A 121,896-nucleotide genomic window follows, 5' to 3' on the forward strand; every position below is an offset into this window, starting at 1 on the left:
TCACATAAGCTTTCGAAATCTCGAATATTACTTCCGAGGTTGCTAAACTGCTGCTGGCTCCTAGATTTCCCCTCACCTATCCTGTCTGCTGCTTTTCCCCACCATCCCCCTTCTACACTCGCAACACACAACAAAGCTGTTCTAACTACTCTGTGAACACTGTTTTCCATCTTTTGAAAATTTTGAAACACAATTCTTCAACCAAATCTGAAAGACTAGTACCATGAGCAGAAACATACATCCTCCACAATGACTGTTCAATATTTTGCCATGTTTTAATTCTTTATCTGTCCGTGTGTGTATGTGTATGTATATACACAAAATGAATTTCCCAACGTTTTATATAATTTTTTGATGGAACTATTTGAAGGTAAGTCATAGATGTAATGGTACTTGGTCCCTAATTACCTGAATAGGACATTCTCCTAAGTAACTTAATTCCACAGTAATAAAATGAACCATAATTCAGTATCAACTGATATCCAGTCTATAAAGAAATTTCCTAAAGTGTCCTCAAATATTCTTTTAATAGCTTCATTTTCCCACACCAAAACCCAATCAAGATTTACTCACTGCATTTAATTATTACATGTTTTGTCTCATAATCTAGAGCAGTACTCCACTCTTCTTAATGAAGGATTCAGTACTTTCTGAAGGATTTAGGCCAGTTTTTGTATGTTACAAATTCTGAATCTGATTCTACCATCATGGTCATTTTACTTGTTTTTCTCTCCCTGTATTTCCTATAAACTAGAATTTGGGTCAAAAGGCTTCATTATATTTAAGTTAAGCATCTTGGGCAAGGTTCCTTCATAGGTAACGCTGTTTACTTCAGTTTGGTTCAGTCGCTCAGTCATGTCCGACTCTTTGCGACTCCATGGACTGCAGCACGCCAGGCTTCCCTGTCCATCACCAACTCCTGGAGCTTTCTCAGACTCATGTCCATTGAGTCAGGGATGCCATCTAACCATCTCACCCTCTGTTGTCCCCTTCTCCTCATGCTGTCAATCTTACCCAGCCTCAGGGTCTTTTCAAATGAGTCAGTTCTTCGCATCAGGTGACCAAAGTATTGGAGTTTCAGCTTCTGCATCAGTCCTTCCAATGAACATTCAGGACTGATTTCCTTTACGATTGACTGGTTGGATCTCCTTGCAGTCCAAGGGACTCAGGAGTCTTCTCCAACACCATAGTTCAAAAGCAGCAATTCTTCGGTGCTCAGCTTTCTCTACGGTCCAACTCTCACATCCATACGTGACTACTGGAAAAACCATAGCTTTGACTAGATGGACCTTTGTTGGCAAAGTAATGTCTCTGCTTTTTAACATGCTATCTAGGTTGGTCATAACTTTTCTTTCAAGGAGCAAGCGTCTTTTAATTTCAAGGCTGTGGTTACCATCTGCAGTGATTCTGGAGCCCCCCCAAATAAAAGTCTGTCATTGTTTCCATTGTTTCCCCATCTATTTGCTGTGATGAGACCAGATGCCATGATCATGGTTTTTTGAATGTTGAGGATTTTTTTTAATGTATTAATTTATTTATTTCTGGCTGAGCTGGGTCTTCATTGCTGCGCACGGGCTTTCTCTAGATGTAGGAGTGGGGTCTACTCTCCAGTTGCGGAGAGGGCTTCTCCAGTTGGGAGGGCTTCTCTTGCTGCAGATCATGGGCTCCAGGCGCAGGCTCAGTAGTTGTGGCGCACGAGCTTAGATCCTGCAGCATGTGGGATCTTCCCGGACCAGGGATGGAACCCATTTCCCCTGCATTGGCAGGCAAATTCTCAACCACTGGACTACCAGGGAAGTTCTGAATGTTGAGTTTTAGCCCAACTTTTTCGCTCTCCTCTTTCACTTTCATCAAGAGCTCTTCAGTTCCTCTTCACCTTCTGCCATAAGGGTGGTGTCATCTGCATATCTGAGGTTATTGATAATTCTCTTGGCAATCTTGATTCCAGCTTGTGCTTCATCCAGCTTGGCATTTCACATGAGGTACTCTGCACATAAGTTAAATAAGCAGGGTGACAATATACAGCCTTGACGTACTCCCTTCCGAATTTGGAACAAGCCCATTGTTCCATGTCTGGTTTGAACTGCTGCTTCTTGACCTGCATACAGATTTCTCAGGAGGCAGCTAGGGTGGTCTGGTATCCCCATCTCTTGAAGAATTTTCCACAGTTTGTTGTGATCCACACAGTCAAAGGCTTTGGCACAGTCAATAAAGCAGAAGTAGATATTTTTCTTGAGCTCTCTTGCTTTTCCCATGATTCAACAGATGTTGACAATTTATCTCTGGCTCCTCTGCCTTTTCTAAATCCAGCTTGAATATCTGGAAGTTCTCGGTTCACATACTACTGAAGCCTGGCTTTGAGAATTTTGAGCGTTACTTTGCTAGTGGGTGAGATGAATACAGTTGTGCAGTAGTTTGAACATTCTTTGGCATTGCCTTTCTTTGGGACTGGAATGAAAACTGACCTTTTCCAGTCCTGTGTCCAATGCCAAGTTGTCCAAATTTGCTGGCATATTGAGTACAGCACTTTCATAGCATCATCTTTTAGGACTTGAAATAGCTCAAGTGGTTGGGACATAGACTTGGATTACGGTGATATTGAATGGTTTGCCTTGGAAATGAACAGAGATCATTCTGTCATTTTTGAGACTGCACTCAAATACTGCATTTTGGACTCTTTTATTGACTATGAGGGCAACTCCATTTCTTCTAAGGGATTCTTGCCCACAGTAGTAGATATAATGGTCATTTAAATTAAATTTGCCCATTCCAGTCCATTTTAGTTCATTGATTCCTAAAATGTCGATGTCCACTCTTGCCATCTCCTGTTTGACCACTTCCAATTTTCCTTGATTCATGGACCTAACATTCCAGGTTCCTATGCAATATTGTTCTTTACAGCATCAGACTTTACTTCCAACAGCGTCACATCCACAACTGGGTGTTGTTTTCACTTTGGCTCCATGTCTTCATTCTTCATTTTTCTGGAGTTATTTCTCCACTGATCTCCAGTAGCATACTGGGCACCTACTGGCCTGGGGCGTTCATCTTTCAGTGTTGTATATTTTTACCCTTTCATACTGTTCATGGGGTTTTCAAGGCAAGAATACTGAAGCGGTTTGCCATTCCCTTCTCAGTGGCCATTCCCTTCTCCAGTGCCCCGAACACTAATGCCAAAGAAGCTGATGGTTCTATGATGATCTACAAGACCTTCTAGAACTAACCGAAAAACGATGTCCTTTTCATCATAGGGGACTGGAATACAAAAGTAGGAAGTCGAGAGATACTTGAAGTAACAGGCAAGTTTGGCACTGGAGTACAAAATGAAGCAGGGCAATGGCTAACAAGAGTTTTGCCAAGAGAAGGCACTAGTCATAGAAAACACCCTCTTCCAACAACACAAGAGAAGACTCTACACATAGACATCAACAGATAGTCAATACTGAAATCAGAGTGATTATATTCTCTGCAGCCAAAGAGGGAGAAGTTCTATACAGTCAGTAAAAACAAGACTGGAAGCTGACTATGGCCCAGATCATGAACTCCTTATTGCCAAATTCAGACTTAAATAGAAGAAACTAGGGAAAACCACTAGACCATTCAGGTATGACCTAAATCAAATCCCTTACGATGATGCAGTGGAAGTGACAAACAGATTCAAAGGATTAGATCTGATAGACAGAGTGCCTGAAGAACTATGGACAGAGGTTTGTGACATTTTACAGGAGGCAGTGATCAAGACCATCCCCAAGAAAAATATATGCAAAAAGGCAAAATGGTTGTCTGAAGAGGCCTTACAAATAGCTGAGGAAAGAAGAGATGCTGAAGGCAAAGAAGAAAAGGAAAGATATATCCATCTGAATATATCTTATTTCCAAAGAATAGCAAGGATGATATGAAAGTTTTCCTCAGTGATCAATGCAAAGAAATAGAGGAGAAACCATAGAATGGGAAAGAAAATCTCTTCAAGAAAATTAGAGATACCAAGGGAACATTTCAAGCAAAGATGGGCACAATAAAGGACAGAAATGGCTTGGACCTAATAGAAGCAGAAGAAGAGGTGACAAGAATAACTACACAAGAAAAGATCTTCATGACCCAGATGACCACAATGGGGTGATCACTCACCTAGAGCCAGACATCCTAGAGTGCAAAGTCAAGTGGGCCTTAGGAAGCATCACTATGAACAAAGTTAGTGGAGGTGATGGAAATCCAGTTGAGCTATTTCAAATCCTAAAAGATGATGCTGTGAAAGTGCTATACTCAATATGCCAGCAAATTTGGACAACTCAGCATTGGACACAGGACTGGAAAAGGTCAGTTTTCATTCCAATCCCAAAGAAGGGCAATGCCAGTGAATGCTCAAACTACTACACAATTGGATTCATCTCACATGCTAGCAAAGTAATGCTCAAAATTCCCCAAGCCAGGCTTCAATAGCACAATAACCTAGAACTTCCAGATATTCAAGCTGGATTTAGAAAAGGCAGAGGAACCAGAGATCAGATTGCCATCACCCGCTGGTTCATTGAAAAAGCAAGAGAGTTCCAGAGAAACATCTACTTCTGCTTTGTTGACTATGCCAAAGCCTTTGACTGTGTGGATCACAACAAACTGTGGAAAATTCTTCAGGAGATCAGAATACCAGACCACCTGACCAGCCTCCTGAGAAATCCCCCAAGAAGCAACAGTTAGAACTGGACATGGAACAATAGACTGATTCCAAATAGGAAAAGGAGTACATCAAGGCTGTATATTGTCACTCTGCTTATTTAACTTATATGCAGAGTACGTCATGAGAAATGCTGGATTGGATGAAGCACAAACTGGGATCAAGTTTGCTGGGAGAAATATCAATAACCTCAGATATGCAGATGACACCATACTTATGGCAGAAAGTGAAGAGGAACTAAAGAGCCTCATGATAAAAGTGAATGAGGAGAGTAAAAATGTTGGCTTAAAATTCAACTTTCAGAAAACCAAGATCATGGCATCTGGTCCCATCACTTCATGGCAAATAGATGGAGAAACAGTGGAAACAGTGGCAGACTTTATTTTTGGGGGCTCCAAAGTCACTGCAGATGGTCACTGCAGCCATAAAATTAAAAGACGCTTGCTCTTTAGAAGAAAAGTTATGACCAACCTAGACAGCATATTAAAAAGCAGAGACATTATTTTGCCAACAAAGGTCCATCTAGTCAAAGCTATGGTTTTTCCAGTAGTCACGTATGGATGTGGAGTTGGAGTATAAAGAAAGCTGAGCTCTGAAGAGTTGATGCTTTTGAACTATGGTGTTGGAGAAGACTCTTGAGAGTCCCTTGGACAGCAAGGAGATCCAACTAGTCCATCCTAAAGGATATTAGTCCTGAAAATTCACTGGAAGGACTGATGCTGAAGCTGAAACTCCAAAACTTCAGCCACCTGATGCAAAGAACTGACACATTTGAAAAGACCCTGATGCTGGGAAAGATTGAAGGTGGGAGAAGGGGATGACAGAGGATCAGATTGTTAGATGGCATCACCGAGTCAATGGAAATGAGTTTGAGTAAACTCCGGGAGTGGTGATGCACAAGGAGGCCTAGCATGCTCCAGTCCATGAGGTTGCAAAGAGTCCAACACAACTTAGCGACTGAACTGAACTTACTGAATGATTTGATAATTGATCATAGTCATTATTCTTTTAATGTCAAGACTGACTCATATTTGGCCAATGCAGTTCCCTCAAGCTGGGTTCTGTTAGTTTTTGACTTGATCCTAAGAGTTTTGGGGCACTTTCTTGTTTTCTGGCAAGATGTTTCAGGCTCACGTTTGTACTGTTTTACTTTTCTGGCCTGAGACCCTAACTCCATCATTTCTCCAAGAAACACTGTTTCTTTCATGGGGAATGGTATTTAGATATCAACATAAGGGCACACTCCACTAGGGTAACATTACCTCTAAGATATATAAATATATATATATTCAAAATTCAAATTTAACACCAGAGGACTTTTCACAAAAAAATTTTCTTTAATATTTGTTCCCTCTTATTAGAGTTTTAACCAACAAAATTACTAATTATTCACTTTATCTAGAGTAGACATAAAAGTTTTAAAATTATCTTACCTTACCAATACTACTATTAGCAATAAATCTGTGATGTTTGAGACTTTTTTTGGTTCTCTTCTTTTTACCCTCAGAACATATTCTGAATATGTTCTGAATGCACGTACCCCCCAAACTACTCAATAGGCAGAAAAAGCCAGTAGCTTGCCCTGCAACAAATCCCCATGTAAACATTCAAAACACATCTTATGATTAAAAAGGGCAAAGGGTATAGTTATTATTACTATGTGCACATCTCTCATCACATTAGGCATCTGTATAGATAGTAAAAATGTAGGAAAATTTGGGGCTACTTCAGTGAAGGGGTATAACAAAAAGCTAAGCTAAAGAATGCAACCTCCCATTTAACCAACATGTATAAATATACGAATTTAGTGCATAGTTTTACGCTCTGCAAAGAGTTAGTGCATTCCAAAGGCATGGCTATGCTTTAATTTTCTTTAGGAGTGAAAGGAAATAGCTGTGGCATCTTTAAATTTTATTTACTTACTGAGTTCAATAAAATAAATACCAGGTTTAAAGAACTAAAGGTTTTTGATACTGTTGTTTTTGAAAAATAAACATGATTAAATTTTGAGTCAGAATGTTTTCAGAAAAATCTGACACTGAAAGAGGATTTTGACACTTCAAAGGAGGTGGTAAGTCAGAACACCTATTTGAAGTAGCAGGCTTAGTCAAAGCTTATACTTGCTTCAGTTTTGTCTTTAAAAATACACCAAATCACAGTGAAAAATAAATGAATACATGTAGAGTTTATAATGCTGCCTGGCACACACAACTGTTCTCTCTTTGTGAGAACTAATAACATTCAATATAACTTTTCTTTCCAAATATATTCTATGTTGCACAGAAGCAGAGATGAAAAGCAATCCTAAAAACAAAAAGTTATCAAAAAACTTTACTGGAGCTTATACATATTTTCCTATTCTCTGATCTAGGGGTTCATGAAGAGTTCTTATGTGACAAACCTACGCAGCTGCAAAATTTATTTTCAAGGAAGATCCTCCTGGCGTTAGTTCTTAAAATATACAATTAAAATAAGAGCAACTGTCAAAAACTACATCGCATTTTTAACATATTTTTAATAAAGTGCATCCCCTCTGGTTTGTCTTCCCTCTTCATTCCAGCTACACGTGGCTGCCCTCTGCAGCAGTTTCAGTTCTTACAAGTTGACTGCCACAAACCTGACCTGGTTTCATCTCTACAGGTTCTCTGACTCAATGAGGGATGTGTGTGTTTGTACAAAACAAAACAGGGAATTTTCTTTCCTGGCATTCATAGAGCCTCTTCGTGTCTCAGGCCTTTTTAGTTGTTGTAGTTTTTTTTTTAATTGGAGAAAATTACATGCGTATGGGGGAAAGATTAAAAGTAGGAAGGATAATCAGTGAACACATTTGGGTTCCACTCCAAATCTCTAGATAGATTTGTATATCCGTCCCTAAATAGTATATATTATTACACTTAAAACACATCTCTTTTTAAACATTAAGTGCTTACACAATCTGCTTATATTCAAGATTATAACTTGGAGACTGTTCCCTTGCGGGTGGCATTATATAACTTAATTAAAACCAGTAAGTGCTTATAAAAGTTTTTTTTTTTTTTTTTTTTTTAGTGGTAGGAAAGGCCTTTGTTTACAACGGTAAATGGAAAAGGGGAGGATACACAGCTCCTGCTCCTGGGGCGGTCCACAGCCGGGGTAACCGCCCTCAAAAAGTCAAAATAGGTTTTAAATAATCTAATCTACTGTCCAATAGGTTCTGCCACAATCTTATCAGCTTTCTGTTGCCATTAGGACTTTTACTATTCTATTAATATGAAGCAGTGGTTCTTACACTCGAGCGGACATTGGTATCCCCTACAAGGCTTACTGAAATAGGCTGCTGCACCCATCTTCAACGTTTCTGATTCAAAGGTCTGCGGTGGGTGTTGAAAGTATGTATTTATAATGCATTATTTTGGCAATAAATTATAAATTACTGTAAAAAATAAACACCAGGCAATGCTGATGGTGCTGGGACCAAATTCTGAGAACCAGCCTCTAGGAAGAATTCTGTATTAAACCTGGTTCCTTCCGCCACCCAGCACCCTGGGAACCTCAGGATTCGCTGGACTGAGCCCACACCTAAAATAACAAACGGACTCCCCAGTCCGAGCCGGAACTAAGAGAAGACGAACCTACATCCGGCGCCTGGCGCATCCCAGTACGTCATTTCCTACCTATCCGCCCTTTCCCCCTTCTCCCCTCGTCCTCCCCCCTCCCCCCACAACCCCGGCGCGGTCCACTTCACGTCCCTGACGTGATTAAGGACCGGCGGCTTAGGAGGCGCTAGGAATCACGTGAATCGAGAGACTTCTCGCGAGGATTTTTAACCTCTCGCGAGACTTCACGCGCCTCTTCTATACCTCTTTCCAGTCCCCGGCTTTAGCCCTCTCCAGTTGACTCCCGGCTGAGACCCGAATTTCTAGCCCGGGTTAACTAGGTGTCGACGCGGACTGTTTTGTTGCTGCTGCTGTTGCTGTTGCTGCCACCGCTGGGCTCATTTGCCCCCTACCCCTTCCCGCCGCCACTCTCCCAACCCCACACAAGGTAACGCGATGAGGGAGACAGTGAGGCCTCGCTGGGCCTCGACCTCTCACGAGTTGAACCGGAGGCCAGAGGCCGAGGCCGCAGTGGAGACGCGCGGGCGCCGGCCTCCTCTTCCACGCAGAGTTGAGCCCGAGCGTCCCTGAACGGGGTTGGGCTGGGTGCGGGAGGCATCTTAAGGACGCCCTCGGCCCTTCTGTGCGGAGCCTGTTTGCGGGTGGGGCTCCGGTTCCTGGGGCCTCGGCTCCGTTCTTGTTTTCGGTTTCCTTGGAAGTTGTTGGAATTCCGAGGTCTGAAATGGTCGAGCTAGTTGTGGCGGGCTTTGAGGTGTAGGGTGACTGAAGGGGAGCAGCCTGGCTTGCACCAACCCTTTTGAAGTACTTCCAGGTTCTGGGCTGCGGTTGGCCGGGATTTGTTACACAGACCGGTCTCTGAAACGCTGTACGTTTGCTAATAAAGCGAGAAAGAATTCTCTCCGGCCTTATTTTCAGGAGAAGTACGAGCTGGATTTAGTGAAAGGCCCGTACTTTAGATTGCCTAAATTGGAGAGCATCTGTGATGTTTCTTTTACTGCAGAAAAATACATTGGCAGTATTTTAAGTGACTGCGTGAAAAGATTTTTGCACTGTGGAGAAGTTTCTGAACACACGCATTATAGCTCTTGTGGAGAAAGTCATTTGTGTAGTTAATCCAAAAGCCATTTATATTTGGCTTTCGAAGTACTTTTTAGCCCTTAAAAATTGGAAGCCTCAAATCTTTGAACAGTTTAGTGCCTTCTATTTTAATTTTTGATGATGTGATATAACAGTCTGTTCCTTGATCCTAACACAATGTCTCTTCCCTGTTAATAGTTTAAAGAAAATTAGAAATTATTCTCCCTTTTCCTCTTATCTTGTTTTCTGTTTCTATATGGAATGTATCTTACATGTTTATAATCTTCAGAATACTTGAAGTTTGTGGTTTGGCGGACAGCTTTTCTCTGAACTGAAAGTAAAGGTAGTAGTAATTATGGTGCAGTGAATTATAAGGAGTTGGGAACAAAATTGGTAAGGGTTAATTCAGGCCGACAGGAAAAAAGTGTTTCTTTCATGTTTTGTTTTTTTGGTTCTGTTTTCATGACTTTATTCTTTATTTTCACCAGATGTCAGAGGATCTAGCAAAGCAGCTGGCAAGCTACAAAGCTCAACTCCAGCAAGTTGAGGCTGCGCTGTCTGGAAATGGAGAAAATGAAGATTTACTAAAATTAAAGAAAGATTTACAAGTAAGTATGGGGCAATACATAATAGCTTCATTGCTTGAAAAGAGTATTTCTGTGGCTTATAAGTGGCTTCTTGCCTAGAATCTATGGGTACCCATAATACCTTTGGAGGGAGTGTTTCTCCCCTTCACACCCCTTGTGTGTACATGTGTGCACCCACAGAGGCATACTTGGCTTCTAAGAGAAGGGTTGCTTCCTCAGTTTGTGTACATCAAAACAGCTGAAACATTGTTCTTTGTTGTGTCATCCTTATATGCTCTTAAAATTTTTAAAAGTAAGAGCTAATAAGTCACTATCACTCTAGAAAAAGAGGTACATATAACTTGACAGTGGATAACGTTTCTGTTTGTAAAGACTTGGAAAAGTAATTTTACTTCAAAGGGTAACTAAAATTAAAAGAGGAGAACATAGCTTAATCAGATTATATCAGATTCTTTTCAGTGCCACAAGATTTCTTTGAAAATGAAATAGAGCACCCATGCCAGAGATCCTGTGCGTGTGTGTAAGTGTAACAAAGCTAGCTCTAGTACCTGTGTTGAAAACACATTATAAAAATACCTAAAGAGATGTTTGTTTTCTGCATAAATGTTACATAATGTTTGAACTTAAGGCTAGGTCTTATATGTAATTATTGACACTTATTAGCAACTTGAAATTAAACCGAATCTTTGTAAAAAGGCGACCTGAATTTAATGTGTTCCTTTTGTCCTGGAAGAGCAGTAAGTATGAAACCGGCTTTTTAAAACTTCCTCTGGGGTTTCAAGACAAACATAAAGCCATAGAAGTAAATATCTATTATTTCTCACAACCCTAGGTTGATTAATAAAAACACCATATATAACATTTGTAAATATCTATGGCTTTTCATCTAATTCTGAATCTGATTTTTTGGAGAGTTTTAAAAGATGTTTTGATTAGATGACTTATCTTCACTGATTCAAAACAACTCGAATCATCTTCATACTACATATCATTTCTGTCTGTTTATATCAGCCTCTTGCCAATTAAAATGATCAATATTTTAGGGATAGTAGAACTGCAAACAAGAAAAACTTATTTGAAATGGGGTCCAGATTCACAATTCTAAAAGCTTAGAGGCATAATTTAAATGAGTTGAATATTTTTAGGTTCAATTTCTGGATTTAGGGTAGATGTGCGTGAAGTTGCAATAGTATGTTATTTAAAATACAACAACAACAACAAAAAAAACAGAAACCAAAGCCTCTCTTCAGTATGTAGCAGTCAGGTCAGTGGATTTCAGGGAGCTAGTCAGTAAGAAAAAGATGTTTTGGGAGCAGTTTCTCCCATCTCAGGCCAACTTTCTACTTGTCTTAGAGAGCCTGACCTACCCCCATCTCTCTCTCTCTCTCTCTGTCTCTCTCATTAAAAACCAACTTAAAAGCAGTCCTTTTTTCCTTTGAAGAAAGTGAAACATTGTGTCAATGTTATATACATTGCTTCCTATATTTAATTGGCAGTAAGAGGGAGGGGTATATGTGGAACTGGTGGAGCGGGGAGTTGGGAGTGAAGACAGCATTATTATGAGTCTTGGTATTTTAGTATTTCTGGAATATATTTCAGAGTCTGGGCAGAATTGTGTTAGGACATGATCTATAGTGGAAGTACTGTAGGGAGGGAGACCATTGCTGTAGGCATTGTAGTAACCAGGTAAATGGCTTACTTAGGGTTCAGTTAATAATGACCTGGAGGTCGTTCTGTAAAATATTCTTTTTTAAATAACCATTTTGAAAGACATTGTCCAATAGAACTTTCTGTGGTGATGGAAGTATTCTATATCTGCTGTTTAATATTATAGCTGCTAGGTACATGGGGCTATCAAATACTTGGAATAAGACTAGGATGGCTGAAAAACTGAATTTTTAATTTTAAGTAACCATATGTGGCTACCATATCAGATGGCACAGATTTAGAAGTGCACGTTCTAACACTTCAGTTAGCAATAACAGAGAATGTTTTTCCCAACCAATCTTGACCTCAAATTCTTTTCCTTTCATGGAAAAAAAGCAGTCATTTTGGTTACTAGTTACAGGTTTGTTTTTGAACTGAAAACTACTCAAAGATGGAACACATCGTTTAATATTAGATAAAATTCTGAAAAATATTTTGCTATCTGCTTCCATCTAGTAATTGTTATCTCCATTGACTATAGCTACAGTTTCTATTTTGTCATAGGTTTCTGTTTTTTAAAAAATCCTTTTCCTTCCTTGCTTTCTGGGATATGCCTTGTGCCATTGGTATTTAATTCTATCTTTTATATTTGCTGAAAAGTCTTCACAGACTGATGACCGAGTTTGTAGTCTCCTTTATTTTTTTGTGTTCCTTTTATGGAATATCCTTACTCTGGTTAATAATTTGTTTGCAGTTTCATTTATGCAGAATCCTTTTTCTGCATATTTTCCAGTGACTTTCATTTTGCCAGTAAGACTTCTGTGTTTATCTCTTAACACACTATTTTTCATATAAAGTTACTCCATAGGCAGCAAATCAGTCTTCTGAAATCCTAATTTGTTTTCTTTTTTCACTTTAAAGAAGTGAGTTTAGTAAAATCCAGGCTAGCTAGTTGACTAGCTCCCAAGGCAGTCTATGATAATCAGAAAAATAATCAATTTATTAGGCTGTTTTGCTGAATAAACTGGTTCTAAAGGAGGCAGGGGTCAAGTCACTTGTCTCATATATTACAGTGGCTCTCTGCATCCCCGAAACGCCTTCCTTCAGTAAGCAGAGTGCTTGAGTGCACCCCCTTTGACCTGCTGATATGTAGATCACAACATCTGATGCTTCCTGGAATTGCCGATAACTGTAACTGCTGCCCATCTGTCAATGAAGGAGCAGTTTCAGAACTCAGACTTGGGGGAGGAAAAGTAATTAATGGTATGTACCTTTAAGAACTCCCTCATACATGAAATCATATTTATAATACTTTGGTCCATATGCACATGTGAATAAAAAAAAGACATTTAGAAGGGTCTTCGTAATTGTTGGGAGGGGAATGTACAACATGGCAAAGTGAAAAGACAGCTAGAAATAAACGCTCTGGATTTTTTAAAGTGTCTTTTCAGTGCAGGGCCTTGGAGATTATAACTGTACAGCTTTTCAGGACCCTTCTCTTTGGTGAAAATTTATTTTCTTATGAAAACATAGTAGAAAGATGTTTTATTCTAAGAGATCTCTAAATATTGAGATCTAAAAACACAGACTTCATGTTTGTACATTAGTAGTCCAATGATCCCTAGTTAAATGGATTTAATGATAGGAATTGCATAGGCTTTTGAGTCAGACTTACTGGATTACATTCCTAGTGCTAAAAGTGGTTAATTAAAAACAAGACTGGATAATTTATTCTCCACAAAGTACATCATCTATTTATTTGGACATCCCTTGCTTATTTGCAAAGGATTATCTAATTAAAAGCTATTTGAATGGCTATTTGGCACCTAATAAAATTTCATTAAAGATACTAATCTGAATTTTTAACTTAAATCTGAATCTTCTAGGATTTTCATTCGTAGAATTTTTTTATTCATAAAACTTATCTTTCTCCAAGGGCTTTAATACGTCTTTTTTTTTTTTTTGGTCCTTAAGGCTCAAATATAAGTTTTTAAGAACCAGCTGGGAAAATTTAAAATTTTTAGGAGAGAAGTAATATTTCACTTGCTTGGCTATTATTAAACCTCAGTGGGAGCCAGGAGAAACTGAATAGAGTGTAACTTCGTTCATTTTTCTCCCAAAACATACAGTGTGATGTTTAAGGTATTTTATATGCAACAGCAAAGGATGAGTCTTCATCAGAGTAAAAATATAGTGGATTGGTAGCAGAATCTATCAATCTGTTTTTAAGTTTTTTAACCAACTCTACCAAACACCTTTGAATGAAGTCAGTAAGTGTAAGTGGAGAAGGCAACGGCAACCCACTCCAGTACTCTTGCCTGGAAAATCCCATGGATGGAGGAGCTTGGTAGGCTGCAGTCCATGGGTCGCTAAGAGTCAGACACGACTGAGCGACTTCATTTTCACTTTTCACTTTCATGCATTGGAGAAGGAAGTGGCAACCCACTCCAGTGTTCTTGCCTGGAGAATCCCAGGGACAGGGGAGCCTGGTGGGCTGCCGTCTCTGGGGTCGCACAGAGTCGGACACGACTGAAGCGACTTAGCAGCAGCAGTAAGTGTAAGCCTAAGTTAGAAAATGTATTTGTCACACAGAAAGGCTTTGCCTACCTGTGTGTTATATTTATTTTACTTTTTCCTTTTAGTTGAAGCTGTGCTAATGTGTTTAACATTCTAGTATTGGGATATTTTAAATCTGACTTGGTAATTTGCTTACCCAGATGGGGTAAGTATTATAATAAATGACTAGAAAAACTACTGTTTTTTAATACATACCTATAGTATTTTAGTAGAAATACATATGAGCAGGATCATTTTTATTACTAATAATGCTCCTTTAAGTTTTTTGGGGCTTATTTTTTTTGCAGGGTGAGCATCCCTGTTGGCTACACAGTTGGTACTACTGCCAAGCAATGCCCTATTAAAAGTTCATTGGAATTAGATACATGTGACAGTGATAATGAGATAAAAGGGATCTTGAATCTAGTTCAGTGCCTTAGAGTTGACTATTTCTCACCTTTAGAGAGATCTCTTTAGCTAAAATAGGTGCTTAAAAATAATGTACAGTGTAAATTCAAGTTCACTGTATTTCTGTTAGTATTAGAGGTTTATTAAATTGAAAGGCAAGTGCCTAGGTTTAAGTCCCACCACCACTGTATAAAATGTTTTATCTTAGTTTCTACATGGGGATAATCACAGTATCTATATCATAGTATCGTTACGAACTGCAAATAAATATGTGTAGAGTAGTTTAATGAGTGCTACATGGTATGAGAGCTGTTATCAAAAACTGAAAGAAGTTGCTTGTTGAAAGTAGGTGACAATGTGAATTATAAAGATAATGGTTTTTGTTTTTCCTTTTTAGGAGGTTATTGAACTAACCAAAGATCTTCTGTCAACTCAGCCTTCTGAAACTCTGGCAAGTTCAGACAACTTTGCTTCTACTCAGCCCACTCATTCATGGAAAGTAGGAGACAAGTGTATGGCAATCTGGAGTGAAGATGGACAGTAAGTGTAGAAAAAAACTGTAACTTAACATGAACTAGTAAAGTACAATGGTAAGGTGATTTTTATTCAGCTTGAACTACTCTATTTTAGTCTTTATATGGCTGATATGACTTAAACAACCGATTTGATTCTTGAGTGGTTACCATTACTATAGTTTAGTTTTTAGCTTTAGAGTAAGTTTTAGGGCAGAAGAATGGCTTGGATGCTAGAGGAAATAGACATGAAATAGAGGAAAGTGAATGGATTTTCTTTATTTTAATACAGTCTATAAGTTCTTTGGGTTGCAAGTTGAGTAATGGTTGGCTCTCTTAGACTTCCGTGATGCACATATACTGAAATGATTCATATAAGAAGTATGTTTTCTCACAGAAATTGACTAAAACACATTTAGTAGATGTGTCAGAGACTTCTGGGCAATATTTTGGTTGGGACTTCCTTCCTTAAAAGCCAGTGGCTAACTCTAGCTGCTCTTTTGTATTATCTTTGCCAAAGGGACGTTTGATTGTATAAGTTTCATTTTAGACACATTTAATAGTTGAATCACTGCAGTATAAGTCTTATAGGCTGAGTACTAAACCTTTACTCACCTGCTTACAGCCATGATATCTTTACAGGTGTTATGAAGCGGAGATTGAGGAGATAGATGAAGAAAACGGCACCGCTGCAATCACTTTTGCTGGCTATGGCAATGCTGAAGTGACTCCACTATTGAACCTCAAGCCTGTAGAAGAAGGAAGGAAGGCAAAGGAGGACAGTGGCAACAAACCCATGTCAAAGTAAGTGACTTTGACTTTAGCATTTTAAATGTAATCTTCCCCATTTGGGTATTTGAGGTTGTCTGCAGAATCTGTGCAGGCTATATTAGGGTAAGAAAGTTATAATACTGTTTACAATTGTTTTGAAGGTTAGCAGTGTATGGTTAACAGTGTCTGTTAATATGTATACCTAGGTAAAGTGAAGACATTTTGGGGTTCCTGCTTAGGCATTTAATACCTATTTATTAAGAGGATATCTTAAGATTAAGAGTAAAATTAAGAGTATATCTCACTAAACCAGGTTCTGGGTTCCACCACAGCAAAGAAGACCAAAATAGGCCTTGTCCTAACTGTGTTTACAATCTGAAGAATAGACACATAATTAAAGAAGAACTTTAATGTAGAAGTAATGGAGGGAACACAACAGATACTTTTAGAGAACAAAGAAAAGGTAACAAGCTGCATTTTTGTCATGAGGGCAAATTTCTTGGAGGAAATGACATGTAAACTGAGATTTGAAAAGGACAGATGTTGGCCAGTTAATGAACTAGAAGGTATGATCTTGAGCAAGCTGCTTACCTTCTGATTCCTCATCTATAAAACAGGGATAGTAGTATCTCCATTATGGGGTTGTAAGGATTCATTCATAGCTTGAGTAAAACATGTGGCACAGTTCTTGACACATAGGCTTTCCTGGTGGCTCAGTGATAAAGACCCACCTGCCAGTGCCGGAGATGTGGGTTTGATCCTTGGGTCAGGAAGATCGCCTGGAGAAGGAAATGGACACCCACTCCAGTATTCTTGGGGGAATTCCATGCACAAAGGAGCCTGTAGTTTGTGGGGTTGCAGAGAGTCAGACATGACTTAACAAGTAAGTTAAATAAGAAGTACATTTAAAACCAAAAAATGTGGGCGGGGGGGAAACATAGAAGTAACACAAAGAAATCCTTTGGTTAAAAACTTGGGGCTTGAGGGTGGGTAGCTTAACAAGGGAAAGAGGTTAGAAAGGTAGAGGCCAGATCATAAAGAGCTAGAAAGCCACTGATGCATTTCAAGTGGAGAGCATTTGATATGTTCATATTTGAACTTTTGAGTGATTACTGGCGGCAGAGAGAAGGCAGCTACTGCTATCATCCAGGTATAAGATGATGGTGACCTGAACCAAGGGAGCAGCAGTAAGGATGGAGCCGTGCATGGTTTGAGAGTTGTTTAGAAGATGGAATTAACAGTTTTCAGTTAACTTCTGCATATTTATCACAGTTTGCCATCTTTTGGTTTGTCTAGGTGTTTTCAGAACTTAATTTGCTACATAAATATATTTGAATTTGGGAAAATTATATCATCTATTAACAATAACATTTGACTTAAGCATTCCAATAAGATAAATAGATTGTAGGACAACATGAGATTTCGACTTTTAGTCTTTGACATTGTGTAAAAACCATACTTCATGGAAGTGATTATATGATACAGAGAAGTCTGAATCATACTACCTCATTTTGAATACCTTTGTATTCATTCCTTTGGTGATAAGTCTTAACTTAGCAGGAATTACTGAGAGAACTTTCAGGCTCTGATTGGAAAACCCTAGTTGTTTTTGTTTTAAGAACTGCTAGCTATGATTTCCCTTTGTGCTGCTGAGCTCTTCCAGTCAAAATGAAATAGTTTTATCTGCATTGAATCTTTGCATTTTCCAAATGCAGCATATCATACTTGCTAACTGCCCATTTAAAAGTTGATAAAGGTTTAGTTAGCTTTTCATGTTGAAACTCATCTTTTCTTGAAACAAAATTTGTAAAAGTTATGTAAATGACAAATTAAAAGTCAGTTGAAATATTGGATTTAAATGGGTAATAGATTACTACAGTTGTGTTTAAAAGCTTCCAAGGATACTGTATATTCCAAGTAACATTTATTACTAGTCCTGAGTGATTGGCATTGGTGTTAGAGCTGGCATTGTTAGTGCTTTTATTTGTGGAGGGAAAAGTGTGTAAACTTACTCGATTTTGGGGTTTCTTTGGCGGGAGAGTGGTTGCACTGAAGTCATCTTTTAGTTGAGGTCATTTTGAATTGACATTTACCTGTTTTGTCCACACAGAAAAGAAATGATTGCCCAGCAGCGTGAATATAAAAAGAAGAAAGCTTTGAAAAAGGCACAGAGAATAAAAGAACTTGAACAAGAAAGAGAGGACCAGAAGGTAAAATGGCAACAGTTCAACAACAGAGCCTATTCTAAAAACAAAAAAGGCCAGGTTAGTAAATCCTTTCATCATACATACTTTATAAATTTGCAGAGTGTGGCTGTCATTAAAATAACTTTAAAATGAAAAAGGAGGTTCAATGAGATTTAAAAAAATACAACTGGATCTTGAATTCAGAATCCTCTTTAATCTTCTTTTTGACTTACTGAATATAAAATATCCCCATTAGCCACTGTCTCTGCAGTGGAAGCACTGTGAATGAATTTATATTAGGAATTATAAAATCTAGGTTATTTTCTTTTACAAACTATAATTTGAAAACCTGTGTGCTATCTTACATACCACTTACTTACGTTGGGTATCACTGGAAGATTTTTTGATCACTCAAGTTTTCTTGATGTACTTTTCCTTAAAGGTGTATTTTGAAATTTTAGTTTTTTCCAAAACCAATCAAGAACTCTTTTTTTCTCTCTCTCTAGGTAAAGAGGAGTATTTTTGCTTCACCTGAGAGTGTAACTGGCAAAGTTGGAGTAGGAACTTGTGGAATTGCTGATAAACCTATGACACAGTATCAAGATACCTCTAAATACAATGTTAGGCATTTGATGCCTCAATAATCAGAAAAACTGTTGGATTTCATCTCTGCAGGGCTTTACATTTACCTTTTTATCCTTATATTTTTCTAAAGGTAAATTATTTGTTAGATGAGTAAAGAAGATACCATTGTTGTCATTGTTTGACTTCAATAGAATGAAACTTGAAATTGCATTTAATAACTGCTACTCATTTAAACTTTTTTTTCATTACTACTACCAGTTTCCTCAAAGTTTATTGGATAAAGCAACTTTTCTAGATAAATGCTGCATAAATACAGCACTTAAATGAATTATTCATCTTCCTAGTATCAGGTACCCACTTAATGGATGGTAAATACTTTTTGTAAAGTTCTAACTGGGAATTTTCAGATGATTTGAACTTGCCACATACTCTAGCAGTTCCCTGGAATATCAACACAAAATACCAATGTGCTAAAAAGAATTTCTCTTCATTGTTTTTCTTATCTTCAGCTTAAATTTATCTGTTGCCCAATTAACCTAAAACTAGATTAATTGGTAAATGGCAAAGTTTTCTCTTTTGAGGTTTTTCTCAATAATTTGCTTCCTAAGCCTATTAGGCCATCTCTAAAATTGATCCAGCTCTTTATTCTTTTCATTGAATTTTAGTTTTATGTAAGAAACCATGTTTAGGACCAGCTACCTTTTCTAATGTTCTTTTTTTTTTTTTTGTACGTTTGCTTTCCTCCTGTGTTGATTTTCACTTAACGGTAGTGGTGACATTTTTTGGATGTGTAATGTTTATATGAGAAAACAAAAAGCTGATGTATAGCCCTGTATACAGTGTAGATACTATTTTTGTAAAAAACCAAGGCTAAATTAATGAACAAGAGTACTGAATGTTTCATCATTAAAAATTTACTGTATTTCTTGTGCATTAATCTGACCATGATTTCCCTGTATATTATGTTCATGTAGCTGAGTTTATAATTTTTGTTAACTAGATCAAGTTGTCAGGATTTGTTGGTAAGTGAACTTCACAATTATCCTGAGTTGAGTTTAAGCCAAATATATGCATAGAAAAGGGTCCTCCTATTAGTGGAAGAAGATGATTTTTAAGATGTGTGTTAATTTCAGTTTTTGTATGTTTAACTTTTATTAAATAAAGTGTTTTTAAAATCTCCAGGGTGTGTTAACCGATAGGTAAAGTCTTAGCTGCCAGCATTGATACAGTGCTTAAGCATACATCATTTCCACAGAAAAGAATATTGAGTAAGTAATTAAGGTTTCGGTAAATCTTTATGTACTCCTTATATTGGACATAAGAAATTGGATCCTAAAGGACAAACTAGTTTTCTTTTTATTTTAAGGGCTGTGTTTAATAGAGATGTTTATAAATTTTTGGTAGAAGGAGAAAATAAAATTTTTCATTTCATGAATTTTAGTTTTTTGGTAGACCTGTGCCACCTTTGGCCCTATGGGCCTTCCTTTTACAAATAGGCATATGGCATGAAATCAAGAGCTCTTCTGTCAAAGATCTAGATGTGACCCTTTGAGAAATCCTGTTTGCAGGATGATAGTATCTCTGGACTAAACTTAAAAATTAGGAATCCTGGGGAGACCTGTCTCATAGTGGGAAGCTGAAGTTGAGAAATGCTTAGTGAGAAGCATGATACCAATAGTATTTTACAAATGCAGGTGGTTAACCTCTCAGTTTTCTAAAATCAAATGATTTTTGGTCTTATGAAGCGTTGTTACAAAATTTAATGTAGAGTTTCCCTGCTTATCAAGAAAGGGGACTTGAAACTTTGAAACTGATGGACTGAACCATACTTAATGGCCCCCATGTGGCTATGGTTGCAGTTGTCTTCTCAGAACTTAACATTTGACTTTGCATTTGACTTTGTTATTGACTGTTTCAAGGGAAGGATAGTCTTACAACCGCCAAAAAACAATTTTAAATTTTAGTTGTGGCAGTTTTCTGAGCCCAATTATGAAGACTTAGGCATCAAACCAAAATGAAATATTCGTTTAATGTAACAACTCATTTTTTAAAATGCTTTTTTTCAGTGAAGGGTGTGCATATGTGTGTGGCTTTCCATTTCAGTGCAGTTTTAATGCTGTGTCTGCCTTTAAAATAGCAAAGGAAAACTTAAGTGACAAAGGAAATTCATAGTTTTTAAGTTGTGTGATGTCTGTAGATTGAGCCAAGTATTTTTAAAGCTTTGATTTGAATTTTTGCTTCAACTTGGTATTAACTAAAATACAAAAGAAGGAAGAAAATCTATTAAAACCATTAAGGTTTTGTATTTGTTAAAATACTTAGAGTTCAATAAACATTCACTGGATTGTATTAAGTATTTGTATTATACTATGAAACCACCAAGTAGTATAAATGATAATTTACAAGTTCAGTAGTAAATGTAAACATTCTTTATATCTAGGATTTTTGAGTTGCAAGTTAAACTGAATTTTTACTACAGTGGAGAGGAAGAACATAGCAGGTAAAATAACAGGTAATACGATAGTTTAAACAAAACCAAAGTTACTGAATCCCCTTATACTATGATTTTTTTTTTTTAAGTGTATCTGTATAAATGTACTCTTAAGAAACATCTCAAGAGGTTCAGAAACCAATACTGACTTTCTATGAATTTGTTTTGGCCTAGCCAGAGTAAGTATTAAAAAAAAACACCACCACAGATGAAGGTGTTGGATTTCTGTGAGAGTCTTCACTTACCTTTCAGCTTATGTATATATTAAGTTGGTGCAAATGGAATTGCGGTTTCGGACCTTGAATTTTAAGTCATAACTAGGGTCAAACACATCTTTATTAATGAAAATAGGAACCATTACAATAAACACATTTTTGCCAACAAGAAATAAGTTTATTCTTAGCATAAAAATCCAAGCTTTGGGATTCAACGAGTTCTTGGAAAGCATTTTCCCTGCAAAAAAAATCGTCAAGATTCTCAAAGTGGTATCTGGTTGGCGAGATGTCAGGTGAATAGGAGGCTGAGGCAAAACTTCATAGCCCAATTCATTCAACTTTTAAAGCGGTTGTGCAGCTTGACAGTTATTAGGCAGTTATTGGCTGTTGACCAATGCTAGCTGTAGGAGTTGCAGTTTTTGGTGCATCTCATCAATTTGCTGAGCATACTTCTCAAATGTAATGGTTTCGCCATTACATACATTTCGCCATCTGTAATGGATTCAGAAAGCTGTAGTGGATCAGACTGGCAGAAGCCACCGAACAGTGGCCATAACCTTTTTTGGGTGCAGGTTTGGCTCTGGAAACTGCTTTGGAGGGTCTTAGTGTAACCACTGAGCTGGTCATCACTGGTTATCATATAAAATCCACTTTTCATCATGTCACAATCTTGAGAAATGGTTCATTGTTGCATAAAATAAGAGAAGGCAATACTTCAAAACAATAGTTTTTATTTTGTGGGCAGTGCATGAGGCACCCATTTGCCAAGCCTCCTCACCTTTCCAATTTGCTTCAAATGTTGAATGACCATAGGATGGTCGACGTGGAGTTCCTTGGCAATTTCTCGTGTACTTGTAAGAGGATCAGTTTCAACGATGGTTCTCGGTTGGTTGTTATCAACTTCTGATGGCTGGCCACTGCGCTCCTCATCTTCAAGGCTCTCTCCTATTTTGCAAACCTTCTTAAACCATCATTGCGCTGTAGGTTCATTAGAAGTTCCTGAGCCAAATGTGCTGTTGTGAGTTGTCTCTGTTGCTTTACAACCCATTTTGAACTCAAATAAGAAAATCGCTCAAATTGCTTTTTGTCTTAGTATTATTTGCATAGTCTAAAATATAAACAGCAAGTAATGAGTCATTAGCAAAAAAATAAAAGCATGAAATGCACGTTAAAATGAGTAAGAATGTATTCCAATGTCAAAAAAAAGTCAACAAGGCAGAATCGCAATTACTTCTGCACCAACCTAAGTTTCTTTGTGTGTGCCTTGAGCAGGGAAAAGCAGATCTGAGAAGAATGCTGGGCTTCTGGTAGTTGACAGCTGAACTTAACTAAAAATACCAAAGTTTGGATACTTAAGTCATCTTTTAGTTGCTGGGAAAAAAAAACCTGGCAGTTTACTTCCACCAAGCACTTGACCAGTTCATTTTTACAGAACCAGTACAGACTTGTTGCTGGAATTATTAAAATTGTAATTTGTTTCCCCAGTTAATTTTAAAGAGCACAGCTAAAGAGGCCATGGTTATGCTCACTTTAGCAAGATGCAGTGAATTTCTGACAACAGAAACAATTCAGGCTTGGAGGAAACACTTGACTCGGGAGCAAACACTTGACTTTAGAAAAGTAGTGTTGAAGTCTGAGATCCGCAGCTAGGCTAGTCTTTAATAGATGGTGATTGTCCAGTTGTTCATTGCCCAGAAGTATGCGGGAAGGAGGAGTAAATATCCGTTTGGTTCTTTTGCCCAGAGTGTTTCCCTCCAAAAGCACTGTCAAGTTTAGTTGACCTAGCTTTCAGAGTGAGTGTGATGAAGCTGCTAATTTAGAAACAATTGACTTCTTAAACTTGTATTATATACATTTTAGAGGTATGTTATGGCTTTTGTGTTTTTACAATGCTATTCTGTGCCCTAGTGTGAAAATCTAGAATATCCCAATTATTGTCCTACTGGTAAAGACTTTTAAAAGCATCCTCCATAGCTAAGAGCTTGAGAAAATAGAAAATTCCAAAATTATAGGAAGTTGGCAGAACTTTAAAAGAGTTTCATTTTCATTTTAAGTCATTTCCTGTAATAATTGATTACTGTCTGAAAAGGTAAAGGGCTTCCCAGGTGGCACTAGTGGTAAAGAATCCGCCTGCCAGTGCAGGAGACAAAAGAGACTCTGGTTCAACCCCCTGGGTCAGATTATCTGGAGGAGGACATGGCAACCTGCTCCAGCATTCTTGCCTGGAAAATTCCATGGGCAGAGGAGCCTGGCCGGCTACAGTCCATGAGCCTGCAAACAGTCGGACACAACTGGGTTACTGAGCACAAAGGTAAAACAGAAGGAAGAACTGAAGCTGCCAACCAGTACTCTGTTTTGATCTACACGTATTTAAAAGAATCAGATGTATTCCATAAGAAAACTAGTTTCCTGTTAGATGTAGTACATAGGCCAATAAGATTCTTTTTCATGGTGAGACCAGCACTAAAATATTAACTGGGGCACTCTATTATGCAGCAGTTACTATCAGTGTATAACAAACTCAGGTCCTTTTTTTTTAGGAAGACCAGGTAATCACTAAAACCAGTGATAACATGACTCTTACAAAGCTTTTATTTAAAAATTACTATGGGATGTCAAAATTTACGTCTTACAATGTATAACCTGCCACAGAATTTTGTGAAAATGAACCATTTTTAATAGCCTTTTTTGGGAAGACCCAGAGTCAGAATAACTATAAAGTTCAAGATTAAAGATGAAGAGATTAGAAGGTTGCATTCATCAGAGAAAGTAGAGGAGTATATACCTCTTAATCTAGGTGCTACAAGCCCCTAGATTGTGGGGGTGGGGTTGAATTACCTATATCAGTTTTAATCCTTAGCAGTCTTTCAAAATAGAGGTAGTATTTTTAACTTTTTCAGGAGGAAACAGTCTCCATGAAGTAATTTAATAACTTGCCCAGCATCCTTAGCAAATGTTAGAACTGTTATTTAAATGTAGCCAAAACCCTTGTTCTATTATGCAATTTTTGGAAGGGCTACAGAATATTTTGAGGTGGAAGGATAATAGAAAAAGGACTTAAGTGGAAGAAAACAAACCCTTGAAAAAACCTTTACCAAGAAGGAAAACAGTTGGTAAACCTTTACCTGAGGGTAAACAGTCAAGAGAAATGATCCAGGAAACCGCCCGTGTGGCCTTAGGTTTAGAAGCTTTGCCTCAGTAATTCTCACTGCCTTTTTAAATCCCTTCATAGTACTAAAAGCTGTTGTTGCTTCCCAGGTGGCACTAGTGGTAAAGAATCCACCTGAAAATGTGGGAGACGCAAGAGAAACTGGTTCAATCCCTGGGTCAGGAAGATCCCCTGGAGGAGGAAATGGCAACCTACTCCGGTATTCTTGCCTGGGAAATCCCATGGACAGAGGAGCCTAGCAGGCAACAGTCCTTATGGTTGCAAAGAGTCAGCCATGACTGAGTGAGTGAGCACACATCACAGCACACAGGTCTCTTATATAGGGGGCAGTGTTAACTCAGGTTAGTGAGGGTTAAATGGTACCCTCCAGGCTGGTTTTCAATTTGAATAATAGTATATAGCCAAAGGGATGCCCTAAAAAGTTATTTGGAGAACAGATAATGATAAGTGGCTTTGTGTCCTGCCCGAAGAAATTATTTGGTACATTAAACCATCTGCAGTTAGGTTACATGGAATTATCAGTCAAGAAGGTACCTGTTCTAAAACTATAGAACAAGAAATGGCAATGATTTTAAACTGCCATTAATTCTGACCACTGAAGTGTGTAGTATCAACATGGACACTGAAAGAGATTTGCCTCAAGGTGTGGATGTTCATATTTTTTCCTTCATAGAGAAGGGTGGTACAAGAAGCACTCGGGTATTCTTCATTCACAATTTTTATTTCTTGCGGTTAACTTTTTGTATCTTCAGTTTGTCTTTTAAAAAATTAATACTTACTCATCATACAATCCATCCCCTTCCCCCAAAGAAAACAAATTCAGGGAAGGCGTAATTGAGGGGGCAGTTGAAATAGGTCCTATAGGTTTGTGACAAAGGCTTCCCAGCTCACCATCCTGTACATATACAGCAAAATGGCAGCGCCTCAAGTTCACCTAAATGAAGTCTGAAATTCCAGCCCTAGGCAAGTGATTCAAGTGAATGCCATGGGAATAACGAAACAGAAACTTTGTCACTGGCTTCCATTTACTTTCCATGGTATTTAGCAGTCTTCAAACTGTCTCCCTTGGGAAAGTCAAAAGTAAGCATGTAGAGGAATAGTTTGACTTGGCCAAGAGTAATTATAAATGAAACAAGAAATAATTTACTTGGGCCACAGAAACAAATTTCTTTGAGCATGTTTTGCATTAAGTCCCCAGCACCTGAAGTAGCAAGTTCTAATAATGGGCTTCTAAAGGCATGCAGTTTTTCACACATCTACTTCAAAGAATTTCTTTCACTCCAACATACCACAATCAAGGATAAGATATTTCTGGAGGCACAGGAAGAGCACAAGAACAAATAAGTATATGATGAGGCCTTGTGTATGACCAAGATGGTTCACTTCATATATAGAAGCAGTGAGAGCTGTTAAAAGTGCTACTTACAAAGGATAGTTTAACATACACACAACTCAACTGCACTGCTAAATATGGTTGTCTTTATTTTCTTTTTCCTTGCCCAGCCCTATCTAAACAAAATAGAACTACAGGACTGAAATTAACCCATTAAAATCAGCAATAAGTTATGAAAATCATAAAGCTTTTTTTTTTCCTTTTTTAAGTAATTAAGGGTAGTTAAATTATTTAAAGTATACAAAGTCCAAAGAGTCAGGGTAAGGTCTCCAAGGCTTCCCAGGATAAGGGAGAGGGCCGGGGAGAACCTTGGAGCTTGAAAGACAAAGGGAACACATGACATCAAAGTGCAGGCTAGAAATTTCACTTAAAATAACATTTCTGAAAATATTGACAAGAGCAACAATAGCACCTGCACAATGGGGCTGTGAGGAAGGAGAGAGACTGCTTGTAGGAAAACGGAAGCAAATCTTTACATTAAAATGAGACAAGTGCCAAACTTAACTATGTTAACTATGATAGTGTGTCTACTATAGATAATCAGATGGTTAAGAGATGATAAAAGGTAATGATTCTAAAAACAAAAACAGCACTGACCTTTTTTCTACTTAGCCCAGACCTCATTCATTTTGTGCACTATAAAGTGTGAGGTGTTTTATCATTATCAAATGCTGCATCAAAATAGATGATTTTTTTTTCCCATGTGTTTTACACTATAAAAGACGTCTATGTATTTTATGGACAAGCGTTAAAAAGATGTCATTTTGGTTTTCAACACATACAAACAGTTATCAAAATCTGAAATAAAAATGCTGCCGTGGCTCAGACCTTGGCCTGCTAATCTGCGTGTACAACTTTCTGGCCCACGCAGACAGAGAGGCACGTGGAGCTTTTTCCTTCTGGCCCCTCAATCCGAAATCAGGCCCTGCGTGGTAGACGCTGTCACACACAGGGACTGCCCCATGTGCCCAAGGGCCTAAGGGCGGCTGACTGTAGAGCTGGCGATTGGGTGCCCTAGTGCTAACAATGCAGGATAAGGTTAGCTTGCTTAGCATGGAATCCAACAGAAAGCTGAGCTGCATGATGATCCCTTTCAAAAGGCTTCATGGGAGTCTCTCCTTTTGCAGAGCATGAAATGAGTTGTTTTTTTTTTTCCTTTTTATAAAGAATTGATCATCCACAGGCTTCATGGTAAGCTGTCCTAGGCTGTTTTAATAGCTTTTTAGCTATCCAAGATTAATGCCTGATTATCTTGTCTTTACTATAGGTTTGATTCTTGTTTTTAGGACCAAAGAGTTCGGGAAGGGTTCATAATCCCATCCTTAAATGTGTCTACTCAATCAGTATGATAGGAGCAAACTAGAAAAGAAAAAGAGGATGTAATCTCCAGTGTCCTCTTTCAAATCACTAAATCAAATTGAGAAAATTTCACACATATTTTCTGCTGCCATTAGAAACTGTGATTTTCAAATATGAATATTATGAATATTTGTTCTGCAGGGGAGGCTCTGCCCCACTTTTTGCTAAGTATTTGCTTAAATAGAGGTGTCTCGACCCTTTTGTTCAAGTATAGTTTTAGCTTTAAAGAGGAGACTGCATCATGAACCCAATTTAAGAGATTGTTTGGATTGAATTGGCCCAGTGAATATTTTGCCCTGCACTGTCATGTCATGCTGGGTTCTAGGAAGTGAACGAAAGTTTGACACTGGCACTGGAGTAACCCTCGTCACTCCCAATACTCTGCAGGCTGCTGTGGTCATCAATGTCACTGATGCTGGTGGTACTGATATTGTCCACTTCTCCATGGGAGAACTCTGTGCTTTCAACATCCACTTCAATCTCCTCTGCCAAAGGGAAAAAAGGAGGAACATTAGTAATCTAGTATTTGTGCACTTGCAAGAACTAACAGGGCACGAGGAAAAGTAATTACTTTTTGTAATATAAAGGAATTATTATACAAACTGTTATCAGCGCTCTCTTAGGAACAGAAGGAACCAAAGATGAGAAATGAATATATTTGCAAAGAAATGTCTGGTATACAGTGGTGGTCTCAATTTACGCAGCAAGTTTACTAAAGCTTTTGACACCAGTCTGTCTAGACCTCCCACCAAAAGCACTTGACCTATTTGGGAATTAAGTGTTTAATATTGAAAGATCCCAATCCGGAGTGGTTTAACATCTGTTTTGCCTTAAACTAGAAACTAATTCTCAGTGATGTTTAAGCAGAACTCCCTTCATGGGGTTGGTGGGGAGGGGGAGCATAAACTTAATATAGATGAACTAGAATATGATTCCATCCAGGCCTTTGGTGGTATAGTTCTATAGATTTCCAGGATTCATCATAAAGATCTCTGACTATTCAGTAACCAAAATAAGCCATCGTTATCAAGTGCAAAGAGAACACAGATTTGTCTTCAAATTAATTTTCTTTTATCAAATATAGCTTGAAATGAGGCCGTGAGGCTTGAGAGTCTCTGGATTATAGTTAGATCTATAGTAAAGATTATAGTAAAGGCATTTTACTTTAAATACTGGTGGTATTTCACTTTACTTCAAAAACAAAACATGATAAAATATAAATATGTGACCCATATATCTATATATACATACTGTAATTGTTAAATACTACATGTGCAATCAGCAATAATACATAAAAAGCAATACTTTTTTTTTTTAAACAGAGCTGAAAGACTATTTTCTCCCTTCAATTCTCTTAAATTCAAAAGCCTGATGTTTCATATTGGCACTGATTTTAACGGTTCACACTGATCACAGTTGCTTTAGAAGAGTAGATTCTAGCTGAGCACAAGAAGACAGAGCAAGTTATTTTGAAGAATATAATTTTGAAGACAGCTTATTGCTTCAAAAAGTTTTAGCAGTCTTTTTAAAATGCACTCAGTTATCCAAACAAACTGTACAGATAATCCTATGAATGCATAACTATTTTCTTCATATCCATTAATCCTTCACAGGCTATTTAGTGTTTCCTAGATCACAGAACACTCATCCGACCTATACTTGGGAAACAAAATCAAAACACCCTATCCAGAGCATGCTGAATTTAAAAGTCCCTAACACTGGGAAAGAGGGCTGCCAGGTAAGAACAGGGATGGTGTGATGAAGACATTCTACCTCTGAAATTTGGAGGTGGGGTGGGTACGAGGAAGAGACAATAGCAGCAAGGGCAGCTAAAGCCTGAAGACTCAACAAGATCACACAGCTTAGTAGCCAGCAAAAGAAAGACGAGGACCAAGGTCTACTTCCTTACGCAGGGTTTCTGCTATGCCTCTCACTCGTAAATGCATTATGACCTTGAGGCTTTTGCTGCTGCTTCTGGTGAACTTACTATTCTTCAAAACCAAGTGCCACACACAAAAAGTAAGCTTTTACATAACGACAACAAATCCACGAACTCCTAGGGTTGTGTTAAAAACTAGGGTTGTGTTAAAAACCTATTTGAAATGTTCCCACAGAATATGGGGGATTCGGGTATTTAAAAACAAGAATGACTATAGTGGATTGGGACATATTTAGTACATGAAAAAATAAGAGTTTACAAGATAATCAAAGAGCTAAACAAAAAAGTTACCTCTGGAGGTTGCTAAGGTGCCAATTAATTACTCAGAAAATTGATAAAGCAAAAACAAGCATTTATCCCATCTTTCCAGTAAAGACTTTATTTGAAGGTAACCAGAAAGTTGATGAAAAAATGTTCTTTAAAGAAGAAAAAGTTAATAAACACAACAATGATAGAAAATCACTATTTTGGAACACCTAATAAAATAATGATCAGGGCAACAATCATCAATAACTGTTAAACTATTAAGCAAAAGGTTGATACATTCGCATTAATGTATCTGATGACATCATCTGAACCCAGTGACCAATGTTATCACTAGCGTGGGACAATTAAAAATACTACTGATGCACAGGAAGTACACAGCACCACCTACGAAGTATCCATGCCTCCAAAAAAACAACTTGAATATAATCAAACCTCTAGACCTATCAACCAGTTTACAAGAAATACGAGGGCAGAACATGTTAAATGACAGCATGAAGATTCATTCAGCCACATCTAGAATGTGGGAAACGGTAAGAAAAATCCAGTTTCCCAGGTTCTACAACAAATGGCATTAAAAAAATGGGAAAGGGAAAACTACAGAAGTATAGTTGACCCTTGAACAGCATGGGGGTTAAGGACACCAACCCTCCACACAGACAGCAATCTGAGTCAACTGTTAGAGTCAGCGCTCCCTATCTGCAGATTCAAACAACCATGGATCATGTAGTACTGTAGCACATATTTAATGAAAAGCAGTTCACACTTGGCTGTTCAAGGGCTAACTGTACCTTAAAAGGTACAAACAAATGTAATGTAGACTTTGGATTCTTTTTCAAACACACCAATCCTAAGATGCCTTTTTTGAGAAAAATTGATGAGACTGGGTGTTAGATGACATTAAATAGGATTATCTGATTTTATTGGGTTGGCCATAAAGTTTCTTTGGTTTTTAAGCAAAAATACAAGACAGATTTTTCACTTTCACCAAGCAGTTTACTGAACAACAAATTTAGTTTTGTCCCACTACCTTCTGCCATTTTTCAGGCGACTTCATAATTCCATCTTCCTAAAACTTGGTCTTTTTCAGTAAAGAACTGTTCCAGGTACCTTTTACAGTCTTCCAAAGAACTAAGATTTTTTCCATTAAAATTTTGTAAGGGGTGAACTAAATGGAAATCAGAAGGTGAACTGTCTTGTGGATATAGCAGATGAATCAGAACTTCCCAGTCAAACTAACAGTTTTTGCCTGGTCATCAAAGAAACAAGCAGTCTTGTGGTACCCTGATGGAAGATAATGCGTTTTCTGTTGACTAATTACAGAGGCTTTTCATTGAGTGCTGCTCTCACTTGGTCTAACTGGGAGCAGTACTTACTGTAATTAATCATTTGGTTTTCCAGAAGGAGCTCATAATAGAGGACTCCTTCCAGTTCCACCATATACACAAGATAACCTTTGGATGATGTGGTTGGTGGTGGTTCATTTTGCTTGCTCCTCGAAGTCTTCCATTCCAGATTATTGTATAGTATCCACTTTTCATTGTCCGTCAAAATTTGATTTAAAAACTGTTATGTTTCAGCAGAGAATCGCATGCAGAAATACAGTCAAGGTTTTTTTCCCACTTATGTGGAACCCAAACAAAGTAAGTAACATAATCAAGTTGATGCAAATGATTTTCAGTGCTTGATTTGGATATTCTGAGTATGTCAACTGTCTCCTATGTGGTATAACGTTTATTGTTCTCAATTAATGCCTCAATCTGATTGTTATCAACTTCAACCTGACTGTGAAGCATTGTCCAGCAAGAAATGTCCAGCACGAAACTTCACAAACTACTTTTGACATGTTTGAGTAGTCTCGGCAACTTCTCCATACATTGCACAAATCTTTGTGTTTCAGTTGTATTTTTACCTTTCTTGAAATAATATTCTGAAAATGTTTTTTTCTTCCATCTTCAATATTAAAATGGCTATGTGAAAATTCACTGAAGTTTTTAAAAATATGCACAGGGATAGGAGAACTATCACAGTACAATCTAATAAAATTGTTGTGAATTGGAAGGACTGATGCTGAAGCTGAAACTCCAATACTTTGGCCACCTCATGTGAAGAGTTGATTCATTGGAAAAGACCCTGATGCTGGGAGGGATTAGGGGCAGGAGGAGAAGGGGACAACAGAGGATGAGATGGCTGGATGGCATCACCCATTCGATGGACATGAGTTTGGGTAAACTCGGGGAGATGGTGATGGACAGGGAGGCCTGGCGTGCTGCGATTCATGGGGTCGCAAAGAGTCGACAGGACTGAGCAACTGAACTGAACTGAAGCAATACTAGACCCATCTTATGGAAAAAATCAAATGAACTTTTGGCCAACTCAATATTAATTTTATGGGATGTTATAACAGTATTATGTATTTTTTAAAGTCCTATTTATTAAAGATACATACTGAAGTATTTAGGAACAAAATGAAATGTTACCTGAGATTTGATTTTAAAAACTTCAGAAAAAATGGTCAGGGCATATGGGTGGTAGAGAACAGGTGAAAAAAGAATGACAAAATGTTGACAGCTGTACAAGCTGGATAATGGATACATGAGAGTTCATTATTCTATTTACTTTAGTATATGTTCGAAATTTTCCATAATAGGACTTCCCTGGTAGTCCAGTGGTAGGAACCCACCTGCCAGTGCAGGGGACATGGGTTCTATTCCTGGTTCAGAAAGATTCCACATACCTCAGGGGCAACTAGGCCCATATGCCACAACTGTGAGCCTGGGCTCTGGAGCCCAGCGAGAGCAGTTACTGCAATGAGAAGCTTGTACACTGCAGTGAAGAGTAGCCTAGAGGAACCTCTGGACTACAACTAGAGGAAAGTCCTTGCACAGCAATCAGAAGTAATAAAAATTTCAAATTTCCATAATAAAAAGAAATTTTACAAAATTTTCTTTTTTGTTTCAAAATTCTCAAAATCTTGTGACCTCTAGTTTCCCAAATATGAAGTGACCAGAGTTCACCTCTGGGATCTTTTATTGTGGTGTGAGGCCTGATGTGGTGGGAGCTATAGATGAACAGATGAGTAAAATCCAAACAATTACAATTTCTTTTCTGGTTGTTTTTTGTTCTTTAATTCTGCCAAAGACAAATGTTCTGGGACAGATGTTACGAGAAATGGAGGGTGTGTTACTTTAAAATACAGATAAAAAAATTAACATCACCAGTAATAAAACATATCAACATCATGTATCTTCCTGATACAATGAACTAAGAAGGGCACAACATCACTTCTGTGGTATTTCTTCCCTCAAATGTGTAACACCTCAGTCTAATAGAAAACATCAGATAAACCCAAGTTGAGGAACACTAAAATAACTGACCAATATTCTTCAAATGTGTCATGGTCACGAAAGAAAGACTGAAGAAATATTTCTAAGGCAATGGAGATCTTACACTGGATCCTGGATCAGACACAGAACATTATTAGGAACAGTAGTGAAATCTGAATAAGGTTAATAGATTAAGTATTGTATTAATGTTAATTTCTTGGTTTCAATAGCTGTATTATGGTTACATAAGATATTAACATTAGAGGAACCTGGGTGAAGGGTATATGAGAACTCAACAATTTTCTACAGAAAACTTACAACTTTAAAATTTTTTCAAAGTGGAATATTTGAGAGATATATGTATATATATATATATATAAATCAAGAAAAAATGTTCTATAGTTCACACAGGCATTGCTAGACAATGTTGTGACTGCATAAAATCTAGAATGCCACATACAGTGTTGGTGTAGAAGAAGGAAGCAAACACAATGCCACCCATCCTACCCTCTAAATTCAGAGACAGGGATGCTCTGTGTTTCATTAGGGAAGAAGCTCACTGCCTACCTCGCTCTGAATCAGAACGATCTGAAGAAATAGTTGATCCAATGCTGTCCATTCGTATTCGTTCCATCTCTTGAGGACCCTGCAGCTGTTCCAGTCGCCGCTTTAAAAATCTCTGTTCTCGTTCCAAGTTCTCTAGCTGGTGCTGGCTCTTCCTTTCAGCTTCTTCAAGTTTCTGAAATGATACAGTGATATTTAAGTTTGTGTGTTGTACAGTACAAACAGATTAATTCCTCCCTAACATGGTATAAGATTTGTTGACAGAGAAAACATGAATGACTATACAAGTATGTGTGTGTATAAAAACATACATAAATATGTATTTTTAAACATCATTCTTCACTTTGTGTGTATATAATGAATGCTACATTACTAGAACAATAATGGAATTTTCAAGTTATTGCCATAAAAGAGAAACCAGCTCTGCAGTATAGTTTGATGGAAAAACACTGAGGGACACACAGCCAAATGAAGTCATCTCCACCAGAGGGCACAACTGCCTGCCTTCGGGTATCAGCAGAGTAATTGTTATTTTCCTAGTATTCCCAGCTCTTCAAATGGCCATGCTGTCAAAACAATTTAGTGTAATCAGGTTATGTTGCTCCTATCAGATTAGCATTAAATTTTCAGAAAATTTCTCTTGAGGTCAGTCATTAAAGGAGAGTATTGTGAGCTAGCTGATATATGTGGACAGAAATCACTACTAAAAAGACAGCAGGACTGAGACAGTCACGTGAAAATATAAAAAAAAATTCCTACCTTGATGTGTGCTTTGGCTTTGTTGAGCAAACCAAGTGTTGTGTGCCTGGTGCAATCTGGTCCTAGTGGAATAAGAACTTTTAAGCGTTCTAAACACAGGCGAAGATGAGCTCGTCTAAGAAAGACAAAGGTAAGTCAAATCAGCAGTCTAAATATTCCACTAAAAACACCTTAAAGCCTATTTTAAGACAAATAAGAACTTGCACATTATTCAGTTTCAAAAAAGTATCTGCATGCAAGTGTAGGCGTGCCTACTGGCTTTCAGTTTTCTGCCACTTTCGTTGTACGCTGCAGACATCGGTCACTTCAGATTATTATCCCCAATGGTAATCTCTGTCACAGGTGATTTAATTTTAACCAGTCCCATAAACTTTCTCAACTGTAATAATGTAGAAGTAGGAAAACACTGGGCAACTGTATTTGATTTTGAATGTATAAAACCAAAGGCTAGGTTAGAGGTTTTCAGCTTCACTACCCGAAAAGGCTCATGAATTTCCATTTCTTCCCTTCCACCTTTCATTCACACACACACACACACACACACTCCACAACTGCAGCCATCCTACAGTGTTTATATTACTATGCATTAGTTTAAACCATATAAAATTTCTGATACTAAGCCATTTCTCACATAAAAATGACAACTTCATATGATCCAACACTACAAAAACAGCAAAAATCTGTGGCCAGTGAGCACAGGGTGAGACAAAATACATGGCTCTATGGTCAATTCCAGACACTGAGTCAACGACCTATAAAATAGTCCCGTGCTTCCTACTATCTAAGTGTGTCAGCTGTCACTAGCTTTTCCTTTTTATTTCTCTTGTCTCCCTCTCCCCTCTCATACTACCCACCTCCAATATTCTACACCTGGAAAAAAGCCAGGTGACAGAATTCTTCACCAAGTCACTGTGTTCTTTAACACACTCATCCTGTGGGCAGGTTAGGGAAATGTTTGCTGTATATGCTAGCAGAGAGCCTCATGAATTTACATTCCATGTACCCTGTGGGTTCTGCTGTGCTGTGCTTAAGCTGCTCAGTCGTTTCTGACTCTTTGTGAGTCCCTGGATCGTAGCCAGCCAGGCTCCTCTGCCCATGGGGATTCTCCAGGCAAGAGTACTGGAGTGGGTTGCCATGCTCTCCTCCAGGGGATCTTCCCAACCCAGGGATCGAATGCAGGTCTCTTCCATTACAGCAGATTCTGTACTAGCTGAGCTACCAGAGAAGCCCATGTGCCCTACAGGAACTATGATCACCATGATGAGAATTCTGGATACATAATTTCACCCTGAAACAATATTAGTTTACATATCTGGTTCTGTGGTTCATAATGTATAACTTAATCCAGAAGTTAGTAGTATATCTGAAAAGAAAGCCCACAAATGTGTTCACAGATTAGTCCTATTCCTTAAAGAACTATAATTGAACATTTAGCAACTGTGTCAACTGCCGTAGGAACAAAACATACTCCATTTTCTCCTCAAAGACAGTCAGATGGTTTACAAGCTCACCCGTCAAACTATGCTTTCTCTGTCTTAATACATAAGAAATAATGTCAAGAGATATTCTCAAGTGCTAGCAAGTTCAAGGAGGGATAGCAGAAGGCAACCAATTATGTCACTGACAGGCAAGGATGTTAAGGGCAGTGAAGTGAGGTTTGGCTGATGAATTGTCAAGATTCTTCTAGTACCTACTAGCCAGCATAGTTAGAGGTCTGTTAGCATTTCCATTCCAAATCTATTGAGTTTAATAACTCAAATCTAGTAATTGGCTCCAGGCTGAAACCTGACATATCTGATGTGGATAAAAATAATTCTGTTTAATTTTCTTTAAAAGTTTATCATGGATTCCTGGTTAATGAGATTTAACAATTTTAAAGTCACTCTCCTCCCCTAATGTGCAAACCAAAATCATAGAATTTTAATTTTTAATTGTAAAATCTCTTAGGTGAGGACTCTCACATAATCACAGACTAAAACTAAACAAAATAAGGTCCACAGTAAAAAGGGCCTTTAAACTCTTCATTAGGATTATTATGGTATATGCCTAATAACTGAACTCATATGATATGACTGGAGGGTGGAGAGAGGCTGGTGGTTCTCTTACAGTAATTAGATGCTCCCAAGAGGGCTTTGAATTCAATCATCTAAAAAAAAATTGCAAAGTTCACAAGTATTTTGCCAAAGGAATAACTTGTCATATTTAACCCCAGATATTCAGTATATATATACAACTTTTAGTTTAAGAAGTTTCAGATGGCTCCTTACTACAGTTGCATATCAAGAAAAAATGGCCGAGGGCGGCGCAGAAGAAAATGGGTGGGTCAATTTCCTGTGTTGTAAAATCTAAGTTAAAGTCATATTAAAATATAAGCAGAATGTACAGCAACATGGATAAAAGTAGAGATTATCATACTAAAAGAAGTCAGAAAGAGAAAGACAAATACCATATCACTTACATCACAAGTTAATGTATCTACATATAAAACAGACTCACAGACACAGAGATCAGACTTGTGGTTCCCAAGGTGGGTGGTCGGGGGGTGGGAGAGGGATGGACTGGGAGTCTGGGGTTGGTAGATGCAAATATTACATTTAGAACGGATGTAACAAAGTCCCAGGTATAGTACAGGGAACTATTTCCAATCTCCTGGGATAAGCCATAATGGAAAAGAATATTTTAAAGAATGTGTATGTATGTGTAACAGTCACTTTGCTGTATAGCAGAGATTGGCATATCAGTGTAAATCAACTAGATGAATAAAAAATGATAAAGATAAAAATGAATAAAATGAACTACACTTTACTGTGAAAAAATAAAATCTAGGCAGAAATCAATTAATATTAAAATATTGGTTTTTTCTTTTAAAAAATCATTCAGTTGTATATTTATTACATAACTTTTGTGTACTCAGCAATGTTCTTGACGCTTGAGTGGGAGAAGTAAAAAAAAGAAAGGTAAATTTTAGCAGTTTATAATCTAGACTACAGAATGAAACATATTTTGTTTCAGTTGGTTCACAATGAAATGAGTCATACAGGTATCAAGGGTGACAGAATCTAAATGAAAGAAGAGATTATAATTGAAGAAGATAATAAAAGAGGTTGAAACTTAAAGGATACTGAATTTGTTTATGAAAAAAGCATGGTAATTAAAACAGTAAAGAATTTAAAAGTCAAATATTGGGAGCAAGTTTAAACCTAAAATTAAAAATACTTTAGATTTCTTCATTCAAAACAAAACAACTGAGTTGGAATTCTATAAGGAAACATCAACCAAGTTCAGCAGTCTGGTGATCTGCAACAGCACTGTCAATCAGGAATTGCCCAGGCCAAAGGAGTCACGATGCAAGCGATGTCTAAGTGAACCAGGAAGACAGACTCCCCTCCAAAGTACTGTCACTACTGAACATTTCTTTAGTCAAGTCAATTTTTTAGACCATTCTTTAAAACTGAAGTGTAATTTACAATGCTGCATCAGTTTCAGGTGTATAGCAAAGTGATTTGGTTTTATATATATATGTGTGTGTATATACATATATATATATATACACACACACACACTTTTTTTTCAGATTCTTTTCCATTATAGGCTACTACAAAATACTGAATATAATTCCCTGTGCTATACAGTAGGTCCTTGTTTGTTTTATATATAGGAGTGTGTATATGTTAATTCCAAACTCCTAATTTAGCTCCCCACCATAATTTTATTTTCTATGACTGTGAATCTATTTCCGTTTCATAAATAAATTCACTTATATTACTTTTTTAGGTTCCACAAATAAGTGATATCATATGATGTCTCTCTCTTTATCTGACTGACTTCACTTAATCTGATAATCTCTAGGTTCATCCATGTTGCTGCAAATGGCATTTCATTCTTTTTTATGGCTGAGCTGTGAAGAAAGCTGAGTGCCGAAGAATTGATGCCTTTGAACTGTGGTGTTGCAGAAGACTCCTGAGAGTCCCTTGGACTGCAAGGAGATCCAACCAGTCCATTCTGAAGGAGATCAGCCCTGGGATTTCTTTGGAAGGAATGATGCTAAAGCTCAAACTCCAGTACTTTGGCCACCTCATGCGAAGAGTTGACTCATTGGAAAAGACTCTGATGCTGGGAGGGATTGGGGGCAGGATAAGGGGACGACAGAGGATGAGATGGCTGGATGGCATCACAGACTTGATGGATGTGAGTCTGAGTGAACTCCGGGAGTTGGTGATGGACAGGGAGGCCTGGTGTGCTGCGATTCATGGGGTCTCAAAGAGTCGGGCACGACTGAGCGACTGAACTGAACATTCCATTATATATGTGTGTGTGTGTTTGTCCATACACACCACATCTCCTTTATCATTCATCTCTTGGTGAACATTTAGGTTTTTTCCATGTCTTTGCTATTATAAATAGTGCTGCAATAAACATTGGGGTGTACATATCTTTTTGAATTAGAGTTTTCTCTGGATATATGCTCCAGGAGTGGAATTGCAGGATTATATGGTAACTCTATTTTCAGTTTTTTAAGGACCCTCTATACTGTTCTCCAGGCTTCCCAGGTGGTGCTAGTGGTAAAGAACCTGCCTGCCAATGCAGGAGATCTAAGAGACGTGGGTTTGATCACTAGGTCAGAAAGATCCCCTGGAGGGGGGCATGACAACCCACTCCAGTATTGCCTGGAGAATCCCATGGGCAGAGGAGACTGGTGGGCTACAGTCCACAGAGTCACAAAGTCAGATATGACTGAAGCAACTTAGCACGCATGCTTGCTGTTCTCCACAGTCCCTGGACCAATTTACATTCCCACGAACAGGGTAGCAGGGTTCCACTACTGAACATTTCTTCAGTCAAGTAGTTTTAAGTGTGTTCCAAGATACAGTTTATACCAAGAAAACATACCCTGAGATATGTCTCACAAAGGCCAGTGATGCCACTGTCCATATTTTGTAAGTAGGGTCCTCATGAAGGATGAGTGGTGAATGATGTCCTCTGCTCTTCTAAGGGGACAGGTATATGTGGGGGAGGCAAATGTTATTTCCTCCAGTTTTTGTATTAATACTTGTAAGTGAATCAGGCATTAGGAGAATAGAATAACAAAGGGTTAATGGAAGTTGAACAAGGCGGAGCCACACTTTTCAAAGCGGCCATTCAAATATTATACACAGTTTTTCCAGGTGCTTATATGCCCCTTTAAGTAAATGCAATGGATTCCCTGTGACTGTAAACTGGAAAGTTAAATCAGAAAATCCATTATCTTCCATATGTAAGTTTTTTCTGTCCAGCAAATTACAGAATGAATTGTATGACAAAATTCTTCTTCCCTTACAGTGGTGCTGAGCTGCTTTTCACCCTTTCCCCCATTCTCCCTGCTGGTAACCAGATTGCAAGCTTAACCACCAATGACCTAGAAAGGCATATCTTTTGATGCCATCTGGTCCTTTCTTTTCTTGCCTTCGTTCTCATATGACTGGTGGCTCTGGAGTCTCCTGTACGGAGTTGCCAAATCATGAACTGTAAGACGCTGGCAGAAGAGAAGAGGACAAGAGACAGAGAAGAATAAAAGCCTGGTTTGATTTGAAAGTCCTTATGTACTGAGAAGAAATTTGCAAGTATCATAACATGATGTTTTTCAAGTCATCAAGGAGTGGAGGAACCGACATAAAGAAGAATTCATGAAAGGCATGGTCCTGCACCGATAGTCAAAGTATAAGAAAGTTGGGGAAACTTAAGGCTGTTGTTCTGAATATTCTGATGAACACTAGACTAACAACCAATAGGAAAAACATAACATTGTAAATTTACATGGTTAAACCTGATGGAAAAAAATTTAGCACCCTGGTTAGCGTTTACTTAACTTTTCACAACACATTGATAGCTCAATAAAAACTATACAACTGAAATCTTTCCTAATTTAGCATGTGTGACTATAAAGCAAAATTAGGATTAGACTGTAAAGCAAGATTAGGATTGTAGCAGGAGATGCCCTGTGAGAAAACTGGAGTCTCCTTGCAGAGAGTGAGGCAGCAAGACAATGAAAAGATACCAAAGTAATTTTATTTTCAAAGACACTGTGAGGTCTGTTTTAAAATGAGATATAAAAGTGGGTTTTTCCCAGGGGAAGAGGCAATTCCCAGTGACTAACCCTGTTAGAGAGAAGGTCCTATCAAAATTACCCACACCTTCCAAAAGGGCAAGCCCCTTGTGGGAAAAGGAACAATTAGAGTCTGTTTGGCTTTTATTTTGGTAGATTGGGATCATTTTTCCCTAAAGGACCCAGTGCTGCTTTTGATTTCAAACCCTGTAAACTTTACTGCCAAACTGAAATATCACAGGACATGAGGGGAAATGATTTTGCTATAAAATGGCTCCTGCTAGTAGCTATGATATTTTAAAGCATAGGTATATCAACCAGAAGAGGCACACACAGTGTTGAGGGAATAGAGAGGAAAGAATTCCCTTTCAGAAAAAAATTGCAAGTATCATATGATGATGTTTTTCAAGTTGTCTCTTGAAACTCTTATCCCTCTGCCCAACAACAATAAGAAATTTAACACCTGCCCAGCCTCACAAACCATCCGTTGGCTGATGCCCTTGGAGGCACGGTCCTTCACTGGAACTTGCTTGTCTTTCATTCCTCCACTACGGGATACCAAGACTTTGCCAAGTAACTAAATAAAAATGGAAAACAAGTCAAGTGATAGGGACAGTACTTGTATTTTCCTCTCTGTTGAACGTTATGCAACAGGCTGACTCCTCCCTTGGGCCACATTCTTCAAAGCTGCAGTGGCTCGTGGCCAGGTTTCCCAACTACACAACACTTTTGTACATGACAGCAGCTAGCTGCTTATCCTACACATTTTATATTCCAGCATTTCTCTAAAATGTAACATGTTGAGAATTTTCTGAAAATCTTCAAAGTTACCAAAAAAACAAAAACCTGCCTGCTTCCTTTTCTTATTAAAAAATGACATTAAAGATATTATAGATCCAGAATCTAAGCACAATCATGCTACTCATGAATTTTATTTACAAAAACTGATATCATATGCTGCTGTTCAGCTTATCCTATTTGCGAAATAAGCTTTAGACACACTATTCCCATAAAATGGCACATGATAATTATGTTTCATTTACAGTGTATATATTATCTACTTCATAAAAAAATAGACAGACTATTAACTCCCAGTGAGTAACATGGTAAGTGGCATTTCCCTAGCATCAGAATTGACTGTGGTATCATGGGGTTTAATGAAAACAAAATTAAAACTTAGGAGAATAGCTAGGACCCTCTTCTCACTCTTCAAAAAAAAAAAAAAGGTGCTTTCATTAATATTCCCCTTAATTCATTTGGTATCTTATAAAATAACCAGATAGGAATATCAACAAGTGCTATGATGAAACTGTAAATTATATATAAACTACATAATATTATTATAATATAAATTATTCTATAGTCACATTATCTACCTCACCACTAACAGGCTCATCTATATACAAGATAAGGAATAAAATCAGTAAGGTTGAGATACACATTACTCATTCTTCAAAGATTTTTTTTAAATCACCTTCTCCCAGTAAAATAAAAGTAGTTCTACTCTGGGTTAGGGAGCCAGACAGTATTTAAAGCCAGAAAGTTAAACACAGTATGCCTTCCAGAAGTCATAGTTTTCCTCAAAGATTTGGGAAAAGAACACTATTTTATAGAGAAACAAACAGAGATAATGTAAAGTGTATTTTTAAAATAAAAAACTTCAAACAAATCTCACATTATTTCACACTACAACCTAGGACCTCCAGGAATCTATGTTAAACTATTAAAGCAAATTACCACAGATCACTATAAGAGCCTGGGACTTCAGAACACCAATTCTGGATTACTGTTTGGATTGTGTTTTTCAAAGGTTTAGAGAGAGAGAAAAAGTTGGGGGGGAGGCAAGTGAATGGGGGAGAAACGTGAGTACTCAATAAATTAATGATGACAAATAGTGGCATATTCTTTCTTAAAGCTACACAGATTCTATATAGGCTGAAATTTCATTTACTCTTCACAACTCAGAGATATGAAGACAATGAACTGCCAGTCAGTCAATAACAATGACCATCAGCAAACAACAAGCTACACCCTATTATGCCACTGAATTACACGCTGTAAAAATTTTTTAAAGATGACAGTAGTAATCTTTATCTGTCTGAAAATGCTATAATCTGACCTGCCTACCACCCTTTGAGTCCCACCAGTCATTATCCATTACCTTTTGCAAAACTCTTGCACAAACCAAAGGTTCCTGTTTTCTGACTTCTCTACCTGGAATGCCCTTTCCTCCACTGTTCACTGGGCATCTAACTCATTCATCAATCCACAAACTACTGTTTCTTCCATGAAGGCTTCTTTGCCATATCACCTTTCTCAGATAATAAACACTTGATTTTTACACTAATCACATTATATTCTAATTATCTTCCAGATTAGAATGAATCCATACTTTTTAGTCATTTCAGTTCTTCCAATAACCAAACAGAAAAATGGCCCATAGTGGGGAGAAGAGATGTAACAATTTCCAATGGATATTTCTGGGCCTCTCTAACTCACTCAGTTCAGTTCAGTTCAGTCGCTCAGTCGTGTCCGACTCTTTGCAACCCCATGAATCGCAGCACACCAGGCCTCCCTGTCCATCACCATCTCCCGGAGTTCACTCAGACTCATGTCCATCGAGTCCGTGACGCCATCCAGCCATCTCATCCTTTGTCGTCCCTTTCTCCTCCTGCCCCCAATCTCTCCCAGCATCAGAGTCTTTTCCAATGAGTCAACTCTTTGCATGAGGTGGCCAAAGTACTGGAGCTTCAGCGTTAGCATCATTCTTTCCAAAGAAATCCCAGGGCTGATCTCCTTCAGAATGGACTGGTTGGATCTCCCTGCAGTCCAAGGGACTCTCAAGAGTCTTCTCCAACACCACAGTTCAAACACATGAATTCTTCGGTGCTCAGCCTTCTTCACAGCCCAGCTCTCACATCCATACATGACCACAGGAAAAATCATGGCCTTGACTAGGCAGACCTTAGTCGGTAAAGTAATGTCTCTGCTTTTGAATATACTGTCTAGGTTGGTCATAACTTTTCTTCCAAGGAGTAAGCGTCTTTTAATTTCATGGCTGCAGTCACCATCTGCAGTGATTTTGGAGCCCCCCAAAATAAAGTCTGACACTGTTTCCACTGTTTCCCCATCTACTTCCCAGGAAATGATGGGACCAGATGCCATGATCTAAGTTTTCTGAATGTTGAGCTTTAAGCCAACTTTTTCACTCTCCACTTTCACTTTCATCAAGAGGCTTTTTAGTTCCTCTTCACTTTCTGCCATAAGGGTGGTGTCATCTGCATATCTGAGGTTATTGATATTTCTCCCGGCAATCTTGATTCCAGCTTGTGTTTCTTCCAGTCCAGTGTTTCTCATGATGTACTCTGCATAGAAGTTAAATAAGCAGGGTGACAATATACAGCCTTGACGGACTCCTTTTCCTATTTGGAACCAGTCCGTTGTTCTATGTCCAGTTCTAACTGTTGCTTCCTGACCTGCATACAGATTTCTCAAGAGGCAGGTTAGATGTAGTAATACAGGGGCCTCCAAACAGTATAATCAGATGGCAGGCCAACATTCACAAGTGACCTGCTTACAGATGTCAGAACTCTATATTTTGGTGTGCAGCTGAGGTCACCACCAGAGACAACTACATGTAGAGTAACTGACAACTCTCCAACCAACTCTTGCTTAGGGTTGACACCTCTCTTAATAGTGAAGCAGAGGGCTGGGAATTACAGCCATTACAACAGAGTAACTTATTAAAGTATTGACAGTGATGGGGACTAGGACAACAATGTCAAATCCACAGATAATTTTTTAAAATCCAATTTTTTTGGTTACCAAAATCAACTTTCTGACCTTACTGACAGGCCTCCTAGCATGCAGATAATCTGACTGATTTAAGTTTGGCCTCTGTTCCAGCTGTTGTTCAAGACATGGTGGTAATGACAACTATGATGACAGGAAGGCAATTATTAAGGAAAAAAGAGAAAAGAAAAAAAAGGTAAGAAAACCCAAGTATGAGAGCGAAAAGTCTAAAAAGAAATACTCCACACTGCAAAGGGGGAAAAAGTTAAATGAATGCTTTTTAATCTCACTTGATAACATGAGAAACTCATGTTTGCATAGTTTTATAAGATCCCAGGATTGCTGATCACTTGAAGCCTACCTAACAGAAGCAGAAGATATTAAGAAGAGGTGGCAAGAATACACGGAAGAACTGTACAAAAAAGATCTTCATGACCCAGATAATCACAATGGTGTGATCACTCACCTAGAGCCAGACATCCTGGAATGTGAAGTCAAGTGGGTCTTAGAAAGCATCACTACGAACGAAGCTAGTGGAGGTGATGGAATTCCAGTTGAGCTATTTCAAATCCTGAAAGATGATGCTGTGAAAGGGCTACACTCAATATGCCAGTAAATTTGGAAAACTCAGCAGTGGCCACAGGACTGGAAAAGGTCAGTTTTCATTCCAATCCCAAAGAAAGGCAATGCCAAAGAATGCTCAAACTACCACACAATTGCACTCATCTCACATGCTAGTAAAGTAATGCTCAAAAGTCTCTAAGCCAGGCTTCAGCAATATGTGAACCGTGAACTTCCTGATGTTCAAGCTGGTTTTAGAAAAGGCAGAAGAACCAGAGATCAAATTGCCAACATCCGCTGGATCACGGAAAAAGCAAGAGAGTTCCAGAAAAACATCTATTTCTGCTTTATTGACTATCCCAAAGCCTTGGACTGTGTGGATCACAATAAACTGTGGAAAATTCGGAGAGAGATGGGAATACCAGATCACCTGACTTGCCTCTTGAGAAATCTGTATGCAGGTCAGGAAGCAACAGTTAGAACTGGACATGGAACCGCAGACTAGTTCCAAATAGGAAAAGGAGTACGTCAAGGCTGTATATTGTCACCCTGCTTATTTAACTCATATTCAGAGTACATCATGAGAAACACTGGACTGGAAGAAACACAAGCTGGAATCAAGATTGCCGGGAGAAATATCAATAACCTCAGATATGCAGATGACACCACCCTTATGGCAGAAAGTGAAGAGGAACTAAAAAGCCTCTTGATGAAAGTGAAAGTGGAGAGTGAAAAAGTTGGCTTAAAGCTCAACATTCAGAAAACGAAGATCATGGCATCTGGTCCCATCACTTCCTGAGAAGTAGATGGGGAAACAGTGGAAACAGTGTCAGACTTTATTTTTGGGGGCTCCAAAATCACTGCAGATGGTGACTGCAGCCATGAAATTAAAAGACGCTTACTCCTTGGAAGAAAAGTTATGACCAACCTAGACAGTATATTCAAAAGCAGAGACATTACTTTACCGACTAAGGTCCGTCTAGTCAAGGCCATGATTTTTCCTGTGGTCATGTATGGATGTGAGAGCTGGGCTGTGAAGAAGGCTGAGCACCGAAGAATTCATGTGTTTGAACTGTGGTGTTGGAGAAGACTCTTGAGAGTCCCTTGGACTGCAGGGAGATCCAACCAGTCCACTCTGAAGGAGATCAGCCCTGGGATTTCTTTGGAAGGAATAATGCTAAAGCTGAAGCTCCAGTACTCTGGCCACCTCATGGGAAATATTGACTCACTGGAAAAGACTTTGATGCTGGGAGGGATTGGAGGCAGGAGGAGAAGGGGACAACAAAGGATGAGATGGCTGGATGGCATCATGGACTCGATGGACGTGAGTCTGAGTGAACTCCAGGAGTTGGTGATGGACAGGGAGGCCTGGCGTGCTGCAATTCATGGGGTCGCGAAGAGCCAGACATGACTAAGCAACTGAACTGAACTGAACTGATAGCATAGAACATATAAATTTCTTTTACTGACCTACATTCATCTCTAATGAGATGACTATTGACAGCATTTGAAAAAAATGAAAATCTGGCTCCAGAGGCATATGTTCTCTACTGAAACTCCTACAAGGAACCAATCTCCAAAGTGATTTAACAGATTTTATTTGCTTGATGTCCATTCTACGCTCAACTTAGCTTCCAGGCATACATCTCATTCCCTCTCTTACCTGTTTAAGAGGATTTGGTTTTTCCTTTAAAACAAACAAACAAACAAAAAACGATCACTCATTCACCATATTTCTTTGGTCACACAAGAACTTTCTGTATTCCAAGTTTCAAAGTCTGGGAAATAGGGCTGCATCACTGGTGAAAACAGTGGCAATTTGTTCTAAATACAAAATAGCTTATTTTCCTTTGGCAACTCTCCAGGGTTTTGGGTGGAGGGAAAGGATACTTCTCTCTGGAGAGATCAGGCTCTGAACCTGGCCTAATGTCAAAACTTGGCTGTGGATGGGAAAGAAATTTTTTTAAGTTATTTATCTTTCACATCAGTTTGGAAACTGATTAAAGATTTTTGCATTATTAACGGTTTTTCCACTCTCCAGTCTTTTGTTGGTGTTCATCCCTATTCTGGCAGCCCCCATTGGCTGATTTAATGGTACCAAGGGGCTGAGAAGTGTTGCTGTCCAAAAGAAAAAGCATTCTCTCACAGGGACTGGGAAGGCAATCTGCAATCACAACAGTAGCTACTTGTTAATTTTCTATTTGAAACACAGTGATGTCAATAGCATTGTACCCTGCCAGCCACCATGGGGTAAAAGTACATTTTGAAACCAAAACAAACTTCCTACGTGCTGGTAAGTCAGATTTGAGACACGGAGATAACGTTCTTTAAGACACTGCCCTAGTTTTATATACAAAAATGCATACAACCAGCATTAGTCTACTATTCTACAAAAGCTGAAGTCTAACTCTCACAGCTGCATTCATACCCATTGCCCAGTACAATTTATCAAATCATAGTCCAGGATGGAAAAGGGAAATGAAGAAATATTGTTACTCATCTCTAATAAAGTGGCGATCCTATTTAGCACAAACAGCACGCTCCCAGAGTGCTTTGTTATGTAAATGTTCACTTGGAAGCAGAAAATGAAAACAGCATAACACCTTTAAAAATAGCCCCACTATTAAGATGTGATTAGTGTAACAGTTCACTTTAAGGAGGTGTATTCACTTAGGAGGAAAGACATCTTTTCTTAAATGGAACAGGAACACTCCAGCATCCCTGGAAGATGAATATTCACAATTTGTACTGAATATAAGTAACCTGAAATAGAGAGCTGAATGATTGAAACTGGTGACCAGGCTTGCCACTGGCAGACGGCACAATGGTTTGATATTGCTGGACATCTGCCAATTTAGTCAATCCAGCTAGGGATTATTTTTAAAGACCCATTTTAGCAAAATTTCCCCAAAATCAAAATGCAGGGGTTTCTGATTTTGTTTTTGTTTTGGAGAGGCAAAATTTGGGGCAGGAAAAGGGTAACAGAGCAATTGTTGGTCAGTGTATAATTTTTTCAATATTAATCCTAAAATATTTGTAGGACATTTGGAATCTCTAGAAGAATAAAGATACACAGAATTTTAAACATGCCACAGTCATGACAATGACAGAGAATTAATGTTTTTATTTCAAAGTTACTTAACTCTTCTGATCTTTCTCTTTCATTATACTATATCACATTTTCTTTTCTGATCACAAAGGGCCCAAGTGAAGAGTAGATTTTGAGAGTTGCTTTTGGAGGCAGCTTCACATTACACCTGGCACCAATCTTGGGCATGCTCTCTTCTGATAAAACAGAAATTTTTTTTTATTGCTGTATTAGGGCACTGACAGATGAGCATTTTTAAGTAGGTAGAAAATGAACATGCTTTAAAAACTACTTTTAAAAACCCTTCTGAAAAGGAAAGGTATCCAAAGAATTAACAACAATTACAGTAGTCTCTTAAAAGACAAACTTTTACCAGTAAAAGACTGGGTTCAAATTAAGACTGGGTTGCAACACTACACTATGCGACTTGCTTCTATTTGTCTAAATCTTAGTTTGACTCTCCTCTGGATAAGCCCAGAAAAAAAAATTAAATGAGAGAAGAATCAGAGAGCTAATATTTATTTTGTATGATTCCAGCCACAGTACCATTACAGTACCATTTTCTGTTCAAGAAGAACTACTACAAGAAGCGCCATTACACTTTGATTCTGGAGAACAGAGCTGAAAAATCTATATTGTTCAGTGGATTTGAGAAGGAAAAGTCAGGCTGAGCGAACATGTTCCGTTTTGTTAACACTGCCAATCAAAATCCTGACTGTTCATCAGGGGAGGCTGTGTGGCTCTCTCACCTAAGTATACTCCAACAACAACATAAAAACTGTTGATTCAGCCAAAGAAGGTGGTAGAGTTTGGAGGTTAAGTTTGGTTATAATTCCTTTCAGGTATTAGAAATATTACAAGGTGAAAGTCCTGAAACATCTTTCAGGATCACCAACATCTCTAACCTCAGGAAACAAAAGATACATGAAGGATCCTTTGAAATGAATAAGACCCCAAATTTTATTCAGCATTCTTCTAAACACACCAATATTTCCTGAATATTGCAAGCCAAAAAATACATGTTTCTTCCTTCATCTGACCCAATACACACAGCAGTAAATGCCAACTGCTTTCAAGGGAGTTCTAAGAGCCCAGTATCACCAACTTGTTCTTTAGGAAAACCCTCCTCCATTTCAAAAATAGCAGTTTTGCAAAGTCGTTCAGCTCTATCTAAATTGTGTTATGTTTACAAATGTTTTAACTGCAAAGATGGAATTTCCAATTGAAAAAGAACCTTACTTAGAAAAGCCTGAATTTTTTTTACAGCTATGCCAAATACAAGCTGTTCTGTAAAGAAATAATTGTGAATCGGCTTGGAATAAAGTGAATCAAGACAGAAAACCCATACAGACATTACAGCCCTAGAGAAAAATTCAATAATTGGTCACACCAATGATTCAAATGCCAAAAAGTAAGTTTTTGTCAGTGATGCCAACAGGCTTGGCAAAACTTAAATATGATGGTTGTCCTCCATGACAATACCTATATATTACAGAGACATATCCCTAACATCTTCCTACTAAAGTCCAATAGCAATGTTCTTTCAAAGAACTGATCTAAATTGGTTTGATTTTATTTTCATTTTTTATTAGGGTAATAAATAGTTAGCATTCACCGGGTAAAGCAGGCCTGTCCTTGTTTTTCTTTAATCTGAAAATTCTTCCTTTAAGGTTTCAAAACTTCAAAGGAGTATACTTTCTAATTCTATTCCATTGTGATTTTTGGTGAAAAAAACCTTAGCTGTACTCCTTAATTTCCAGATTTCTCCCTTGTTCTAATTTAGGTATTGTATTTCCAGATTAAAAAGATAATTTCTCTCATCTAATTTTAGATTATTTGAAGGCTCAGCATTGTTCTTATTTCGGGATAAAAGTACTAGAAGATAAACGAGTCTACAAAATCAGATTTTTTGGTAGTGGCATAAAATCCTCTATCAACTTCCCAATCAGTTTTCAGGTATACTTAAAAGCGACAGGGTTGTATGTTGAAATTTGTAAAAGTCAATGATCTACAGCTGATGTACTAGAGCAGGCACAAAGTTTACAAAGGCACAGGATTTCTCAGATATATCTTGTTTAGGGTTCTCTGGTAAAGGATAAATTGAGACGCATTCAGATGAAATATAAGTTACAAGAGTAAATACAGGATTGCAAAAGTGACTTGGCTCTTCATCATAAAGGCCTTACTAGAATAAAATGAGTACTTCAACAGTACTCCAAAACAAAATGACATCTAAGAGATTCTAGAGAGCTAAGAAAACAGGCCTTCGGTGTTATCCTTATTTCCCCGAAACTATAGCAGATGTATCGTCTCCAGTTGAAGGTCTTGGATGTTTTCACAGACACTTGGGCCTTCACCTACACTGCACTACACAAGAGGGAGAGCCCAAGTAGACATCCCTTCATAGGGAGAACGCAGCATTAACAATGACACTGTATTTTAGCTGTCATTAGAGACATACCAGGAAAGCAACTGTAGATTAAGAGAATAAGAAGGCCTTATCATATTCTCTAAATGCGGTCCCAGGCTCATATCTGTGGAGAAGGAAATGGCAACCCACTCCAGTGTTCTTGCCTGGAGAATCCCAGGGACAGGGGAGCCTGGTGGGCTGCTGTCTATGGGGTCGCACAGAGTCGGACACGACTGAAGCGACTTAGCAGCAGCAGCAAAACGGTCATACCTATCTCATCCATGCTAAATAGCTAAAAAAGTCTACTTTCACCCCAGAATAAGTGACAAATCATACTTTAATGACTAAAAAACAAGAAAGTTTCAGATGCAGCATTTCTCTTGAAAACCCTTTCAAACATAATGACAATGTTTTAAAACTTATTCTGGCAAACTCCTACAGAGAATCATGCAAGTCACAAAAATAATCACTCCTAAGATGTTCAGGGCTTCCCTGGTGGCTCAGAGGTTAAAGCATCTGCCTTCAGTGCGGGAGACCTGGGTTCGATCCCTGGGTCAGGAAGATCCCCTGGAGAAGGAAATGGCAACCCACTCCAGTATCCTTGCCTGGAGAATCCCATGGACGGAGGAGCCTGGTGGGCTATAGTCCACGGGGTCGCAAAGAGTCGGACACGACTGAGCGACTTCACTTTCAAGATGTTCATACCAACTTCAGCACATGATAACCCCCTGCTTTGAGTTTACCTCAACTCCCATCTGGGACACACATAACTTAGCGATTAATTACATATTATTTGTAGGGGCTTTATAAAATCCTTTGTCTTCTACCTAATTGGACTAAAAATCCTCAAAAGCAGGGCCTGGAATTTCTCCTCTTATCCTATCCCCAGTACCAAGCACACAATCAAAAACTAATAAATGCTTGTCAGCTGATTTGCAATTATCTTTATTATCTTTAAGAGTCCACTGTCAGTGCCAGGAATTAAGCCACTTCAAATGAACTCCCAGGCTTCTCTGGTGGCTTACTTGGTCAAAGTGTCCATCTGCCATGCAGGAGACCCAGGTTCATTCCCAGGGTTGGGAAGATCCCCTGGAGCAGGGAATGTCTACCCACTCCAGTATTCTAGCCTAGAGAATCCTATTGACAGAGGAGCCTGGCAGGCTACAGTCCATGGGGTTGCAAAGAGTTGGACACGACTGAGCAACTAACACTTTCACACTTGCACAAATGATCTCCCATTTCCACACAAATATTTTTAATTAGAAAACATGACCTTGGGGTTAATAGTATGTAAGACTGTTAAAGAGACATTATCATAGACATCTATTACCAATAACTTCTGTCATCCTAGATTGATATTCAAAGGAAGATCAAAACAAATTCTAAATTATCAAGATCATGGAAGTCTGAAACAAATCCTAAACCTAAATTTTCAACGTACTTCTGAGTTAAAAGTGCAAAGAGTAGAAGAGGGGGGAGAGAGAGGTCAAACTGTATCTTATTGGAAACAGTAAAACTGCTGCTAAAAGACAAAAACTGTTTATCCCCAACCACTGTTTGTTGGACCTGTACTAGCATCCATCCAACTCTTCAAAGTACTCAAAGCTCTACCAAAAATGTTGGGAAACCTCCAATTAACTTTCACTTTCTCAGCAGAGGTAGGCCATTTTGCACATCGAAACTGCCAAGTTTAAACACCTATCTGAGTTTCAGCTTGCTAACTCTAAATCAAGAAATCCTAGATAGAAGTAAAATATGGTTCTTTATATTATTTCTAAAAAAATTTCGCCATAAAGGACTACTATTTGAAAAAAAATTAATTTTAAAGTACTAACGAGAAAATAACCTGAAGTTAATGTTTAAAAATCCATTTTTCCTATTCCATTCAAATATTACTAAACTAAGTATGTTGACTATAATTTTAAAATAAAATGAATTTTATTGTAGCAAACTGTAAGACCAATTAAAAGTTTAGAAAATAGCAGATATCTACTAACTTTATCATAAGTAAATTAACCTACATATCTTTGTATGAAAATAAAAAATCTAGGATCTCAAGAATAGGGGATAACTAACACCTAATATCTTCCCTTCCAAGCAGAACAGATCCAAGTGTGATAAACCTGATTATTTTTAAAATTTCTTTTTTAAAAAAATGCTCAACAGAGCAAGAACAAGTTTTAACACACCATATTTGAAATTCACTAGTTACAGATCACTTTCTATTTAATAAATTTGTTATCTCTACTTTAATTACTTCACAGCTTTCAGAAGAGCCAAACTCACAGCTAGTTTTTAAACAAATCTACACATACAGACTGCTGCTAAGTCACTTCAGTCATGTCCGACTCTGTGCGACCCCATAGACAGCAGCCCACCAGGCTCCCCCGTCGCTGGGATTCTCCAGGCAAGAACACTGGAGTGGGTTGCCATTTCCTTCTCCAATGCATGAAAGTGAAAAGTGAAAGTGAAGTCGCTTAGTCGTGCCCGACTCTTAGCGACCCCATGGACTGCAGCCTACCAAGCTCCTCCATCCATGGGATTTTCCAGACAAGAGTGCTGGAGTGGGTTGCCATTGCCTTCTCCAACACATACAGACACACATATACATATATGCTTTTAAATTCTCACATAACAGAAATGGCTCTAGATGAATACCCTCCAGTATTCTTGCCTGGAAGAACAGAATAGATGCAGGTTTGATCCCTGGGTCAGGAAGATCCCCTGGCAACCCACTCCAGTATTCTTGCCTGGAGAATCTCATAGAGAGAAGCCTGAGGGGCTACAATCCATTGGGTTGCAAAGAATCAGACACAACCAAAGAGACTTAGCCAATTCAATACCAACTGGCCATATTTGGCTAGAAGCATTTATGGAAATTCTCAGCATTCTGCGATGTTTTTCTAAAGCTAATAATTCTAAACTAAGAGAGACATTAGCCTTCCAAAAAAGAAGGGAAGCAGCCTAAATGTCCCTCAGCAGAGGAATGCATAAAGATGTGGTACCTATATACAGGACATGGAAACAACCTAGATGTCCATCAGCAGATGAATGGATAAGAAAGCTGTGGTACATATACACAATGGAGTATTACTCAGCCGTTAAAAAGAATTCATTTGAATCAGTTCTGATGAGATGGATGAAACTGGAGCCGATTATACAGAGTGAAGTAAGCCAGAAAGAAAAACACCAATACAGTATACTAACACATATATATGGAATTTAGGAAGATGGCAATGACGACCCTGTATGCAAGACAGGAAAAAAGACACAGATGTGTATAATGGACTTTTGGACTCAGAGGGAGAGGGAGAGGGTGGGATGATTTGGGAGAATGGGAATTCTAACATGTATACTGTCATGTAAGAATTGAATCGCCAGTCCATGTCTGACGTAGGGTGCAGCATGCTTGGGGCTGGTGCATGGGGATGACCCAGAGAGATGTTGTGGGGAGGGAGGTGGGAGGGGGGTTCATGTTTGGGAACGCACGTAAGAATTAAAGATTTTAAAATTTAAAAAATAAAAAAAATAAAATAAAAATTTAGTTACCAAACTTTAAACTATTGGGATATATAAGTATGTGAAGGAAATAGGAAAAAAAAAAAAGAGGTAGTACCTATATACAATGAACTATTATAAAGAAGAATGAAATAATGCCATTTACAGGAACATGGATAGACCTAAGAGATTATACTTCACATACTAAGAGAAAGACAAATATCATATGATATCACTCATATATCTAATTTTTAAAAAGGGATACAAATGGACTTATTTACAAACAGAAACAGACTTACAGATATTGAAAACAAACTTATGGTTACCAAAGGGGAAATGTGGGTGGAGGGAGGAGGGATAAATCAGGAGCTTGGAATGAACATAAACATAATATTAAGAATAAGACAGATAACCAACAAGGACCTATACGTCACAGGGAACTCTACTCAATATTCTGTGATAAACTTTAAGAGAAAAGAATCTAAAAAAAGAATGAATATATGTATATGTATAACTGAATCACTCTGCTGTACACCTGAAACTAATACAACATTGTAAGTCAACTATACTCCAATAAAATTTTTTTTAAAAAAGTATGTCTTCCCAAGGTGCCACCCAAGAACAGTGTTCTAAAAGATCATGGAAACTTCCATGTAATTTATTTAGATAATTCTACAGGCTTTTAATGATGTCAAATTAAACAGCTATCAGAATAAATCAAGTTACCAAAAACTCACACAACTGTAAATAAACATTTATAGAGACAAGTGTGTATCACAAAAAGCAAGCTAATATGTAAAAGATGTTAATATCTTAGAGCTATGTAGACAGAAAATAAGGTAACAACACATCAATGGCAAGACACTTGTATAAAATTTTACCAAAGACACTTATAAACATTTTGAGGAAATGTTTTCATAATAACAACAACAAAAGAACAGTCTCCCATGGCTTCTAGCTACTTACAGGAAAATTTTAAGTCATAATTGAGTTTTTTTGGTCTGCTATACCCAATTCAGGTATATAGACATGTACGTGCATCTGTAAAAACATCACACTCAAGAAGCATTTTCCCATGGTACAACTTTAGTAGAGGGCCCATTATGAAGCACAATCACCACATATTTCCTAAGTGGGTCATATTACCTAGAATATCCTATGAGGACAAACTGTTCTCTCTGAAGCAGGAGTGGAGAACAAAAGTATTTTCCTTGGAAAGGGAAGATATTTTCGGGGCAGCAAGTATCTCACTATGTGCCTTCCTAAAATATTTTCTATCTTGAAGGGGCAGGTTTCAAAAAAAACCCAGCTATTTATTTGACTTGGCATTTAACTTTTTTTCCTCTTAATCTAACACAATGTGCATAGCCAGCTATAAAAATCAAACAAAAATGGAAATCACTAATTCACTAAGCACCTGTTACATGCAAGACCCTGGTCAGATATAAAGACATTGAGTTAGAGTCTCCACATGGGCTATATGTGATCCAGAAGGAAGGACATTACAGTATTTATGGGTTAAAGTTCACATAAGTGACAATGAACAGATGGGAATTTCGAAGAGATACCATTTTAGACAAACAGGAAAGACTCTGTGAAAAATGTAACTTAGCTGTACCTTGAAAGCGTGTGAAAAAGTTCTGCTCTGGGAACTGGAAAATCTAGATTCTCATCCTGACTTTGTTATTAGCTTGGTGGAGCTAATAACACTTGGAGGAACTTAGTTTTTCTTATCCATTAAAACAGAATACTAGACTAGATGATTTTTAAGGATCCTTCCAGCTTTATTATCTATGGAAATGTACAGACAGAATTACATTTATCACCTTTCACAAAAATCTTTCAGTTCATAAGTAATAACTCTTACTATAAAAATTCTAACAAAATCAACAAGATAGCTTCTCCTTGTCTGTCACTCCCTTCCCCAGAGGCAACAAGTGTTTCAGTTTGACATGTATCTTTCCTTTGTATTTATACATTTAATTGTTATTAAAATCAGTCCAACCTAAAGGAAATCAGTCCTGAATATTCACTGGAAGGACTAATGCAGGAGCTGAAACTCCAGTACTTAGCCACCTGATGTGAAGAACTGACTCATTTGAAAAGATCCTGATGCTGGGAAAGATTGAAGGCAGGAAGAGAAGGGGATGACAGAGGATGAGATGGCTAGATGGCATCACAGACTCAATGGACATGAGTTTGAATAAACTCTGGGAGTTGGTGATGGACAGAGAGGCCTGGCATGCTGTGGTCCATGGGGTCACAAAGAGCTGGACATGACTGAGTGACTGAACTTAATACAATTTTTCTATTTGCTTTTTTTCATTTAATATATCTTTGAAATCTCCATATATACACATAGAAATCTATATCATTCTTTTCACCCAATACAAAGTACACGTTTTATCATTTAGCCATTTCCCCTTTGATCAGAATTCATGTTACTTTTTTTTTTTTTTTTCCTTTTTTTTTCACATTACTTCTAACCTGGAGTTATTATAAACATTTTTGTTATTCTTATTCATACCTTACTGTGCATTAGACGTTCAAAAGAGGCGTGTGGGGATGAGGGCGGGGTGGGGTGGTGGAGTAAGGAATTTGAGCTAAAAACACAAAGGTAGAAAATAGAGGAAGATGAAGTTCAAAACAGGCATTCTTATTTTCAGCAAAGGAGGAAATGGGAGTCACAAAATATACTAGAAGTATCTTTAGATTAGGATTGAGAGACATGGGTCTTAGCCCTTGGTTCACAAACTATATCTGACAGTAAAAAGTAGAACTGGGTATTTTCGGACCAGAAGGGATCTTCAAGATCATTCACATACATTACCACATTTTGGAGAAACTAAAGTCATATCTGAAAATTAGAATGTGATTTTGATGACCCCTAGCTTTGAGTTTTTACCCCACACTCTGCTGAAAGGATTTTTTTTTAAGGGTTTGAACAGTCACTGGTAAATGCTATGGAGACACAATAAGAAGCGAGAATGTTACATTTAAAGACAGCATATATTTCTATTGGACTCAGTCAGGACAGCTCTAATTTCCAGCAAACCTTATCAACTCTGAAGAGGAAAAAAATAAACTATAGAGATGTCCTAAAATTAGGGGTGGGTTTGGCAGACTATCAAAGCAGTGAGGACATTATTAAAAACCTACTTTGTCCAAATGGTAAGGAAGAAGGGTCCCAATATACCAACCTATTTCAGATTGTTTAGAGATATATGTTTTTAAATAAGCTAAGCTGTCCTCTGGAGACTACCAACAACAGTGTGCATTTTCCTCCTGGTACGGCACCCTCATTTAATGATCACTGGAGCCTATTAAAGTGACTGATTAGATACAGCAATACAATACAGTTATAATCATAAAACCAGATTTCTGGAGCATGAGCAAATATAAACTTAAATGTATCAGAGAATATAAAAATATACATATAACCAGGATTTAGCACATCAATGTTTACGGATTAACTTGTTACATTTCCTAAGTGAGTCAGTGGTAAGTATTTTTTCAAAAGAGACAAGGTCTTAATATTCATTAGTAGTAGTAGTGTTAGTTGCTTAGTCAAGTTCGACTCTTGGCAACCCGATGGACTATAGCCCGCCAGGCTCTTCTGTCCATGGGATTCTCTGAGCAAGAATATTGGAGTGAGCTGCTTTTCTTTCTCCAATACTATTAATTAGTATTTGTGTATAAAGCTTTGAGGAATGTGTTTCTATTATTTATACATAAAAAAACACATATGCTTCTTAGGGAAAATTCTCAGTTCAGTTCAGTCACTCAGTCATGTCCGACTCTGTGACCCCATGGACTGCAGCACACCAGGCTTCCCTGTCCATCACCAACTGCCACCCGAAACTTGCTCAAACTCCTGTCCATCAAGTCGGTGATGCCATCCACCCATCTTATCCTCTGTTGTCCCCTTCTCCTCCTGCCTTCAATCTGTCCCAGCCTCAGGGTCTTCTCCAGTGAGTCACTTTTTTGCATCAGATGGCCAAAGGATTGGAGTTTCAGCTTCAGCATCAGTCCTTCCAGTGAATATTCAGGACTGATTTCCTTTAGGATGGACTAGCTGGATCTCCTTGCTGTGCAGGAGACTCTCAAGAGTTCTCCAACACCACAGTTCAAAAGCATCAATTCTTTGATGCTCAGCGTTCTTTATGGTCCAACTCTCACATTCATACATGACTACTGGAAAAACCATAGCTTTGACTAGGCAGACCTTTGTAGGCAAAGTAATATCTGCTTTTCAATATGCTGTCTAGGTTGGTCATAGCTTTTCTTCCAAGCAGCAAGCATCTTTTAATTTCATGGCTGCAGTCACCATCCGCAGTGATTCTGGAGTCCCCCAAAATAAAGTCTCTCACTGTTTCCATTGTTTCCCCATCTATTTGCCATGAAGTGATGGGACCGGATGCCATGATCTTAGTTTTTTAAATGTTCAGTTTTAAGCCAATGCTTTCACTCCCCTCTTTCACTTTCATCAAGAGCTCTTTAGTTCTTCTTCGCTTTCTACCATAAGGGTGGTGTCACCTGCACGTCTGAGGTTATTGATATTTCTCCCAGCAATCTTGACTCCAGCTTGTGCTTCATCTGGTGTGGCGTTTTGCATGATGCACTCTGCATAGAAGTTAGATAAGCAGGGTGACAGTATACAGCCTTGAACCAGTCTGTTATTCCATGTCCGGTTCTAACTGTTGATTCTTGACCTGTATACTGATTTCTCAGGAGGCAGGTCAGGTGGTCTTGTATTCCCACCTCTTTAAGAATCTTCCATAGTTTGTTGTGATCCACATACTCAAAGGCTTTGGCATAGTCAATAAAGCTGAAGTATGTTTTTCTGGAACTCTCTTGCTCTTTTGATAATCCAATGGATGTTGGCAATTTGATCTCTGCCTTTTCTAAATACAGCTTGAATATCTGGACGTTCACGGTTCACATATTGTTGAAGCCTGTTTGGACAATTTTGAGCATTACTTTGCTACTGTGTGAGATGAAGTTTAACTGTGCGGTAATTTGAATATTCTTTGGCATTGCCTTTCTTTGGGACTGGAATGAAAACTGACCTTTTCCAGTACAGCGGCCGCTGCTGAGTTTTCCAAATTTGCTGACATACTGAGTGCAGCACTTTCACAGCATCATTTTTTAGGATTTGAAATAGCTCAACTGGAATTTCATCACCTCCACTAGCTTTGTTCGTAGTGATGCTTCCTAAGGTGCACTTGACTTCGCATCCCAGGATGTCTGGCTCCAGGTGAATGATCACACCACTGTGGTTATCTGGGTCATGAAGATCTTTTTTGTATGGTTCTTCTGTGTATTCTTGCCACCTCTTCTTAATATCTTCTGCTTCTGTTAGGTCCATACCATTTCTGTTCTTTATTGTGATCATCTTTACATAAAATGTTCCCCTGGTATCTCTAACTTTCTTGAAGAAATCTCTAGTCTTTCCCACTCTATTGTCTTCCTATATTTCTTTGTACTGATCACTGAGGAAGGCTTTCATATCACTCTTTGCCATTCTTTGGAAAGAAGATATATTCAGATGGATATATCTTTCCTTTTCTCCTTTCCGTTTAGCTTCTCTTCTTTTATCAGCTATTTGAAGGCCTCCTAGACAAGCATTTTGCCTTTTTACATTTCTTTTTCTTGGGGATGGTCTTGATCACTGCCTCCTGTAGAATGTCACAAACCTTCATCCATAGTTCTTCAGGAACTCTATCAGATCTAATCCCTTGAATCTATTTGTCACTTCCACTGTATCATGGTAAGGGATTTGATTTAAGTCATACCTGAATGGCCTAGTGGTTTTCCCTACTTTCTTCAATTTAAGTCTGAATTTGGCAATAAGGAGTTCATGATCTGAGCCACAGTCAGCTCTCAGTCTTATTTTTGCTGACTGCATAGAGCTTCTCCATCTTTGGCTGCAAAGAATATAATCAATCTGATTTTGGTCCTGACCATCTGGTGATGTCCACGTGTAGAGTCTTCTCTTGTGTTGCTGGAAGAGGGTGTTTGCTATGACCAGTGCTTTCTCTTGGCAAAACTCTGTTATTCTTTGCCCTGCTTCACTTTGTACTCCAAGGCCAAATTTGCCTGTTACTCCAGGTATTTCTTGACTTCTTACTTTTGCATTCCAGTCCTCTATGATGAAAAGGACATCTTTTTTGGGTGTTAGTTCTAGAAGGTCTTGTAGATCTTAGAACCGTGCAATTTCTACATGTAAATTCTACTTTTACATGTAGAATTACTACAGGGAAAATTCTACTTTTATACAAATATCTACCATTTTTCAATATAAAATAAGTATGTGTGTGAAAGTCACTCAGTTGTATCCAACTCTTTGCCACCCCGTGGACTATACAATCCATGGAATTCTCCAGGCCAGAATACTGAAGTGGATAGCCTTTCCCTTCTCTGAGGGATCTTCCCAACCCAGGGATTGAACCTAGGTCTCCTGCATTGCAGGCAGATTCTTTACCAGCTGAGCCAAAACTGAAGTTTGAATGAGACACAGTTCTAAGCTCATTTTTCCAGCTGCTCTTTAATTCTGTGTGTTGGGGGGGGGGCATTTACATACATACATATATATGTGCATATATATATATATATACTATATATATATCAAGGAAAATGCTTTGGAGACAGCAGAATAATATTTAAGTTTTTAATAGGCCTATAATTACCGAACTAAAAATTCACAGAACTATAAAACTTTTCATGTAGGAAGGGAATCAGAGATCATCCAGGTCTCCTCCTTTTTACAGCTAAGGAAAACAAGAATTCAGATAACTTGCATAATGTCTACAAGCTACCAGTAGTAGAAATGAGAAGAAAAATTATTATCTTCTAACTTCTGGTATGATTTTCACACCAGTGCATTACATATTCCCAAAGAAGTCATCTGTGTTAGACTACAGGTATTCTTTTTGACAATTTAGCTCCTAAATCACATTTAGTATTAAAATCTACCTTCCCCTATTGGCTTTCCCCTAAATAAAACAAAATAAGCAAATTATTTATACTTATTAGTTTATAAAGTTTCAACTTTTCTTGATTTAGAAGCTATGAATATAAGCAATAATGTCCCAGGGCTGAATTAATTATTTTCCAAGCAAATTTGTCTTCACCAACTGATTAGCAAGTAACCATATAAGCAAATTCTATTCTTATTACTGAATTCTTCTTTAGACCTGTAGCTTTTCAATCCCAAGCATTATTCACTAGAATTAAGCACAGAAAAAGATAAGCATGTACAATAACTATCCTCTTCTCTCCAACAGCTGAAACATATCAAATGGTCTGAATCTCTTCATTTTTAGAATGGAAGATACTAAAAGAAGTAATCAAAAGATTTCTTACTGATGTACCTCTTGGCATGCTCTAAGTGCCAAAATTTGAACCAAAATTGAAATTTCTTTACATAAAGAATACAACAGTTCAACAAAACTACTTGAATTGCAATTATTAAATCAATACTTATCAGAGCATTTACATAGCATTAATTACTGTACACAACAAAAGAATTTAGCAAACTAACACACTGCCTTAAATCTAGTGAAATTCTGCTGCTGTTTAATTACTATGAACATCAGTGTAAAAGGTATAGTCAATTTTATGGATTAAAAACATTCTTTAAAGTTGATATAAAATAATTTTTGTATACTGTATCACCTAAAATATATCAGGAAAATCTATTAAACTATTCTTTTTAACTGATAAATTCATAGCTTTACAGGAAGTGTTTTCCTAAACAAGTTACAGTTGCACTGAGATACACAATCTGCAATCACTTGGATAAAAAGCTACTACACCTTCATTATAATACCATGTCAGTTATCTAAAGTCTGATATTTATATACATAATTTTAGAATCTGAGTTTCAAGTTAAATATTTCTTGGTTATTTCTGAAACCAAGAGATGATCTCATCTCTTCCCAGGTATCCACTGTAGAATTCATTTAAACTTTAGGAACTGGATAACTGAAGTTCTGAGAACACTTAGTTTCTAGAATGCAATCCTTGTCTGAGTCAGCCTCTGTCACCTTGCAGCCTGGGTCAGCTTAGCCTTAATGAGCTATTTCTGACAAAGGTCAATATAGAAACTGCGAATCTATCTAGACACGGCTGCCATGACTTCACTGCATAGGCTGCATTTTAGATGTGTAATTTTATCCTGGATATGCTTCCTCTATTAACCATAAATTTTATCTCAAAAACCCACCCATTACTTCATCTCTATCTCATATAACATTCAATTCTAACTCTAACAGGTGCCTATCTCTGCACTTTGACAGCTATTTTTAGTTTTTCTAGTTTTCAGCATTCCTACCCCTATAAAACTAAAGTTAAAAAATATTCTTGCACACAACAATAAAGGAATCAATTACATGTCTTTCTGAAAAATGATGATGTTACTCTGTACACTGTTTGATGTTAATTTCTATATTTATCTGGTTCTATAGTTTCATAAACAGTCAAATTTGAATATGTGTCCCCTACTTTTTTTAACTTAGTACTGTAACAGGGCTCCTACCATCTAAAAAGTACAAAGAATAAAATTAACTTCTTTAGGACTTACACATGAATTTAGAAAACAAGGGTGTCAGTTTTCCATCTGTAGACTAAAAAGAGGAAATAGTCATCATTTTATTTGCCTATCAGAAAACTAGATCAGTAGCTATTTCCTGGTCTCTGGACAATGCTGTTTCTCCTTCCCTCCACAGCTACACTTTTAAAATTTTGTAGTTCAAAGTCTAACAAAAACAATCAAGTTATATTTTAATATCCTTAAGTGAAACAAACAATTATTATATTCTTTCAACATATGATTTTAACTTTGTTAGACTTCATTGTTAATTAGGGGCTCTTAAAAATCTTTATTCCCTTTTTATATGCAGAACTCAATCTTTCCTCATTACCAAGTACTCAAAGCACATTAGGTAGTAGCAGCATACAATATATTGGAAACTTATCTATGGTTAATAACATGTCTTAAGAAACTGTTAAGTGTTAAGTCATATGTACAACCCCATCAGACAGTGATGAAATCAGCACTTTTTAAGTGCCAAATCATGAGGTCAGTGGACTTTTTCAGACTTTTCCCCCAGACAATGGTTACTGGTATGATGAATGGATGACCACAAAGTTGGTGAGCAATTAGCCACTTTAGTGAGTGTGAAGTGGTATCTTATAGCTTTGATTTGTATTTCCCTAGGGATTTTGATGCCGAGCATCTTTTCATGTACTTACTGACCATTTGTATATCAGTTCAAATCCTTTGCCAATTTTTATATTGGGTTGTCTTTTTACTGTTTAAAGAGTTCTTTATATATTCTGGATATAAGTCTCTTATCAGATATATGTTTTGCAAGTATTTTCTCCCATTCTGTAATTTGTCTTTATTTTGCTTGTGGGGCCTTTTCAAGAACAAATGTTTTAAATTTTGATAAAGCCCAATATACCTGTTTTTCTTGTGTTCCTTGTACTGCTGATGTCTCATGTAAGAAACTACTGCCTAGGTCAAAGTCACGAAGATTATTCTCAAGTTTTCTTCTAAAAATTTTATACTTTTAGACCTAGACTCAGGCCTATGATCCATTCAGAGTTCACCTGTGTATACAGTGTGAGACAGGGATCTAACTTCATTATACCACATGTAGCTACCCAGTTGTGTCAGCACCATTTGTTGAAAAGACACTGAATTGTCTTGACACCCTTGTTCAAAATTAATTGACCATAAATGTGAGTGATTATTTCTACAATCTATTCTATTGATCTATAAGTCTTATCTATAAGTATATGCTTATCTACAAGTATAAGCATACTTAGGCCAATACCACACTGCCTGGTTTCATAGTTTTACTGTGTTTTGAAATTGGGAGTATGAGCCTTCCACTTTGTTCTTTTCAAGATAGCTTTGGCCACTCTGGGTACCATGCATTTCCGTATGAACTTTAGGATTAGTTGTAAATCCCTGCTAAAAAAGAAGCAGAGATTTTGACAAGGCTTGCATTGAATCTGCAGATCAATAGAAGGTGTACCACAATATTAAGTCTTCCAATCCCTAAACACAGGGTCTCTCTCCATCCATTTAGGTTTTAATTTCTTTGAACAGTGTTTTGTAGTTTTCCGTGTACAAATCTTTCACCTCCCTTGTTAAGTTTATTCCTAGGTATTTTATTCTTTTAGATGCTATTGTTAATAGAACTGTTTTCTAAAATACGTTTTCAGATTGTTCACTGCTTATCTATAGAAATTCAATTAGCATGTATGTGTCAATCCTGCCCTGCAACTTTGCTAAATTTTTTAATGAGCTCTAGTTCTTATGTGTATTCCTTAGTATTTTCTATACATAAGACTGATATCTGCAAATAGAAATGGTTTTACTTCTTCCTCTCCTATCTGAATGCTCTCACCTTCATGTCTTGGGTAGAACCTCCAGTACAATGCTGAGAAGAAGCCAAAAGAGCAGACATACCTGTCTTACTCCTGATCTTAGGGGATAAAATTTAGTCTTTCACCATTACATACAATGTTCAGTTCAGTGCAGTCGCTCAGTCATGTCCGATTCCTTGCGACCCCATGAACTGCAGCACGCCAGGCCTCCCTGTCCATCACCAACTCACAGAGTTCACTCAAACTCACGTCCATCGAGTCGGTGATGCCATCCAGCCATCTCATCCTCGGTCGTTCCCTTTTCCTCCTGCACCCAACCCCTCCCAGCATCAGTCTTTTCCAATGAGTCAACTCTTTGCATGAGGTGGCCAAAGTACTGGAGTTTCAGCTTTAGCATCATTCCTTCCAAAGAATACCCAGGACTGATCTCCTTTAGAATGGACTGGTTGGATCTCCTTGCTAGCTGTGGGTTTTTCATAAATGCCTTTTATCAGGCTAAGGAAGTTATTATAAGGTATTTTCATAATAAAATGTCTATCATAGTAATAAATCAAGGCTAAAAAAAACTTAAATTGAGGGTTCCAGAATTATTGGACCTAATCTAAAACTGTAGATGTTTGATCCAGCTGCAGTTACATATTTCAAACTGACAGTACAGGTTTAGTTTCCTTAACTCCATAACTTATTTTTAGCACAAGCAAATATTCTTTAGGTACTATTAATTGAGCTAAGAGTTTTAATGACCTTGAGAGCTTGTTTGGAGGTTCTAGCAGGGGAGCGCAGCTACTCCTATACCCTCGACTGAAGACTGGTCCTCCTCTATCAGGGATGGTTGTCCTCTTTGACAGAGCACGCAGCTTCGGGAGGGATGCACATGGAGTGGTGAGGGAGGAAGAGGACACCCGCCTAGCCAGCCAGATCAGCCGAATCAACTCTAGCGATCAATGGGGTGACAGATGTTGCAACCAGATTGCCCAGATGACCCAGAGGGATGGGATGGGGAGGGAGGTGAGGGGGGGGTTCAGGATGGGGAACACATGTACACCTGTGGCGGACTCATGTCAATATATGGCAAAACCAATACATTATTGTAAAATAATTAGTCTCCAAAAAATAAATTACTTATTTAAAAAATAAATAAAAATTTTAAAAAGTTTTAATGAAAGTCATGACAAACCAATTTTGCAACTTGTTTTTTCCCTAACAAATATTCATTTTTTTCTAGAATGTATACACTGTACAAAGAAGTATATGTTCTTTTTAAACAAGTGTCATTCAAGCACCCCAGATATGCACCTAAAACCAGTTCAGATATGCTCTTCCTACCATAGAATCCTAAACAGTCAGGTGATGTACTAAGAAACAATTGCCTATCCAATGGTCAAAGGCTTACTCTTATATCCTGTTCCAAGATAAAGTAGACCAAAACAATCACTCTGTCAAAATGTCCATGCCAGAGTACATGTACATAGTCTAAAAAATATATTATATTCATTGTCATGTCCAAACCACTAGGATAAACATAATACATCAAAAGTTCTAACAAAAAAGTTGAAATTATTTACGATATTCTAGTCTCCAAGTATATATAAATCTTTACTTCAAAAAATGCTTAACGATTTTCAACTCTTAGAGTGAGAAAAGCATAAAAACCTCACAAGTTGAGCTTGAACTCTGTCAAGTGTTTACTCTTTACAAAATTACTTGTCTTTTTCTTAGTGTGCAATATGATATCTTAATGAACTTAAAGAGTTATTAGCCTTTTTAAAAAAAGAGCAAAAAATAAAAAACTAAAAAAAAATAAAAAATAAAAAAAGAGCATTGATTCTCTTCTTATGAGCAAAATAAAGTTCTGCACAGTAAACATTCTTTGGTATGTCACCAGGTATCAACTTTTTTTCATATAATTTATTTACACTTTAAGAATTAAGTTTTTTATTTACCTATGACACTGTTTTATTATAATAATATGTCTTTTGAGCTAAATAAAAGAGTATTTTATATATTGTCATTTTTTCAGTTCAGTTCAGTTCAGTCGCTCAATCGTGTCTGACTCTTTACAACCCTATGGACTGCAGCACGCCAAGGCCTCCCTGCCCATCACCAACTCCCGGAGTTTACTCAAACTCATGTCCATTGAGTTGGTAATGCCATCCAACCATCTCATCCTCTGTCATCCCCTCTTTCCCACCTTCAATCCTTCTCAGCATCAGGGTCTTTTCAAATGAGTCAGTTCTTCACATCAGGTGACCAAAGTATTGGAGTTTCAGCTTCAGCATCAGTCCTTTCAATGAATATTCAGGACTGAGTCATCATAATTCAGTATGCAATATTATTGATTATATGTATGCTCAATATATAGCACATATAGTCATGTTTTCATTCAATGAACATTTACTAAATGACTGCTATGTGCTAAGGGTAAAAAAGACCAAGTCCCTGTCTTCCTGAAACTGATATTCCAGCAAAAGAAGTCAAATAACTCAAACAAATAAATGATTTATACAGATATAAATAAATGTAAGGTGACAGAAAAGGCAAAATGGGATAGAGTGACTAGTGGGCACATCCTGTTCTCTAAGAAGATGACCTGAAAACTGGGAACTAAATAATGATAAAGGAGTAGAGCAAGGGTTTTACAAGTAAAAGAAACAGCAGGTACAAAAGTCCTAGTAAGATGGAAAGAAACAACACAGTGTATTTGAGGAAAAGAAAGAAAACAGTCATCCTAGACCATACGAGATGAGGGATGGAATGGGAGGACTTTGTTGCCATAGATTTTATCTAGTTGCAACAGGAAGCCAGTGGAAGACTGTAAACAGAAATGGCATGACCTGACATATACTTTAAGAAGATCACTCTTACTGGTATGCAAAGAATAAAATGTAAGGAGGAATGAACAGTACCAGTTAACAGAAAATAATAATCTTTTTCCTTTGTATTCTTTCTTAGCCTTCTCTCTCCCTTTCTATTCCCAATTCCATCAACTGAATACTGGTTCTTATATCCTTCTCCTACCTGGGCTATTTCAAAAATATCCAAACTAGTCTCCCTGCTTCCATAACTAGTATATGTGTGTGTAAGTGTGCATACATGTACATGCATGCATGTGTGTGCACACATGTGTGTGCATGTATGTATATGCTTTGATCAAAAGCCTCAAACACTCACTACTACCAACAAAATAAAATCCAAATTCCTTGCTTGACATTCAGCAACATTTCAGCCTAATATCAAACCACCTATCTGGCCTCACTTCCCACTACTAATGTGATAGACTATGTTGTTGTTGTTCAGTTGTGTCTGACTCCTTGCTACCCCATGACTACAGCACGCCAGGCTTCCCTGTCCTTCACCATCTCCCGAAGCTTGCTCAAACTCACGTCCATTGAGTCCGTGATGCCATCCAACCACCTCATCCTTTGTCACTTTCTTCTCCTCCTGCCCTCAATCTTTCCCAGAACCAGGATCTTTTCCAATGAGTCAGCTCTTCACATCAGGTGGCCAAAATATTGGAACTTCAGCTTCAGCATCAGTCCTTCCAATGAATATTCAGGGTTGATTTCCTTTAGGATTGACTGGTTTGATCTCCGTGGAGTCCAAGGGACTGTCAAGAGTCTTCTCCAACACCACGATTCAAAAGCATCAGTTCTTCAGTGCTCAGCCTTCTCTATGGTCCAATTTTCACATCCACACATAACTACTGGAAAACTGATAACTCTGACTATACAGACCTTTGTCGGCAAAGTGATGTCTCTGCTTTTTAATATGCTGTCTAGGTTTATCATAGCTTTTCTTCCAAGGAGCAAGTCTCTTTTAATTCATGACTGCAGTCACCATCTGCAGTGATTCTGGAGCCCAAGAAAATAAAGTATATCACTGTTTTCACTTTTTCTCCATCTATTTGCCATGAAGTGATGGGGCTAGATGCCATGATCTTCATTTTTTGAATGTTGAGTTTTAAGCCAGCTTTTTCATGAATTTCCTCTTCACCCTCATCAAGAGGTTTTTAGTTCCTCTTCACTTTCTGCCATTAGAGTGCTATCATCTGCATATCTGAGGTTGTTGATATTCAACTTAGCACTATGACTATATTAATCTTGTTAGCATGTGAAATGAACACAATTGTAAGGTAGTTTGAACATTCTTTGGCATTGCCTTTCTTTGGAACTGGAATGAAAACTGACTTTTTGCAGTCCTATGGCCACCATTGCATTTTCCAAATTTGCTCTAACTCGACTCTTTCACTCTATAAGGTCTACTCAGTTTTTCCTGGACAGAGCTAATGACCTCCTGCTTCCATGGCTCTGATCCCTTTCCTTAATCTTTCCTTAAATTCGAAGTCTCTCTCTTCTTCATGGCTCAAGATACATTCTCCTTGACTATCCAGGCAGTAGCTGTTGACTATAACCATAGCATTTTACATCATGACCCAGAATATCCAAGTTTCACAAATCTACATTTGCCTTTACTTCAAGCAATGCTCTTTGGTATTTCCTATCCTACTCTATTTCTTTTTCAAATGACTCACTAAAATGACTGCACAGACTACTTAACGGGTTTCAATCTTCAGTTTAAAAAACACTTTAAATGCATCTTTCTAGACACGCATTGGTAACTTAACCAAATCCTGGTATTGAAAGAGGAAACTTATAACTATCAGACTACAATGGCCTTAATCTTAATGGTAAGTGCATGCATGCTAAGTCACTTCAGTCATGTCCAACTCTGTGTGACCCCACGGACTGTAGCCCACCAGGTTTCCCCTGACCATGGGATTCTCCAGGCAAGAATGCTGATGTGAGTTGCCAAGCCCTCCTCCAGGAGATTTTCCCAACCCAGGGATCAAACCTGCATCTCTTATATCTCCTGCATTGGCAGGCAGGTTTTTTTATTTTTTATTTATTTATTTATTTTTACCACTAGTGCCACCTGGGAAGCCCAATCTTAATGGTAGGACAGGGTATTTTATATATCACTTTATCTACCACAATGCCAAACACAGTATTTATTAATCCTTACTGAAGAGAAAGACTATTTGCAATCAGACAGGATCATGAGTAAGACTGTTTTGTGTTCCCATCATCTTGTTTCAAACTGTAGTTATGATGGTCAAAATGGTTAGTTTTCAACAACACTTTGATCTATTTCTGCTTTCCTACCTTACAGGATTAAATAATGGTTTTGCAAGGTGAGAGAACACAATAAGTACTCAACAAACACTCATTTTCACCTTTTCATCAGAGGTATGAGAAAATCTCTATATGAAGGACACCTACTACCATTCATCGGGCATGCTTCTCTTTTATCACAGATACTCGGGTACTTCTGCGCTGCCTAGGAAGGCATTCTAAGTCCAGTGTCCTCATGTGGTCCTTTTAGATTTGCCAAAGCTGGGATAAGAGTAAGCCTTTTGTTTCAATGGAATGACAGTTATTAAGGTTGAATGGCCTCTCCTGCTGTCAGCACTAAGGTACTTGACCATTAAAGTTCTATTAAAGTTGTTGACTCTTTCAAAAACATCTTCAGTAATTTGAATTAAGAAAATGAAAAGGCAAGGAAGTAATCTAAAATCTGTACTGAATGGTTTTTTCTCTGGCAAAGGACCCAACTTTTGAGATAAGCCAATGGGGCAATGTAAATTCCTAATTCTCAAATCTCAAAGACTCAAAGGTAAAATTAGTTTTACCATGAGATGATTCCCATAGGCTCCCGAGGAATGCAAATCATCTACAGGCATTTCACTTCCACCTCCTGAGTCTTTTACGACCCACTGCAGGTCTAGGAAGACAAGGCGAACACACAAGTGACAAACGCTCTCTACCTCCTAGACCAGGCTCGGGCTTTTGGGCAGAAATAAGCCTCCAGGACCTATCCAAGAAAGAATCTGAATTTCTTTATCAGGTCTGAAACTACCTAAAGGCTGCAGGCATCCCGGGGTAACTGCGGGCCAGAGCAAACTTCTCTGTGCTCCAGACCCTCTGAAATCTAGAAGTATGAACCTCAGCATTCACTGGCAATTGTGTCCTCAAGGCCAGACCCAGGGCTTCAGCAGCATTAGGGCTTGGTTTAAGACAGCCATCTGGAATTACTCTATCATTCACTAGCAATTTAAAATCATCTACTCTAATTCTCCCTGCATTGCTCCAGTAAAAAACACGTAACTCAGAGAAGCTTTATATGCAAGATTTTAGAACTAAGCCCTCCCCCCCCACAAAAACACCCAAACTTTTGACATGAAAGTATTGTATCTAGAATGACAAAATTTCAAAAATATGAACTGCTTCAGGATCACTCTTTTGACAGTGAATTACTCTCCTCATTACACTGAAAAGCAAATGAAAGGTAAAGCCAAAATTCTATTTATTTTAAAAGATGTCAAATCTAGGTTAAAATTTTTTAAAATTTCAAATAAAAACAGCGCCTTGGAAAAAAGAGCTATTAAATAGAACTTGGTAGGGCCTTAAAAAGTATAATAACAATACAGGCTTAAATATTAACAATATTCTTATGCTACTTTCCTGCTATTTGGCTAAAACATCTCCCTCCTTTAAATCATCCTGTGTCTACCAATATTTTTGTTTGTTTTTTTTTTTTGTTAGATCCACTTTTCAGAAACAGAGCACAGGTTATTAAACTGAATTCTTCCTTTAGTACTCATCCTCTGACACATTCCACTAAATTAGAGATTTATTCATATTGATAAATACCCCTTTTAAAAACAAATATATCGGGGGGGGAAGATTAATTCTATATTATGTTTCAACCTCAAGGAAGAGAAGGATGGAGGGAAAAAGAACAGGAGAGAAGGGAGAAAGAAGAACACCTAATCTGAGGCAAAAAGACATTAGGACTACCAGAAGAGGACAGAAAAGGATGAGTGAACCATGCCTTAAGAGAGGTAGACTAGGAAACTAGCCAGATAGCCTTAGACCTAAGTAAGTAAAATGGAAACAAAAAGCCTTCACTGGACACAGCAGAGATTGTGTACAGTTAAGGCGATAAAAGCTATGTATGTTACACAGCACTACAGACAAACAAGTACTAGATTAAACAATTTACAAGGCATATCAAAGTAATACTACGGGTGATAAGGTTATCAGTAAGTCATAACTGATATACAGAATGCATTAAACTAAGTTTACGCAAAGATTTTAAAAGCTCCATTCCAAATAGTTTACTTAAAGAGTCTCTTTAGTTTTAAATGTTTTTGCTAGATTTCCAATGAGGGTCTCCCAAGGACCACATTCAAGTAGGTGAAATAATTATAAAAGCCACGTTTATTAGTATTTAAAACATATGGCTCAAAATACACTCTGTGCTCTAAAGGTCAAAATAAGGTTTTATTTTTAGACTCTTCAAAGCTGTCATTTCTTGGTCTTTTTGCCATGTTTAAGCTAGCCAGATACGTCTTTTAATATGATAGAAATATAAGGCAGAAAAGAGATTCTTTAAAGCATTTCCTGCCAAACTGCTTTGCCTCAAACTAGCAAAATGTCTTTGACTAGACCACTGAACTATGCTTCAGTTTTATCCTTCACTTAATATTAAAGCTAACACCTTCTGATATATGTCAAATGCTAGACACCAAGGTTACAAACTGAACAAAACAGAACCCCTACCTCTGAGGCAGTCAGAATCATTTGACAGAGACATATAAACAAATAATTATAGGACTACCTGATTAAGTTTCATAATAGGAGATGTGAACAGAGCATTGTGCAAATAAAGTAGTAAAAGCCACTAAATGAGCCTGGAGGACTATGCTAAGCCTTTTCAAGAGAATTTGACATTTAAATTCATCTGCAGTGAGGCAGTTGGGTTAGTCAATCTGTAAGGACCCTTCTATTGTAAAAAGGGCAGGACAAAAAGTTGAAGGTCATAGAGATCTTATTTGTCAAAAGGGCTGGTGTACCTAGCTATTCTACTTCTGGGTATTTATCCGAAGGACTTCCCTGTAGCTCAAATGGTAAACAACCTGCCTGCGATGCAGGAGACCAGGGTTTGAACCCTGGGTTGGGAAGTTCCTCTGGAGAAGGGAATGGCAACTCACTCCAGTATTCTTGCCTGGAGAATCCCATAGACAGAGAACCTGGCGGGTCACAGTCCGTGGGGTCACAAAGAGTCAAACATGACTGAGCGACTAACACACTCACACACATCTGAAGGACAGGAAAACACTAATTTGAGAAGATATATGCACCGCTATGTTCACTGGAGCATTATCTACAATAGCAAAGACATGGAAGCAACCTAAGTGCCCACAGATGGATGGATGGATGGATGATATGCTATGTGTGCGTGGTGGCTGAGACAGTAAAGAATCTGCCTGCAATGTGGGAGACCTGGGTTCAATCCCTGGGTTGGGAAGATCCCCTGGAGGACAGCATGGCAACCCACTCCAGTATTATTGCCTGGAGAATCCCCATGGACAGAGGAGCCTAGCAGGCTACAGTCCAAGGGGTCACAAAGAGTCAGACACAACTTAGCGACTAAGCACAGCACAGTGTGTGTGTGTGTGTGTGTATACATACATACATACACATTCATACGTATGTGTGAGCACGCACATGTGTACACATGATGGAAAACTACTCAATCATAAAAAAGAATGAAATCTGCCATCTGTGACAATAGTAATGAACCTTGAACATATTATGCTAAGTGAAATAAGCCAGAGAAAGACAAATACCTATGATTTCACTCATGCGGAATCTAAAAATACAAAATAAAACAAAAACAAACTTACAGATACAGAGAACAGATTAGTGGTTACCAGAGGGGAAGGAGGTTGTGGCACACGGTGAAATGGATGAAGGGGGTCAACAATATGGTGATCACTTTTTAGTGCATACAGGTTCAAAATATAGTGCTATACACCTGAAACTAACATAATTTAAAAAACAGTTGATGTAAATAATTCCAGTTTGTTGCTTATTAATTTAACCTCTGTATCCAAAAGAGAATATTTTACTTGTACAATCCCCATCATCTCTCCCAAACTTGTCCTCTTACTATATTCCTTTTCTTGGTAAATAGTTAAAACTTAAGCTTCTATAGTCAACTAATCACCAATTTCTATTGATTATATTCCCTACTATTTCTATATTCTGTCTATTTCCAATTGCTACCACTATCTCTTACAGCGGAGGCTTCCTATGGCCTCCAAAAGAGTTTTCCTGTCTCTGAGATCTCTTCTGCCAATCAACCAATTCTTTACTTGGTAGCCAAAGTGATTCTTTCAAAACATAAATCTGATCATATTTCAATTCACCTTAAAATCATACAACCAATTCTATTGTTTCCAGAAAAGTCCAAACTCTTCAGTAAAACTGTCAACATCTGGCTTGGCTTGCCTCATGCTATAGTCTTTTATACTCATATTGAACTTCTAACCTGTGCGCATGCTTCTAAGTCGCTTCAGTTGTGTCTAACTTTTTGCAGCCCTACGGACTGTAGCACACCAGGCTGCTCTGTCCAAGGAATTCTCCAGGCAAGAATACTGGAGTGTGTTGCCATGCCCTCCTCCAGGGGATCTCCCCGACCCAGGGATCAAACCCACGTCTCTTACATCTCCTGCATTGATTGGCAGACAGGCTCTATACCACTAGCATCACCTGGGAAGCAGTTTCCTCAATAAACAAAGCTCACTATCCTCTGAAAAGCATTCCAAGATTCCTTCAAGAGGGAATCAGGTGACCTTCAAAAATGATCTTTCAGGATCCTCTGCTTCTCTATCATCATATTTACCAGACTACACAGTATTGTAACTACTTATCTGTCTCCTGCAGGAAGCTATAAATTCCTTAAGGTCAGAAACTGCCTTACACATTCTTGTCTTCCTTATGTAAAGCATTATACCTGCCTGGCACTGACATATAGACGGTACTAGATAAAGATTTGTTGAATGCATAAATAAATGAATGAATGAAAGAACAAACTGCAAGGAAAGAGAAATTCAGTGTCCTACAACTTGCCATAACAGTTATTAGCAACATTACAGAAACCTAATGCTTTAGCAAGACCGTATTTAAGCCATGAGCCTATCACAATTAACCTGTTTCCAAAGACAGATATAAAGAAGGCTCAACATAAACCCAAAATTCAAATGAATTGGAAGTGTGTTTATGTCTTCCAGTTTAGACAGCATAAACTTACTACTTTTGGGAGATAATACACATGTATCAGAATTATGATATGTTACACATGTAAAAAAGTTTTAACTACATATGTAATATTATATTTTCACAGGTCAAGTGCTGAGTTTGCTTTTTAACATATATGAAAGCTACACCTCATCATTGACTCACCGATTCTTTTCCAGCTCATTGTGTGTAGACCTAAAAGGGAGGGAAAAAAGGGGGGAAAAGAGAGTTAGCCATGTTGTGTTGCTAAGGCTATAAAAAGGGGGGTTAGTTTAGGTATTGCTAAATAAATTCACTGAGTGAATTTAACAATGCAATATATGGACAGACTTCTAGCTATCTCACTCATCAAGAAGTAGTAGTCTATGTTCATTAAGACTTCAGATAGAGCGTTTTTAGTTAACAACTAAATATTTTGAAATTAGAATCTCACTGTTATTTTTAATAAAATTAATATGAGCCCATGTTCTCTTGCCCACTTCCAGGGTTCTACATTTTAGTGGTTTGTAGACATTCTATCAGAAAGTTTAATTCAAACATAATCCCATTCTTTCATTTTTTTAAAAAAAAACAGTGTGTGTACTTTCGTGTCTTCTATCTCTATTTACCCACTCATAAACAGGGAGAGAAAAAGTTTTGGCCAGCACAGAAGCTGAAACAGGCTTGCCTTATTGCTAAGCGATACAGACAAATTCAAGCCTCTTTCTGTGTGAAACATACACCAAAAATGTCATATAAGGAAAAAACAACATCAACAGAAAAGATATATTACTAAAATAAAAAAACACAGTTTTAAAAGACTGGGAGGACATACCTCAAAATGCTAACAATGGTTGTCTTTGTGACTTTTTTCATTTTACTTACAACTATTTGTTATAATAATATTACTTACCATCTATTGAACAAGTTGAGTGTCTGCTCAACAGTAACATACATTATCTTATTTTATCCTCCAAACACCCCTTGTTTTATAAACAAGAATGCTGGCACTCTGAGAGGTAAAAAGACATGATCTCATCCTAGGAGTTTTAAGTTGCAGCCATGATTTAAGCCCATGTCTTTCTTACTCCAAACCCCAACTTCCTTTTTTTATAATTAATTTATTTCAAACCCCAATTTCTTAACTTAGTGACAAGCAAAGATTAAGAGCATGGACTCTAAGGCCAGACTGCCTTGGATCAAATATTGTATGGCTTTTTAAAAATCTCTTCATTTCTCTGTGCTCAGCTTTATCATCTATGAAATAGGAAAATAACAGTATTTGCTTCATAAGATTGTAATAAGAAATACACATGTTTACACTGAACAACAAAATAAACTCGATCTAAAGTTAACTAATAGAATGTCATACTAAATTCTTCTGAACAAACATTTTTACAATAATTTAGCATTAACAATAACAAAATTTTATAAAGAAAAATTTAAGTTCTTGTCATCAAAACTGCAGAGAAGGCAATGGCAACCCACTCCAGTACTCTTGCCTGGAAAATCCCATGGACGGAGGAGCCTGGTGGGCTGCAGTCCATGGGGTCGCTGTGAGTCGGACACGACTGAGCGACTTCACTTTCACTTTTCACTTTCATGCATTGGAGAAGGAAATGGCAACCCACTCCAGTGTTCTTGCCTGGAGAATCCCAGGGATGGGGGAGCCTGGTGAGCTGCGGTCTATGGGGTCACACAGAGTCGGACACGACTGAAGCGATGCAGCAGCAGCAGCAACAACATCAAAACTGAAACTTCAATCATTTAGTGTATTCTGATTAACGTCAAAAGCCTTCAGAATATTTCATTACTGATTACTTTAATCTGATTTATTATTCTAATGGATATTTAATAATCAAATTCCTAAACTTCAACAATATTTTTATCAGTCTCATAATTTGTGGAAATTTTACTCACTGTCTTAGTTCAAGAGCCAAAAGGCTTCTTTGAGTTACTGTCTACTGTCCACCTTTTGCTTTCTGAGCAATACCGTAAGGTCCAAGTGACACATGATGAAAATGACTGATTTTCAACAGATTATCTTAATAAGAACACACCTCTCTCAAAAGAGAGAAATTTTAAAAAATCTCAGGATGCTTTAAGAGTGCAGCCAAATTAATGGCAAGGATATGTACGATTTAGAAGAAGCTATAAAAACACAGGCTTCTTAGTATAACACAAACTCAGACTTCAAAACTCAATAAATAAATTACATCCAAATCTCTACCACATATAAGTATTTATAAACAGGTTTAAGTTCTTTCTTGTTTGAATGAAATGTCAAACTAAATAAGTTAGAAGAGGTAATAGGTATATTTTAAAGAGATTTAAAACAAAAAACATTGTTCAAAATTTGAAAGGGTGATCAATAATAAAATTTTCCCCAAATAAGACATCCCCACTTGGTGAGTAAATTTTGGTTTAATTGCCTTTTACTGAAAAGAAAACTCAGAACAAGCAAAACAAAAACAATGAAATTCTAAAGTAATAAATGAAACGATCTATTTAGAGAGAGGTATTTATCATATACTTATTCCAAACAGTATGGCATCCCACATACGGCGTTAAATGCAAAAGATACATACCCAAAGATAACCAATTGCTGAATTCCAGTATTATACTGAACCTATTATCAAAGCTAGCACCAAAAGAACGTTATCTGAATCACTGCTGTGAACAAAATTAAAACAGCAGGTTCTTTCCACCTCTCTCGGATTTTTATTATTTATCTTCTTCCTAAAAAATATTAAATGATAGCTAAGAATATGAACTTTTTCACAAAACCAGAAAACACATGCCATATCTAGTTATACCACTAGTAAAATTTAACAAGATTTCCAAATACCAAGAGGCAAAAACGATCACATATATACTAATCTTTATTGTATTGCCATGTTCCCTCAACTTTTAAAAAAATCCATCAGTAGTGTTTACTCCTATTTTGATGACATTTTTGCCTCTAATATCAGGTCAACAAATACTGCACGTTTTCAATGTTCAAAACTATTTTAGGCTGCAAGGAATCAAAGATAGTCTCTAGCTGGTAGATTAAGATATATACAGGAATAACTATGTAAAATAAATTAGGCAAAATAAATATACGAAGAAAGGCACAAACTATTCTGGGAGTTTAAAGAAGGCAGTGTTTACTTACAAATGGGGCTCTCAGAAAATGGGGCTTTAAAAAAGGGAGCATTTTGTCTGGGGCTTTTGCTACTACCAGAAACTAGACCTGGTAGGGAGAAGACATTTCAAGTGTGGCAAGGATACAGCAGAAGCAAAACAAGCTGAGTTGTGAAGTCCAAAGCAAAGCCACAGAATAAAAATGGAAAAAAAGTTCTGAGTTCAAACATTAGCCCTATCACTCACATTAGCTATAGAACTTGGAACAAATTATTTAACTTTTCTAGTTAACAGTTTTCTCATTTGTAAAAGTGGAGTAACACCACATGCCTTGACTGGGTGGGTTACTCTGAAAATTAGAGAGTAATGTGAAAGCATCAGCATATAGTAAGTATTCAGTAAATGCTAGCCCCTGCAAATATTCTTATTATTTTTAACAAGACTGAAAATATACTACCTAACACAATGTTAAACATATTACATGGGGCAACAAATTGACAGTTCTCAGTAACACTTGGAATTAGCCTGGAAACAAACAAACAATAATGATTTAAAAAGAAACTAAAGAAAAATATAAGTGTTTTGATCATTTAGTTGACTGTGAAGACACTAGAAGACTGAAAGCACGATAGAGAGGAAGGTGTCTAACTATACACACATGGAGAAAATAATGATCCAAACAGTGCTGGCCAACAGAGTAGCTGAATGCGTCACACCCCAGCACACGCAGAAGCAACCTTCCTGAGGTTGCTTCCCTGAGCCTATGTGTCCAACCAAGCCTTTCCAATAATATGCCATTAAAATAGTCCATTATGATAAATTCCCTATAAAGCTGGAATGTTCTGAATAATTCATCTGGTTAGCACACTTTTCTTCTCCTAACAAAAATGCACCTCTGAGAGTAAACCCTATGAACTGTCTTCCTTTCAGACATCATTCCTCTGAATGCTTAACAACTTCCAAGGACAGAAATAAAGACATTTCTATCATTTATCATCAAATCACAGATAATCTTTTTCACAAATAACATCCCTTTAAGAGACATGGTAACACATTCCCTATTTGAATGGGAATCATTATCTCAACCAGATCTGTGATTTTTCATTGACTACAACACTGCACTAATACATAAACTTTTAATTCTTTAGGGTGCAGTTTGGTGGCAGTCAATGAAACGAAGCATAGAATTGAAATTGCACAAAATGGTACTGTTTGGCTCAAGACTAGCACTACCACAGAAGGAAAATAAAAGACCCCATTCCCAGAATTAATATTCTCTTCCAACAAAAGAAAAGACCTCTTTCTTTGTTGGATTAATGAGCCAAGCCCTAATTTGTTAACATTCTCATTTCATTACTTTCTAACCCTGAAGTGCCTGAGGGATGGTGTCCTCCACACAATGGAAAAAACACATTCTATGAAGCTAAGTAAGTATTTTCTAACTGTATCCTAAAGCTTGTACTTCAGCTCTGTTAGAGCAGAGGTCTCCAAAGTATATACCTGAAGGGGGTTGAAAAAGAATTAGCTGAATAGTAAAACTTCTATTTCTGTTTATTCTTCTTCTTCACTTTTATACGTAACCTTAATACTCTGGTATTTATAAAATACTAGTACAGCAATAATGTATAAAATTGTGAATACATACAAATATATTAGGTATATTTTTTGCTGCTAGTGGTATATAAGTGGTTAATAAAGTTTGAAGAACACTAGAAGAAAATCATGCTTACTCCCAATAAAGTAATTATTTCAAAGAAGCAGTTTTATACATTTGTTTCTATCATTTAAAAAAATGTTTTAAATACATATTCTTAAAAAACCATTAAAGACAGTAAAACTTTTAATACTATAAATAGGGAAAATAAGAAATATACTACTTCTTTCATAACAATAACAAAAACAACCACAATAACTAAGACCATAAAAAAGCAAGTGCCTAAAAAGGATGCATAGCAATAACTCCAATTAATAACTTACATATCAAAGTTGAATATAAGCATATCTTATGACTCAGCATTTTCCCTTGCAAGCATATACCAATCTAATATATATATATATACATATATATATACACACACACACACACACATATACACATATGTTTGTTAAAGGACACAAGAGAATACTCATTCTTTTCATACTAGCCAAAAACTGGAAATGTCCATCAAGAGTATTAGGTTGGTACAAATGTAATTACGGTTTCTGATCATAAATTTTAAATCATTATAACTAGGTTCAAACACATCTTTATTACCAATACCAACAACCAATACCATCAATACATTTTTGCCAATGAGAAATAAGTTTGTTTATTCCTGTAGCATCAAAATCATGCCTCAGGATTTGACAGACTCTTGGAAAGCATTTTCTGCATCCTTCTGGTTATGAAAGCAGTTTTCCTGCAAAAAGTCGTCGAGATGCTTGAAGAAGTGGTAGTTGATTGGCGAGAGCTCAGGTGAGTAAGGTGGATGAGGCAAAACTTCGTAGCTCAATTTGTTCAATGTTCAAAGTGTTGGTTGTGCCACCTGCAGTCAGGCCTTGCAGTGGAGAAGAATCGGGTCCTTCCAGTTGACCAATGCCAGGTGGAGGCGTTTTAGTTTCCAGTGCATCTCATGGATTTGCTGAGCATACTTCTCAGATGTAATGGTTTCGCAGGAACTCAGAAAGCTGCAGTGGATCAGACTGGCAGCAGACCACCAAACAGTGACCATGACCATTTTTTAGTGTAAGTTTGGCTTTTGCAAGTGCTTTAGAGCTGCTTCTCAGTCCAACCACTGAGTTGGTCTTTGGTAGTTGTCATATAAAATCCACCTTTCTTTGCACATCACAATCTGGTTGAGAAATGCTTCAACGTTGTTGTGTAGAGTAAGAGACGACAACACTTGAAAATGACAATTTTCTTGGTTTGCAGTCAGCTAATGAGACACCCACTTATTGAGCTTTTCTACCTTTCCAATTTGCTTCAAATGCCAAATGACGGTAGAATGATTGATGCTGAGTTATTTGGCAACTTCTCATGTAGCTGTAAGAGGATCAGCTTCAATGATGGCTCTCAATTGGTCATTTCTACGTTTGATGGCCAGCCACTGCACTCCTCATCTTCAAGGCTCTCTTTCCCTTGGCAAAACTTCTTGAACCACCACTGAACTCGATGTTCGTTAGCAGTTCCTGTGCCAAATGTGTTGTTGATATTGTCAGTTGTCTCCTCTACTTTACAACACATTTTGAACTCAAATAAGGAAATCACTCAAATTTGCTTTTTGCCTAACATAATTTCCATAGTCTAAAATAAATATAAAATAAACAGCAATGTCATTAGCAAAATATAAGAAGTGAGAAATGCACATTAAAATGATGCATAACATAATGACATTTGTTTAATAATGTATTCCAATATCAAATGGCAAATTTCAACAATGCAAAACTGCAATTACTTTTGCATCAACCTAACAGAATGGATGAATAAATTGTGAGACATTCATATAATACTATAGAGCACTGATAATGAACAACTATCATGGAATAACATGGATGACTTTCATAATTTCAACACAATGCTGAATGGAAAAAGGCAGACACAAAAATACATACTGCCTAACTCCATTCAAATAAAGTAAAAAACTGGCAAAACTAATGGTATCAAAAGAAGACTGGTGGTTACCTGGGGTAGGGCTGACAGTGAGTCTATAATATCTTATTTCTTCACCTTTGTGAAAATTTATCAAGCTGTACACTTAGGATTTATACTTTTCTGTATGTACATTTTCAAAAAAAGATGAAAAATTTTCAAAAATAACACGATTCAAATTGAGTAAAAATCAGCTGTAAGTACTAAAATCATACAGAGTAAGTTCTCTAAGTCGAAATCAGTAAAAATAAGATAACTAGGAAAATAGCAATACTTAGAAAATAAGCGACAAAGAACAAATGACAGAGAAATTAGAAGATATTCTGAACTGAAAAATGAAAACACAACATACTAAAATTTGTTGGATGTATCTAAAACAGTACTTTTAAATAGTTAGCATTAAATTCTTCTATTAGTTAAAAAAAAAAAGGCTAAAAATCAATGGTCTAACTTCAACCTTAAGAAACTACAAAAAGAAGAGCAAATTAAACCCAATGAAATACAGGAAGGAAATAAGTTGCAGGTTAAAAAAAAAATCACAAAGAAAACAAAGTATCTTCAGTTGGATGATAAAGAAATACAATATTTCAAAATTTGCCGAGAGCAGCTAAAGCAGTGTTTAGGAAAAAAATGTTTCTAGTTTTAAATCCTTTGGGGTAGGAGGCAGGGGTGGACTACAAAATCAATTCTTCCACCTCTCAGTTCAGTTCAGTTCGGTTTAGTCGCTCAGTCGTGTCTGACTCTTTAGATCCCATGAATCACAGCACACCAGGCCTCCCTGTCCATCACCAACTCCCGGAGTTCACTCAAACTCATGTCCATCCAGTCAGTGATACCATCCAGCCACCTCATCCTCTGTCGTCCCCTTCTCCTTCTGCCCTCAATCCATCCCAGCATCAGGGTCTTTTCCAATGAGTCAACTCTTTGCATGAGGTGGCCAAAGTATTGAAGTTTCCGCTTCAGCATCAGTCCTTCCAATGAACACCCAGGACTGATCTCCTTTAGGATGGATGGGTTAGACCTCCTTGCAGTCCAAGGGACTCTCAAGAGTCTTCTCCAACACCACAGTTCAAAAGCATCAATTCTTTGGCGCTCAGCTTTCTTCACAGTCCAACTCTCACATCCATACATGACTACTAGAAAAACCATAGCCTTGAGTAGATGGACCTTTCTTGGCAAAGTAATGTCTCTGCTTTTGAATATGCTAAAAAGAACCAAACTAAGCCTACAGAAGGTGAGCAATGGATCTCAACTGGGGGCTATTTTTCCCACCAGAAGATATCTGGTCATGTCTGGAGATATTTTTGGGCTTCCCTGGTGGCTCAGTGATAAAGAATCAGTGTGCAATGCAGGAGTTGCAGGAGATGCAGGTTCAATCCCTGGGTTGGGAAGATCCCCTGGAGGAAGGCATGGAAATCCACTCCAGTATTCTTGCCTAGAGAATCCTAAGGACAGAGGAGCCTAGTGGGCTACAGTCCATAGGGTTGCAAAGAGTCAGACACAACTGAAGCGACTTAGCACGCATGCACGTACAGAGATATTTTTGGTTATCATACTGGGGAGATAATACTGTATTCTGTGAGGAGAGGCCAGGGATGCTGCTAAACATCCAATGATGCTCAAAACAGAATTATTTGGTCTATAATGTCAATAGCACTGGAGCTGAAAAACTCTCAAGTAGAGGAAGAAATAAGAAAGCCAAGAACAGGAATTAACGAAATAAAAGACAGGAAACAAGAGAGAGTATCAATAAAGCCAGGAGTTGATTTAAAAAAAAAAAAAAACCACAGTAAAACTGATGAACCTCTTCAAAGACTGATGAAGAAAAAAGGCAAAAATTACCAATACAAAAAAAACCCCAAACAAACCAATTATCAGGGATGAAAGAGAGCACATCACTACAGATCCAACACACAATAAAGGATAATAAGATACTATTATGAACAGCTTTATGCCAATAAATTCCACATTGAGATGAAATGGACAAATTTCTTGAAAGATAAAAATTATCAAAACTAACTCAAGAAGAAACAGAAACCATGACAGAAACCATGAAAAGTCTTGCATCTATTAAAGAAATCGAATTTATAATAAAAAACCTGCCCATAAAAAACAACCCTCCAAGCCCAGAAGTATTCATTGGCAAATTTTACCAAGCATTTATGGAATAAATCATACTAATTCTACAGAAAGTATTTCAAAAGATAAAGGAAATGGTAACATCTCCCAAATCATCTTTAGGATTATATTACCCTCATATCAAAACCTGACAAATTACACTGAAAAACAAAACCACAGATTACCATTCCCTTGGGAACACAGACACAAAAATTCTTAACAAAATACTAGCACATTTATAGAAACTATCAGTTTTACAAAAAAAAAAAAAGCTTTCCTGGTCTTTGTCTCAACTTTCAAGGACAGAGCTTCTGAACTCTTGAAATTTCCTGTTATAGGAATTTCCTCAGTTAGAGCCCTTGGACCACAACTGAGTTTGTGCTAAAGAAATGATTTTAAATCAGGCGCTAGTTATGCCAGAAAGATCAATCATGTAATTAGAGTATTTAGGCTTTAAGCAACTGATAGCAGCCAACCTCCAGGGAGAAGAGGGTCAGAGAGATGGAGTTCAATCACATGATCAAGGATTCAATCAACTGTGACTGCATAATAATATGGGAAAAAAACAAAAACAAACCTCTAGAATCCAAGGTTCAGATGAGCTTACTGGTTGAGGAATACATGAATCTGCCAGGAGGGTAGGGCATTCTGATTCTCTAGGAAGAGGACACAAAAGTTTCATGCCCAGGACTCTCTCAGACCTCACCCTATGCATTTCTTCATTTGGCTGGTCCTGATTCATATTATTTATAATAAAACTTGAAATCATAGGTATAGTACTTTCATGAGTAGTTCTAGTAAACTACTGAACCTGAGGGGCCTGTGGGAACCCCTAAATTTGCAGCCAATTGGTCAGAAGTTTGGGTGGCTGGGAACTCTTGAACTCATGTCTGGCATCTGTAGTGAGGTCACTCATGTTGGGGAGTGCACCCTTAAACTTGTGGAGTCTGCTAACTAGAGATGGTTAGCAGCAGTATTGCAAAATACACCATGATCAAGTAGGGTTTATTCTAGCAATGCAAGAAGTTTAAGATTCAAAAAAACTCGATGTAGTTAACCATATTAACAGAATAAAAAAGAAAACCCATAGTATAATCTTAAGAGATGAAGAAAAAGCACTTGACAAAATTCATACATCCATTCATGATAAAAACTTTCAGCAAATTAGGAAAGAAAGGAATTTCCTCAACTTGTTAAAAGGCATCTACAAAAAAACTACATTTATACTCAGTGGTGGAAGAATACATGTTTTCCCATTATCAGAAGCAAGGCAAGGATGTTTCCTCTCATCAGCTTCTATTCAGTACTAGAAGTCCTAGCCAATGAAATAAGGCAAGAAAAATAAATATCATACAGAATGGCAAGGAAGTAAAAATGGCTTTAATGTGCTGTGCTGTCACTTCAGTCATGTATAACCCTTAGTGACCCTATGGACTGTAGCCCTCTATCTATCCATGGGATATCTATCCAGACTCTATCCATGGGATTCTCCATGGAAGAATACTGGAGTAAACAACATTATATAGTGTATATTTAGAAAATTCTAAGGAATATGCAAATTACTAGAAATAATAAGTGAGTTCAGCAAAGTCAGTTTATAAAGGCCATATACCAAATTCAATTGCTATTTACAACAGCATCAAAGAATATTAACTACTGTAACAAATATTAACTCAACAAAATATGTGCATTACCCATACTATAAAAAACTACAAAATACTGTTGAATTAAAAAAAAAAACACCCTACATAACTGAGTAAATGGGGAGATATACCATGTCCACACAACAAAAGATTCAACATTGTTCGGATATGTCAAGTCCCCCCAAATTAATCTATCAATTCAATGCAATCTCAATCAAAACTCCAGTAGGCTTTGTGGTAGAAACTGAAAAGCAGATCTGATAATATATGTGAAAATGGAAAAGATCTACAATAGTAAAAGGAGCTTTTGAAAAAGAAGAACCAATTTGGAAGACTTACACTACCTTATTTCATGACTTATTAGAAAGACTACAGCAATTAAGATAGTGTGATATTGGAGTAAATATAAATATTTAGATCAATGGGACAGAATAGAGAGTCCAGAAATAGATTCACATATATGTGGTCAATTCATTTTTTATGAAGATGCCGAGGCAATTAAATGTGGAAATGCCTTTCCAATAAATGATACTGAAACAACTGGATGGCCATTTGCCAAAAAATGAACTTCAACTCTTACCTTACACCTTCTATAAAAATTTAACTCTAAATTAATCTTAGATCTAAATGTAATACTAATATTATAAAACTGCTAGAATAAAAACATTAAAAGAAAAATTTTATGATCTTGAATTATGCAAAGATTTTTTAGGACATAACAAGCATGTACTTTAGAAGGTAAACATGTAAACTGAACTTCATCAAAAAATACAACTTTTGTTTTTCAAAAGACACTATTAAGAAAATGACAAAGGCAAACCACTGAGAAAACACCTGCAAACCACATATGTAATAGAGAACTTGTATCCAGAATTTACAAAGAAATCTTACAATAAGAAAACAAACAACTCAATAATATAAAAAGCAAAAGATATAAACAGATACCTCGCCAAAGAAGATATATCAGTGGCAAATAAACACATAACAAAATGGTCAGAATTACTTTGGAAAGTGCAAAGTAAAATAGTGAGATACTATGACACACCTATTAGAATGGCTAAAATTTAAAAGACTGAAAACACCAAATGCTTTCCAGGATTTGGAGTTACTGGAAGCACCCTACACTGCTAGTTAGTATGGAACATGGTCCAGCCACTTTGGAGAATAGTTTGGTAGTTTCTTTATAAAGTTACACACACAGTTACTATGAGACCCAGAATTCTAGGTAGCTAAGAAAAATGACAACACATTTCCACAGAAAGATCTGTTTGTAAATTTATATAGCATCTTGTCTTATGATAGCTAAAAACTATCCACAACCTAATGTCTATCAACTGGTAAATGATTAAACCATGGTAGATTCATACAATGGACTCAGCAATATAAAGGACTTAACTATTGAGTCACAGGACAATATGAATGAATTTCAGACAATATTACACCAAGTGAAAAAAGTCAGACACAAAATAGTATATAAATGATTCCACTTATAATAAATTCTAGAAATGGAAAAACTATAGTGACAGAAAACAGATCACAAAGTGGAGACAGGAAACCGACTATAGGAGCATGAGATAATAATGCTTGAGGTGATAAAAGTTCTGTATCATAATTGTCTTGGGAGTTGTATGACTTTATACACATCAAGTCACTGAATCATAACCTAAAAATTGAGGAATTTTATTGTATAGAAATTACACTGCAACAAAACATTTTTTTTAAGTTATAAATCTCATCCTGCAATTGGGGCAATACTCTAATCTACCGCAAAGTACTCAAGAATGAGACTAAGACATTATTTTCTTATTCCAGAAAACTAATAATAAAAATTACTAGAAAGTGCATATTTTTAAAACAAGTGATTTGGAGACTATCTGGACTTTTCATCTACTTAATTTTTTTTTTCATTTCTGGCATATGATTAATCTGCTGTCAGTTTAGAGTACAAACAGTCAAATCTTCATCTTCACAACAGGAAGTCAACAGATAACAGGCAGGATAAGTTTATAGCTTAGAAATATGAAAGCAAACAGCAGAAGAAACTGTTAAACAACTGGAAGTGGCAGCCTCTAGGAAGCAAAAATTGGATGAGAGATGAGGCAGGGGAATGTTATTTTTCTTTATAATCCAAGTAGTATTAACTTTTAAAACTATATACATATACTCTTTTTTAAAAAACATTAAAAATAAATGTAAAATAAAAGGTAACAGCTCTCTATTCTTAGTGTCAGAAATTAAGATGCATCTAATACATACTAAAGTTATATAATATTTGTGAAATAATCATTTCTCAGGTTAAAAAAAGCAATAATGGAAACCACAGAGGATTGTGAAGATTAAAAATAACGCTCTTAAATGTATTTTCAAAAGTTCAAACAAGACACTTAAAAAGACAAACCACTAATCATCTAGACTGTTTCAACATTCTAAAAATCCTTAAAAATGGAAAAAATATCAGTGATTTCCTAAATCATTTGACTTCCAAATTGTAATTCAGTATTTTAGGAAGGACTCAGGCATGAAATAAACATTTGGTAGATACTTGTTGAAGGAAAAAAAGCCAAGTGGTACCATAATTAATAGCACTACTCATAACAGAAAGCCCATAGATACTAATTTCCATTGTTAATACACTCCATTCTTTGCTATAGTACCAGAAGCCAACATAGATGTTATACATGTATCTATTTCAAAGAATCTTACTGTCTAAAGGAAATACATCACATAAAAAAGTGATTCTCAAAGGGAGTACGGGAGGAGAGGTTGGCAGGAGAGCTGAATTCTTGCTCTGGTTGCAGCAGGAGAGTGGAGGTGACACTCCCCGCTCCTTACTGGTTCATTTCAAGTTTTAAAGCAACCACTGCTGTGGAGATCATTTTGTAATGTATGCGTGCCTGGGTGCTCAGTCGCATCCAACTCTTTGTGACCCCGTGGACTGTAGCCTGCCAGGCTTCTCTGTCCATGGAATTTTCCAGGCAAGAGTACTGGAATGGGCTGCCATTTCCTACCCCAGAGGATCTTCCTGACCCAAGGATTGAACTCCTGCATCTCCTTCATTAACAGGGGGATTCTTTACCACTGTGCCAACTGGGGAGCTCTTTGTAATGCATGGAAATAATAAACCACTATTTTGTACACTAGGAATTAATACAGTATTGTTAGTCAATTATACTCCAAAAAACAATCAAGCTCATAGAAAAGGAGATCATATTTGTGGTTACCAGAGGCCAGGGGTGAGTGGAGGGATAATCAGATGAAGACAGTCAAAGGTATAAATTTCCAGTTAGAAGGTAAGTATCAGGGAGGTAATGTACAACATATATGAAAATTGTTAAGACAGTAAATTCTAAGAGTTCTCACCACAAGAAAACAAAAATTGTTTCATTTTGTATCTATATGAGATGAATGTTCCCTAAACTTACTGTGATAATTACTTCATGATGTATGTAAGTCAAATTATTAAGTTGTACACCTTAAATCTATATAGTGCTGTAGGTCAATCATATCTTAATAAAACTGGAAGAAATAAAAAAGAATCATTGTTTAATATTCATTAATCCATTCCATCTTTAGTTCTTCTTAGCATCTGTCATATGTTCAAGATCCTTCACTATTTTACTGCAATAAATAAGACAGGTAAAGAGGAGAGTGAAAAAGTTGGCTTAAAGCTCAACATTCAGAAAACTAAGATCATGGCATCTGGTCCCATCACTTCATGGGAAATAGATGGGGAAACAGTGTCAGACTATTTTGGGGGGCTCCCAAATCACTGCAGATGGTGACTGCAGCCATGAAATTAAAAGATGCTTACTCCTTGAAGAAAAGTTATGACCAACCTAGATAGCATATTCAAAAGCAGAGACATTACTTTGCCGACTAAGGTCCGTCTAGTCAAGGCTATGGTTTTTCCTGTGGTCATGTATGGATGTGAGAGTTGGACTGTGAAGAAAGCTGAGCACTGAAGAATTGATGCTTTTGAACTGTGGTGTTGGAGAAGACTCGAGAGTCCCTTGGACTGTAAGGAGATCCAACCAGTCCATCCTAAAGGTCAGTCCTGGGTGTTCATTGGAAGGACTGATGCTGAAGCTGAAACTCCAATACTTTGGCCACCTCATGCGAAAAGTTGCCTCATTGGAAAAGACCCTGATGCTGGGAGGGGTTGGGGGCAGGAGGAAAAGGGGACGACAGAGGATGAGATGGCTGGATGGCATCACCGACTCGATGGACATGAGTTTGAGTGAACTGCGGGAGTTGGTGATGGACAGGGAGGCCTGGCGTGCTGTGATTCATGGGGTTGGAAAGAGTCGGACACGACTAAGCGACTGAACTGAACTGAATCTTTTTTTTCAAGTTATACTGATACGTATTATAAAATTCACCCATTTTAAGTGTTTTTGTAAAAAATCCAATGAGTTTTTGTAAACTTACATATTGTGTAACCATTACCAAAGTCCACTTTTAGAACACTTTTATCACCCCAAAAATGCCCTAATGTCCACTTGCAGACAATCTCCATTTCCACCCCTCATCTACCACTAATCTGTTTCCTGTCTCTATAGTTCTGCCTTATAAATACAAATTTCATATAATGGAGTAATGCAAATATGTACTCATATATTTGACTTTGTTCACATAAGCTTTTTTTGTGTTTCATCTATTTTGTCATATGTATGAACACTTTTTTTTCATTACTGGGTAGTATTCCATTGTATAGTGCACTATATTTTGTTTATGCACTCACTAGCTGATGGACATTTCAACTGTTTCCAACTTTTGCTGATTATGAATTAATGCCGTGACCATGCATGTTCAAGTCTTTCTGTGGACTCCTGGAGAATAAGAGATCTTCATCTTACAGAACAGTTGCCTTACACTTGTTACACTTTACCATTAACATCCAAGTTATTTTTCACATTTGTAAAATGGTCAACAATATGAAGCACATAACAATACTTAATAAATATTAAATTCCTACTGATATTTAAAATGTTTGTTAAAAGAATAAAAGAAACATGTTTCTCAGCTATTTCTGATAATATGGGTCTTAAAATATTAAAAAAAATTTTGTCTCCAGTGAGTATATGTGTTACAAATAAACTGACAATGAGAATAAAGCTATTAAACATCCCTAGATCCATTTCATACAAAGCAATCAATTAAGCCTAAGTTTTTCTAAAAGTCTTCTCAAAATTATGTCAACATTGGTTTAAATGTTACCTTCAGGTCTACATAATCATGCTCAAAGTATTCAGTCATTCACTTACTTAGTATTTATTGAGTACCTACACTGGAAATATAAGTACTCTAAAATTTCAGTCTCTTCTCTCATGTAGCTCACATTCCATCATCTATTTTTTTTGTTAAAATTAAATAAATAAGGCAGGATTTATTAAGAAAATTGCACCTATACACCATACCTGGGGCACTATATTCTTACAATGTTAGATAACCACCATGTAACTCTTTTAAACCACGTGCATATGTATGGCTGTCCTTTTGCCGTCCACCTGGAATTATCACAACATTGTTAACTGGCCATATTTCAATATAAAATAAAAAAAATTTTTTAAGTGTTTAAATTTTATACAAACAAATCATTCTGTTTCTTTAAACAGTCAGTGGACTAAATACAGTATTTGGTAAATTCCATTAAAATACAGACTGAGCTTTAAGCAAACACCCTCCCCCCTTGCCCAATAAACAATGGTTCTATAGAAAATTGAATTTCAAAAACTTCTTTTTGACATATAGTGCTATTTATAGGACTGTAACCTGCCTTCCAAAGAACAACTGAGTGGGTAACATGTTAAAATGATAAAATGAAGTACACTGAACCTTTAGAGCCAGACCTAGAAATCTACATTTTAAATTGTAACTTACATGCATTTACTGTTACCAACAAAGACTATAAAAATCAACCCAACAGGCTAAGTATTAATGACAGTATATTATCTAGAGTTTTTGTGAAGACTGAAGATCACTTGTTCTGTTATTCACATAGAAGACATAGAATTATGATCAAAATTAAAAACCTAAAAATTTACTTATAATACCAAGGCAAACTTACCACATTTTACTCTCCAGTCTCTTTTATTACATAAAAGGGAAAGTTCCTTAAAGTTCCTCAAAGAGAATCCTAAATTGCCCCTAATTAATCAAAATGAGAGTAAAGGAAAATCAGTTGCTTTATCAAAATATATGACTGACTAAAGACTAAAATTATGTTCTTCTATAATTTAAAAATGCTCATTTCAAATGGCTTCAAAGCTCTCATTATGTGGCCTCCACAAACGGTGTTTACATAGTGTTCTCAAAGACTATCAAAAGTATTTCCCATGATAAACAAAGACAAGGAAATAAATACCACATGGAAATCCTTTTATACAATGTCATAAAACTAAAAAAGAAAATCCGTAACACTTTTCCCTGAAAAGTATGCAGTAAACAAAATTGTCTACTAAACCAAATAATTTCTCTTATAATAAATTCATTCAGTTCAGTTCAGTTGCTCAGTTGTGTCCGACTCTTTGCGAGCCCATGAATTGCAGCACGCCGGGCCTCCCTGTCCATCACCAACTCCCAGAGTTCACTCAAACTCATGTCCATCGAGTCGGTGATGCCATTCAGCCATCTCATCCTCTGTCATCCCCTTCTCCTGCCCCTAATCCCTCCCAGCATCAGAGTCTTTTCCAATGAGGCAACTTTTCGCATGAGGTGGCCAAAGTACTGGAGTTTCAGCTTCAGCATCAGTCCTTCCAAAGAACACCCAGGACTGATCTTTATTATTTTTTTTAATTTAAGAAAATTTATTTATTTATTTATTTATTTATTTTTAGTTTTTTATTTTTTAAATTTTAAAATCTTTAATTCTTACATGCGTTCCCAAACATGAACCCCCCTCCCACCTCCCTCCCCACAACATCTCTCTGGGTCATTCCCATGCACCAGCCCCAAATTTATTTCAATTGGAGGTTAATTACTTTACAATATTGTATTGATTTTGCCATACATCAACATGAATCCACCACAGGTATACATGTGTTCCCCATTCTGAACCCCCCTCCCACCTCCCCCATCTGTACCCTCCCTCTGAGTCATCCCAGTGCACCAGCCCCAAGCATCCAGTGTCATCCATCGAACCTGGACTGGTGATTCGTTTCATATATGGTATTATACATGTTTCAATGCCATTCTCCCATATCATCCCACTCTCTCCCTCTCCCACAGGGTCCAGAAGCCTGTTCTATACATCTGTGTCTCTTTTTCTGTCTCGCATAGACACGTGTACCCCAATGTTCATCGCAGCACTGTTTATAATAGCCAGGACATGGAAGCAACCTAGATGTCCATCAGCAGATGAATGGATAAGAAAGCTGTGGTACACAATGGAGTATTACTCAGCCATTAAAAAGAATCAGTTCTAATGAGGTGGATGAAACTGGAGGCTATTATACAGAGTGAAGTAACCTAGAAAAAAAAATACCAATACAGTATACTAATGCATATATATGGAATTTAGAAAGATGGTAAGGACTTTAGATCTTTAGAATGGACTGGTTGGATCTCTTTGTAGTCCAAAGGACTCGAGAGTCTTCTCCAACACCACAGTTCAAAAGCATCAATTCTTCGGCACTCAGCTTTCTTCACAGTCCCAACTCTCACATCCATACACGACCACTGGAAAAACCACAGCCTTGACTAGACAGACCTTTGTTGGCAAAGTAATGTCTCTACTTTTGAATATGCTATCTAGGTTGGTCATAACTTTCCTTCCAAGGAGTAAGCGTCTTTTAATTTCATGGCTGCAATCGCCAACTGCAGTGATTTTGGAGCCCAGAAAAATAAAGTCTGACACTGTTTCCCCATCTATTTCCCATGAAGTGATGCCGTGGGAACAGATGCCATGATCTGTTTTCTCAATGTTGAGCTTTAAGCCAACTTTTTCACTCTCCTCTTTCACTTTCATCATCTCCTCTTCACTTTCTTCCATAAGGGTGCTATCATCTGCATACCTGAGGTTATTGATATTTCTCCCAGCAATCTTGATTCCAGCTTGTGCTTCTTCCAGCCCAGCGTTTCTCATGATGTACTCTGAATATAAGTTAAATAAGCAGAGTAACAATATACAGCCTTGACATTCTCCTTTTACTATTTGGAACCAGTCTGTTGTTCCATGTTCAGTTCTAACTGTTGCTTCCTGATCTGCATACAGGTTTCTCAAGAGGCAGGTCAGGTAGTCTGGTATTCCCATCTCTTTCAGAATTTTCCACAGTTTATTATGATCCACACAGTCAAAGGCTTTGGCATAGTCAATAAAGTAGAAGTATATGTTTTTCTAGGAGAAGGCAATGGCACCCCACTCCAGTACTCTTGCCTGGAAAATCCCATGGACGGAGGAGCCTGGTGGGCTGCAGTTGATGGGGTCACTAAGAGCTGGACACGACTAAGTGACTTCACTTTCACTTTCCATTTTCATGCAATGGAGAAGGAAATGGCAACCCACTCCAGCATTCTTGCCTGGAGAATCCCAGGGGCGGGGGAGCCTGGTGGGCTGCTGTCTTATGGGGTCGTACAGAGTCAGACACAACTCAAGTAACTTAGCAGCAGCAGCAGCATATGTTTTTCTGGAACTCTCTTCCTTTTTCCATGATCCAGTGAATTTGATCTCCGGTTCCTCTACCTTTTCTAAAACCAGCTTGAACATCAGGAAGTTCACAGTTCATGTATTGCTGAAGCCTGGCTTGGAGAATTTTGAGCATTACTTAACTAGTATGCGAGATGAGTGCAATTGTGCGGTAGTTTGAGCATTCTTTGGCATTGTCTTTCTTTGAGATTGGAATGAAAACTGACCTTTTCCAGTCCTGTGGCCACTGCTTAGTTTTCCAAATTTGCTGGCATACTGAGTGCAGCACTTTCACAGCATCATCTTTCAAGATTTGAAATAGATCAACTGGAATTCCATCATCTCCACTAGCTTGGTTCATAGTGATGCTTTCTAAGGCCCACTTGACTTCACATTCCAGGATGTCTGGCTCTAGGTGAGTGGTCACACCATTGTGATTATCTTGGTCATGAAGATCTTTTTTGTACAGTTCTTCTGTGTATTCTTGCTACCTCTTCTTAATATCTTCTGCTTCTGTTAGGTCCATACCATTTCTGTCCTTTATTGAGCCCATCTTTGCATGAAATGTTCCCTTGGTATCTCTAATTTTCTTGAAGACAAAACATAAGAAATTTCACCCTAACACTATGTTATGGAATCCCTATATCTCCTTGAATGCACGTTAAGTTTAATCAGTGAACAAGTATGTACTGTGAATCTATAGCATTTTCACAGTAACCTACTGTAAAAAACTAAACAACAAGCGCACTCTCTGAATGGAACTCGTTCATATGCAGACTTCCTATAGGAGAGAAGCCTGCAACTCAGAAAAGGGCCCTCATCTGGCCATACTGCTACCTTGATCTGGTACCTCTAGCCTCCAAAACTGTGAGAAATAAATTTCTGTTGTTCACAAGCAAAAAAAAAAAAATTGTAAACAAATTTAAGCTATTTACTTATTCTCTGTGCCAGAATCTGACATAAATAAAAACTGCCCTGTCTATAATATCTTACTGACTTGTATTATTTATCATTTTTACTATATACACTCTTTCCAAATATATCACAAACACACATAACAACAATTCTATGTATAAGTTCAATAAATTTGGTTATAAATTACTTTAAGAGAACAGTTTCAATAGCTAGCAAATAAGGAAGCAAATTGCAAAGGGTAAAAAAAGAGCTCTAGTGGGAAAACATTAAAGCAGGAGGCACAGACCACACACTTCAGGCATTTCCTAGAGCAGACAAGGAGAACACTAAAACACATATAATTCAGGTTGTAGTCACTGAGTCTTAGTTTTTAGGCAGATTATCACTATGGACTGTTTGCTAATTCCAGATAAACAAATCCCAGGGATTTCACTCATCTTCTAGTTGTATCTATAAAAGTTACTTTGCACATCAATCCAGTTTCCTTATTAATAAATAAATTAATTAATTCCACTTTACCTCACAGAAATGTTCTGAAATTCAAAAGAAATAATAATGTACATTAAAGGAATCTGTACACAACTAGTATATTAAATGCAAAGTGTTACTGTTACTATTATTGAAAATGGATTCCATCCTTTGATCCAGCAATTCTACTTCTTCAGGTCTATCCTAAGGATCTAGGTGGACAAATGCACAAAAGTATCTATATAAAGATGTTCACAGTAGCCCTGTATGGGATGAAGAATTAACATTTTAAATGTTATTAACAGATAATTGGCTTAACAAATTATGGTACACACATGAAGTAGAGTATTATGCTATAATCAAAAATGATTTAATAGACATGTATGAACTTCAAAAAATGTTCAGGATAAGTGAAAGCAGGATTGCAAAGGTTCACAATCCCAAGATGCCTTCTTTCATCTTTCAAACTTGATCAGGTCCTCTATTATGACCTTCATAGGATCCTCCAGCTTTCTATTAAGCTCATCATAATTTTAAATAATATATTTATATGTTTACTAGAATAACATGTGTTAGATGATAATGAAGAAGGTATATTAATATATATGTGTATATAGATACATACATACACACACAGAGGAGGGGGAAAAAAGTCTGCCAGTATTTTAAAATATCAGAAGTCAAATTGAAAATAAAAATATACAAGCTTAAATTACATTAGCACTGTCAAATAGAAATGGGATCTGGATACGTATTTTGTCAAAACCACACCACAAAACCTCTTTGATTAGATTAGTATTTGGGAAACTCTTCACTTAAGGAAAAACAAAGAATCATGTTACAATATATCCAAAAGGAGGCAATGCTGTTTCATTTGTAAGGAGAAATCCAGAAGAGAAACCTTTCTTCAGGCCAAAAGTCCTGCCTGGTTAGAATTATGCATATACTGCTTAAAATCAGGCTTGATATTAAACTCAGTCACTTAGAGCTATAAGGCTTGGGCAAATCACTTAACCATCCCTAGTATGAGTTTTAACCATAAAATAAATGATAATATCTTACCTTCATAAGGCAGAGAGCTATACCAGATGAAATCCAGAACTCCCTTTCTGTGGTTTGTGATCTTTTATACTTTAGCATCAAATGACTATTCCACCAAAAAGCCTTTTATCAAATAGGAACAGCAGTTGTTCCACCAACTTACAAGCCATGATCATGAAAGTCTCCTTCAATTATACTTCTACAAGGGAATATATTTCTTAGCAATCCAGCAACCACAAACTTATGCTTCAATACGTCTGAGTTTGTTAAAGTATATAAATAATTCTTCAGAAGTTTTCATTTTAACTTGGTTTTAGTGGAAGACAAAATATCACAGAACACATCAGATCACATCATTCAACATACAGAAAGTACCTGAAGAACAATACTAATATCATTAAGAGTTTAACTACTACTAATTGCTACTTTTGGCCTTGAAACTTTGAGAGTTCTCTACTGGACAAAGATCCAGTTCTTTAAGACAGAATAACTGAAAAATAAAGACTAGTAATAAATTTCTCAAAACATAAAAAATAAGCCTTCATTCAATTATCCTGTGAACAAACAGGTACATGTTTAAGAATAAAAATAGAAGATATACGTCAAACTACTTCCCCTAGAAAAAAAATCCTCTACAACTATCCTAGAGAAAGAATTCACCCTACTCCTGAAAAACAAAAACAAAAACCCTAAAAATCTATGAAGATGACAGACAAAAAGCATATAAAGCTGAAAATGTAACAATATATCATTCCGTCAAAAATAAGACTAAAACATTTCATTATTTTGTAGTTTAAAAAAGTTAGTCTTAAAAGCAAAAGAAAAGTTGTTTTGTTTTTTATGTCCTCAATCTTAGCAGACAGTACTGAAATACTGCTGCTGTTGTAAGATTCTTTAGTATCCAAAGAATACTAAAGAAATAATGAAATTCAACAATAAACTGGTAAAGGTATACCTCAGAGATACTGTGGGTTTGATTCCAGACCACTGCAATAAAGTGACTCACAATTTTTTTGGTTTCTCAGTATACATAAAACTTAGGTTTATACTACATTATAGTCTATTAAATGTGTGACAGTATTATGTCTAAAAAAAACAATGTGTATACCTTAACTCAAGAATATTTTATTATTTAAAAATGCTTACCATCGCCTGACAATGCAGGGTTGCCACAAACCTTCAATTTGTTAAAAAAAAAAAAAAAAACAGTATTTGTGATGAACAATAGAGGGAAGTACAATAAGACAAGGTATGCCTGTATTTTCTACTTTATAGACCATCTTAAAATAAATTACTGTATATGTGTCACAATCTCATACCAGTATTTACTGCCAATATTTGATAGATTTCTGGTTCTTTGCATAGACAAGTTTTGGTATCATTTTACTCTCATGACACAGGATGATAACAATATTCTTTAATTGTATTTTATACATGTAGTATAATATTAATTGCAGTATTTTATATGTGTAGTCTAATATATGTGTTTAAAAGAAGTGGCAGATTGAAGATTTTTATTCTTCAAATACTGTACATTGTTTTCCTTTCCAAATGTATTGTCAATAATATCCTTCCAAATATAAAGCAATCAGAGTTTGCCAAAGCAGAGGTTGCACATTCTTACATTATTTCTATTCAGAGTCTAATATAATACTTGGCACAAAAGAAAAACTCAGTTCCAATTTCAGATAGTCTACTTGGAGTTTGAAAAACCTTTAATTCTTCAAAAACCTACAGTTTAAAGAGCACTGTGATAGTTAGTGGGGATAAATCTTTAAGCAGAAGAGATTCAATCCTTGCTCCCACGGGGTTTTTAGTCCAATAAATGAGACATGAATTTATCAATCATATAACTATATTTCCTACAAACTGTGATAAACATTGAAGGAAAAGTATGGATGCCATGAGGTATGTGACCACCTGATCCACTTTGGCAAATGAGAAAATGCTTTCCTGAACAAGTTATTACTGAGCTGAAACAAGCATGTAATTAGCGATAACTTGGCAAAAGGGGAAGAAAAACAATTCTCAGAAGAGAACAGAGTATGTGCAAAGACCCTGAGGTAGTAGGAAACGTGGTGTATCAAAGGAACTGAAGGAAGGCTAGCCAATTTAATTCATCAGAATTGCATCTGGGACGAGAGTGGTTGCAGGGATACCAGTTAGGAGGTCACAAGAGCTGTTCAAGTAGAAGTAATTGTATCTTGGATTAGGAGGGTAGTAATGAAGCTAAGAGAAAAGGCAGGTTCAAGAGATATTTAGGAGAAAATTGGCGTTACACCGAAGCCATGTAGAGCTGTATTAGTAGAGTTTTAAAGATGAGAGATCTTGGTATTTTTCAGTTGTGAAACCAAACAGTAAAGAAGCTGGGAATTTATCTACTCATTAAGCCAGAGAGCAATAGTTGCTAGTTCTCTAATAGCAGTAACACCTTAGCAAGGGTGATTTTAGGAAGTGTGCCAGAAGGCTATGAACCAAGACTACAGTAAAGTCAACCATGAATTTAAAAAATAATTATGTACTATATATCCCACACCCTAATTCAAAAGGATCCCAAATGATAAAATTAAATTTTCATGGTACATTGTTTTAATGTCATATTGTATCACTCATTTTCTCTCCTTTATACTTCTATGAAAGCAAGGTTTCAAGACTTTGGAGAAAGAAAGAATAGGAATTTATAATATTATGAGTCAACTCTCAGCACAAGTTTATAAAGTAACATTTTATATCAGGAATATCATATTATACCTGAGAATATTAGGGGGGGAGTAAATCAACATTGTATCTTAAGTATGCTACAATGTCAGGGAAACAAATGTTACTTTATGACATATCTTCAAGATGCTTAATAGGAACAGCAACTTCCATATAGGTACATATTTGATAGGAAAACAAGACACATTTATCAACTCTATTCCTTTCCTTGTTTCAGATGACTAACATATGAAAAATTTTACCAGTTTTATTTGTTTTATGTAACCAGTATAATAAAATCTTTATTAAATGTAGTAATAACAGGGAGTCTATAGTGTTCCCTTACAAATGAAACAACAACACTATCTCCCCAATACCCCAGTACTAGAATTTGATCCTTTGCTCCCTACTCTATGAAGCACAAATCTTAAAATGTAAAGAGAAATAATTTCTAGTGTTCCCCTGTAACATACTAGTTCTCATCAAAAGCTGCTGCTGCTGCGAAGTCACTTCAATCATGTCCGACTCTGTGCAGCTCCATAGACAGCAGCCCACCAGGCTCCTCCATCCCTGGGATTCTCCAGGCAACAGTACTGGAGTGGGGTACCATTGCCTTCTCCCTCTCATCTAAAGGCTCAACCCTAAATCCCACATAAGGGTAGACCTTTAGATAATATATCCTAAAATCTTTTTTCTTTCTCTCTTTTTGTCTTACTATTTATATTTCCATGAAAAATAAGTCTTAGGTCGTCCAATGTACATGTAATTATTTTCTCTTGAGTACTACTAAGAATAAAGTGGCATACTTGTAGTCTTATAAATTTTCTGACATGCTGTGCTAAAATACACAGTAATTACCAATGTGGTCTGACACACAATAGTAGACTCCTAAAAAGAACACTAGCACGAAAGAGAAATTCCAAGCTAAGCAAAGTGTAAGTCAAGAGATGACAAACACATTAATGACCTGTAACACAACTGGTAAAATCTAGAAATACACATCTAATTTATGTCTTTGTAATTCTTGAGTTGTCAGTAAAAATGTCACATCTGCAATGATGGGATGGTGTATTGAATAACCACTATAGTAAAGTAAAAGTGAAATCGTTCAGTCGTGTCCAACTCTTTGAGACCCCATGGACTACAGCCTACCACGCTCCTCCGTCCATGGGATTTTCCAGGCAAGAGTACTGGAGTGGGTCGCCATTTCTTTCTCCAGAAACTGATCTCTAAAACTGTCAATAAATCAGTGTTACAGAGCTTCAGGGGAAGAAGAGACCTTGGTGAGAATGTAGTTAGTCCCCTCAAACTATGACAACAGTTAAGGACAGAGAAAAAAATGTAATGAGATCATATACTTGATTTCTAGAAAGTAGTAAACAATCAATATATACTGATACCATGGCAGAACCCAGGCTTGATTTCCTATTTAGTACTCTTCCCATGCCTCAAAGAAAAAAAAAAATTTTTTTAGTCTATCCATGGATTGGAAAACTCATAAACTCCTGAATATAGGTTTTAATTGCTGATACCTTAACCAGAGAAACTGTGAAGGGCAGGAAAATTTATAAGTAATTCTTGTTTAATGATGCCTATTTTGTTTAATATGCCTACATATTTTCATCCCAAACCTGCCAAACCACAACAGACACTGTAGACACACACATAAACATAAATACGGCATAATACACTTATGGCTAAATAATTTTACACTTCTAAAAATTATTTAAAATGTACAGAATAGTCTTAGTGAAGAAAAGAAGCCAAAAAAGGAGACACAGATTTAAAGATATTAGTGACTTGACACAGTAATGTTAGAAAGTCAGAGTGGAAAGATCCAACGTTCTGAGCACTGTTATCTACAGGAACCTCAGGTTTTCTGCATCAGTGAGTAAGAGCCCCTACTCCTGCTCCCTCCCAACCCACATCTTCAAGTGCTACCCAACTTCCTGTCTAGAGTTCTCCAAAGTCTCCCAGCAAACTTAGTTACTCAGAGAATGTTCTATGCCCCTCCAAAATCAACACTTACATTCTCTAGAAAAAAACTTTGGAAAAAACATCTCATTTAAATCCTTTCATCATGGAAAAGGCAAGCACCAGCTGGTTTTAAGACAGGCTTTTTGAAAATTTCATGAGATGAATCTTTAGAATACATAGGCCCTCTAGAACAAAAACACTGAAAAGACAGCCAGACACTACCAAAATTTTTCAAAAAAATAGAAGTCAACTATGTCTGAGTATATATCCAAGTAAGCATTTTCTAGTATCTGTTTTGATTGAAGGATAAACATCTTCTTTCCTTTTTTTTTTTTTGCTTTAAGAGCTCCCTTACCAATTAACTCTTATCATCCTTAAAAAAAATAGACAGTGACCAACTTCCGACTGCATCTAAATATTTTTATTTCTTTACCAAAACCCTTGATTCTGCTTTATATCCTCCTTATTTCTGATTTTTAAAAATTCTTGCCTCTCTCTAGTTTAAAGCTGGCCCAAGATTACTTTTAGCATATGGCTGCATGCATGGACACATGCGGCCAAATCTCTAAACTTACTTTCCCTCTCAGTCACAGACATCTCCACTTGAAAATCCCCAGCAAGAACTTATTTGGTTGTTTTGTTAGATTCTATTCTTTCCCTTCTACACAAAGTCGGGTTAGGATTCCTAGACTTAATTATTTTAAAAGGGCCAAATTCTGAGGGATGGTGATAAAGGCACCTGCTTGGCTGATAGTGTTGCTCTAGACTTGATATTAGAGGTCAGTTGGGTCAGCGCTTCTGCCTGAGTCTGTGCTCCCTCCCTTCAGCTGCCCTTTCCAAACCTCTGCAGCTCAATACCTGTTGGCAGTGCTGGTGTTGCTGCTCCCGCTGCTGTGTTTCTGCACCCGACTCAACCTCCGTGGGGGCTTTGAATGCTGCAGCCGGGGGCTTGGCATGGAGGGGAAGGTTGAGGCGTAGCCATGTTCACACTCTAAACAAATGGCAAGAAAAAAAGAGGAAGAGGTAAGATGGTAAGAGGAATATACCTAAATTCCTGGATCTACAGATCTCTAGTCCTTTAAGTAACAGGTTGCTGAAAACAGACAAGAAAAAGAGGTAAATTTTTTCCATTCTTTCTGATTGGAATATAAGATTCCCAGTCCTTGCCTGGTCATCAATCCTGTGACATTATATACAGACCCAACTCACACTTGGAAGGTGTACTAACACCTCCTCTAAACCAAGGAACTTCTCCCTCCTCTTCAAAATCCTTTTCTCCAAGAATTCTTGACTTAAACACCTTCATTTCTGAGACCAATTACCATTCACCTAAATTATTTCGTTTCAAAATCCCTTTTGGTATAACTGTACCCCTTCAAGGTGTCTCTCTAAGCCCCACATTTTTGTGTACTTCAAACAATTCAATCACCTCGTTCTAGGAAGGCATTTTCTCACAACACCATAATTTTGAGGGGTTGCACTCAGCACCCCAATCTCTTTACATCGCCCTTAATCTCTGTTCCTAAGGAAATCCCAGTGCATCCTATTTGGATGTGCAGAGGTCACTTCCTCACAGGTACCTGTCCACCTCCCTGCTCTTCAGCAGGCATCCCCGGTCCGGGCTCTGGGTCCGGTCTCCCCCACCCCGACACGCATTCCTCCCGCCCCCTCCTCCGGTTCTTCGTGTTCTCTTTCCTCCCGGGTCCTCAAATCACCTCCACTCTCAACACTCCTCCCCTTTCCTCCCCTCCCGTCCACCTCCACTCAGGGCAGCCTCAGGTTCCAGCCTGACGCCTCCTCAGTCTCCGCAGGATACAGTGTCCTCCCCTGCTCCCCATCCTGAACATACACACACCCACAGGTGCCCCTCACACACATGCACACGAACTGCCTCATGTACCCCTTCATTCACATGTTCACTCCCTCTCACATGCTCCCCCTTCACGCAGGCACAATTCTGACACACGCACCTCCCTTACCCCACCCTCCTCACACACGCACCCCTCCTCACACACGCACTTCCCTCACATGTAACTCCTCCTCACACGCACTTCCCTCACACACACACCCCTCCTCACACGCACCCTTCTCACACACGCACACCCCTCTTCACACGCATCCCCTCCTCACACGCGTCCCTTTCTCAAACACGCAATCCCCTCACACACAGTCCCTCCTCACACACGCACCCCCCCTCCTTGCAACGCACCCCCGTCTCACACAAGCACCCCCTCCTCACAGACACTTCTCCTTACACACACACCCCTCACACCAGCCGCACCGCACTCCCCGCGCGGAAGAGGAGTGCGCGGGTTCAGGCAGTGGCAGAGGTGGTGGCGTCCAGCCGTTACCTCGGTCCCGGCGCTCCAAAAACTCCGCAGCCTCCAGCAGGCGCTGCACGTTGATCATCCGCACCTGCTCCATGGGCACCGCGGGCGGCAACCCGGGCCTCTCCGCGCTCCCTTCCCCAGCCAACAGGAGGCGCCGCAAGCGGCTACAGTCCGGCACCGCCCCGGGACATGTGCGGCGGGCCGGCGGGCCAGCCCCGCCGCGGCTCGGCGCGCTCTCCGCCGCCCCCACCACCCCAGCTGCCCAGGCCACCCCGCCGCACCCCGCGGCTCCGCTGGCAACCCGCGCGGGGTTTGTTTACCTCTCCGCGCGAGCACGGGGGAGGGGCGGGGGCAGTACCGCGACCCGCCCCCTCCCGCCCCTTCCTCTGTCTCCTGGGAAATGTAGTCCCGCCCTGCCCACTGCTCGCCGGGATTCGTAGTACGCACGACGCTTTAGTGCGCCTGCGCCTTACCAAATTCCGCAATGGCCGCCGGGAAACGTAGTCCGTTTGATTTTCTGCCTCCCAGGTGGAAAGACCAAGAGGTTTTCTGGGCTTTGCTTCTTGGAGGGAAGGATTTGAATGACTGTGGGTCTACTCCCGGGGAACCCTTTTCTCAATGACTCCTGGAAGGTGCCCAGGAGCTGAAGCATGTAGTTCCACAGTGCCCCGCTCCAGTTCTCCATCTACTACCACTTTCTCCTGGAACTTCCGCGCCTTGGTTACCCTATCTGCAGAATAGATACTTGAAAAGCCAAAAATCCCAGCTGAGGAACACGAGATGATCCCATCAGAGGCAGAGAGAGCTCCCATAGGCCCTTCTTCACTTCATAGTTCACAAAGAGGTAGTGTTTTGTTTTTTAACCTTATTTTTAAAAATTCCTTTCCCCTGCCTCAATTCAGCCCCTCAATCGTGATTTTGGAGACTGGCAAACCTCCCTGGTGCTGCAACTGAGAGAGACAGTTCGGTCGCTAAGTGATTTGGTGCTGGAGTAACACAGGGCTCAGTTAAAATCCTGGCCCTTCTACTTACACTAACTCTGTGGACTTTTCAGACCTCATGTGCCTCGCGTCTATATCAGATGTAATGACTCCATTTATCCAAACACTGAGGGCCTGACATGTACCAGGCACTGTACTAGGCATAACATGTACAGTAACAGATGAAATAGACATGGGCCTTGCTCTCAAGGAGCGTATAGTCAGCAGGGCTTATTGTGACAATTAAAGGAAATAATACCAGAAGTTAGTACGTGGCGCTCAATAAATGGAAGCTATGATGATCGTTTCTCTCATGTTCTCCTCCACAGAGAGGGAACTGAAAGCAGAGGCTTAAAATTGCAGGACCACATTAAAAGACTGCCAATGACTGCCCACACCCAACCCTAGCCCCACCCCCACACAGTGTCTTTCCGAGTCCTCAAAGTCTAGACCAGAGTTTGTCAACCTCAGCATTACCGATATTTGGGGTGAATAATTCCTAATTGGGGGAGGGATGGGGTTGGTGGAGACCTGTGCATTGAAGGATATTCAGCGGCATCCCTGGCCTCTACCCACTAGATGCCAGCAGCACACCACCAACTCAGGTATGACAATCAAAAATGTCTCCAGACATTGCCAAAAGCCTCTTGGGGCACAGATCACCTCTGATTGATAATCTCTGGTCTAGGGCAAAGAAAGGCAAGAAGATCATAACTGTTGAAAGCTCTAGAAGCAACCTAGGAATTGTGTAAACATCCATAACTTTCCCCACCCTCATTATTTTATCCTGCCCATGGACATCCAGAGTAACAGGAAGCTCTTGGTGAGGGGAGAATTTCCCCTTCCCTGTGGTCATTCCAGTGGCTACTGCAGAAAATACCATCTCAGAATGAAAATGTTATTCTCGAAAATGTCATGGGCTTCATGCTGCATTCTAATATTCTCTCCCCCTTTTTTCCCCCCAAAGTGAACAAGATTTCCAGTGAGGTCAAAAGCTGCAAAATTCTGCCAACCTTTTAAAATATTACACTTGGCACCACATTTAAGAACCAAATAGATGTTCGATCAAATACACGGAGACCCAAAATGAGAGATGTTCACAAGCTACAAGATATTTTTTTTTAAAGGCGTTGAAACAGGAACTGTTCTTTTTCAGCTGTTAGCTAGGTTGCTTCAGATCTGGGCTTTCCCATTGGGTGTCGGTAACAACCACCCTTCATTCAACAAGGGACATGTTGGATAGGGGGAGAAAGGGATTATTTAAAAGAAAATACCTATTCACTCAGAACATCTGTAAGTTGAGGGTAGAAATTCTTAGGTGGAAAGTTTCTACCACTTGCAAAACCACTTTAAGCTTTAGATCCTAAATTGCTAAGGGCTACCGCAGGAACTTAAAAGAGGTAGTTTTATAACAAATAAAATTCTACCCTATGGGAGGTAAACCTTGTGACATGCAATCAAGGAAAAAAGTACAGACTGAAAATACACATGGGTTCAAGATGGGTTTAAATCCACACATCATAAGCCCTAGCAGGTTATTAAGAGAAAGCAGGATGCTTGGTGCACATGCCTGACCTTTCACAGTTGACCTCCAGATGAATTAACCAACCTTTCTTTTAAAGCTATGGCCAAGACGGAGTGGAGGAGATGGAAAGTAGTGTGAGAATCACCAAAAAGCTACCTGCATATGCTGAAAAAGAGATGTGGTGATGGTGGGCAGTGTTAAGCACTGGTTTCTGTACAAAAATATCCAGCCTCTTCTAACAGCAGTTGAAGGTGCCACTTCCTTCATCCTGCTCCAGCTGACTCCCAGAGTTGTTGCGTGGATAGTGGCCACAAGGGCCTCCTACAGCACAAAGCTTGGGGCTCTAGCCTAGAAAAGGATGTCACTCACAAACCATCCTAAGCACCAGCCCAGCCTGTGGGAACCCAGAGGCAGCCATGGCTTCTCTTTTGCAGATAAATCCAAATTGCACTACAAATGCAAATGGGGAAACTGAGGAAAAGCAGGGCTTCTAAAGTCTACTGACAAAAGAACCTGGAATCTTACTCATAGTCTCTGGTTCTTCTGTCCTCTCCCTCAAGGAAGTATCTCACTCAGGGGAGTCTCATTTGATGGTGGAAAAAGTCCTCCAGAGTCCCCCAGCCCTATAACAAACACAGCCTGGATGGGGACAGTGTGCCTTCTGGAGGAAGCAGGCAAAGTCTCCATTCTTAGGGGTCCTTTCCCTGAACGGTTTACTCAAGGTAAATTTTCAGAGCCCTATTGCAGATTCATGAACAGAGGAGGAGCCTGATCTGTGTTACATCCCTTCTGCAGACAGAAAAGAGGAAAAGAGGGGAAGGGGCCCTGAGGTTAAGGTACAAGTCACTATTAGTGCGAAGTCACTATTAGTGACACCTGGTGCTTAAGTGAACTTCCTTGAAACTGCAGTGTTTACTGTGCCGGGCACTTTTTCCCAAAATTATCCTTAAGGGTGGTGGGGGGGCGGTGGGGGGCGGGGGGGGGGGCTTCAAATAAACAAGGTTGGGAACAAGGGTGAGTCCTGAGCTCCTAAATAAGAATCATAAGAGTTATACATCTTTCTATCCCCTACCCCAGAGTGGCAACCGCAGCGTCCTCCTGGCCTCTCCCCTCGGAGCCCAGAAACGTGAAGAGCAGCAGAAAACCTTTTCTTCTGCCGAGTGAGTCAGCCTTGCCTAACTTCATGCGTAAGCTCTCCTCGAGTCAGCGGCAGCTCAGAGCTGCGGGTCTGTGTGCAGCCGAGATAAATTTGGGTCTAGAAGGGATGACGTAATGCTAAATCCGAGAGGTGGCTGCCGCCTCCCAGGGCTCCAGTCGCCAGGGCTGCCGGCTGACATCCCAACCACACGGAAAAGCACCACGACCCAGGTGCCTGAGCTGGGGAGAAAGGGAAAGAAAGGACATGGGGGTGGGAGGAAATGGCAGGGGGAGGCAGCGATACTCTGAGATCGCTGAATCTGGAAGTTTGTTGTTTTTTAACTTTGGTTTTCTGGTGAGATTAGGACACTGGCAGAGGCTCAAACAGCTGCACTTGACTTCCATCCTGGCCTATGTCTTCTCTCTTAGAAGGGCTTCTTACATTTTATTAAATGGCCCTTATTACAGCAGCCTATTTAGGGGATTATAATGAATGTGTTAATCTCTGGAATGTCCTTTTCCTTCTTTTTTTGCATTAACGTGGGTCCAAGAAGAGATCTGCATTGCAGGACTTAATTAATATGCACACACAAAATTCTTGCTTACCCTGGATCACTTCACTTGAGGCTGCAACTGATGGAAGATCTTGCTTGGGCCATCCCAAATGAATATCCCTCCAAATAACATTTCATGGTTTTTTTTTCATAGAAGTTTGTATCATTAAGCTTATTCTGCAATCCAGCCTCCATTTTTCAGATGAAAAAACTGAGGCTCAGAGAGGTATGGTAACATACCAAGGCCACACAGCTATCTATCAAACTGATAGAGCAAGGGTTAAGATTCAGTCCTCCAGACTCTCATCCAGTGCTGTCTACCCATCTCCCTAATTCTTTTTCTAGTTGATCTGTGGTTTTAGGAATAAACAGATAAATAAAGTAGATTACATTATATGGTCTTTTAAATTTTATGGAGCCCCAAGGATTAATCCTCTCAATATCAAGATCGAGTTATATTCCAAGGGGATCCAAAGCCTGTTCTGTTTTGTTTTTTGTTCAAAGGTCTTAGGAAAAGGAAAAATCAACTCCTCTGCTGGTGATGACCACAGACCATGGGCCCAGCCACACTACCTCATTTTAATTAGAAGACCAGCACAGGTAAAATCTCTGTTGTATGGAAGTAGCTTCCTTCATTAGGAATGTCTCCTGAATACTTTTTTCAAATGACATTTCATCTTGTGTTGCTGTGGTCATGTATTATTCTCCTTAATTTCTGATTACAATCCTCTATACTGATAGATTTTGTGACTTTCAGCCATCTCTGGCATATATATCCTGGTCAACCATTGTATGTTGTTCTTTAAAAGACTGCTCATTCCATGAGTGAATATTTTATTCAGAATGTTGCATCCACATTCAAAAGCCAGAATGCACAGTAATTTTTTGTTGCACTTATCAGGTTTTGGAGGTAATGACCTAGTCTTTCAAAGTTAGATGCAACTTGATTTTAAAGCCTTAAAAAAAAAAAAAAGAAAAGAAAAAAAGATTACCAGAGGCCTTCCCCTGCTGTTAAGAGGATGGCCCACATTCTTACACAGCCCTGGGTAACCCTCTCTCCCTTGGCAGAAGCCTGCCTACAGTAGCCCTGCCTCCACCCCTTGACATCACCACTCCCTTCCAAGCAGCAGAAACTTGTGGCGGTCACTCTTAGGGCCCAGCCAGACCCTGGATACATCCAGCCTTGCTATCTTGTGGCTGTTTTCAGCTTCAGGTACAATAGTTAGAATAAAACACCAGGCCCTTGCTTGCCCAAGGACGTGTGTGATCTCACCATCTCTTCCAACTCCAGCAAGCTGATTCCAGGATTCTGGGATTCTCCAGAGATCCAAGAATAACATGCCTCCATTTGCCTATAGCTGCTGCATAATAAGAGCCAACTATGTGTGTGGTGCCACTCGTACAGTCAATTCATTTAATCCTCAACATATTCTGAGATTCCTGTTTCCCATTCGAGGCCCAGAAAGGTTAAGTGATTTGCCCAAAGTCATACAGGTAGCGAACAGATTCAAACCTGGATTTCCTAACTCTTGGACCCCATAGAGTACATCAGGGTATGTTTTGTCAGACAAGGTCAAACAAAGTTGGTTAAGGCAATGGCCTCAATCAGGATAATACCATCCACCTGGAGGCTTTGGAAATGTGTAGAAGTGTCTTTCTTGAGTGTCACCATGACTTGGGAGTTCTACTGACATTTAGTGAGTAGGAACCAAGGATGTTAAATCCAGCAGTATTCCAGATTAATCTGCTCAAGAGGAACTGTCTCATCAATAGTACCATTGTTGATAAGCACTAGGTCAGAGGGTTAAAGGCAGAGAACTCATCGTTTGTTCAACAAATATTTCTTAAGCCTCTGTTACCTGCTGCACACTAACCTAGATGCCAAAGAGAACAAAGGATAAAACTACTTGTGGTCTCTGTCCTCAAAGTGCTTGCATTCTAGCCTGACAGACCAATGATAAGCAAGTAAAAGCATTGTAAATTGTGATAAGTAGAAATAAGGGATAAATAATAAATGAGGGGGAGGATGGTTTAGGTGGATGGAGGGATCAGGGCAATCACAGGGGTGTTTGGCCAGCGCCTCAGACTTTCATAAGCACATAGGTCACCTGAGAATCATGCTAAAATGGAGTTTTGGGTTCAGCAGTTCTGGGGTGGCACCTGGGAGACCCATTTCTGACAAGGTCCTAGGAGACACCAAGGCTATCCATCTTCAGACCACATTCATGCCAAACTGTAAGGGTGATGGCCATGCAGGGATTTGGGATTTTATTCTCAGTGAGACAGGAAGGAAACTATTGAAGGGCTTTAACCAAGTAAATGATATGAACCCAGTTCTATTTACGATCACCCTGGCTTCCTAGATCTCCACGGAGGAGAGGAAGAGGTTGGACCAACGCCGTTCGACCAGAACCAGCTGGCCCTCGCTAGTAAGGTGGCAGCCAGGGCCTAAAGCTCATCTGTGTGGCTCACACTTGCCAGGCACGGGCCAGACCAGTTTCCCTACAAGCTCAGGCGCCTTCGGGAAACCTAGTAGAGTCTGACAGGGTGTGGATTCACACCCCGACACCCGAGCATGCAGAGCCTCAGGAGCCCTACTGGTTGGGTGAGTTCCCCAGGGGGTGCTAGGCCAGGTGGTACTGCAAGGGCAAGCAGAACACCCTCAGCCAGTGCCTTGCAGAACAAGGGCCCTGTCTGCTTTGGTGTCGACGCCTGAAGAACCCCAGAGGCTCTGGCTGTCCTCTCTCTGTTCTAGGATGCGTGGGAAGTAAAGGGACTCACTCCAGGGAGGCTTCCCCAAGGGGACCCTCAGCTTCAGCTCCAAACATTCCACTTTCCATGTCTTGCCTCTTGCTCTCTGACACTTCTCTAAGAGCCCTGAAGTCTCCTAGGAAGAAGCTGGTTTTGAGTCTCAGCCCCACTTTTTGTTAGCAGGTAGCCTTGGGAAAGTTAGCTTGCCTTGCTAAGGCTAAGGCTTTCCTCATCTGTAAAATGAGGATAATGATAGCACCCTCCTATTACATGAATGTCAGGATTTAATATAAAGCACTTGGCATTGTGCTAGTGCATAGTAACTGCTCATTAAAAAGGCACCATTATCACTGTTCCTTTGGAAAACAGAGACAATACACTTGTCAGCAGCAACCCGCCCCCACCCTGGGGACAGGCTATCAGACTCCCAGGAAACAGGCAAGTATTATTTATTGATTTCTATTTGTCTGTCACTTGCACTGGAATATAGAACTCGACCTGGAGATCATACACATTGCACTCTGGAAGCACCAAGCTCCTCACAGGTGTTAGAAATTACGTGTTGTATTGAGCTAAACTTTACAGCTGGTGGAAAAAAGCAAATAAAGTTGTATGCAAGGCACTCAGAATCTTGGGAGTCAAGAAATATAGTAGAGATGGTCAGGTATGGTTGAAGTAAGAAGGAGATAGCACAGGATTGTACAGTAGTTCTGGGCCCCTGTAGAAATAAAAACAAAGGCTCACACTTGCCACTCTTGATCAGAAACAGAGCGGCCCTGGGCATGCCCTCCATTTTAATACAGTGGTATTAAAATGGTCCCAAACCATCTTTATTCAAGTATACTTGCAATGGCAATAAAAATACAGAGTAAAATATCTCAAATAACAGGTAATCCAAATCCCCTTTTATTAGCTTTAAACGTCCCAATCTTTCTCTCCCTCAGGACACTGTGTTTATCTTTCTAATTTTGCTATGTTTATATTTCCTCAGCAGACACTGTAGTTGGATATTAGAGAGATGGGGCCAAAGGCACGTTCGATGGGACAGCAGGCATGGTAGAAACATTGGTATGGACAATCCTCCAAGTGCAGAGTGCCCCAATCTGTAAGGAACTAAGAATGGACTGTGTTTATTTACAAGGTTGCTTACCCAGTACTTGATTTCCTAGGCTTGGGCAGCTTAAAAAAGGGCGCGGGGGAGAGTCAGATCTGTAAAAATTATAAGGATAAACACCAAACACAAAGGATTTTAAACATCAGGCTGGGGGATGGCAGGGTACATGGAGGGAGGAGAGAGACTATTCTCTCTCTTTTTTTCTTTTTGAAGCCCAGTATAAATTTTTGTTCTATCTGTAATGATGACTAGAACCAAAGACACAAAGCCCATGTCAGATGCAATCCACATTGTTGAGGTTTACTTTAAGACAAGTGAAACTTCTAAAATCTGGCACTGGAATAGAGTTTAAGTCCATGATGGCAGGGACTGTATCTCTGGGCCCTAGCACAAAGCCTGACATAAAGCAGTGTGTATACCTTAAATACCAGCTTGATGAATGGATGGATGAACAGACTCACAAAACACATTTAGGGAGAATTCCGGGCATGCAACATAATTCCACATTTTATAAAATTATTTGCCATGCAGGCCTTTTAAAAGAGAGGGTCACTAACCTAAATTAAAAAAAAAAAAAAGAGAGAGAGATCCTATTTACATATATTTCCTGGAGATGTATTGCTCAAAATGAGGGTCACCTGAACTTTCAAAATATTTCACAAGCGAGGGGCCCAGCAGAGCATTCTGCCAAGATGAGGAAGCAAAGAAGGAACCTCCAGCTCAGACGGGTGGTGGCAAATGCCCATTCGTTTTGGCCAGAGAGATCAAGTCAGCTGCTGACAGTTTTAACACCTCCAGCCAGGCCACTCAGGGACAACAGTATCAGAGAAAATGACTTCCCTTTAGTTTAGCACAAGAGTCAGAGAGCAGGTGTCGCTCCCGTTGGAATCAAAGCTTCTCGCCAGTGGAGCCAGAACTCCACCCTCCACCCCCAGAGGGAGGCCCCTCTGGGAAGACCTGAATGCCTCCTCCTCAGTTAAGGCTGGAGAGCCGTCCAATCACTGTCATCACCTTTGGGTTCCACCCACTCCCCCTACCATAGATGTATAAGAAAATATTTTTTCTAAATGGTGAATTCAAATTATCTTCATTTTGAAAGACTATTGAGAATGTTGCAATGACCTTTGCAATAACCGGACACACCCTGCGATCAGTAAACCAGGGTTGAGAATTGCTGACTTTATGAGCACCTGACCTGTATAACAAAAGCCCAGTTTGGGGCTCTGCCTGGGACCCATTCTCACATCAGGCAGGACTTGCTTCTGCCTCTGCTGTGTCATCTTGGGCAAGCCACTGTCCTTTTCTGGGCCTCAGCCTCCCCATCTGTATAGTGAGGATGATGGAAGCTCTGTGACCTCTGGGGCTTTTTCTGGCATTGATGTTCTGTCTTACCACCTTGCCTCCTTCAAAAACACAACTGAAAGGGAATGGAAGGAAGAATGGCAAAGGGAAGAGAACTACTGGTTCAGAAGGCCAGGCTACCGTAAACCTCCCCTCATTTCTGCCTGCTGAAAATGGCTTTCTTCATTCTGCAGGAAGATTCCCATTTTTTGCTGGGTTATTGCCTTTTATACTTCTTTTTCTGTCTCTCTCTCTTTTTTAACTCAAAAGTCACGAAACCATAACTCACCTCCCCAAAAGGGGTCATTTGGAAGCCAGAGCTGTCAGGGGTTAGGTGTGTCATGCCTGGCATACTGGTGGTATCTAAGTGAGGACCAGCCCAGTGCAACCATGTGCTTCTCCTCCAGAAACCCAGTTTAAATCAATATTTATCCAACTGTATTTATAGAAAGTGGTGGTGGTAGGGAAGAGGGGGTGGGGTGGGGAGGCAGGGGGATCTAAAACAGAACAAGCCACAATGACTGATGCAAATCTTTGTGGCCAATTCGTTTCTGCAGGGCCAGGCTTTTTTTTAAAAAAGGCAAAAGACTCAGCTTTTGATGAACCTGCTGTTGGCCCCAGTACCATAGCAACAGCCCCAAGTCCTCTAATATGTCCAGAGGACAGACTTGGAAGAGCAGCGCGAAGGGGGTGGTGTTTCCTAGGAGCCTAAACTTGAGTTAGGGCCAGGAGAGTTGAACAACTCTGAAAAACGAAGACAAAAAAGAAAAAAAAAAAACCCCTCTCTGGTTGGCTCTTCTGTCTCCAGCTTCGTTTCTAAACCTTTTCTAAGCAGGGTGTGTGTAGGAAGACCTTAGACAATCAACAAGGTGTTACAAACACCCGCTCTGCTTCCGGTTGTTGGGCCACCTCAAGCCAGTCATTTCACCTCTCTGGACTTCATTCCTTGACTGGAAAATGCATACACGCATATATGGTTATATAAAACTGCAGGCTCAGTCCAATCAGAGGCCTCGCTTCAAAACTCAGCTCCACCATTACTATGTGATCTTTGGGCAAGTTACTCAGTTACCCTCTCTGTAAAATGGGAGCAATTAAAGTACATACACATGCTATGTGGTGGTTGTGAAGTTTGGGAGGAGATAACACGTCTTTAGCCCCATGTTTTACCAAGTATATTCAGTGCCCAGTAAATGGTTGCCAGTGTTGGTATCACGCAGAGCGATTAGTTGCTGCTGCTGCAATGCTGACACCCTCTTCACTTCCTTCAGTTCTACCTCCAGATTTTGCCAGCCATTCTCAGATGAAAATCTCCATTTCTAAGTGTGCCAAATAGGAGAGTGTTTTGGTCAAAGAGGGCAGGTAGGTGAGCAGGTCTTGTTCTGTCTTGGATCTGATAGAGCTTCTTTTCCCCCACCAAACCATGAATGACTCAATTCAGCTTCTCTAACTTTGTAAGGTCCAGATGCTTTTCCTGGGTCCCCTCCACAGGGTACCCAGTCCCTGGGAGCTCTGGGACTCTGAAAGCTACAACAGTATCCCCAAAAGTCCACTTCTGGCATTTAGCAATGGGCAGAGATCAAAAAGAGTTGAATCTGGGGAGCATAATTTAGGCTATAGAGGAAACAGAAGCCTAAGTTAAGAATGCTCTTTATACAACTTCACCAAAAACAAATACCTCACTCCACTCCCATCATAAATCAACTTACAGAGTTTTCAGTGGGGGGGAAAGCAATTGCACATCGTAAAGGCTCAATACATAATTTGGGGAATGAATGAATGAATGAATCGTAAGATGCTTGCCATGCAGAAATGTGATCTACATAAACACTAGTTGCTATCAAAGCCCTCAATTTTAGCATAATTTGCTCTGTAAACAAATAACTGATCCATCTGCAGGGTCACAGCTGATGCAGTTTCAGCTCTCCGGGCCTGACCTACCATCTCTGTATAGGCCCTGATCTTTAAAGCCCAGGAGCAGTCTGCATTGATTATGGGAGACATCTTCCCTCCTTGGAAGAGATCAGTTATTTCCAACTCCAAGTCTTCAGAAAGTCTATCATGTGTCCTTTCTGCCTTCAAAACTGATCACTGTGTCATAGCCAGTAAATGACAATCCAAGCAATCAAGGGATGTGTATTAATTGTCTCGTGTATGTCCAGTGTTATGCAATGGTGACATATACTGAAATACTGTTGAGTGATCTTTTCCCTTAAGATGCTAATCGTCTCCCTGTGAGGATAAAGCTAATGTACAGCAAGCAAGTAGAGCATTGCTGATTATCAAAGCTCAGAGAAGTGACTACTTATTGAGCACCTACTATATTCCAGGTACTTTAAATGAAGTGCCTCAGTTAGTTGTTCAGCAGTGGCAGGAGGCTGATGCTATGGTTATCCTCATTTGACAAAAAAAGAAATGAAACCTCAGGTTAGGCAACTTGTGCCCAAGGCCACACAGCCAGTAAGTAGTGAAGGAGTAACTTGGGCCCTGCTCTGGGTGACTGTAAAGCTTTCATTCTCTCATTCATTCCCTGACTTGAGAAATATCCAGGGGAGGCTTCCTGGAAGAGGTGGGATCTGACCTCGGCTTTGAAGCTAGGTTAGACACAGATAATCTCAGGAGAGTAAGAGAATGAGGGCATGCTAGACAGAGGAAAGAGTCTGAGTCAAGCACAGAGGGATGACTGTAAAGGCTGCTTGTTGGTGGACCTGCTGGACGGGAGTAGAGGAGATTAAGTTGGGAAGGCAGGGTGGGGCCAAATGACACCATACAGCCACAGCTTACTCTGTCAGCAGGCAGAGGCTGTTCTTTGGCCTGTCCATGCCCCTAGGAAAGCACCTCACCGTCCAACCCAGGTAATGCACTCCAGAGAGCCACCCAAGGCTTCTACTCCCATTTAATCATTCTTTTCTATCTTAAGCATTGCCCCCAAGCCACCTTCCCTAGACACTGGGAAGCCCTCTTGTGTCCTGTAGATTCCGCTTGCCTGCTCAACAACTTTTATGCACAGAACACCCCTTTGTGAATTAATTTCTTTTTCTCTTTCGTTTTTCACCTTTTCCAAAACAGGAAGTAAATTTTTTTTCAACTGGTCAGTCCTAAATTGCTACCCCTTCACTGGACCCTATGTCAGGTTATTTACATATAATTTCTGAATTTGTGATAACAGGGTCACAGTATCCATAATTAATATTTCTGGAGGCTTTTAATTTGAGGTTCTTAGGGAGGAAGTTGGAAGTTTGGGAGAATGTACTTGCATCTTCTAGGGAATCCTTGCCTTGCACAGAGCAGTCAGTGCTGAGTGACTCAATTTGAACACCCCAAGAAAACTCATCATATATACTAAGAATAACTCACCACTGTGGACACACTTGGTGAGCTCTCCTAGTACGGAAACCTCAACGAGGCCATGAAAAGCAGTTCTGGTGACAATGGAAAATAAGGCAAGCTCCTGCCAAGTAAGTACTTTTTTGCACACAGTAAAAGCGGAACGTGTGAACTCGTGACCAGGGCCTATCGGTGCATTTCGAGAATGTCTCACAGAACCCGAAACGGAGAATTGAGGTTCAATACCCTTCTCGGGGTGAAGAGCGTCCCTTTAAGGAGGGATTGAACCAGCTGGCCGCACTACAGCTCCCAGAGATTTTCTGGCTTGCCTCCAGGCTCCACCCCCCAGTCTCTGGCCTCAGCAACGCATGACGTCATGGGAAGCTGAGGCTGCCGATTGGCTGAGCGATGCTGCTAGGTCAAGTCCAGTCAGAGGAAAGAAGTTTGTCTCCATGTGGAAACCATGTGTCTCTCGCTGGGAGGGGGAAGTGGTGGAGGCGGAGAAACTGAGATCAAGTGATTACAGGAGAACTGTCTGAAATGAAAGCGAGGAGGTTGTGCACCTGAGCCGGCCAGTATTGTCGTTTGCAGTAGTGACCTAAAACCAGAAACAAACCTTACCCAACAAACAAACCTTGAGTCCCGCCACCATCATAAAAATAAACAGCTAGGGTCCTTGCTTCCTTCCAAAAACCAGGGAGGGACCTGAGAAATGTTGGAATCCTATCGGAACGCCTAGATTCCCCTCCCTCCCCTAACGACTGAATGATGTAAGCGTTTCGGGGCTCTGAAGCAAAACAAGCCCCGCGCGCGCGGAGGAACCCTCAGTGCCCGAGCCCGGCGCACGCACGACCCGCCCCCACACTCGCGTTATTGCTGTGCACACGCGGACCGCCGTGACGCGCGGGCATTGTGTGCATCGAGCAGAAAACAACCGCGAGCGCCGCCAGCGCGAAGAAGCACCCCCGATTAAATGAGGCAGATGTAGGGCCCGTTGTTTCCGTACGGGGAGACCTAGACCCGGGCCGGAGCGGAGGCGAGAGTGGGGAAAATAAAGTGGCCCCCGTGGGCCGCTCCAGTTTGCAAAGGAGATAATAGAAGGCCCTGTGGACGGTCGCCCCATAGTTTGCTGCAGGTCCCCCTCGCCTGCGTGAGCTCGTGGGGAGGGGGCTAGGGCCTAGAACAGGGTCCCCACTCTCGGGGAAATCTGGGGGCCGCTGGCATCACGTCATGCTGAGCCAAACAGCGGCTGCGAAAAGAGGCAAGAGAGCTAAAAATACTCCAGCGGGGAGCCGGCCGGAGGAGGAGGGCAGCCGGGCCGAGGGGCTGATTTTGCACACGAAGTTGAGGGCGCCCAGGTTCCCGAGCCCCTCTCGGGGGGTGGCAGCGCGGACGCCTCGGTAAGGGGACCGGGAGGAAGCCCCTTGGCTTGCACGGTCCCCGGAGCCCGGCTCCACTACCTCTGGCCCGCCCCGTGCGGGGCAGTCCGGCCCGGCGCGCCCGGCCCTTTGCTTACGTGACTGGTGGCCACGCCGGAGCCCCGGCACCGGGTAAACAAGGAGGTGGCGGCGGCCGAGGCGGTCGGGGAGCGAGGGTGGGGGCGGCGAGGTGGGGAACAGAGGTCTCCGATTGTCTGCGAGTGCGAGGGGCGGGGGGCGCGGGACGCGGAGGAAGCTCCAGCAGCTTCTCGTACACCCCTCTGTAGAGGGGACCGGGCGGGGGCAAACCAGGTTTGCCACTCACTGCCAAGGTGCCCTTTTTGGGTGCACCCCCCCGCCAAAGCCGGCGCCACGGGACAGACTCGGGGGAATGGGGGACCCGGGCGAGGGGGGGTGGATAGAGTAAGAAATCACGCCCCTCCCCCTCCAACAAAAGCAAACACACCAAACAAAACCATGTCTTCACCCACCTCCCCACCAGCTCTGACCCTACAGGCGAAGGCATACTGCCCCCCACCCCACACCCGGAATAATCGCAAACTGATTCGGCTGCAACCGCCGGCGATGCGCCTTTCTCGTAACCCAGGCACCCCGAGAAAACAGGGACAGAAGAAAAGAAAAGAACGCACCACCAACCTCCCAACACAAATCCTTGTTTTTGCCTTAAGCTACTGCACGATTTCGCTGCCATCACGCGGTTACTTTAACCCCGAAGGCCTGGGGTGTCGGTCAGCTAGGGTGTTTTTGTGTTTGAGGATTGTTGTGTTTGGGAGGGGGGTAGGTTGCAAGACTTGACACGTTGCAATCGGACCATTTTTCTCCCTTTCTTTCTCTCACCCCCCCCCCTCTTTTTCTCTCATCTCATTGATCTTCCTACTTGCTCGGACAGATTAAACAGCTAGCTTTTCTCTAGTCTGTGGCCTGTCCGCCTCGGCCCCTTCCTCCTCGCAGCTATTATTTGTGAGAACCGTGCTGGAGACGCCGCACTCGCGTGCCCCCGTTAGGGCGCTGAGGCGACGGCGTGGGGAGGATTGGGGGACCCAGGCAAAAATGAAACAAACAAATACAAAAAAGGAGGCCAGGCCGGGGTGGGGCTCCCAGCACCCCCCCCCCCGCCCGCAACCATCTCTCTCCACCTGAATCTGGGGTGGGGGTTGGGGGAGCAGTAGAAAGCCACCAGGAAGGCATCTGCCTTCCTCGCCCAGCGCGCTCACTCGGGAGCCGTATCCCGGAAAATAAAGAAACAGCACATAACACCCCACACCTTCTTCCACAACTATTGTTTCCTGCGAGATCCCAAAGTTTCCTTCTCGCTGAGTCCCCCTCGCCAAGTTTCCCGGGCGCAGCACCGCGGGTCCCGGGCGAGCTGCTGGCGGTGCTTGGTTTTGCCGGCCTGTTTCTTTGGGGGGGGGGGAGGAGTCGGGGGCAGGGGCACCTAGGGCAGCAGAGGCGCAGGGGCACTGTCTGCGTGGACGCGATGGCCTGAGCCCAGCCTTGCAGCGAGAAGAGAGGAAAAGGCAAAGTAGACAGGAGGAAGAAGCAGAGCCGAGCCAGCCGGAGCCCACGCCGTGGAGGGCTGTTTGCTTGTTGTTATCGTTGTCGTGTGTCTATGTGTTTTCTTTCTGGAACCGCCGAGCTCTGCCTACAGTTTCCAACTTTCGTCTTGTAATCCCCACCCCACCCAGGAACGAGCGACGGAAAAACAACACTTGTCTGCCCGAGAAGGCTCCGGGGGAAAAAAAAAGGGAGAGAGGAAAAAAAAAAAAAAGTAAGAAACGCGACCTCGAAGAGATGAGCTCTCGGCTCAGTTGTCAGCAAACAACAACACTCCCCCGCTCCTCGGCCCAGCGGTTCTCCCACCCTCCCGGAGACGGACAGACTGACGCACCGACAGCACCCCCCACCCCCACCCCCCCGCCTACCCCCTGCTCGTCTTTGTTACATCTTTAGCAGCTTTGTGCGTGCGTGTCCTTTCTCCGGTGTCATCGGCTTTACTGCCGAGGGCTAGATGTGAGTGTGTTGGGGAGAGGGGGGCTAAGCAAGCGTCAGGGGTCGCCCAAGTGGGCGAGGAAGAAAGAGCCCGGCGCCGAAGAGGAGCCAGGGCCCCCAAACTTACTTTTGTTTTCTTTCTCGATCTGCTCCAGGTAGCTGGCGGCCTCGAGCAGAATCTGCACGTTCTGCAGAAAAGTGTTGATGTGCTTCTCCATCGAGTTCTCGCTGGTGTTGAAAATGTCCGAGAAGGGGCACCTGAGCTTGGCCCCCGCGGGCTCCTCCGGCTGGGCCGGGGGCTGGGGCGCGGTCACGGCCGGGGGCGCGGCGGGGGCCAGCCCCGCGCCCTCGCAGCGCGCCTCCTTGCGCGGCCGCCCGCGTTTGCCCATGGAGGGACCGCGGGGTCCGCCGAGCTCGTCCTCTTTCGGGGCTGCGCGGCCCGGCCAAGCTCCGGGCCCCGGGGGAAAGCCGGCTGGCTGGAGCGAAGAAGGCGCCGAGGCGAGAAGGCGACCTGACTTCCCGAGCCTCGCTGCGTGCTGTTGTGTGTTTGAGTGTGTGTGAGTGTGTGTCGGTCTCGCTGTGGGTCTGTGTGTATGGGAGATTGAATGAACCTACAGGACAGACGGAGGCGCTCTGGCGCCTGGGTCCTAGTGCGAGCCAGTCGCCATCGGACTGGTCAAAATGAAAGGCGGAGACAAGCGAGGCAGGGACCGCCCCCTGCCAGTCCTGGCATACTACCCTGCCTCTCCCCAATCTTATCACATTGTAGAGCGTAGTATTTAAACCCAAATGGAAAAAATACTCGAGGGCTCTGAGCGTACCCACAGAAAAACAAACTATTAAACTGTTGTTCTTTTACTTCACGTGAAAATAATACCAATGCCTGGCACCACATACTAGATTCCAACGGTAGCTGCTATGACTTAAAAAATAAAAGTCCAGTCCAAAAAAATCATACACGTTACCTCAAGTTCTCTCCCCTCAATAGACACACTCCTACATACACACACACACACGTACACGCACACGCACACACACAGAGGCACAGGCATCTGCCTTCACAGGGCCGAATGAAATCCCCAGGCCACCAAATCCCAGTTACAAATTTACTCACTCTTTCTTTCTCCCTTCCAATGCAGAGTTATTTTCCGGGAAGGGGGAGGAGATGGAAGCGTCTCTCCCCACACTCCTCTTCCCAGCCTTAGTCCAGCTGTGCAAAGCTCACAGTAGGGAGCCTCCACACCTGGCTCTCTTTTATTTTATTTGGCAGAAAGGAGGACGTGGCAGCCCAGGAACTTCCCACCCCTACCGTGGCTGAATTCCACCTTTTGGTTCTGAAGACCCCTACCCTAGGCAACACTGTTCCATTGCCAGTGCAGACCATTCAGGGTCTGCAGGAACCATGGATGCTTTCCAGGCCTGGGAAGTGTGGTGGCAGTCAGGGCCCTTGGGGAATGCCATAGAGAGGCATTCAAGCCCCAGCTCTGCTGCACACAGACTGGACTGTGAGTGTGCCTGGGCAAGTCCCCTAACCTCTCTCAGCCTGTTTCCCCATCCATGAAACCTCTGATAAGATTCATGAGTTGATTAAATTATATCTGCAGTCAGCACGCTCATAGTATGATCTTTTTCTTCCAATACAGACCCAGATAAGAACCTGAGTCCCCTACTTGGCAGCTGAAAGGAGAAATAAGTTATAGGAAACAAGACTCTTCTGCACTTTGTTGAAAAACATCTGTGCAATAAGCCTATCTAAATATTGTTGCCTTGCAAGGTCTCCTGGAGGTTTCCTCCAGGGAAACCATTTATACAGAAGACACAGTGAATGCTGCCCCCTGGAGTTGTGCAACCCAGCCACTCTGCTTAGAGACAGCTTCACACACACTTGTCAGGAAGACTTTTCCTGGAAATGGAAACTTTTGGAAAAAAGGAGAGAAAGTGTGTTTCTTTGTAAAAAACACTATATATGTATGTAAAATAAATTCATGCACCCTCATTGAAGTCTTGTGTATTTTTAGACTTCAATAACCTGCTGCTGAATCAGTATTTGGCATTTTAAAGCCGATATATTCACATTTTGGACCATAATATAATCATACTACACAGATTCCCTGCTCATCTTCCATCTTGATTGATCTCTGCATCCTTTAGCTAGGGTAGAGAAGAAGCTCCTAAAAGGTGTGAGATAAAAGTTCACCTTCACTGGTGGCTCATTCCCTGGTAAGGAATCTGCCTGCAGTGCAGGAGACCTGGGTTCGATCCCTGGGTTGGGACAATTCCCTGGAGAAGGGAATGGAAACTCATTCCAGTATTCTTGGCTGGAGAATTCCATGGACAGAGGAGCCTGGCAGGCTACAGTCCATGGGGTCACAAAGAGTTGGACGTGACTGAGCGACTAACAGTTTCACTTCACTTTTTTTCCATCTTCACAACAGCTATTTACTTTTTGTTCTGTTGGAACCACAATCTGAGTTACTCATATTTTAAAATCTATAAACATCTAAGGACTTTAGGAAGTATAAACAAGTTTTATCCAATGCCATTTTGCAAAAATTGATCTCCCTTGCCCCTGGTGAAAGTGAGACAAAGAACTTTCTAAGCCCAGAGAAAACCTTGGTTTCTGATTCCCTGGTGGAGGTGTGGGCCAAATGTGTACATATACTGTACTGCAATCTGCATGTATACACACCCAGCAAGATAGGCACACCCCACACATGAGTGCCAGGGCAGGGGTAGAGTGTTTTGTCATTATTTATTTATCCCTGTTTCATCTCTCATAGGTCTGTGAGCTTCAGAAAGCCCAGTGGGAATCTTCAAGCTGGGCCACGGATCTGACCAAAGCCAAAATAAACAATGGCTTGAAGAAAATCTACAAAAAAGTGCTGATTTGCACTATTCCCACAGTCAGCCACAGCCCCCACCATCATTCCCATGGAAAACACCACTGCTGGTGCCAAATCAAGTCTTCCCTCCCATCATAGGGGCATTGTTTTTTGTTATTATGTGAGTTCTTAGCGTCAGACAATGGCACCACAAGAGACACAGTGGAGGCAGGAGAAATGCCTTTTTGTTTTACAGAATCTAGGCTATTGTGCCCCAGAGTCTCACATACAGTAGAGTTGCATACATTCATTTTGGTAA

The 121,896-nt window shown here is 39.3% G+C and overlaps 2 protein-coding genes across 4 annotated transcripts; one reads left to right on the plus strand and one right to left on the minus strand.

Moving 5' to 3' along the window:
- Positions 8,585-20,035, plus strand: SMNDC1 (survival motor neuron domain containing 1). Of its 2 annotated transcripts, XM_018041344.1 has the most exons (6): positions 8,585-8,695; positions 9,834-9,953; positions 14,941-15,083; positions 15,698-15,859; positions 17,937-18,090; positions 18,519-20,035. In XM_018041344.1, the coding sequence occupies exons 2-6, from the start codon at positions 9,834-9,836 to the stop codon at positions 18,654-18,656; spliced, it is 717 nt and encodes a 238-aa protein (XP_017896833.1). In that variant the 5' UTR covers positions 8,585-8,695; the 3' UTR covers positions 18,657-20,035. The 2 variants fall into 2 exon arrangements, with proteins under 2 accessions (XP_017896833.1, XP_017896832.1); XM_018041343.1 differs by lacking the exons at positions 8,585-8,695; positions 9,834-9,953 and adding an exon at positions 12,668-12,842.
- On the minus strand, positions 24,958-119,534 carry MXI1 (MAX interactor 1, dimerization protein). 2 transcript variants are annotated; one of them, XM_018041346.1, is made up of 6 exons: positions 102,620-102,901; positions 101,127-101,259; positions 74,219-74,248; positions 34,077-34,191; positions 33,321-33,492; positions 24,958-27,709 (listed from the first exon to the last, which is right to left on the minus strand). In XM_018041346.1, exons 1-6 carry the CDS (start codon positions 102,690-102,692, stop codon positions 27,546-27,548), a joined length of 687 nt encoding a protein of 228 aa, XP_017896835.1. In that variant the 5' UTR covers positions 102,693-102,901; the 3' UTR covers positions 24,958-27,545. The 2 variants fall into 2 exon arrangements, with proteins under 2 accessions (XP_017896835.1, XP_017896834.1); XM_018041345.1 differs by lacking the exon at positions 102,620-102,901 and adding an exon at positions 118,883-119,534 and having other exon boundaries at positions 25,175-27,709.

This window comes from Capra hircus, chromosome 26 (assembly GCF_001704415.2).
Source record: "Capra hircus breed San Clemente chromosome 26, ASM170441v1, whole genome shotgun sequence".
Taxonomy (NCBI): domain Eukaryota; kingdom Metazoa; phylum Chordata; class Mammalia; order Artiodactyla; family Bovidae; genus Capra; species Capra hircus.

Bases quoted from the DNA above. Each gene is read 5' to 3' on its own strand.
- SMNDC1 (XM_018041344.1), top strand. From the start codon at position 9,834: ATGTCAGAGGATCTAGCAAAGCAGCTGGCAAGCTACAAAGCTCAACTC. The intron at 15,084-15,697 runs GTAAGTGTAGAA...ATATCTTTACAG, and splicing joins ATCTGGAGTGAAGATGGACA to GTGTTATGAAGCGGAGATTG. The intron at 18,091-18,518 runs GTTAGTAAATCC...CTCTCTCTCTAG, and splicing joins CTAAAAACAAAAAAGGCCAG to GTAAAGAGGAGTATTTTTGC.
- MXI1 (XM_018041345.1), bottom strand. From the start codon at position 119,144: ATGGGCAAACGCGGGCGGCCGCGCAAGGAGGCGCGCTGCGAGGGCGCG. The intron at 34,192-74,218 runs GTGAGTCAATGA...TGTCTTTCTTAG, and splicing joins AATGAGCTGGAAAAGAATCG to ACGAGCTCATCTTCGCCTGT. The intron at 33,493-34,076 runs GTAGGAATTTTT...GTATCATTTCAG, and splicing joins AAGCCAAAGCACACATCAAG to AAACTTGAAGAAGCTGAAAG.